The sequence below is a fragment of the Diadema antillarum genome, unplaced genomic scaffold (genome assembly GCF_040938485.1).
Source record: "Diadema antillarum isolate AM-2024a unplaced genomic scaffold, OU_Dant_1.0 scf00000204, whole genome shotgun sequence".
Lineage (NCBI taxonomy): Eukaryota > Metazoa > Echinodermata > Echinoidea > Diadematoida > Diadematidae > Diadema > Diadema antillarum.
In genome coordinates, this window is record NW_027271093.1 from 589,506 (window position 1) to 733,684 (window position 144,179).

Consider the following 144,179-nt stretch of genomic DNA (forward strand, 5'->3'; position numbering starts at 1 on the left):
AATGCGGCAACTTGTAAAATAATATATCAAAATTAATTGAAGCGAATTCCTTGGGGAAGTCCAAGAAATTACTAGTCAAATGAGAGTGATCATCATTTGCATGAACCACTCTTTCAAGAAAACTTAAAAGAGCATGAGGAATGTTATGCGTTTCTCACGAAAACCAAACTAATAATTTTGGTGTTATTAATCATTCTTTTTTTTTGGGGGGGGGGGACGTGGGACGTTTTCTATTATCTTCTTCTTTCAATTAAGGAGACCATCTTCATAAGCAGAGCTTCACTACGAAGATGGTCCAGATGAATATATGACATAAAAAGAAATTACCTTAAAATAAAAAACGTTGTGCTGTAATAATGTTTATCTGCAACAGCATATTCAGTAGGGCTTACACTACACAATAGTGTATGATATGTGACCGTGCATCACAAAACCAACAAAAAGTCGCACTTTTTTTTTTTTAACGTGAGGACTCAAAACAGGTGAAACTGGTCATCAAAGTCAATATTGGGTTTTTCATATTTTCTGAAAGAGCTACCCTTCTTCTACATTACCCTTAATTTTGGGATCGTGAAATGAATGGGAAAGTGCATTTTTAGCAGGTTTTCTACAACCTTTTTTTTTAGAGAACTGAGATCAGGTTTATGCCTTAGAGGCCACTTTTCATTTCTTGATAACCCTTTGCACACTATTCACTTTCAAGTCTAGTAACTTTTGAAAGGATAACGCTACTGCTTTGAAAGTTGGCAGTGATCATGACCAGAATGTGTGATAGATAGAGCATCTTTAATTTCAGCCTAATGTGATAATCTCTTCATTGTTGTTGCTCCGGTGTTTTGTCCCATTTATCGCACAGCTAGCACGGTTTGGTGAAGATTAAGCGCTTGAATAGACCCTGAACTTCAGAGCCTCTTTTCTCGCATTCACACTTTTCCAGAGTGTGTGCTTTCTTTCCAATATTTAGAAAAGTCAGTAGAGTCCATTTATATTGAGTTATACATCACTTTAAAGCTTAGAGTCTGCTCTTTTAGAATCTGCCCTTATCTAAAAATCTGTGTCTGGCGACTTTGTGTTGCTTTTGTGATGCATGGTCTCATTTATAGTTCACAATGGGTGGATATCACCACCCTATACTCCTTATTGAGAATGAATAAATACACAAATTATGATATGAATCTATTTGAATTTTCGGAGAATATTGCTAGGCAGGGATATCGCCTTAATGCTCTTTAAAAGAATTCAATGATAAACACTGCTTTAAATTTAGAGCCATAGAACTCTAGATATCTGGCCCATGTTATGTTGTAAAGACATTTAAGCTATGATGATTCTATGATTTTGAAGATAATACTAAAGTAATCGAATGATTGAAGCGTTGGGTAGGAATCCACTGCAGAGTTTGCAACAACAACAACAACAACAACAACAATTGAGAATTTAAGGAAGACGATTGTGTGTGTTTTTTTTTTTTTGGGGGGGGGGGAGGTTGCATAGATTGCAGTCTAAACCAATGTACCCATTATTGACTTTTATCATTTCTGATTAATAAAAATATCTATCGACTGCACATGGAGACGGACGTGTAGTTGCCACTGCTCTTTCGGCTACCACTCTTATTTCAACACGAATACCTTCATTCACGCTATTTTTTGTTTCGAAACCAGCGCTTGTCAGCATTACCTACACCCTTTCAACTTCTTCAGAGTTTTCTTCTATTCTGTAATTTGTAGAATTTTTGACGTTTCTACCACTTATCATGGCTCCCCCTGCTACTCGCTCGAATACCATAAACAACACCCAACCAAAACCACTGGCTGACGAAACAGCGGAGAGCCAGGCCACCCCTTCTCCGGTTGCCCACCAGCCCACGCTTGCCGATATTCAACGCAGCATTACAGAATCATCTGTTAATCTCAGCTCTAAGCTCGACACCCTCACCAGTGAGGTTGCCTTACTCAGAGGGAAAATGTCGGAAATAGAAGCTTCCGTGACCATGAAATCCGACAAAATTATCGAAATAGAGCGCAAACAACTGCCTGGGATAGAAAGCAAAAAGTTGCTGATCTGAAGGAAAAGCTCATGACCATGGAATTGTACAACCGGCGCTCTAACCTTTTGTTCTACGGCGTAGAGGAGAACCGGGATGAAAACATCTACTAAGTTCAATCGGACACATTCGCCTATCTCGGCCTCGAAATAGACGACGCCAGTAACATTGCCTTGGTGAACGTTCACTGATTGCCGCGCAGCCAGGTTGCCGATGGCCAGGCTGAGCAGGATCGCCCACCCCAACCCAACCCCATTGTCGCTAAGTTTGTTCACCTGCGGGAAAGAAACAGGATCCTAGCGGCTTTTGAGGATCGTCAACGCCGGCCCGACCTCGCTTCTCAAGCTTCTGACGCGACTCCATCCCCGCCTCCCCATCAACGGAAAAGAATCACGGTCCGCACTGATTTGCCACCGGCCATGAAAATCAATAGAGGAAAGCTTGCCAAAACTGCCTACATACTGAGGAAACAGAAAGGTGTGTTGACCAAGATTGATGTTCTGGGAAGGAAGGTAATTCTGAAATGCAAAGAATAAAATACGAGCAAATGGAATAACTACAGTGACTAGAATGAGTCAACTTTGTTTCATGCATTTTGGTTACTACAACGAAGCATTTTGTCATAAAATTTCGTCTTGTTATGTATGCTATAGATTTCATTTCAGTTAATTTCTTATTCATACAATCAATGTTTGTCTATGCTTAGCGGTAATACTGCTCAGCGGTGATAGTCGTTTGCATTGACCACAAAGACAGTTTTTGTTTTCTTTCATATTTAATGCTTTGTTGAGATAAACATTAGCAGTGACTAACGTTAAGTCTCTTTTTTTTTGCGTTGCTCTTGTCTGTATGCTTGCTCAGCGTGTTTATTTATACAGTTTCTCTGATATCAATACCATTAACGTAATGATGTGCTTAATTAACGTTGCTTTCCGTCAGTGTATAAGCTAAAAGATGACGTTTTAGTCATTTATTTTTTTTTAAACTTCATTGAAGTCGTTTTATGGGCATTACTAATCATAATGTTTGTTCTGTGTTATGATTACGTAGGCCCAAAGTGCTGAACTTTTCACTGTAGTACACATTTTGTTCAGTGAATTATAGTTAGCCCGAAGTGGTGGCTGCGAGCAGACAACAGTGTCTTCTCTATGACGAGATTTTTGTCTAGTTCCCTTTTCTACTTCGTTACTTGTGACCTTGATTTCGGTTCTTGTTCCGTTTCTGATATCTATGAACATTTTGTCTTTTGTATTTTTGTTTCCGGGATCTTTCCAGCCCAATTTCGTTTGTATTGTATGTCTTTCTTTGGGAAAACTCATCAGCAGTTTCCGTTCACAGTGGTTCACACAATATACTTGCTGTGTGTGTATACTCTAATAACTCACTCTTTTTAATACAGCTAATAGAATTAAGAAATCTTTTGTGTCTTACCTGGTTTACTGGAAGAACATTCTTGTGTATCACGTTTCAGAAGCATTTTTTATATTTCTTCTTGAAAAGTTTCCTCTTAAACATGCATTTGTGCGATTTAACGCATGACTCATCTGTTTTCGTAACGACAATCTACATATTTTGCGTCAGTATGTTGCTTGGCATCGAAATCTACCAACTGGTATTTCTCGCTGTTTATGTTTCATACCAGCTTGTCTTAAATGTCTCTTTCCATAATGGCAATGTTAGGTGTTTTCGTTTTCTTTTGAAATGCTTATATGCTACTTGGTAACGAAATCTCCCAATTGTTATTCACACGGTGTTTCTGTTTCTGGCAAACTATGTCAAATTGTCTCTGTGTTTAATAGTAATGTCATGCTTTTCTCGTATTTGCAGTGTCAATATGCTGCGCGATGTACATCGAAACCTCCCAACAGGTGTTATTTTCGTATGTCACACGACTGGAAACCACGTCTCGTTTGTTTCTCCGTCCCGCTAGAAAGTGGTAGTTTCTTTGCTGTCAACTTTTCCTCCCCCACTAGTTGTAACCTAATTCACAATGGCTAATGAGGTGAATATGAACTCCCTATTTGTGACTGAGACTTCAGATTGTGCTGACAACCTTGTATTTTTACTTTTTTCACTTTACACGGCCACACCTGAGCTGCGATTTGATTTTGATCCCAGTGATCGGTTAACTTACAACATCACCACTAATTATTATTCCGTGAATGAAATGATTGAACAGACGGAAAAGAGTTCTGTGAGTGACCTTCTTTTTTTGCATTATAATATCAGAAGTCTTAACAAAACGATTGATCAGCTGAAAACATTTTTAAATAAAGTGAAATATGATTGCTCAGTCATTGGTGTCTCAGAGACTTGGATAAACAACTTGCCGTCCTCATTTTTTCTATTCCAGGGTATACTTTTCATTCGAATAATAGGCTTGATGGGAGAGGGGGTGGTGTAGGTTTTTTTGCTACAAACAATTTGAAAGTTAAAATATTGAAGAATCTATATATAATGTGTGATAGTTTGGAATGTATTTTTATTGAAATTGAAATATCAAAACAAAAGAATGTTGTAGTTGGTGAAGTTTAAAAGCCACCGTCTTCCAATTTTCGGTATTTTTTAAAAATGTTTTCCGATTTGTTACTAGCGCCTTCCCTAAATCAAAAGAATATTTTTATTATGGGGGACTTTAATTTGAATTTGCTTCATTACAACGAAAATGTCCATTGCCAAGAGTTTTTAGATCTGATGTTATCCACATACCTTATACCATACTTCGTTTGTATCATCTGGTGTCATAGTATCCGATATATCTGATCATTTTCCGATATACGCCAAGGTTCCTCTAGTGCAAAGCTGTTGTCTTAAGACTCAAAGATTTACTTTTCGTGATTTTTCTGAACGCAACATCGATAGAGTCAGGGAGAGATTGTTAACTGCTAACTGGGAAGAAGTTTTTGGTATTGATAACGATGTATATATATTTTCTATGCTTTATGATGAAATTATTCCTTTACCACAATCCACCCGTTCTACGTATAAAAAAGTACCAAGGATACCTTGGATCACCAAATCCCTCCTGAAGTCTATCAACCATAAGAATATATTTTGTAAATACAAGATGAATCCGAATGAAAATACGAAAAGTAAATATGCTCATTATCAAGAGGCAGTTTGACCTTTACAAAAACGATACCAAGAGTACTTGGAAGGTGATTAATGAAGTTCTCAGAGTTAAAGATAAATCAGAACACGTCAAGGAAATATCTCAGCATGGTATTTTGATCCATTTTTGTTGATTTAGGCCCCAGTCTTGCTAGTACTATCCAAGTAACAGATAAAGAATTTAATTATTTTTTTTAACTGATCCAAATCCTCGATCTGTGTTTTTTACTTCCATCCAAGAATACGAGGTGAGAGATGTAGTTCACAAGTTAAAAGCAAAAAAAAAAAAAAAAAAAAAGAGTGCTGCACATAATGGTACTACGATTTCTTTATTGAAAAATATTATATCCGCAATATTGTCTCCTTTAACATATATATTAAATCTGTCCCTCTTACTGGTTTAGTGCCTAGTCAAATGAAAATTGCTAAAGTTGTTCCGGTTTATAAAAAAAGGTAATAATGAAGACGTAAGTAATTATCGTCTAATCTCTCTTTTGACGGCGATTTCCAAGATTCTCGAACATTTGATATATTCTCGTGTAATTAAGATCTTAAACGAATGCAATATTTTTTGTGAGTCTCAATTTGGAGTTAGAAAAAAATACTCTACTACTCACGCTGTGCTTGCTTTTATCGATTAAGTAGCCCACGCTATTAACGACTCATCTCATACAGATGGTATATTCCTGGACCTGTCCAAGACCTTTGACACTATCGATCACGGTATTTTTTTTATATAAACTCTCGCACTACGGGATACGTGGAAAGGCCTTGGACTGGTTCAGGAGCTACCCAGCTAACAGGAAATAGTTTGTCAATGTCAACGGCTTTAGTCCCAGTTTAAAAACGATATCTTGCGGGGTTCCTCAAGGATCCCTTTAGGCCCACTTTTGTTTATTCTTTATATAAATGATTTCAAAAATTAATTTCATGTTTTATCTTTTCTTCTTCTTGTCGATGATTCTAATATCTTCTTTTCACAACGAAACCCAACAACTCTTTCAGATGTAGTGAACAGAGAATAAAAGTCCGTCCATATGTGGATTCAAGCAAACAAGTTGTCTCTGAATGTAAACAAAGCCGTTCTTTTGTTATTTACTAACTCTGTATTAAACCCATTTGCCTATCGATATAAAAATGAATAATAATTGCTTGATTCAAGTTGAATCTTTTCAATTTTTAGGTCTTTATATTATGAATTAACATGGAAATATCACATTGATCATTTATCTAAGATGCTCTCAAGAAATACTGGGATTCTAGATAAGCTAAATACTTTTTTCCTAAGTATATTTTGAAAAATGCATATTCAACGCTTATTTCATCTCAGTTACGGTATACTTGCCTGGGGTAATTGTGCCAAATTACACCAAATTTGATAAAATTTTCAAACTACAAAAAAGGGCTATTCGTTCAGTTAATCTAGCCGATTTTTTATTACCACACAAATTATTTCTTCTTTGAAAACAGACTCCTTAAGTTTGCTGATTTGTTTTTATACAACTTAGGCACATTTATGTTTCAGTTATCAGCCAACGGCTTGCCTGACGTATTTACTCATATGTTTCAGAGTATATGCCGTCAATGCTTACCACACAAGACAAAGAGATTCATTTCACCTTCGACGTACTCGCACACTCCATGCTAAAATTAACAATGGTTTTTACCGGACCTAAATTCTGGAATGATATTCCCGCCGGCTTAATCAATTGTTCTGTTATGTTACATTTAAACAAAAAATTGAAATCAATGTCTCTTAATGAATATAACCAGACTGATAAGAATTTTTTGATATGTTATCTTCAGTATCCTCATTCAATGTATGGTGGATCAACCTTTTTTTTTTTGTTTCAAACAATATTTTATTTCGATTTCATCATCCATCATTGATTACAATTCAATATTATTTAGTTGTGTTGCTTGCTGCGTGACACTTCAAACGTATATCAAAATATTACAAAATAATTTTTAGGACTGTCATTGTGTCAATTTCTGATTGTTCTACTATACAATACACAGTAACTACTTCACAAATATAATCATCAGAATATACCCATTGACTGCGTCCGTATACTCGTCAGAGCAGTGATTATGAGATAATGAAATCAATATTGTTAAGGGGTTAAACAAAAAATCTGCATACCTATGTATCAGGGGTCAACAAAGAGGCTACATACCTATGCACACACATACATATACAAAAACTTTACAAATCATGATCAATGTCTGTACATATTCAACCCTATAAACATTACCCCTTCATCGCTCACCCGTATACCTCATCAACACTTCCCCCTCTAAATAGGCATACTCCAGGTATACCTCACTCCAGCACAGATACACACACATATTTGCACACACACACACACACACGCCCACAAACACCGAAACTGTTCACCAAACACTCAACAACAAAAAGCACAAAAAGGTAGCAATAGATGTGGAGTAAGTATCACCGTGTCATTAATTCATTCCATTTCCTGCTGTGCAAGGCCAGCGTACCTCGTTTCATTGCTAATTTCTTTTCTTCTTCTCGACTTTCTAACATTCTTTCTCTAATTTATCTTATCAAAGGGGGCCTGCTCTTTTCCTTCGAAAATACAAAAAATATCATCCATTTTATCAATAATATCAAATGGTTTATAAGTTGTCCTTTTCCAATATCCTGCGTTTTAATACCAACATGAACAGATTGCCAATCTAACTTTTGCATCTGGGGTAAAACGAAAACTTCACTACACAATTTCCAAATCTGATTAACTTTCCTACAATAAAAAAACAAATGTTCATAAGTCTCAACCTCAGAATAACAAAATGTACATTGGTTATCTCCTACAAAACCAAAAGAAAATAACTTAGCTTTTGTATGTATTAAACCATACAACATTTTATATTGAAATTCACGCAGCTTACAATCAAGAGTAGACTTCCGAGGTCTTAGAAAAATCGATCTAATATCTATTTCCTCAAAATTATATAAACCAACTAAATTATTATATGCTCATGATGTTTCAATTCCATCCCTCATCAATGCTTTATAAATAAGTTTTGACGTTATATCCTGTATATGATATATTTTATTCTGCAAATATAATTCAATTTTCAGTTGAGTATCCTCCATATTCATTTCTCGTTTTAATGTACCCTTCCATGATGACGGTAAAGCTAAAAATATTTCAAACATTTTCCCAATCATTTCTTCACTAAATCCTAATCTTTAAAACTCCCTTCTCCCTTTAAAGTCCCCATTTACATCTGCCAAATGATGAACTTTATATACATTCCTAAGAAATAACTCTTTATCGAATATTGTATGTCCATCATTCAAAATAAGTTTATTATTAAAAATTATCTCACTCCTTTTTGAATCCTCTTTCAGAATCAAACTTCTACTTCCCATCCAAACCTGCAACATATCATGATAAAATTCTGGTAGAATTAGCCTCAACAACCCTAAAATCGCCTTACTATAAAAAAAAATCAATATACCTCCCACCAATTTAGTGAAAAACTTAAAACATAACTTCCACTTCATGCTATGATCCCCAGAAATCAAACGCTTAATCCACATGATTCTTTGTGCTTTAACAAACACTCGAAAATTAATGAACTTTAATCCTCCCCTATCATAATCTAAATACAAAATATTCCTTTTTATTTTATCTCTACCCCTCCAAATAAAATCAAACACCACCTTATCTAACTCCGCGAATACCCAATCAGGTGTTATCATGAGTGAAGAGATATAAATCATCTTTGGTAAAACCAAAACCTTTACTAATTGAACCTGTATAGTGTATGATCGATTTACCTCTGGTTTATGCTCCCATTAATTATAATCACTGCATTTACCTCTGGTTTATGTTCCCATTAATTATAATCACTGCATCCGTACCTGTATTTACATTTGAACTCGTTATGAACTTGATGCTAGATATGTGCTCGTATACTTGTGTATCTATATGTAATTTTTTTCACTCAGTTCTTATTCTTTGGGTTCTTGTTGTTCCTTTTTGTTTTTCTGTCTTCTATTTCTTCTTCCCTTGGTACCTTGACATTTTAGCTTTATATAGTTCCGTCATTATTACTTTGTGTCCTATCTCCATTGATTGCATAGCAAATTTACATTGGTATTTTTTCCTGGAACCTGCAAGTTTTGCTTTTGCGGTTCCATCATATTTCACAAGTTATAGAGAATTGTCTTATGTACATTATGTATGCTGACACACTTTCTGTTCATGACCCGATTTACATCATAGTTTGTATGTTGCTTGGTTTGTATTCTTTTTTTTTTTTTTGGATACATCTCGATGTCAAGTGAAATATGAAAATAAACGTGCTGGGACTGTTCACTGTCTTTCGAGTGTAAGACCAGTGCAGTTTCAGTTATTCAATTCAATAAAATAAATGATCGGAAGAGGTTGAAATTTAACCCGCTCCGGTGCTTATTTAATGATAAGAATTAGTGATTAATAGCATAGTACGTTTATGAAGAAAAAACAATTATCGAATTTACTCTGGGTAATTCACATTTTCTTCGGGTAATATTACAATATGTATGCAACTTCATAACATTTTATAAGATAAAAAGTGAAAGCGATATAAAGTTTTTCATTCAGTATAAAGTTTCCACTACTGTGTGAATATTTCTTTCATTTCATTTCATGTCATTTCATTTCCGACGAAAGTTTACAGTATGACATTTGCAGATAAACAAAGTAAAGTACAATGTGACTTTTGCATGTTCAAATGAGATTTGAATGCAAGTCGTCTGTTTACAATTAGGCAAAACATTCTTTAGAAGAAGAAATGAATGGACAAACTGTAACTGAATTGTACCAAAGAAAAAAAGTCGGAAATGGAGGGACTGCCAAAAAGCTTAGCTTGCAGAATGCAGTTTCCTCACGAGCAGTGAATTACAGTAATAAGCAAAGAAAAAGATAAGACATATTGCTCGGGAAACAGAACATCAAACAAATACGCACACAAACGCACACACATAGAGAAACAAAGCAGCTCTCTTATATAAGCGTGGAAAGAATTAACAGGAGGTCAAAGGTCAGAAATGGGACAGGAAGAGGAGAAAAGGGAAAGAAACGAAAGAGGAAGAGTTCAAGGGTCGATGCCAAAGCACTTGAGTCTTTCTGCGATATGGACTATTAAAATGTGTATTACGATTATGAAATAAATGAAACAAAGTTAAAGACGTTAAAGCAAAGAAATAGACTAGAAATGTCGATTGCGATTGTATCCCCCGGCACTATCAGCAGCTTAACCCTCATGGAACAGACACAGTGTTACCACACTGTGTTCACACAGTTAACTATGTGAAAAATGTGTGAATATAGTGTGTTCACAGTGTTGAAACAGTGTGAAATTACAAACTATGTGGTTGACCACATACAACTCACATAGTCATACACAGTTACCAGAGCTTGCCACATAATGGTCACAGTGTGTCATGTGCTGCAGTTTGTGGGCATGGTGTGTTTATAGAGTTGTCATAGTATGAATTTTCAGACTATGTGGTTAACTACATAACTACATCATATGGTAACATGCAGTTACCACATAATAGCCACAGTGTGTCACATGTTGCAGTCTATGGAAATAGTGCCTCCACAAAGATGACACAGTGTGAAACGATGGGCTATGCGGTTTATCTCCCACTAGCCACATAGTATCATCTCATAGAAATCTCATAGTGTTACCACACTGTGGTCACATAGTTAACTATGTGTAAAATGTGTGAATAACAATGTTCACAGTGTTGCCACAGTGTGATATTACAACTATCTGCTTCACCACATTCAACTCAAACAGTTACCACAGCTTACCATAAAATTATAATGACCACAGTCTGTCACATACTGTAATATGTGAAATTTTTTGTGCCCACAGAGTTGCCACAGAGTGGACTACTAGTCTATGTGGTTCTTTACTGAAAGTCACATAATAATCACAGTTGCTACAGCGTTTGCCACACAAAAAGCACATTGTGTCACATATGTACGAATATTGTGTCCGCCGAATTGTAACAGTGTGAAATTCTAGATTATGTGGTTTCTCACCCATGTACCACAGCTTACCACAAAATAACAACAGAATGTGTCACATGTTGCAGCATGTTGAAATGTAATGTTGCAGATTTGTCACAGTATAGACCACCCACAAGTGAATGGCGATGGGGTATGTCATTGAAATTTTGATAACAATATTGCTAGGGAAAACATTCATTCACAATTTTGGGACATATATCACAGGACAATACCACACAGCAGTACCACACAGGAGTACCACACAGCAAAACAACATAGTATCGCACAGCAGTACCACACTGCAATAGCAAACAGAAGTACCAAACAACACAAAACCTGAGAAAATACAACAGAAAGTACCACAGGAAAACACTACAGGATATTCCTGTGATATTTTGTCACATATACCACAGGACTACTACAGGACAATACCAAACGGTAGTACCGCACTGGAGTACCACAAGCAAAACCACATAGTACAGTATATCGCACCGCAGTAGCACATAGCAATACTTAATACCACACAGCAACAACACAATAAGGCAAACCGCACAAGTGCCACTGAAAAATACCACCGGATGGGCAATTCCGTGAAAAATTTTGCTTTTCCTAAACAATCCTAAATTTGCAATAATTTGAAAAAATATATGAGCTGCAGGGAAAATTAAGTACAAGATGATAAACTTGTCAAGTTCTTTCATTTGAGTGATATTTTGATACAATTGAAGTGCATTTAGGAATTCGTTCAAAAAAAACATTTTGGGGCAAAATTTTAAATAATTTTTGTAAAAAACACAATATTCAGCTCATTATTCCATATCTAGCAACACTTGAGCATTTCAGTTCAGTTCAGTTCAGTTCAGTTCAGTTTTTATTTCTGCATTTCAAAATCAATACAAATCAACAAATCAACAAAATACTTACATAGTCATTTACACAGCTAATATTCGTAACGTTTGGATCTTACATACATTTTCTTTTTTTCAAGAACGAATATCATATATGAAAGGAAGCAATAGGAAATGATAAAAATTAAATGCAGGGGACCATCATCATAAGCTAAGCTTGACGAGGAAGATGGCCCCAGGTAAAGAGATACATAAAGAAAATCTTGCCACTCACTGAGTGGGGGGTAATTGTGCGAAGGGCACAATAAAGAGATACATAAAGAAAATCTTGCCACTCACTGAGTGGGAAGTAATTATGCGAAGGACGTGCGGTGCAGTGCGGTGTGCATTGTGTTGGGATGAATCTTGGTTTGTACGTTGAGTGTTATTTTGTGTATCAGTGTGATGAGGTGAATGTTACTTCAGTTATGGCCGTGAACTCATTGTTTAGGGTGTTTGTTGACCAGGTGGTATGAATATTTATGTGTCAGAAGTATACTGGATTATGAGGGTGTTTTTTAGTTCTCGTTTGAAAATGTTCAACGACGTACATTGTTTTAAATTAGGGGGTAAAGAATTCCAAATATCTGGTCCATTATGTTTTAATGATTTTTGAGCTAAAATGATTCTGGGGTTTTCGAGATGGTAATCGGACGACTGACGTGTTGGATATGAATGAACGGTGGAATTTGGAGTGAAGAAGCCATCAAAAATTTTTGGAAGACAATTAAATGTATATCTATACATAAAAACAGCAGTTTGAAAGGTGTGAAGATCCTCAATTTTCAATGTTTTTAGTTGACGAAATAGGGGATTGGATGGGGATAAGTAACAGGAATTGGTAATCAAACGTACAGCACGTTTGTGGAAGGTAAGAATTGGATTAATTTTAGTTGAGCCACAGTTTCCCCAAACGATATTGCAGTATGTGATATGTGGTAAGATCAATGCATTATATAGAATAGTCAGGGAATTTTGAGAAATGAAGTTTTTCAGTTGATATAAAATTCCTACAGTTCTTGAGACAGACGTGTGGATATTATGAATGTGATCGTTCCATTTGTTTGTTTGTTTGTCCATTTGTTTCAAAGTGGTTTATGGTTGAGAATGAACCAAAAGAAAAAAAAACAACAAACAAACAAACCCAACTAATATTAGCCTTATCTAAGATACGAACTGTGTTAAAATATGAAAATTGGAACTTTAAAATGTGAACAAAGTTGTAATGACCGTAACGCTACATTTGTGAACCTGTAGAGTAAATGCTGAATGTGTTGTTCTCAATCAATTAACAACTCCAACAGGACCTGAGCATTTATTTCACAAGAAAATTCTTTTTACTTGATGCTCTGATTCATAAATGTCTCAACATATCCACATGGAGGTAAATAATCATGTCCAAAAAATGTAATGTCCGTAACGGCAAGCATTTTGTGTAATATCTACCAAATGATTTATAGTAACTGATCAATCTCGGACTGTTAACATTTCAGGATGACTGGGTTAGAATAAACTATGAATGGATTGAAAATGATTATGCTGAGCTTTTGAAAGAAGCTCACAAAGTCACAAAAAATTTTCTTAATGTAATGTCCGTAATGCTGGAATTGCCAAGGTATTCTTGTATTTTGTTCTTTTTTTCTTGATATACTGTACCACAGGACTATCACAAGACAATACAATTAGTGTAACACACATCAATTCCTCACAGGAGTATCACGCAACAGTACCAACTGGAATAAAAAACAACAACAAACAAACAAACCACACACATATTTCAGAAGTGAATTGACAGATGAGTTATGATGTGAATTATAGCAATGCTCTTAGAGTATTACCTATTAAGTGGGAGTACTAAGGTACAGTATTTGATGCTTCAAGTGGTATTTCTGTGGTATTCCTGTAGTATTCCTGTGGTATTCCTGTGGTACTCCTGTGGTAACCATGTGGTAACCCTATGGAACAAATTTTTACATAGCTCATGAATATTCATAAAAAAACAATACGAATTTTAGAAAATACATAACAAACTTCTAATTTTATAAAGCATTTATTCAGGAACTTACTTTGAACTTTGGGATTGTCTAATAATATAATGATATTCCCAATGTCCTAAGGCACAACAGAAAAACTGTGTTAGGGAGATATCTTCGTCGCGACGATATGAGACAAAAGATCGTCGCCAATCGTCCCCGACGATCCAAATTTTGGGCCTCATGTGCTCATTACTGCGCTCTTTTTGGCTCATTATAAATATCAACAAAAGATGGTTCCGACGAGTCGGAACGAAGTCGTCTCTTTTCGTCGCGACTAATCAATTAAGGAGGTCTTTTGTCGATCGACGAAGCGTTTCAGTGATTGTTCAAACGTCGCACATCGTCCCCGACGACTGCGTATTCAACTTGACTAACCGTTTTGTAAAGGTTTTGGTGATGGTTTCGCGTCGCTCATATGGCAAGCCTTTTTTACATTTAAAGTTAATTTCTGATATCACAAATTCCATTTTGTGATATCATAAAATCAAATTTTTGATATCAGGAATTCAATTTATGATATCAAGAATCAAATTTGTGATATCACAAATTCCCGTAAGTGTAGCACATGAACTTAATTTGTGATATCAAGAAATCGAATTTGTGATATCACAAAATTCATTCTTGATATCACAAATTCAATTTGTGATATCAGAAATTCGAATTAGTGATATCTAAAATTCAATTTGAGATATCACTAAATGGATTTGTGATATCAGAAATTCGAATTCTTGATATCAAAAATAGGTTTCACGTGAAAAACCAATGGTGATTCGTGATATCACAAAATTATTTTTTGATATCACAAATTCGAATTTATGATATCACGAAATAAATTTGTGATATCACTAATTTGAATTTGTGATATCAACAATTCTTATTTGTGATATCACAAATGCGAATTTCTGATATCACAAATTCTATTTTGTGATATCACGAATTGAATTATTGATATCACAAAATCGAATTTGTGATATCAGTAATTCACAGGGAATTCGAGCGTTAGTTTTGCGCTGAAATTCAACTGTGAATTCGAGCGTTAATTGAGCGCAGAAATACACGGGGAATTCGAGCGTTAGTTCAGTGCAGTAAATCCCTGTGAATTCGAGCGTTAGTTGAGCGCAGAAATACAAAGTGAATTCGAGCGTTAGTTTTGCGCTGAAAATCAACTGTGAATTCGAGTGTTAGTTGAGCGCAGAAATACAAAGTGAATTCGAGCGTTAGTTTTGCGTTGAAATTCAACTGTGAATTCGAGCGTTAGTTGAGCGCAGAAATACACAGGGATTTCGAGCGTTAGTTCAGTGCAGTAAATCCCTGTGAATTCGAGCGTTAGTTGAGCGCAGAAATACAAAGTGAATTCGAGCGTTAGTTTTGCGCTGAAATTCAACTGTGAATTCGAGCGTTAGTTGAGCGCAGAAATACACAGGGATTTCGAGCGTTAGTTCAGTGCAGAAAATCGCTGTGAATTCGAGCATTAGTTTAGCGCAGAAATACAAAGTGAATTCGAGCGTTAGTTTTGCGCTGAAATTCACCTGTTAATTCGAGCGTTAGTTGAGCGCTGAAATACACAGGGAGTTCGAACGTCAGTTCAGTGCAGAAAATCGCTGTGAATTCGAGCATTCGTTTAGCGCAGAAATACAAAGGGAATTCAATAGTTAGTTTTGCCCTGGAATTCAACTGTGAATTCGAGCGTTTTTTTTTTTCTTTTTTAGCGCAGAATACACAGGGAATTGGAACATTACTTTTGAGCTGATATTCAGATGGAAGGTATATTATACTGCTATTTTTTTTTTAGAACAATGTTCAAAATACAAACTATATATGAGAGATTTACACATCCATCATTCCCTAAATGATCATCAAGGTATATTCGCTGAATTATTAATACAAATCAATTATTGTTTTACAACATGTTATCATGAATTCAAGGATACTATGTTCACTTAGGGCATACATTTAATTCATCGTTTTGGTCCTCAAATTGTCATCTATTACTACATTATTGTTAATCATTATACATCCCCCTATTTTTTATGTGGTAATCCCCTTTATATACAGTAAGACTCTTCCACCAAATCGATGATAATTATGTGTGGTTTTATGTGTATGTGTGTTATAAAAGCATACCATGTGTTTGTATTGCGGAGGACCGACCGAGTGCAATCACCCCTCTGGTCTGTGTATGTCAGCAGCGGAGAATAAGATAGAGAGACTGTGAGTCATGCAGGGTGCGAGAGGGAGTCGTAAACTTGTCAAATGTCCACCACTGGTGTCGGCTGGTGGTCACATAAAGCAACGTGTTTCTCCTAAAGACATTTTCTCACTCCTCAAAATCAGTCCTCCAGAACAAAGGGGTGTATCCCTTAAGACCAATAGTGTTGGGTGTACAGTTTGCCTGCCCCAATATGTTTATGATTTTGTAAAATAATTATTTTAAAGTGTAATTATATAGGCAAGTTTATTCAAGAACCAAAACCGGGGAGAACAAAACTGGAATGCACAAGCCCAAAAGTCTTCAGACCAGATCAAGAAGAGTGAAGATATCCAGATCTTATGAGGATTTTATGTAGCAGTATGCATGGCAAACAAACAGTTAGAATTTGTAGTAAGAAAAAAGCAGTGGTACGAAGGACTTCAATTTTGTTAATCTGCGCAATGAGAAATCTCTCTTATTAACTCGGAGGAGTAACAGGGGGAGGTCGGGAGAGAGTATCTTTCACATGACAGAGTAAAGAGAAACGCAAACAAAAGTTGTAAGTCAACCAGTCTCTGCCAAATCAGTGGCGAGAAATGGAGAAAAATAAGAATATAATAATGACTTTGAAGTAATTGACAACATATCAATAATGGCATTTTAGATATGTTGCTAAACGATTTATTTTCATCGATTCTTTTAAAATCAATTCCTAATCACTTTAAATGAAGACGAGTTGCCAAAACTCTTCATTTAGGGTTTTTTTTGTAACTATCGTTATATACTATGTAAAGATAACACCTGAAATTCCATAGGAATATCTGCGCTAAACTAATGCTTGAATTCACAGTGTATTTCTGCGCTCAACTAACGCTCGAATTCATAGTTGAATTTCAGCGCAAAACTAATGCTCGAATTCCTTGTGTATTTCTGCGCTCAACTAACGCTCGAATTCACAGTTGGATTTCAGCGCAAAACTAATGCTCGAATTCCCTGTGTATTTCTGCGCTCAACTAACGCTCGAATTCACAGTTGAATTTCAGCGCAAAACTAATGCTCGAATTCGCTGTGTGTTTCTGCGCTCAACTAACGCTCGAATTCACAGCTGAATTTCAGCGCAAAACTAATGCTCGAATTCCCTGTGTATTTCTGCGCTCAACTAACGCTCGAATTCACAGTTGAATTTCAGCGCAAAACTAATGCTCGAATTCCGTGTGTATTTCTGCGCTCAACTAACGCTCAAATTCAAGTTGGTTTTCTGCACTGAACTAAAGCTCGAATTCCCTGTGTATTTCTGCCCTCAACTAACGCTAGAATTTACGGTTGCATTTCAGCGCAAAACTAATGCTCGAAATCAGATTATTTCTTTGCGAAAGATATGTGCTGAAATTCCATGTAAATTAATGATATCACAAATTGGAATTAGTGATATCACAAAATGTATTTCTTGATATCAAGAATGTGAATTCGTGATATCTCGAATTGAATTCGTGATATCACGAATTGAATTTGTGATATCACTAATTCGATTTCGTGATATCAAAAATTGGTTTTACGTGATAAACCAATGGGTATTTGTGATATCAAAAATTGAATTTGTGATATCAGAAATTCGAATTTTTGATATCACGAAAGGGAATTCGTGATATCAGAAAATCTTTTTTAAAAGTAATATAGCTTGCCATACGCTCATCGTCCCGACGATTGACCATTGAATTTAAATCACCGTTCCGTGGCGAGTTTGTTAATCCATAATTGTTCAAACGTCGCACTTATCGTCCCGACGATTGTCCATTCAACTTGAATCACTGGTCAGAGACGCGTTTAGTAATTGTTAAAGCGTCGCGCATCGTCCCTAGGCTTGCCCATTGAACTTAAATCACCGTTTGGTATGAGTTTGAAACGTCGCACATCGTCCCGACGATTGCTCATTCAATGATAGAAATTGCTCGATGCTGAGGTGTTTATTTTTTCTAACATCGCGAGTGGTCCCGACGATTGCCCATTGAATTGAAATTGTCGTTCAATGATTGCCACCAGGGTAATTCATCTTCTCTATGAAGCCTTGCTTTCATGTTTGCCATACTTGTCTGTAAACAATACAAAAACATCGTAACGAGATCCGATGGCTGTCAGATTCCCGAAATTCTTGAATGAATCATGAAAAAAAAAGTGATGAACGTACATTATCATCTTTCCACAAGTCCAGAGCTTGAAAGAAAACATCCGGCATTCATTTTATCATCGTACGGAGTTGAATATCATTGTTATTCATATCCGAACGTCAAAGCAAATTTCCGACACTTATATTAACATCTTTCAGAGCTGAATGTTATTGCTATTTACTTTCGAACGCATAAGCAAATATCCGGCATTTATCTTATCATCGTACGGAGTTGTATATCATTAGTAGTCATTTCCGAACATCAAAGCAAACATGCGATATTTATTTAATCACCGTACGGAGTCGAATATTACTGTTATTCATTTCCGAACGCAAAATCAAATTTCTGACATTAATTTTAGCACCGTACGGAGCTGAATCTTACCGTTATTCAAATCCAAAAGTATAAGCATCCTTGGTATAAGCAAACATCCGACATTTATTTTAGTACGGTACGGAGTCGAATATTACCGTTATTCATTTCCAAAAATAACAAAAACATCTGACATTTATTTTAGCATCTTATACGGAGTCGACTGTTACCGCTGTCCATTTCCAAAAGTAAAGGCAAACATCCGACTTTTCTTGGTGGGCCGACGTGCGTTTTTGGTGGCCCCGGTCCACCGAGCCACCGTTAGTGTCGAGCCCTGGTGTATACCTCACTAACCTCAGCTTGTTGGGGAAACTTTTACTGCCATACGAGGGGAGATGCTTTCATCTCTTCTAGAGAGCTTCCCTATGAGCGAATGAAAATCTTTGTTTGGCATTTTCATTTCTATACTCCATAATCATTCGTTGTTTCCAAACATTTTCATGATGTCGGTATTTCAATATCATAATATTTTTCTTAATGTATTCCATTTTCATTCCTTGACCAAAGTCAGTAAGTCCGCCACAAGTACGGTAATCGCTACGTTTCGCGCAGTGCAATATGTGCCGAAGTGCGAAACACGTGGTTATCAAGTTCAATGAAACGCGCCGTCCATGCGTGCTTCTTGTTTGGTTTCGTAGTAGCTCCATGGTTACGGCAAAGACAATAAACGGAGGAGGCACTCCGTATAGTGTTTTTCGTTTACAGTAAACAGTTTACATTCGATACAAATAAATTAACAGTCACGTCTTTTACTGTATGATGATCGCCAAGTCGGGAAGAAGTATCTAGAGGAACTTCTCAGTTGATATGTCCGTGATGTTCATTCTAATTTTCACACGCAGTGGTACGCAGATTTTATGAGTGTGAGATCGAAAGAAGTTTCATTATGTTGCCATGATATTACGTAGGCCTACTGTTGTGTAATTGGGTGGGTATATCTCTTACACTATAAACTTCAGCTTGTTGCAGCGGCATCTAGGAAAGCGATATTTTCTTCGGCATTCGGGACCTTTTTTATATTATCATTTTTTTTTTTGACAAGTGATTCGATTGTAAGTATGAAGCGACGAATAACCCCTTTGTTTTGTTTTAGTGTTAACATTAATGTGTAATACACCAATACTGTTCAACGTGTGGTTTTTTTTTTACTGTTAAAGAATCCAAGATAAGGCGACATTTTAATATAATTATGCCGTTCGGTCGGTTTACAGACTGCTTATAACCTGAAATAGTTACAGTGCACGCATTTTTTTTTTGCCACCTGTTTTCGCAGAAATTTACACTAGAAAGGTTGTCAGTTTGTTTTTTCTTCTGCCATTATTTTCTCTGATATGATTTGTCGTGGCCATTAAATTAGTTTCAACCTAAAGATACGTGTCACGTAGGTCTATTGGTTGCCAGCACGCATTTATCTGACTTGTTGTGCGGTTAAGTCTGTTGTTGTTGTTGTTGTTTTTATCATTCATGGAAGGGGCAAACAAGAGTGAGAAATGAGGGAGAGGTGAAATCAGAACAAGGAAACATCTGTTCATTTAGCTGTCACTTATGCCAGCAGTAGTAATTGTCATCACCATTGCTATTCAGATTAGTTTTAGTCATATCCTATAACATTCAATACACGACTATCATCATCATGACATGAGAGAGAGAGAGAGAGAGAGAGAGAGAGAGAGAGTGAGAGAGAGAGAGAGAGAGAGAGAGAGAGGAAAAAACCTCCACCCGTTCAAGGGCGTATACAAAGCAAACGGATCGCAAAGTAGATCAACCAGGGGGGGGGGGGGGGGCGTTTCATCAACGAGTTCGTCGGAGGTTTTCACCGACAAATTTGCTATCAGCCAATCAGACGCAAGGATTTCAGTAGCTTTTAACAGTTGTCAGTGTAAATCACTGACAAAAAGTTTCATGAAACGGTCCCCAGGAAGGTGGATTCCTGGTACAATATTCCGTATGGCATACCAGCAATACAAACAGACACGTTACTGCAAAATAAATGATAGAACACAGCAAGCATGCAGGTTAGAATCAAACCTCCTTTTGTAGGAAAGTCCAACAAAAGTCTTACAACATACCTGTAATAGAAGGTTCACACGTACACAAATTAGCATGTTACAGAACTCAATTTTTGTTACCCTTTAGCAAACTCCAGTCTTTTGCACATGTGGACACACACACACACACACACACACACACACACACACACACACACACACAACAGAAAATTATTGCGAACCAGTAGCGCGATGCATAACCTCAGAAATCTTGCTGATATTTCTGAATGAGCGCGGTATTTGCCCCGGCAGTACTTGAACGGTCGGATTTAGAAACTTGATTGAATTCTTTTATTCCCATCATTAACAACAGCGTGCTCTCCACACCACTGTGAGGCACAAGAACAATAGTTCCATCGATTGGCAATTAGCGGGTTATTTTCTGTACGTGTGAACGGTTGCAAAAAAAAAAAAAAAAAACTCAAGTTTCCGAGGGTGGCTGGAGCGTCTGAACCAAAAAGTGTACAATCCTCGCGTGTACGCTCTTTTGTCTGAGAAGTTGGAAAAAAAACCTCGAGTATTGGAGCATGTTCAGTAACGCGCGATTTTGCACATGTGAATGCGGGTATTGATATATCAGACTCAGCATGGGGGGGGGGGGGGGGGGCTGATGAATTCTAGCATTAAAAGAATGAACTACACTGACATACTAAAAATGATAAAACTGGACATGAAGTTCATGACCTCTATCCGAGTGCCTCGGACACGGGAAGTACTATGCTTGTATCTACAAGCTACATTAAAGTAAAGCATAATAATATAATCATAAACGCTGCGATTCGAAGTGTTCTTATGTTTTGCTTTCAGCAATAACCAAAACTGCATTTTTACGCTCGATTCACAGTGGTGCACTAAATAAATCGAGCGTATAATATCAATACTAACTCTTTAAGAAGCTGGCCTGTGATTTCTCTATTTAGTCTGTTGAAGTATCTCATTGATATGATTTTTTTTTTTCAGTCAATTGTGCTTCCCTGACTAAGCTATCAAGAGTATAGCTTTTGTGTTCGGAAACTGGATTCCCGCAAAGCATACATTCACCATGTATAGCACAATGCTCCAATATTGATGAAAGCGGTTTCGTGTGTGATACGTATTCCTCTTTCGGGTGAGTGTGCTGTGAAATCCGATCATTTTGTTTTATTTTCAACTACAATCTCCTTATTTTGTAACTGTGGATGAGACTTTATTTCATTTTCTAAATCATGCAGGATGAGCCATACTTTTATTTTTCGGCATAAATAGATAATTCGCCTTTTTGAATGACGAACCTTACGTGTAATTTTTGGATAAACAGATTTGTTACAGCTGCACTGGGATGTCTTCTAAATTATATTTTGAGGCCACTGAGATCAAGATGATCATGCGTAGGCATATATAACTCTCTACACTTTAATTTACATGAAGTTGTTCAATTAAGAAAAATTAACATATTTACTTTTGCTTACAATCCAGCACATTACAACGCTTCGCACATTAACCTGCCAATGCCCAATAATCTTGGTAACAGCTCGTTATTCCGAAGGTTCGTTATTCACAAGACTCTTTAGTCCGAAGATTCGTTTTTCCGAAGCTTCGTTATTCCGAATTTCATTTTCGAATTAACGAATCTCCGGAATAACGAACCGTCGGAATAACGCCACAATGTTCCGATTAAAGAACCCTTTTTCATTTTCGGATTAACGAACCTCGGTATAGGAAATTTGTGTGTTTCAGATTAATGACCCTTCGGAATAGCGAACCTGGGAATAACGAACAGCACCAATAATCTTATAAAGAGAAAGGATGCCCGATACATTAAAAATATTGAGGTATAATTAAGATACAGCATTATGTACATAACAGCAGCAACAACAACAACAACAAAATTAGGATTGAGTAAGCATTTTTCATTCATTCATTCATTCATTCATTCATTCATTCATTTAATTTATTAAGTTTCATTTATTTCATTTATTCATTCATTTATTAAGTTTTCAACAATGATTTGAATATATCAACACTTTCAGCTATACGAATATAGAGAGGTAGTTTACTCCAAAGGGGTGGGGAAATACAGAAAAGGTCCTATATCACCATAGCGGGTATGTGCGGGACCACGTGATAATTGCAGAGAAGAGAGAGAACAGGCTGAAGTGGAGGAGCGGAAGGGAGGTAGGATTAATCCATAATATTTATCTTGTAAACAATAAGGCTGATTTTAAAGGTGATACGTTGATGTATGGGGAGCCAGTGGAGGGATTGGATAACTGGAGTAATTTGGTCAGATGTTTTTGTCAGGGTTACAAGCCTTGCAGCTGTATTTTGAATTTTGAATTTGGTGCAATACTCGCATCAGGGAGACCAACAAGAAGGGAATTGCAGTAGTCAAGATGAGAAGTAACAAATGCGTGAATTAGACGTTCGGTGGAAGACTGCTCCGATAACTTACGGATATTAATAATTTATTTTTACAAATACCCCTGAAGCAGCAGAACGACATGACTTCTTAATGTGTGTGTTATTTCATTTGTTCGTTTGTTGTTGTTTTTTTTAAGTTCAGATGCTTATCTACCATAACTCCTAGATCTCTGACGGACTTAGAGATAATTTTTTTGTGAGAAAACTAGCCCGCCTGACAATTCTGATTTAACAGAATTCAATTTCAAATGATTATCGCGAGACCATCGCTTAATATCATCAACACAACTATCAAGTTTGCAGAGCTCTTCGACGTTGGGTATTTGGTAGTATGATTATGTAAATTTGAGTATCGTGAGATATCTTCACGATCTTTCACAAATATTTCTTAAATGATCAATATTGGATGTCCGCGTTCTACAGCTGATCTAAATTACAGCGAATTATGTGTCCTGTCAATTGGAAACCTTCATAATACCGCAATTTAACCGTCAAACGCAATAGAAATGCCACAACCTAAGGATTTGAATCCTCGTTCATCATTATGGTTTCTATTAATGAAAAAGAAGGGACAGAACGAAATGAGATTGAGACTTTTATGTTAGTGAAATTGATCACTCTCAGCTGCATATATTTTGAAGGAAAATTAATGATTTCGGACATGTGTTAAAAGCATTGTCGACAGCGCGATGCTGCCCCATTTGGCATGTTTGGTAAAGCCTATTGTATCCCCTACTCCATTCCCCCTTTCTTTATGAATTTTGGGGATCACATAATAGGGTACGCGCTCTTTTGAAATGAGTCAAGTCTTAGTTAGTCATATAATCTTACCTTTACAGTGATCACACTAAAGAACCCGATTCCACATTATTCTATCTAATCAGAGAATCGAAAAAGATAGCTTTTCTAATTGATGTTTGTTGATAGACCAAATCAGTGTATCCGTCCCGTGATTGCCTATCAGTGACGTAACAGCGCGAATACTATGCCCATACAACTGCTTGTGTTATCATAGGCCTAATCAGTTACACTGAGAAGCTGTCCGTGATGTGTGGTGTTTGCACCCAAATTAGTATGTAAAATTCATACAAATTTTACATTAAATGGCTTACATGATTTCTTAGCTAGTTGGCAAGAGGGATACCCCAACTCACAAGCGAGCGCATCCTATGCGAGCTGTGTATAAAACATGTCTCGTGTGTGTTGTTGAATCGGCGTGTCTTCGATTCTTCTTGTATTGTTCCGCCAGGATGGTGTCTTTCAAGACAGCTGGACACTGCTTTCATTGTTCCTGGGAAAGGGTCATCTTTCTTTTGACGGTCAAGCCTTTCATTATTATCGTGGTGAACTTCACTAATCGTCCCCACGCTAACGTACAAAGGAAGGAAATGCTTTTATTATGTATCAATGCACGCGTAACACCATCAGTATAGGCCTATAAAACGAAAGTTTGACTGTATGTCCCGAACTGTAGGCCCTGCAACTATACATGAAGTCAAGTATGGAAACGATGGATTCCCACTGCCAATCAAATCTCTCTCGACAAGGACGCGATCGGAATCGATCTGGATGTGATCGATCTACCTTGAACGACATTGGTTTGGCTTCCTCCTATACACGATATTTTTTAACAATCTGTCGGACTATAGGTCATAACAAGCAGATTTGATCGGCAGTGGAACCCAGCCCTAAGGCGGATTCTTATTCGAAAAGTAATAGCAGAAAATATCCTACACGAAATTCAGCATTGCATATACCGAAAGACAGATAGAGAGGAAAACATGGAGAAAGTAGTTCCAATCTAGAATTGAATGGAAGGTATATATATGTAACTGAATGCCATCAAAGATAGATAAATAAATAAACAAATACAGCTCCAAAGTTATTCGCTTTGCGACGTCCGCCACGTACACAATCTGAAAGTGAAGTTGGCTGTATGATTACATATTGCGCATAATGTCCGTTGGTCTGTCGAGGCGGTTGCTCAACCAAAATACGTAGCATTACACTCTTAAAAAGAAAAGGGTAAAACAGCGTTTTAAAAGGGGCGAGGAGCGACAGCGTTTTCAAAATGTTGTATTCACCCTTTTTCTTGCTGTATCTAGCACATCTAACGTTGGATTCAGCTGGATAGATAGGATGAATGCAACATTACCTTAAAAACGCTGTCACTCCTCAGCCCTTTTAAATGTTGATTTACCCTTTTCTTTTTAAGAGTGTAGGAGGCTAATTTCAATTTCAGATCGAACACCTAGTCACGAGTTGTTTTGATCGATGCCATGCAATTTGCCGTAATTCGCGATAACGGGTTCGGTTCAAATTTACGAAGGTGATCGGAAATTCTATATTTGGCCCATTCTCAGTAAAAGCGTTCAAATACGGAATTTTGGTGTCGCCGACATTCCATGACAGTTTTCTGTTCCCTGAAACCTATTAGATACTATTTAAATGTTTATAATATATCACGAGGACTTTATTTGTTAAAAATAAACACGATCAAATGCGGTTGTCTGCCTTTTTGTATAAAATTTTGCTGTTAAACTTTGTTAAGACCCCCAAAACGCAGTGTCGCCGGCTATTTCAGAATTATGTTTTATTGCTCCTCTCCGTCCACAAACATACTTTCCAAATATCATATTCATGGACGATGAACATATCATATGTGCTAATCACAACACTCAAAAAGTTCCAAATTTTTTATTGACTTCTTTTTTTATAGCCTTTTGAAACCTGTCGCCAAATTCACCACCAGATACGTTACCAGTTTCTTTAGTGTTACAGCATTGCGAAAATAACAAGACTATGCAATGACCCTGTGTATATGAAGCCCTGAGGATATACTTCATACACTGCAAGTACTTAGATTTTTTGTGCAACCGCTCTTTATTGAGAATACGGTACAATGTTTGAAATATCGGTTTTCTACACTTTTATTTGGACAGATACGTTACATACTTTTCACTCCACCCACTGCGACAGATATTGCAATGTCAGACAAATTGTCTATTATACATTACTCCTCGGAATGACGCATCGATTCAACATTAAAGTTTAGTACAAGTGAGAAATATTTGGTAGATATCGCTCTCATAATAATATGATCGACCATATACGTTACCACAGATACGTTACCCCAGATACGTGACCGAATTTTGCTCATTGGTCTTGTGCTTTCTGGGGATCAAATCTGGTCAAAATTCATCCCTACACATTACATGCTTCGTTTTGTTGGACCTCAGGATTATATTCTTACACCAAAATGACAGAGAGGTGAAAAAGAGCAACACTTCCACGTGATTTTTCTCTGTGCGTCAGTGTCTCACAACTTAATGCCAAGTTTTCCGACAGATACGTTACCACATAATCAAAATGCTGAAAAGAAATTGTAAATGTTTTTACAAACAAATCGTTGTGTGCTCATAAACTCCAAAGTTCTATTCTATAAAACCCAGGCACTTTCATATTCTATGCAACAACTTTGAACGTTTATTTTACAAGACAAAGCTAAGATTCAGCATATCAGTTTTTTGCTTTTCAGATTTAGCAGATACGTTACGTATAATTCAGGGCACCCACCGTGACAAATAATGTTATGTAAAACAGTGTTCATAAAACAATTCTGCATAGAATGACGCTTCCATAAAAAAATAAAGTTATGTTCAAATGAAGAATATTCAGTAGAAATTGCTCTGTAACTTCACCGACAGATTCATTTACGGTACGGCAGATACGTTACCAAACTTTGAAAGAGTAAAAAGTAGTTTATGAAACGCTTCCGAGAAAAGTTTCAGTGTTCTGTTGCATATTTATTCTAGTGTTTTTCAACATATGAAGAACTACTCAAGATTCATTGATAAGTTGAACAATTATTTATTCATTTTCATTAAAAGGGATGAGCCAAATACGTTACCATAGGTCAATCAACTGTTTAGCATATCGAGTTCATAGAGACTGTACCTACTTCCTTCTAAGTGCCTGCAAAAATATATATTTTTAAACCTTGTTTGCATTATCCATCAAAACTTAATGAATATTTATAGTCAGATGGATAAATACATTCAGACGTATAAGATGAGAATATTCTGTGAATGAAGAACTGAGCTTTCAGATTTAGGGCTCTTTTCCACTACATTTCATAGTTTGAATATTACATACAATGTTTAAAATGGTTAATTTGGGCTTACATCATTCATTTTTACATCAATTCATGAGGTAAATAATTAAACAGGTGATATTTATTAATTCATACACAACTAAAATTATTACTTATATTTTACCAGATACGTTACCAAAGTGATTCAATGTTTTTCAATACTTATTTCCCCAGGAAAGCAATTCATATTTGTTTCCTGTGGAAATTCCATATCGGATCGTTCCCTTTGCATGATTTGTGGGATTCGAAACTTTATTTGTAAGCGAAATTTGCTAAAAATACAAAATGAATCTTAAGGTTACATTTCATTTCAGCAAAAAGCATATTTCAACCTACCACACAGAAATAATTTCTACCAATTAGCAAGGGATGACAACATCTTTACCTCTTGAAAAACCCCAATATCTTTAGGGGGGACAGATGTCTTTTCCTGAACGGAAATTGGATCAAAACAATAAATTTAATTCAGAGTTAGGAGTCCATTACAACATGTAAATTTGCGGTAACGTATCTGATTGGTGATCAAAAATCATATATGATGCTCTATTTCAATTCATTTTTACTCAATGAATGGCCATCATTTAGAATGTTCCACTTTTTGTTTCGTATTTGACCGGTTTTGAAGTTTCCGAAAACACATCTTGGAATGTATTACTTTGTGGTTGATTTTTCGGTTTGACTCACATGGAATTGAACACTTAATCTGAGAATGGCCCATTTAGCGTTCTCGTCATTTTGGTGCAAGTTGGTACATAGTTTAATTCGATAAGTCCCCATGGATATGAAAATAGGGCCTTACACTAGCGCCTGATTCTCTTTATTCGAGACAGTGTGTATATTGGTATTGTGCCATCATCACACTTGTGCTTCTTTTGTTCAAAACAAACTGTCTTTTTCTCCATCCTTTACAAGTTACTTTCAATACGCAGTAGTTCAAAGGATGTTTTGATATACAGGAAGGTAAACGAGTAATTGCTGTTCGATCACCGCGATCCCCCGACTTTCAGCTAGAGCCGCGTTGGCCAGCACGCAATGCTAAATCCCTCTAACCAAAGATTCTACGGAACAGTATTACCCAGTGATGAAAAAAAAAAATCCAACTAATCTTTATTTCCCGTTTTTTTGTTGTTGTTTTTTTCTGTCTCAAACACTGTCATTTCTCGTTGTAAAGTTATCTTTCGACATTATTGCAATAGTCAGGTAACGGAAAACAAAACGTAAGGATTTTGTGTTTGATTCCGCACATATTCTCTTTATTTTACATATGTAGAGAAAGAAAGAAAGAAAGAAAGAAAGAAAGAAAAAGAAAGAAAGAAAGACAGAAAGAAAGAAAGAAAGAAAGAAAGAAAGAAAATGATCCCATGCTCGTCTAAAGAAGTTTAAGCTTTTCACGATGCAACCTATTAGGTGACGTCTATTCGGTGTGGCGCTCTCTCAAAATGAGTACTATGTCGCACGTGGAGTTTTCCTGTAATGAGCCAGAGATGAAGGGGATGCACTACTCGGGTCAAATAGGGAAGTTATTTTATGACGGATAATGATTCCTTGGTGTTTTATTTATCTGTTCAGAAAATTTTAGTGTGAAAAAAATTAGTAAAAGTGTCCCAAATCACGGTTGCTTTGAGACATTTTTTTTTTTTCCGTTACATTTTTTTTTCCAACCATCGACTTTACGGTGCGCTTTGCACCTATTGTTCTTGCCCGATCGTAGCCTTTTGTCAAGGCCCTCTCGCTGTAATGGGCGAGCGAAGCGAGCCCAGCCGACCGCGCCAGCGCGCAACCCCACTCACCTGCATTTGGGCTTTCTTCACCATACAGCGAGAGGGCCTTGACAAAAGGCTGGCCTGATCGAGACTCCGCTTCCGTTGTAGAGCATAAGATGCTAATGAGCATTGCTCTTGACCCCATTGAAGACAAAAGGCATAGAGCGTGCGGCGGCGAGGGCTTTAGAATTGCGCAATACTGATGAGCTGAGCAAGACTCTGATCGGCGATATACAGGCACCACATTTCATGAAGTGGTGATTGGCATGACGCACAATGGCGTTTGAAAAGTGTAGACACAAAGTACGATATGTATATATATATATATATATATATATATATATATATATATATATATATATATATATATATATATATTATATCAGTATATATATCGTATATATATATATATATATCTCGTACTTTATATAATATATATATATATATATATATACATAATGTGAGATATCTTATAACAGCTAAAACACAAAATAGCGAACTTACGACAACTCTCCGTGTGTACATTTACAAAGGTTATTGACTTCATCAATAGATAATTCATTCAAATAATGATAATAATCAGCTATTCCCTACTATGTGACGGGTTGTTCAAAGTTTATCTTTGGAGATGGTATACAAGGTTAATTTCCTTTTCGCAAAGACAATTCGTGTAATAATTCATTCGCTGATTCGCCAAATGAATATATTGTGTACTTTTCCCAGTCCAAAGACTTATTGAATAAGTTATTGCCGGCAGGGAGAGAAAACGGAACAATAACTGATGCCCATTTTTAACTCGTGTTCTCTTTGTGAAATCTCTTCATCTGAGCACTTTTAGAAGTAGGGCCTATTTGAGAAAATGACAGAAAGCTTTGTCGCTACACAAAATGTGTTTGTTCAATAAGAATGTTTTTCGTGTAGTACGTGTACCTGACAGTTCAGAGGTCAAGTCTGCAAAGAATTTGCCTCAACAGCTTTGCGAAACTCGAATCAGTTGCCTGTATTGAAATGTGTAATCAGAATGAAAAGACTCGGACCTTCACGCCTTGTAACTGAGTACCACAGAACCACACACAACGAAACACACACACAAGAAAGGTGAGCTTCCTGCAATCTCAAGGAATGGATAATCAAGCAGCCATCATCCTTTCTTCGCCATTGATAGCAGGAAGTGACGTAATGGAGCGATGCTGTTGGAGAATCGGCATAATGTCTGCTACAAGTACTATGTACAAAAAATTCAGAACCCCTTTGTGTTCATGTTTTGCCAAAACAAAAGAACCACAGTCAGTGAGACGCTAACTTACTTTATGTCCAATAAACCAGGGCTCCACACTTTTTTATTTTTGGCGGCCCAAAGGCAAACATCCGTCCTTTTTTGGTGGCCTGATCAGGCCACCAAAGTCTTCATTTCTGAAATTTTGGTGGCCCGATGTGCGTTGTTGGTGGCCCCGGGCCACCGGGCCACCGTTGGTGTCGAGCCCTGGATAAACTATGGTTACTAAAAGTTGAACGTTGAAACTGCCTTTTGCCTCCAGGCTTTTATAATAGCATACAAAGCTTTTATTGTTTGCCTGTATAAAAAAAGGCGGGAATACATGTACACCCTTCTCGCATCATCCTGATCTGATAACAGAGTGATACATTTTTTTGTTATTTTCCCCCGACCAAGACCAATGCCATTAAAAAAAACAAAATCAATGCCATTAAAATAATGACCAAACAAACAAATAAACAGATCCATGCATATAACGAACAGAATAAGCGTGTGTTTCATGTTTGTATAGGTTATCTCTTGATGTATAGTAGACAATTGTTTTTATACCGTTTCCTAATAAGTACCTCTAGCGAAAACCCGACATTTTTTTTTCTTTTTCTCAAGGAGGGAAGTTAACTTCAACGTAAAGATAGCTTACAGCTACATGCAAATGGGGCAATCATACATTCGCATTGTAAATTGTAAATTTGTCGGATGACGCTTATAAACGTTTGATGATTTTCGTCTCCCCCTCCCCTCCCCCCCCCCCCCCCCCCCCCCCCCCCCAAAAAAAAGGCATTTTGGTTATGATTACAGACGTATCTATTTACAAGACATAAGTGATGGTTTAAAGAAGTGATCTTCAATTTAGCAAGGATTAGTCTTATAAAGTCATGAATTCCCTTTACCCATCATGGTTAATGGAACTGCGACATCGTTGAGGTAACCACACCTTTCAATTTTCATAGTAAAACATCACATTTTTTTCAATTCCATAAATGGTTACCTCAAAGCAATGACAGTTGCCATGATAACAACAATTTGTTATTGAAAATATTTTCATAAACAACATGAAAAATGACAAGATTGATTAACATATTTGTAACAAATTACTATCAGGTCTTTTTTTTTACTATATTCAACCCACATCGTCTTTGTTGCTATAGCAATAACATGAGAAAAACTACTTTTTAAAGAAAAAAATTACGTTAATCATCAGATATCATCAGGAAGAAAAGGATATACTAAACAAAAAACGAATAAGCAAAAACACAAAGTTTTAGCCAGCTTCCAGAATTTTTGATCACATTGAACCTTCAAAACCTTAAATATCTGTGATAATGGTTAATATTCAACATGGTTGCCATGGAAATGCATAATTTTTCAAAGAAAAATCTTCAAGAAAAAATGTTCAAATTAAAGCCTAAATTTTGAAGTATTACAAATGAGCAAGACTATTAGCCCTACATTATTCTGTTCATGGAACATCATTTCTGTTCCTATAGCAACAACATGTTAAGGGAAAGAGTTTTCTTTTTTTTACCGTAGAAATACCTAGGGAACATAAAATACAAATAACAAGCAATACAAATGTGTAAAAACCTCCCCAAATGTTCCAATTTTCTCGTCGTGATGTACTCTGTTTCAGCATTTATGCATCCAAGACATTTGAAAACCTTAAATGACTATGATACCTCCCCTATAGCAATTTCCAACAGATTACTATATATAGTAGAGTAGATGAGCCGAAAAACTGTGCAAATTTGACTCAAGCATGAAACTTTCACCAGTGTTAGTACATGTTATAAGATTCATTTTAAGATCGGGAGGTAAGTCTGGATTGACCTCTGATGACCTCCAAAGGTCAATGACCTCAAAATTTGGCTAAAATTGATATTTTGCGTCATTGATTAATGTTAAATATGGTAATGATGTACTAAAAACTCATTTTTGTTACGGTAGAATTGTCTTCATGTTCCATAGAACCCTGACAGGTTTCTACCTTTGACCTCTGATGACCTCCAGAGGTCAATGACCTTAAAAATTGATAAAAATTGATATTTTGCGTCATTGATTAATGTTTAATATGGTAATGATATACTAAAAACTCATTTTTGTTACAATGGAATTGTCTTCATGTTCCATAGATCCTTGACAGGTTTCTAGCTTTGACCTCTAATGACATCCTGAGGTCAATTATTGACCATAAATTATCAGAATTTTGATGTTTGGTGCAATCATTTGATGATAAACATAACGATGTCCTAAAAATTCATTTGTGTTACTACTGAATCGTTTTCCTATTCCTCAGATCAAGGGAAATTATTTACACGTCTCTGCCTTTGACCTCTGAGGACTGTGACAGATCAATGACCTCAAAATATCAAAATATTGATATTTGATGTATATTCAGTGGTTAACTGTATACCTGGTGTGCAATCATGCATTATGCTATTAGCATTTATACTACATTGTACAAGAAGTGTCTTCTCATTCCACAGAACATTGGTCATTACCCTGTGTATATCCAACTTTGACCTCTAAGGACAATGTGAGGTCAGACTTTTAGAATATCACTAAAGATTTGTGTAGGATTGCAAATATTGATGTTTGGCTTCATTGGTTTAATCCTAAATGTTTAATCATGTACAAATCACGCCTTGACGTTATAATCAAAGTATGTATGCACATTCCACAAAACATTGGTTCATAGTATAACAGGTCTCAGGAATGTGAGCGGTCAATTACTTCAGAAATGAAGCTTACGTGTCTTCAGTGATGGCAGTGACCTCAAATATAATATCTATTTTGGGGTTAGTTATGCTGACTAGCTTGCATGAAATTAGGTGCAACATTATCCAATTTGCACTGGACAAAATTTGTACGCTTAAACATGGAAGGTGGGGAGAGGAGTACCATATTTTGGGTTGATGCTTAATAGTTTGTGAACAGGCATATGGCAAAGTCCCTTGAACTGGATGAAAGGGTGACAGATGCTAACCAGAAAACAACAGGCCCACCTCATCAGATGTACGTCACGAGTCAAACAACCCGAGCCGTACAGCCCATGAGTTACGCAGCCCACGAGGCATACATCCCGTGACCTAAACACTAGATGAACAAGGTCAATGAGCTCGACATCAAATATGATAGGCCCACAAGCTGTGCGGTCCGCGAGCTCGACACTCGAGGAAAACAAGGCCCACGATATATATATATATATATATATATATATATATATATGTATATATATATATATATATATATATTACATCAGAAAGCTTAATTTAATTCAGTGTAGGTCTTGTGGACTCCCCCCCCCCCCCCCCCCCCCCATGTGTCGGACTCGGGCCTGGTTTGCCTAAGTGTCAAGCTCATGGGCAATGCTACCTAGTTTCCAGCTGGCGGGCCTGTGTTGGTCAGTGTCAAGCTCGTGGGCTGTATGGTTCCGGTGAATGACTCATGGTCCTGGAGCATACAGTGACGTCATGGACCATCTGGAAAGCGACATACTGTGAGGCATAACATGCATTCCACATGAAGCAACCCTAGCTGTGTCTTGCAACTTGCTATTGCCATCCGATTAAGTTTGGGTCATTACGTCAGGCAATTTGGGGCATTTTTTTCAATGACCTATTTAGGAACCTCAATTCCAAATAGGAGTGGAACTACTATTTACTCTAATTGTCTTATTTATGCTCGATATTTTTTAACACTTGGGCCTGGCCAAGAGTTGTGCCCCGGTGATGCCCAAATATTGGTTGTTTCCAATATGCCGCCATCCGGTTTGCATCCAATGTGTGAATCAGGGTACGCTGGCAGCGGGTAATATCACCTGCATGATCCGGTTAAGACTCTCTGCCAGCAAGTGATGATTCAGTGTAACCTCCCGCTGAAACTGGTCGAGATCTATACCCTCGATCTCTTTCAAGACAGGGCAGCATCTGCGTCTTCAGTGAAGCACGCGATCGGCACACAGATCTCCTCCACGACTAAACTGGATAGACATCCTGAGGTCAGACCAGCGTTCTTATAGGTGCACAGCCACTGTATGCGATCATCAGAGTCTTCCAATGGCAATATCTAAACAGTTTGGGTGAAGGCAAGCTTGTCTCTATGATGAGTACATTGCAGGGTGCACGAGATGATAAGAAAGCTTCTTTTTGACTCGCGGGATAGGCTACAAGCCTTTCTCAGGCAGAGGTTCTGAATTATCGGGTCGTGCTCAGTCTGCACACAGTGAGCTGAACACCATATCAAGTATACGTGTGTAATGATTGTGTGTAATGATATGGGAAAAATGCATGGAAAATCTATACATGTTTATGTATTTTACGTTGAATCAATTCCTGTCTGTTGTCTTGGAAGAAATGCATCAATCTTGCAATGTTGTTGTTTATCATTTTCCCTCTCTATCACGAGTATAACTGATGGAACGTGTTGATCAAAGTTTTTGTGATGTCGGAAAATGCGAGGCTGTATTGCAGGTGGCCTATTGAAGGTGGCCGTCAATTTGTTTTTCACAGTATATTGGCATGTTTAACAGACTGTAACTCACCAAGATGCCTCTTGAAATGTTTTGAAAAACTTCTGCTTGATTTTACATGAGCGGATGATTATCAGTTGTCTTTCTGCTTTTTCATCTTGTGTGAAACAAAGTATTGTTTCTCTTCAAAAGATAGCGTGCCAATTAATCTGAACTTACTGTTGGTGCTCTATCGGCCCTATAAGACATTCAAACCCACCTTCAGCCTAGACTTCGGTAGGCGTTGTGGTGTCGAGCGGGATCTGAACATCTCTCATGAAGCGAGACTTCTCTTTTCTTTTCTTTTCCCCACTAACAATTTGAAACAAAGATATCCGTATGCGTTGTGGTATGTAGACGTGGTAGAGCGAGACTTCTCTTCTCTTTTCTTTTCTTTTCTTTTCCCCACTAACAAACAAGATTAGCAGGAAACATCGAAGCATTCGTACATACTGTTTACATTTCCCAACACATGCTTTTAACATCGGAATTTTCATGTACACATTTTGCCTGGAAAAGAAATACCAAGAACTTTTCAACACAATACATGTTCAGAAGAAGCCATTTAGTTCAAATATAATTTACTCGACAGAGTGATTTATAGGGGCCTACTTATCACTGTCCACGTACTCGAACAGTTTTCGCTAGAGATACAAGTATGTTCACAAGACTGCAAACAGTAGAATGATTTGCCCCTTAACATCAGACTACTACATCTCTTGAAATGTCTTCAAACGTAAATTAAAGTCATTCCTCCTAAATGATTACTCTCTGTCGACGAATGAGGTCCTCGTCTGCATGTCATTGTCGATCTCGTCACTGTGACTGGGCCGCCCGTTGAGCGGTCTGCCGTCACGCTGTCAGCAGGCCTATTCTCTTCGTCACCATCACTCTCCACTTTGTATCAGTCTGACAGGAAGCTTCAACATCTCCGATGACACCAGTTGACTATTTGGAGTTTGTAATTGCACTCCTAATTGGCGTAAACCAAAGTTTTGTGTTATCGTGACTCATAATTTTTCCTGATGTCCTGCTGCTCGCCGGTTCAGTCATGACAATCAGATCCTCATCACATTCACAGCGTAGGACGATGGTGCATTCAGCGTCGATAAAGATTAGTTGGTTGACTTTGAGGGGGGGGGGGGGGGGGCATGATGTACCAAGAAAGGGGAACTCCTGACTTTATCTCTGTGGTCTCCAACTATTCCCAAAGTTTCTCAAAATTCCAAAATATTCTGCAGCTTTGCTTCACTACATAGCGTGAAGCCGCTCCCACTGTGCTTGCCACTCTAACTGATTTCTCGGCTGAGACATGTTTTTTGTATAACTAATTTACTCACAAACTTCCTTTCCCTAAAGCATTTCATTGGCTCAATATTGGAATGTGGCGTTCACTAGAAATTAATTCCTTACTGGTCAAATGTTCAATTTGCTCCTCCTATTCGTTTCTGTGAAAGCTCAATTTTCTATGATTCATCTCAATTTCTGATTAACTCGCCCACTGTCTTTTAGCTTCTTCATTCACTTGTTCTCTGTAACCACTGGTAAAGACTCAATCTATACATGTTTATGTATTTTACGTGGAATCAATTCCTGTCTGTTGTCTTGGAAGAAATGCATCAATCTTGCAATGTTGTTGTTTATCATTTTCCCTCTCTATCACGAGTAAAACTGATGGAACGTGTTGATCAAAGTTTTTGTGATGTCGGAAAATGCGAGGCTGTATTGCAGGTGGCCTATTGAAGGTGGCCGTCAATTTGTTTTTCACAGTATATTGGCATGTTTAACAGACTGTAACTCACCAAGATGCCTCTTGAAATGTTTTGAAAAACTTCTGCTTGATTTTACATGAGCGGATGATTATCAGTTGTCTTTCTGCTTTTTCATCTTGTGTGAAACAAAGTATTGTTTCTCTTCAAAAGATAGCGTGCCAATTAATCTGAACTTACTGTTGGTGCTCTATCGGCCCTATAAGACATTCAAACCCACCTTCAGCCTAGACTTCCGTAGGCGTTGTGATGTCGAGCGGGATCTGAACATCTCTCATGAAGCGAGACTTCTCTTATCTTTTCTTTTCCCCACCAACAATTTGAAACAAAGATATCCGTATGCGTTGTGGTATGTAGACGTGGTAGAGCGAGACTTCTCTTCTCTTTTCTTATCTTTTCCCCACTAACAAACAAGATTAGCAGGAAACATCGAAGCATTCGTACATACTGTTTACATTTCCCATCACATGCTTTTAACATCGGAATTTTCATGTACACATTTTGCCTGGAAAAGAAATACCGAGAACTTTTCAACACAATACATGTTCAGAAGAAGCCATTTAATTCATATATAATTTACTCGACAGAGTGATTTATAGGGGCCTACTTATCACTGTCCAAGTACTCGAACAGTTTTCGCTAGAGATACAAGTATGTTCACAAGACTGCAAACAGTAGAATGATTTGCCCCTTAACATCAGACTACTACATCTCTTGAAATGTCTTCAAACGTAAATTAAAGTCATTCCTCCTAAATGATTACTCTCTGTCGACGAATGAGGTCCTCGTCTGCATGTCATTGTCGATCTCGTCACTGTGACTGGGCCGCCCGTTGAGCGGTCTGCCGTCACGCTGTCAGCAGGCCTATTCTCTTCGTCACCATCACTCTCCACTTTGTATCAGTCTGACAGGAAGCTTCAACATCTCCGATGACACCAGTTGACTATTTGGAGTTTGTAATTGCACTCCTAATTGGCGTAAACCAAAGTTTTGTGTTATCGTGACTCATAATTTTTCCTAATGTCCTGCTGCTCGCCGGTTCAGTCATGACAATCAGATCCTCATCACATTCACAGCGTAGGTCGATGGTGCATTCAGCGTCGATAAAGATTAGTTGGTTGACTTTGAGGGGGGGGGGGCATGATGTACCAAGAAAGGGGAACTCCTGACTTTATCTCTGTGGTCTCCAACTATTCCCAAAGTTTCTCAAAATTCCAAAATATTCTGCAGCTTTGCTTCACTACATAGCGTGAAGCCGCTCCCACTGTGCTTGCCACTCTAACTGATTTCTCGGCTGAGACATGTTTTTTGTATAACTAATTTACTCACAAACTTCCTTTCCCTAAAGCATTTCATTGGCTCAATATTGGAATGTGGCGTTCACTAGAAATTAATTCCTTACTGGTCAAATGTTCAATTTGCTCCTCCTATTCGTTTCTGTGAAAGCTCAATTTTCTATGATTCATCTCAATTTCTGATTAACTCGCCCACTGTCTTTTAGCTTCTTCATTCACTTGTTCTCTGTAACCACCGGTAAAGACTTAATCTATACATGTTTATGTATTTTACGTGGAATCAATTCCTGTCTGTTGTCTTGGAAGAAATGCATCAATCTTGCAATGTTGTTGTTTATCATTTTCCCTCTCTATCACGAGTATAACTGATGGAACGTGTTGATCAAAGTTTTTGTGATGTCGGAAAATGCGAGGCTGTATTGCAGGTGGCCTATTGAAGGTGGCCGTCAATTTGTTTTTCACAGTATATTGGCATGTTTAACAGACTGTAACTCACCAAGATGCCTCTTGAAATGTTTTGAAAAACTTCTGCTTGATTTTACATGAGCGGATGATTATCAGTTGTCTTTCTGCTTTTTCATCTTGTGTGAAACAAAGTATTGTTTCTCTTCAAAAGATAGCGTGCCAATTAATCTGAACTTACTGTTGGTGCTCTATCGGCCCTATAAGACATTCAAACCCACCTTCAGCCTAGACTTCGGTAGGCGTTGTGGTGTCGAGCGGGATCTGAACATCTCTCATGAAGCGAGACTTCTCTTTTCTTTTCTTTTCCCCACTAACAATTTGAAACAAAGATATCCGTATGCGTTGTGGTATGTAGACGTGGTAGAGCGAGACTTCTCTTCTCTTTTCTTTTCTTTTCTTTTCCCCACTAACAAACAAGATTAGCAGGAAACATCGAAGCATTCGTACATACTGTTTACATTTCCCATCACATGCTTTTAACATCGGAATTTTCATGTACACATTTTGCCTGGAAAAGAAATACCAAGAACTTTTCAACACAATACATGTTCAGAAGAAGCCATTTAGTTCATATATAATTTACTCGACAGAGTGATTTATAGGGGCCTACTTATCACTGTCCAAGTACTCGAACAGTTTTCGCTAGAGATACAAGTATGTTCACAAGACTGCAAACAGTAGAATGATTTGCCCCTTAACATCAGACTACTACATCTCTTGAAATGTCTTCAAACGTAAATTAAAGTCATTCCTCCTAAATGATTACTCTCTGTCGACGAATGAGGTCCTCGTCTGCATGTCATTGTCGATCTCGTCACTGTGACTGGGCCGCCCGTTGAGCGGTCTGCCGTCACGCTGTCAGCAGGCCTATTCTATTCGTCACCATCACTCTCCACTTTGTATCAGTTTGACAGGAAGCTTCAACATCTCCGATGACACCAGTTGACTATTTGGAGTTTGTAATTGCACTCCTAATTGGCGTAAACCAAAGTTTTGTGTTATCGTGACTCATAATTTTTCCTAATGTCCTGCTGCTCGCCGGTTCAGTCATGACAATCAGATCCTCATCACATTCACAGCGTAGGTCGATGGTGCATTCAGCGTCGATAAAGATTAGTTGGTTGACTTTGAGGGGGGGGGGGGGGGCATGATGTACCAAGAAAGGGGAACTCCTGACTTTATCTCTGTGGTCTCCAACTATTCCCAAAGTTTCTCAAAATTCCAAAATATTCTGCAGCTTTGCTTCACTACATAGCGTGAAGCCGCTCCCACTGTGCTTGCCACTCTAACTGATTTCTCGGCTGAGACATGTTTTTTGTATAACTAATTTACTCACAAACTTCCTTTCCCTAAAGCATTTCATTGGCTCAATATTGGAATGTGGCGTTCACTAGAAATTAATTCCTTACTGGTCAAATGTTCAATTTGCTCCTCCTATTCGTTTCTGTGAAAGCTCAGTTTTCTATGATTCATCTCAATTTCTGATTAACTCGCCCACTGTCTTTTAGCTTCTTCATTCACTTGTTCTCTGTAACCACTGGTAAAGACTTTATTGTTTCTTGGATATCAAAATGATAAACCAAATGAATATTAGTGTCCTCATGGCAACCAACGTCATCGTTGTCCCTGAATTTGTCTTTGGAGTTCCTGTTTGACCCACTCCACTAAACAATAAATGCTAAAATAGAGGGATAAATTCTGGCAGGAGGGCCACCTTCCAGCTCAGAGGGTCATTTATGTTTGGGGATCAGAGGGCAAAAACACGTCATCACGTCATTCCCCGTAATTTGGCGCGGGGCTTTTATTCTATTCTATTCTATTTTATTCTTTATTGTAAACATGTGCTAGTAGCCATCTGGGCTACAATTGTGTTTGTTTTGTACATCCTCTAAAGATCACCAGAGGTCAGAGGTAGAGCCTTATCTGTGCTTTTTGGAATGTGAAGACAATTTCTTGTAAAACAGGTATATGCTTGTTTTGTACATCTTAACCATGTTTATCGTTAATTAATGACACTACAGATCAATATTATAATATTTTTAGGTCATTGACCACTAAAAGGTCACCAGAGGTCAGAGTTAGAAACCTGTCTTTGCTCTTTGGAATATGAAGATAGTTTCATTGCAAAACAGATATGCTTGTTTTGCACATATTAACCATGTTTATCGTTAACTAATAACATCACAGATCAATATTATGGTATTTTGAGGTTATTGACCTCTAAAGGTCATCAGAGGTCAAAGGTAGAAACCTGTCAATGCCCTGTGGAATCAGAAGAATTGTAGTACAAATGCATATTTAGTGCAGCGTAACCAAGATCTAAGCCTATCATTCACAAATGCCTCCAAACATCAATATTCTGATATTTAAAGTTCATTGACCTCTGGAGGTCATCAGAGGTCAAATCAGACTTACCTCCGATCTTAAAATGAATCTTATAGTATGTACTAACACTGGTGAAAGTTTCATACTTTAGTCAAATTTTGAACAATTCTCATGATTTTGAGGGCTTAACCGCTCTACTAATAGAACTTTTATCCTTGGAAAAAAAATCTTATGTTATTTCTATAGCAACAGAAATGGTGTGGAATGAACGTTGTGAAAACAAAAGCTGATAGAAATTTGCAATGAATATGCTACTCAATCTCATCATTAAAATAATTTTTTCATTAAGATATCGGTATTTTCTTTTAAAGAACTGTTACTATGGCAACTGTCATTGCTGTGAGGTAAAAGTGTAATTAAAAAAGGGATTGTTTTTAATTTATTAAAGAGAAATGTATATGTTGACATTTTTTGGCCTTAACAACATGTCTTTACAATGTTTAATGAAGAGCACATGTTCTCTTAAGATAATTTGTTGCCATGGCAACGGCTGAAGACATCATTTAGAAAAGTGGCCACAGGTGGATTCCTTTTCAGCATTCCCAAAATAGAAAAAAAGAGCCGATAAAATTGAACTCTACAAAAATTGATCATTTATTTATTTTTTCTTTTAATAGGATATTTCTCCCTTTTAGGGAAAGAAAATCATGTTGTTGCCATAGCAACGAAAGTAATGTGGCATGAGCATAGTGAAAAAACTGATAATTATCATAGTAATTTGTAATGAGTATGATACTCGAACTTTTCATGTTTTCACGATTTTTCATTAAAAAATCATTTTCTTTAGAAATAAATAGTTGTTACCATGGCAACCGTCATTGCTATGAGGTTGCTGTGACAGTCGGAAATTGTGATTTTTAAATTTGATTGAAGTGATATGTTTATATTGACTTATTTTTGTGTTTATAACACGTTTTTATGATGTTTAATGAAGAATACATGTTCTTTTAAGAAAATAATTTGTTGCCATTGGAACGGCTAAAGATGTCATTTAGAAATATGGCAACAGGTGGATTCGTGTTCGGCACTTCCAAACTAAAGCAAATAACACAAAAAATCTCATTATACAGAAATATATTTTCTACCAACGTATCATTTTCTTGCTTTTCTTTCAATCACAATGCTTATTCTTCTTTAAAAGGCAGCTTTTGTCATGTTGTTGCTATAGCGACGAAAATGATGTGAAATGAACATAGTGGAAAAATAATCTGAAAATTAAGATAGTAGTTTATGATAAATATTTCACTGAATCTTGTCATTTTTTGTTTTTTTATGAAAGTATGATTTTTTTCTTTATAAATAGTTGTTGCCATGGTAACCGTCATTGCTATAGGGTAACCATGACATTATAAAAATTGTATTTTTTTTTCAAATTTGATTAAAGAGGGTTTATAATGACATATGTTGGTGTTTACAACATGTTTTTATGCTGTTTAATGAAGAATACATGTTCTTTTACGGAAAATAATGCGTTGCCATGGCAACGGATGAAGACGTCAGTTAGAAAAATGGCAACAAGTGGATTCGTGTTCAGCACCCCCAAAATAGGGGAAATAGCACAAAAATTCAAAATCTACAGAAAATTTTAAGAACATTACAACTCGCCGTCGCTATACAATGGTACATGTACATGCATAAGAGTTGTGAAATAACATGATCGCTTAAATCTATTATATACATTGTATGTACATGTATTTATTTCTCAGCCCCCAACTCCCTCTGTTATATCTGTTGCTATCAAAGGCCCCTAAGTTTATCTTCAGACTGATGGTATATTTTGTTTCTCAAACCTGCCCGTCTTTTCTTCATACTGCGTTCAAAGACTCACTCTGCATATTCATTTTCCGACCTCTCTCGACTTCCTCCTTTTTCAAATGCAAGACTCGTGTATTTTTCCCTTCCTCGATCACTGCTTGAACTCTCATACAATTTATTTGTTTCTCATACTCTCTCTCTCTCCCATTCTCTCTTTCTGATTCTTAAACTTTACAATGTTTGTTTACAAGACCACTTTCTATAACTCTCTTGAGATACAGTGATCAGTTTGTCTAGAAACAGTCACGTGCAAATTATGTACGAAGGAAAATTACACCACTGTAATTGCAGGAATTCATCATGCATTTTATTCACTTCTTTATGTTCAAGCACTTTTTTTCATGAAGGTATACTGAGTATACAGATGTAATCTGATCCTCCAATATCCAAGAAGTATATTGTAATACAAACTAGAACTATCACTCAATGTTGTACTTTAACACAGTTACTGACATTTGCCACATCTCAAGTAAAGTGCTCAAAACCTGAGTAAGTAAGTAAATGAATCAACAATTTCTATGATTTTCATTAAAAATACTGTTACCATGGCAACACAATGTTTGACATTAAGAAAAAAATGAAGTTTACACAGCTCTATATCATAGCTGTCACATGTGCCAAATTTCAAGTCAAATGCTCAAAAACTAAGGGAGTTAAAGGACAAGTTCACCCTCATAGACATGTGGGTTGAGTGAACACAGCAATATTAGTAGAGCACATCATTGAGAGTTTGAGGAAAATCAGACGATCCGTTCAAAAGTTATGAATTTTTGAAGTTTCTGCTCACTGAAGGCTGGATGAGAAGATTACTATAGCTTGTGATGTCACATGAGTACAACGATATAAAGAAAGAATAAAGAAAATTTGACATATTTTCACTTTTCTCGCATAACAAAAGAACACTTGACTTCTCCCTTTCAGAAGGCAGGGGGAATAATATTACCCTTAACATATATGTCAGTAACAAGTCGAAGAAATGTGCACTTTATTCAAAAAGTAAAGTTTTGTGAAATACTCTTTTTATTTTTCTTTATATGGTTGTACGCATATGACATCATACACCGTAGTAGTCTTCTCATCCAGCAGTGACTATACGCAGATTCTTTAAAAATTCATAACTTTTGAAAAGGATTGTCAGATTTCCCCCAAACTTTCACTGTTGTGTTCTATTGATATTGCTGCATTCACTCAATCCACATGTATATGAAGGTGGACTTGTCCTTTAAGTTAATTCACAATATCATTGTATGATTTTCATTCAAAATAAAATTATGCTGTCACCATATTGTGTCGAGTCCATCAATGTCAACAATATTCGACCACTAAAGTGGCTGTCGTATCTTTAAGCTATATGCTTATTTGACAACAGTCTTCTGCATTCACACTCCCGATCTTGTGCCATAATTCAGTGAGATCATTTATTCCGAATGGTTCGTGTTCTCTTACTCTTTTCGTTAATCTGTATACACGTATCTCTCAGTTTTATATTCGAATGTACACACTGTATGTTCCATTCTCTTGTAAACAACAAGAAATGACTATTTCATTTTTTCCATAATATTTTATTGATTCCATATTCAATACAATTTCATGATAAATCAAATCGCATGTATTATAGAATCCACGATTCAACAAAACACAATTATAATGAAATCAAGCCAAGCTGTACTTTCAGCAGGAACAGTGCATTTTTGTAATATATGATCGATGCAGAAAATTCCTTATTAATTTGAATTTATATCGTGTAATGTCATAACAACCACTTATGTCATAAGACGTAGACGACAAATAATTATTTTATAACGACCGCTAATGTCATTACATGTCGACGACAAATGTCATAATGACCACTAATGTCAGAACATGTCGAAGACAAATGTCAAAAATTTCAATTTTTACTGCAAATGTCATGACACGTCGACGACAAATTTCATAGCGATCACTAATGTCATAACATGTCGACGACAATTGTCAAAATCGGATTAAACACAAATGTCATGACACATCGACGACAAATGTCAAAATATCCATTTTTTACTGCAAATGTCATAACACGTCGACGACAAATTTCATAACGACAACTAATGTCATAACACGTCGACGACTACTATCAAAATCCGATTAACCACAAATGTGATAACACGTCGACGACAAATGTCAATATTTCCGTTTTTACTGCAAACGCCATACCACGTCGACGACTAATGTTAAAATCGAATTAATCACAAATGTCATAACACATCGACTACAAAATATGTCTAAATCTCCAAATTTACTGCAAATGTCATAACGCGTCACAGGGGAGCACTGGCGTAGCCGGGGGGGGGGGGGGGGCGATGGGGGCGATCGCCCCCCCCCCCCCCCCCCCCCCCCCGCCCAAGATTTGGACCGGGGATTTGGGAGGCGGAAAAAAATGCGTGTATACTGTGTGCATGCACATGAAGCGGGTCTCCTTTTCAACCTTTCATCAAATAAGATATTTTTTTTTGAATATTTCACTCAAAGTGTGCACCAGATTGTTGAATTTCAAATCAAAATATGCAAAATCTCTCGTGCTTGGGAGGGGGTATCCCCCTCCCAAACCCTCCCCCTCTGTGCCTCTTTCCCTAGCTTAGTACACTTTTTAGATTTACAAAAAAATATGAATAATTCTGCTGAGTGCACAAGACTTATCACTTATATTCCGAAAACTAAAGGTTCCCTCATGTATAAGGGGAATTTCCCCTTTTAATCGACCCTTTCCTCCCTCAGTCCCCCCCCCCCCCCCCCCATCAGTAGTTTTTTTTTTTTTGTGATTTCCCAAATGTTGATTCCATCAAATATGCGTATACGAGATATCTCAATTTCAACCTTAAAAAGGCAAAAGCTCCATCGGAAGGGAAGGGTGGAGATAACACTCGCCCACGCCTTCTCCCTGCTCGCCGCCCGCCCATCCCCCCCCCCTTCCGCCATGCATAGAAGTAGACTGTGGCTATACCCAGATCGCTTTATTTCAATTCAAAAAACGGGGGAATCCCCCTTCCCCTATAAGCTCTACCTCACTAGACTTTATACATACACACAGGCGGTGCACATTCGGAATAAGAGCTAAATTCCGTGATTTTAACACTTCGATGAAAAAGTATTGCACCAAAAATTTGCACCAGATCGCTGAATTTCAGGTCTGAAAACGCAAAATCACCTTCGTGTGGGAGGGGATATGCCCCTATTTACACCCTCGTGTGCATGCTTTTTCTGTTTGATTGCTGAACAGACAGGGTTCATGATATTCAGTGTAAGAATGATACAAGAAGATTATTTAAATGATACCATTTTACAGGCAAATTGTTCAATAATAATCTACACTAAAATACAGCGTGTCCCAGAAAAAACGAAACCGGGTTTCCATGTATCTTTTTACTAACGAAATCATACATTTTCTCTATGAGATATACATCAATGGAAAGATAAACTCTTCTTCTTTCATTTGATGTACAACTTTATGTTCATTGTTCATGCATGACTGAGTTAGAACAATGAAAAGTGGTGCTATCAAATTTTCATTTGCACGCGCAAATGGTGACTTTAAGTGAATTTTTCAAACTTACAACCTTACGTTTTCGAAAAACAAAGTTCATAACCCAAATATTCATATTTTCTTCTTTCATATGAGACCTTACGCGTCAAATATGAATAACGCATGCTTGAAAAAAAATCTGTATGAAAGCATGCTTCATTTCTACCAATTCTACGAATAAGCGAAAAAACAAGCATTCAGCTCTCCCGTCTTAGCATTAGACAATGGGCTCATCTGCACTATTGAATTCACACAAAACAACCGCAGTGCTACAGTGAATGTTGTTCGGGGGGGGGGGGGTATTTACAGAGAAGGCTGTATGAGACGGACAGCCCTTTGTTGTCATTTATTTAGAATAAGCTATGAGACATAACTATTTATAATAATTAAAGACTAATATCGCGAGTATTCTCAGGCTGCACGCAGTCCAATGGCTACGGGAAATCAACATTACAACAATGATACACATTTTGATGATACCTCAAAGTTATTAACTTTTTCATTCCTCCCTACATTTCCCTCACGCGTGGTTAGTCCTTCATCACTGACAGGGTTTTGAAGTTTTTGAAGGGGGTGCGCTTCTAACATTTCAAAGGTGCAACTGCAGGGCAGAAAGTTGTCTTTTTTTTTTGGGGGGGGGGGGGGGGGCTCGGAAGTTTTTTTTTTCGGTCTGTTACTCCCACCCTACCTTCCCAAACATTCCGCTGATGAACACCCTTTGCTCTGTAGTTAGCTGCATGGTCAGGCAAGCTCATGATCACGTGCTAATTTAGGACCCTTTTCACAACCGAATCGTCTGTAACATTCCCTTTTACCCTCTCCCTTCATGTTTTTGTGGAAATTCATTGAAGCATGAAGGCCATTGTTATCTGCCAAGTCGGGCAGGAGTCGGGAAAGCTAACTGCTCCTTTTTACCATCTATCTATCTGGGTAAAATGTAAGGATATTTTCAAATTAAGTTTTCTCGAGCAGGCGTTGATCATTTTTTACGCATGGGATATCATATGAAAGGGAAAAAAAAATGGATAGTAAAGCTATGACCCTATCTTTTGCAAAAGATTGCTGGAAAAGTCTGAATAAGTCATTCAAAGTTGCCATTTGCTCGTGCAAATGAAATTTTAGTAGCACCACTGTCTATTGTTCTAACTCAGTCATGCATGAATTATGAACAACGTGTTGTGAATCGAATGAAAGAAGAGAAATGTATCTTTCAATCCATGTACAACTCATAAAGCAAATATGTGATTATGATCGCAAAGAATTGCAATGAAACTCGGTTTCGTTTTTTCTGGGACACGCTGTATACTGCAACCTTAAACAAGTGGGACTGTTTCAACTCGTTAAAACACGCAAAAACATGCATCAAATTGCATCATTTGCAACATCAAAATGCAAAAAGTTCTCACCGTGGGAGGGGGGACACCCCCCTCCCACACCCTCCCTCCCCCTTCGCTCGCTCCGCTCGCTCGGGTTCAGTCGCGTTCATGATATTCAGTGAAAAGAATTAATACAAGAAGATTATTTAAATGATGCCATTTTATAGGCAAATTGTTCAATGATAATCTACATCAAAATATACTGCAACCTTAAACAGGTGGGACTGTTTCAACTCGTTAAAACACGCAAAAACATGCATCAAATTGCACCATTTGCAACATCAAAATCCCCTCCCCCTTCGCTCGCTCCGCTCGCTCGGGTTCAGTCGCGTTCATGATATTCAGTGAAAAGAATTAATACAAGAAGTGTATTTACATTATACCATTTTATAGGCAGATTGTTAAATAATAATCTACACTAAAATATACTGCTACCTTAAACAAGTGGGACTGTTTCACGTCGATAAAACGCGCAAAAACATGCATCAAATTGCACCATTTGCAACATCAAAATGCAAAAAGTTCTTACCGTGGGAGGAGGGACACCCCCCCCCCCCTCCCACACCCTCCCCTCCCCCTCCGGCGCTAGCTCCGCTCGCTCGGGTTCAGTCGCGTTCATGATATTCAGTGAAAAGAATTAATACAAGAAGTGTATTTAGATTATACCATTTTATAGGCAAATTGTTCAATAATACTCTACATCAAAATAAACTGCTACCTTAAACAAGTGGGACTGTTTCACGTCGATGAAACGCGCAAAAACATGCATCAAATTGCACCATTTACAACATCAAAATGAAAAAAGTTCTCACCGTGGGAGGAGGGACACCCCCCTCCCACACCCTCCCCCATTCGCTCACTCCGCTCGCTCGGGCTCGGTCGCTTCGCTCCCTCGCAGACTAACCGCCCCCCCCCCCCCCCAAGATGAAATCCTGGCTACGCCGTTGCAGGGGAGGATCCAGGAATTCCGTAAAGGGGAGACGCCTTTATACAAAATCAAAGGCTGCCGGCGCAACTCCCTCCCCTTTTTAAATTTTATTTCTTTTGTTTTAGCAATATAGAGACGGGGAGGGGCGCCGCGCCCCCTCTAGATCCGCGACTGCGTCGTCAAAATTTCCATTTTTACTTCATCATAACACGATGTGTTACACGACCACAAAAATGTTAATGGCAAAACCAATGCTGCATTACAGGGGCGGATCACGGAATTCCGAAAAGGCGAGGCGCCTTTCCAAAAGTAAAGACTGCCGCACCCACTCCTTTCTTCTCTTTCTTTTTTCGTTTAAACAAAAGAAATAAGAGGAAAATAACAAGGGGGGGGGGGTTGCGCCAGCCTTTCATTTTGAAAAGGTGTCTCCCCTTTACGGAATTCCTGGATCCGCCCATGAAATGCAAGCAATGAGTTTTGACATTTGTGGATGACGCAATTGCGGGTTGAGAGGGGGCGCACCCCCTTTGATGACCCTTTCTGTTTTTGTTAAAACAACAGAAACAAAAAGAAAAAAATAGGGGGTTGCGCCAGCTTGTATGGTTTTGAAAAGTCGCCTCCTTGTAATGCAAGCATTTGGTTTTGCTATTAACCTGTGGCTGACGCAGTCGCTGATCTAAAGGGGGCGCGGCGCCCCTCCCCGTCTCTATTTTTGATAAAATCAAAAAAGGGAGGAGGTTGCACCAACCTTTGATTTTGTAAAGGTGCCTCCCCTTTACGGAATTCCTGGATCCTCCCCTGTGACGCAGTATGACATTTGCAGTAAATTTGGAAATTCTGACTATTTTGTGGTCGACGCGTTATGGCATTTGTGGTTAATTCGATTTTGACATTTGTCGTCGACGTGTTATGACATTTGCAGTAAAAACAGAAATTTTGACATTTGTCGTCGACGTGTTATGATATTTGTGGTTAATCCGACTTTGATATTTGTCCCATGTGATTTGTGGTCATTGTGACATTTGTCGTCGAGGTGTTAAGACATTAATGGTCGTTATGACATTTGTCGTCGACATGTTATGACATTTGCAGTAAAAATTTATATTTTGACATTTGTCGTCGACGTGTTATGACGTTTGTGGTTAATCCGATTTTGACATTTGTCGTCGACAGGTTATGACATTAGTGGTCGTTATGACATTTGTCGTCGACGTGTTATCACATTTGCAATAAAAATTGAAATTTTGACATTTTTGGTCGACGTGTTATGACATTTGTGGTTAATCCGATTTTGACATTTATCGTCGACATGTTATGACATTATAGTGGTCATTATGACATTCGTCTTCGGCGTGTCGTGACATTAGTGGTTGTTATGACTTTTGTCGTCGACGTCTTACGACATATAGTGGTGGTTATGTCATTACACGATCCAAATCTAAATTAATTCATTAGGAATTTTCTGCATCGATCATTTATTCCAAAAATGAAATACTAAGTAGTCATTTCTTGTTGTTTACAAGAGAATGGAACATACAGTGTGTACATTCCAATATAAAACTGAGAGATACGTGTACAGATTAACGAAAAGAGTAAGAGAACACGAACCATTCGAAATAAATGATCTCACTGAATTATGGCACAAGATCGGGAGTGTAAATGAAGAAGACTGTCGTCAAATAAGCATATAGCTTAAAGATACGACAGCCACATTAGTGGTCGAATATTATTGACATTAGTGGGCTCGACACAATATGGTGACAGCACAATTTTATTTTGAATAAAAATCATACAATAATATTGTGGATTAACTTAACTCCCTCAGTTTTTGAGCATTTGACTTGAAATTTGGCACATGTGACGGCTATGATAGAGCTGGGCAAACTTCATTTTTTTCTTAATGTCAAACATTGTGTTGCCATGGTAACAGTATTTTTAATGAAAATCATACAAATTGTTGATTTATTTACTTACTCACTCAGGTTTTGAGCAATTGACTTGAGATATGGCAAATGTCAGTATCTGTGTTAGTACAACATTGAGTGATAGTTCTAGTTTGTATTACAATACTTCTTGGATATTGGAGGATCAGATTACATCTGTATACTCAGTATACCTTCATGTAAAAAGTGCTTGAACATAAAGAAGTGAATAAAATGCATAATGAATTCATGCAATAGTGGTGTAATTTTCCTTCATACATATTTGCACTGACTAAACATGTTTCTAGACAAACTGATCACGGTAGAGAGTAGAAAGTGGTCTTGTAAACAAACATTGTAAAGTTTCAAAATGAGAAAGAGAGAAGGGGAGAGACAGAGAGACGGTATGAGAAACAAATAAATTGTATGAGAATTCAAGCAGTGATCGAGGAAGGGAAAAAATACAGGAGTCATTTTATTATGCATTTGAAAAAGGAGGAGGTCGAGAGAGGTCGGAAAATGAATATGCAGAGTGAGTCTTTGAAAGTAGTATGAAGAAAAGAGGGGCAGGTTTGAGAAACAAAATAATATACCATCAGTATAAACTATGAAGATAAATTTAGGGGCCTTTAATAGCAACAGATATAACAGAGGGGGTTGGAGGCTGAGAAATAAATACATGTACATAATGTATATAGATTTAAGCGATCATGTTATTTCACAACTTTCTGATACGTGTATACCATTGTATAGCCTATTCCATAACTTTCAACTACTCTCCCTTCAAGCTTTCCATCCATGCGCTTCTTCTGCATTCCTTTTCCCTTCAATCTTTCCTGTCAGTAATTATTTCAATCATCAATCAACGGAGATCGAAAAAGTGTTACATTATACATTACTCGTCATGTGTAAGCCTATAAGTCGATATGCGTTTCAATATCGGGGGGGGGGGGGGGGGTCGGGCAGGATTGGCTTCACCTTCGGTCCCCCCCCCCCCTCCCCCACATGATTATATTGTAGCCAATACGTGAATTCACAACATGTTTGGACTTATAGACTATATATATATATATATATATATATATATATATATATATATATAGGGCCTATATACTATATAAACTTTGGTCACTGTAGCCCATTAGGAGCCTACTCATCCTCATCATACACCAATAAAGTTGTGGTCTTCCATGGAACCCATTATTGATCACTGTTGTGCATGATTGATGAGATATCACAGAAAATTCATTGCTTTTTTTATCTCTTTCCTTATGATTCTCTCTCTCCCCCTCTCCTTCTGGTCAGATTTTTTTGTATTGTCTTGTTTTTCGCTCTCTCACCCGTTTTTATACGTATTTATACATTTACTACTAATTTTTTATAGTAATTGGATGCAGGTCTACCACGGCAAGCAAAACTTTCACAGCGCCTGCACACACTCACTGATGCACGTGTACGAATCGAATCGTCGCAAGCGGAGAACTCTTTGCAACACACAACCCGAGCGGAGTAAGCATACATAGAGGCATCAGGAGCGGTTTCATTGAATTTAATTGCCAAAAGCCATAGGCTTGCGTGTAAATAAAAAATACGCGACCCGCCCCTCGACGCCGGTGAAGTCTCGGCCTTTCCCGGGGGCAGGCGCCTCTAGTGTTAGCCTATAATTATGATAGGCGGGGACATCATGGAAGAGGAGGGATGATAGAAGAATAGAGGAAAGGGTGAGGACAGAACAGAGAAAACAGACACCGATGCTTTTCGTCCCGTCTCTTTGTTGGGTATGTCGGAGCACTAGACCATAAAGTCTTTGTAGATCCGAGCATGCATCGTAAGAGGGCTTGCTCCAGTCGATTTGAGCGACATTGTAAGTCGTCTTTAAGATGACAATAGCCTTTCAAACACAAAGTTCAAAATTGATGCGCCTCTCTAGCCTGAAATAACTATTCTATATAGACACTGAGGTGTCCAACAAGTTCAAGAAAAGGAAAATTTGGCTCTTGCATAGAAATGGGCACATGGTGCAATTCAAAGCATAAGATACTCATTCATAATTGTAAACTTACCCCAACGTTTGAAAGAATGCATGTAACTGAAAGAAAATATCTTTAATATGTTAAATGAAACAAACCATTGGAAATCGGAGAAATGTCTCCACCTGAAGCTTAACAATAATTGTTATATCAATAACAGTCAAGTTTCTTTACAACTCGTCGTAGCTACCATCAACCTTCTTGGCGACCATTTCTTCGCACTCAGCCGGAAAAGGAGAGCTGAAACAAGTTCTGCATTCGAATTCCCGTTTGAAAGCTGGACAGAATCTCTCCTCCAGCTCTAAAGTATTACAGGACGACATAGATTTTAGCAATTATATTACAACCATCACGAAGGCCGACGACCAGTTGAAGTAAATGCCGCAACAGAATAAAAAGGTAAACCCGGTGTTAAAATACAAAGATTTGATTCAATGGTGTGTCAAAGAACACAACTATCAATGTATTCTACAGCAACAAAAATGACAGAAGTTAACGTAGTTTTACAAAGAACGACGACCACCTAAAATAAGTATTAGAATGTTAGTCTAGTTCTCGTTTGGAAGTCGGACAAAATCTCACCACCTGATGCCAAACAATATTATATCAATAACAGTCAAGTTTCCTTACAACTCGTCGTAGCTACCATCTTTTAATATCATCACAAGCCCCTTTTTACACTTTCACGGATTGCTTCACGGATGACCACGGATCGTCATCCGTGGTGTTCCGGCATGCAAAATATCGATTTTCCTTTCAATGCCGGTGTGAATACGGTCCCAACTGGTTGTCTACACGGACAAGTACGGAAGCTACAAGGACAAGTACGGTGCCTACACGGACAGACAAGGAATGAACGCGGACCACAGCGGAAACGATACGGAGCTAACACGGATATCAAGGAAGAGCACGGATGCAACTGGGTCTCTTCGCGGTGTTTACGCGGATATCCCCAAAAAGTTGACACATTACATTTGCTTTTTCTTTTGATACTTTATCATTTTTGGGCGACATGCTTCCAGAGCTAAGTAATATGTAACAAGCACACCAGAAAATCTACAGCAGATTACATACACATCTGCTTGTCGACATCAGAAAGTTTCAAGTTTCAAGTTTCAAGTTTATTTCATATTTCCATTTCTCAGTGATGGGATTACAAAATGATTGACAATAAAACAAAAGTACAAAACATATACAACCATATCTTATGTTTGAAGAAAAAAAGACAAACAAACATTACACACAAATATAAATGGTCATTTTCATCTGAGGATATCACAAATAAATGTCAGAAATATGATGGGGCCTACATAAAAGCAATGACGCTTGTAAAAACTGTAGGTTCCCGAATTTATAGGCGTGAAATTATACGGAGAACGGACATGTTTATCTCGACCAACTTAAATTGTACCAGTGCAAAATCAGTATTAAAAACGAACTATCGAACCACATGAATACTTTAGTATCGCTTAAACGAGGCTGTACATATTTCGCCGTGTTTACACACACACACACACACACACACACACACACACACACACACACACACACACACACACAAAGTGCTATAACGGTATCGTCAAATAACTTGGAGCTGCAGACAAAGACAAAAGACTGGGGGTATTAAAAAAAAAGAATGTTGCTAAGAGCCTGGTAGTGTGTATCCACTAAGTAATAGCCGTTTTAGTTTGCGTTTGAAGGTGAATACGGATAAGGAAGAAGTAATATCTTGAGGGAGGTCATTCCAGTATCTGGGTCCAGTAAACATAATTGTTTTCTTTGCAAAAATAGTGCGAGTACGGGGAAGGTGATAAGCGTCACTCTGACGAGTGGGGTAGCAATGAATAGAGCGATTTCTTTTGAACATGTGAATAAAAACGGATGGTAATTCATTAGTTGTTAGTTTATACATGAAAATTCCAAGATTATAATAAAATAGGTCTGGAATTTTCAGAATTCTGTTTTGATGAAAAAAACAGTTGGTATGAGCAAAATATCCGGCGTGGTTCATAATTCTTATTGCATGCTTTTGAATGCGAAGAAGGGAATCTAATAGTAAATTGATTGCGTTTCCCCACGCCAAAATTCCATAATTAAAGTGTGGAGATATCAAAGAAGAATATATACTCTGCAAAATATAAACAGGGAACAAATGTTTAAGCTTGTTTAAAATTCCAATATTTCTGGACAAAATTTTACTTACAAAATTAATATGAGTTTTCCAGGATAATTCTCGGTCAATCCAAAGCCCTAAAAACTTTTCGTTATTGACCTGCGTTAAAGGCATATCTCTTTGTTGCAAAATCTCATATTGCGGGAACATAACAACTTAAACAAAGCAAAACAAACTAAGACAAATCAAAAGACCCCCCCCCCAAAAAAAAAAAAAAAAAAAAAAAACAGCAAGAAGATGTGTGTGGGTCACTGAAGATTCTCATGCGATATAAACCTACTAGAGGAGTCGATTGGCTGTACTGATGGGTGAAGATGTGAGCAAATTTCATTGACTTTCTGAGCTTGTATTGGCAAAATATACACGAATTTCTCATCCCGGATGGAGCCGATGCTAATACGGACGTTCCGATGTCTTCACGGAGGCAACACGGAGTAGCCGGTGCCTACAAGGAAGGAATACGGATGCAACACGGAGTAGACGGTGCCGACAAGGAAGAGTTTGTATTGATTTCCATCCGTGATGTCCGGGATGAAAAATTAAGCAAGCTCATTTTTTTTTTTCAGCGGACATGCCGGATGATCAAGGATAATGTCGGATGACTTCACGAAGTCAACACGGTCATGTCGGAAATAGTACGGTTGATCCCGGACCGACGATCCGTGGTCATCCGTGATGCAATCCGTGAAAGTGTAAAAGGGGCTTATAGCGACCAATTCTTCGCACTCGGCCGTGAAAAAAGAGTTCCGTGTGTGTGTGTTTGTGTGTGTGTGTGTGTGTGTGTGTGTGTGTGGTTTATTTTGTATGTGTGTGTGTGTGTGTTCCCGAAACCGAGACATCATCTCCCGAAACATAATGGCAAGTGAAAACATTTGCATAATTTTCCTTTGGTGCTAGTTTGTGGTTGCGGAAAGTGGGCGAAAAAAAAATCCGCCTTTACAGTAAAGTTAAAAGGCGAACGCAGATGACATTCTGTGGTATGTTGACAACATGAAATCAATTTTTTTCTTTGTTTTGTTTCTTTTTCTAAGAATAACAAACAATAAGAACAGTTAACAGGGATCGACAAAAGCGGGATGGACAGCTGAAACAAGTTCTTCAGTCGAATACCCGTTTGAAGGCTGGACGGAATCTCTCCTCCCGCTCTAAAAGGACGACATAAATTTTAACAATTATATTGCAACCATGACGAAGGCCGACGACCTGTTGAAGTAAATGCCGCAACAAAGTAAAAAGGTAAACCTGGTATTAAAATACACAGATTTGATTCAATGATGTGTCAAAGAACACAGAAATCAATGTATTCTATGCAGCTACAAAAATGACAGAAGTCAACGGAGTTTAACAAAGAACGATAACCAGCTGAAATAAGTATAAGAATGTTAGTCTAGTTCCCGTTTGGAAGTCGGACAAAATCTCTCCACCTGAAGCTTAACAATTAATTCGATAACAGTCAAGTTTCCTTACAAGTCGTCGTATCTACCATCAACCATCTTAGTGACCAATTCTTCGCACTCGGCCGTGAAACAGAGTTTCGTATTTTACCGAAACCAAGACATCATCTCCTGAAACATAATGGCAAGTGAAAACATTCGCATAATTTTCTTTTTGCGCTAGTTTCTGGTTGCGCAAAGTGGGTGAAAAAAAATCCGCCTTTACAGTAAGGTTAAAAGGCGAATGCAGCTGACATTTTATGGTATGTTGACAACATGAAATCAATATCCCTTTTTTAGCATAACAAACAATGAGAACAGTCAGCAGGGATTGACAGCTGAAACAAGTTCTGCAGTCGAATTCCCGTTTGAACGCTGGACAGAATCTCTCCGCCCGCTCTAAAATTTTACAAGACGACATAAATGTTAACAATGATTACAACCACGCGAAGGCCGACGACGAGTTGAAGTAAATGCCGCAACAGAATAAATAGGTAAACACGTTGTTAAAATACAAATATTTGATTCAATGTTGTGTCAAATAACCAAAAAAAAAATCAATGTATTCTACAGTAAAAGAAAATATGACAGAAGTTGTCGGAGTTTGACAACTAACGGCGACCATGAAATAAGTTTTGCAACGATGGTCAAGTTTTCGTTTGTAAACCGGACTAAATCTCTCCGCCGTGTTTCCTACGCCTAAAGACAAGATAATACAAATTCAATGTCTATCGACTGCGGTCAAGTCTCCTTTCACATCGCCGTAACTACCATTTGCACAAAAGACGGAAAGTCAGCCTGTTATTCACAATTATTTATAGCAGCGAGAATACATTTTTTTTTTCTCGTGAAAACACAAAACTTCCCATTCATTATCGTACTCGGCATTGCGAATCATATCACCCAGCGGATTAGCTGTAGCCACGCGTTTTGGACGTTGCTCGACGATGGAACAGAGACGGAATTTCGGTGGTACAGTAATGGTAATTCGTCGGGACGATATGCGACGTTTTAGATCACACGGATAACAGGCTTTATGCTGTGACAAGTAAAGCTGAACAAAACATAAACTTGAACACGAACGGCATTAAAACGAAGCCATATAGTCGGGACGTTTCCCGACGGTTGAACAATGATTCGTCGGGAACGATATGCGACGTTTTTAACAAAAGAAACGCAAGGCACAATAGAAGCCGAACTTTGAAAATAGCTAGTAAGTCGGGACGAAGAGCGACGATTAGTGAAAGGGAATCCTTTCTCTATCGTCGCTTATCGTCGGGACGAAGAAACAAGGGTATGAAAAGAAAGTACGTGTATTCATATGCATGGTTGCTTATTCATATGCACGTGACGCCTGTTCATATGCAAATCATCAAACATGCACAATGCGACATCGTCGCGACGAAGATATCTCTCAGTCAGGTTTTTCTGTGGTGCCTAAATTTTGTTATGAAAGTGTAATTTCATATCTTGATAAAAAAGTTTTTTCTAGTTAGTAACCATGCCTTAGTGCTCATATATCTGATACACTCGATGACTAAATAGGAATAGCATGACTACTATAGGTCTATTTTGGACTAGAATGGTAGTAGACCGTATGAGCTGTTTGAGGTTATATATTAGGAGAAGGACAGGTTGTATAGGTAGGGGCATATTTGTCCTGAAATTCATCACTCGCCTATTAGATAAATTTTGGTATTCATGTATATGGCTATTGAATGTCCCCCTTTTTTTGTCCGAGTAAGGTTGAAGATAACACAGAGTGAAAGAGTGTGGTAGATAACACAGTGTGAGACAGTGACAGGCTGTGGTAGATAACTCAGTGTGAGAGACTGTGGTAGATGACACAGTATGGGATGCTTCGGTTTGACATACTGTGTTACCTACCACAGCATCCACCCTGTGATTTTCCACAGTGTTATGATATAACACAGCATTACCACATGTCCCGATTTCACAGGTAGCCATAGTGTGAGATAACACACTGTGTTTCACACTGTGATTCAGAGTGTATTTTACTATGTGACAACACTATGACTGTTCCATAAGGGTTTTACTTCATCTTCACGTTTGAGCGAGGGACAAAGATCCCCTCCCCTTCTTCAAACATAAAGTTGAATATTGTGAAGTCTAGGTGCAGCTTAGATTAGCTCATATCATGGTCGACCTCTATACCAAATTTGAACAAAATCTGCTGAGAAAGGTAGCTTATAGCACGCACACAAACCATCCACAAACAAACTGAACTTTCACCCTATAAACGACGGAACACTGGGGGCGGCACATCCAAAATATTTTGACCTGTAGCTCATGTTATCACGGTACCTTTCATACCAAATTCGAACAAAATCCTAAATAACAAATGTAGCCTTTAGAGCGCACACAAACCATTCATTAATGATATGACCTTTAACCCTATAAAAGACGGAAACATGGGGGCAGCAGATCCAAAATCTATAGACCGATTCGAGCGACTTTATATCATAGTAGACCTTCATACCAAATTGAACAAAATCTGTTTAGAAATGTAGCCTATAAAGCGCACACAAACCATCCACCAACAAGACGACCTTTGACCCTATAAAAGACGGAACACTGGGGGCGGCACATCCAATTTTTTTTTTGACCTGTAGCTCTTATCGTGGTACCTTTCATACCAAATTCGAACAAAATCCTTTAACAAATGTAGCCTATAGAGCGCACACATACCATTTAACAACAATATTACATTTAACCCTATAAAAGACGGAACACTGGGGCGGCACATCCAAAATCTTTTGACTTGTAGCTCATAATATGGTGGACCTTGATACTAAATTTGAACAAAATCTGTTTATCAATGTAGCCTATAGAGCGCACACAAACCATCCACCAACAATATGACCTTTGACACTATAAACGACGGAACACTGGGGGCGGCACATCCAAAATATTTTGACCTGTACCTCATATTATCATGGTACCTTTCATACCAAATTCGAACAAAATCCTTTAACAAATGTAGCCTATAGAGCGCACACAAACCATTCATCAACGACATGACCTTTGACCCTATAAAAGACGGAAACATGGGGCAGCAGATCCAAAATCTATAGACCGATTCGAGCGACTTTATATCATAGTAGACCTTCATACCAAATTGAACAAAATCTGTTTAGAAATGTAGCCTATAAAGCGCACACAAACCATCCACCAACAACACGACCTTTGACCCTATAAAAGACGGAACACTGGAGGCGGCACATCCAAATTGTTTTGACCTGTAGCTCTTATCGTGGTACCTTTCATACCAAATTCGGACAAAATTCTTTAACAAATGTAGCCTATAGAGCGCACACACACCATTCATCATAACAACAATATTGGATTTAACCCTATAAAAGACGGAACACTGGGGCGGCACATCCAAAATCTTTTGACTTGTAGCTCATAATATGGTGGACCTTCATACTAAATTTGAACAAAATCTGTTTAAAAATGTAGCCTATAGAGCGCACACAAACCATCCACCAACAATATGACCTTTGACACTATAAACGACGGAACACTGGGGGCGGCATATCCAAAATATTTTGACCTGTACCTCATATTATCATGGTACCTTTCATACCAAATTCGAACAAAATCCTTTAACAAATGTAGCCTATAGAGCGCCCACAAACAATTCATCAACGATATGACCTTTGACCCTATAAAAGACGGAAACATGGGGGCAGCAGATCCAAAATCTATAGACCGATTCGAGCGACTTTATATCATAGTAGACCTTCATACCAAATTGAACAAAATCTGTTTAGAAATGTAGCCTATAAAGCGCACACAAACCATCCACCAACAACACGACCTTTGACCCTATAAAAGACGGAACACTGGAGGCGGCACATCCAAATTGTTTTGACCTGTAGCTCTTATCGTGGTACCTTTCATACCAAATTCGAACAAAATCCTTGAACAAATGTAGCCTATAGAGCGCACACACACCATTTAACAACAATATTAGATTTAACCCTATAGAAGACGGAACACTGGGGCGGCACATCCAAAATCTTTTGACTTGTAGCTCATAATATGGTGGACCTCCATACTAAATTTGAACAAAATCTGTTTAAAAATGTAGCCTATAGAGCGCACACAAACCATCCACCAACAATATGACCTTTGACACTATAAAACTGGAGACAGCAGATCCAAAATATATAGATTGATTCGAGCGACTGTTCATGGAAGTGCCCTCTCTACAGGCGCCGCAATTACTGGGGGAGCTTCGCGCCCGCCCGCGATCTCTGTAGGCGGTGCACCAGCCGGTGCGGCCACGCGGCCGAGCCATCGTCTCTGAAACACTGTACATTATAGTTTACATTATATGCTTGTTTTGTTTTTCTTGTTGATGCAGTAGCAAACAGTCAGATTGAAGTCATTTGTTTGCTGAAGACAATTGCCACATATAGCATATAGCACAAATAGCATGTACTCTTTGCAAATTTCGTCATAGGAGTGACGTCATTTTGCATAAAGTACTTCATGGAGCTTCAAACACGCCAACGCTCTGATATAGCTGAAGATATAAATAATCACGTGGAGCTCTTTCTTTAACAAACTGCTTTTATGAACGACGTTTTTGTAATAATGAAACTCATTGAATATGAATTGTATTGTGTCACATTGTTCCTTATTTTACTCCTAGATGTTATAAATTAGTTGATTGAGGGTGACAGATTGATGTAGTCAAGTCATGACTGGTGATAAATGATGTGTTTTATTGGCTGTGTACAGTTTTGACATGATGGTATGACAAATTGTGATGGCAGTAACAATAACAAGGGTAATGGCTAATGTTGATAGGGAAAATGGTAATATGATTGAGATGTTAATTGATCTGGTACTGTTATTCATTAAATACACATACAAAAATACAATCAATCATGCATTACTCAACATCATCAGGACTGAGAAAATTGCATTAAACACATCGAAATTTGATTTTTTTTAAGTAGGAACAACAAACATTGACAAGGAAATTGGTTTGAAAGTGTCAACTTACACTGAAAGCAAGAAGTTTTCTACTCTGTCCTTCTTTCCCCCACTCCTTACTTCTTTCAGTATTTCTTGATCAACTATTTTTTATATTTATCCTTCTCTTTTTCTTCCTACATATATTTCCATCTCTATCATCTCTTTCTCTTTGTATCTTTTCTTTCTTTCTACTCTGTCCTTTTCCCCAAATCCTCTCTTTCTGCATATTTTCTGATCAACTTTTCTTTCCTTCTTCATCCTCCTCCTCTTCTCTCTTGGTCTACCTCCTTTTTTTTCTTTTTCTGTTTTATTTCTACATGTATTTCTGTCTCCTCTTTTTCTCCTTCACAAACACCTGCAGACACAGAAACTCATACACTGACTGCACATAAACACATCTTAAGATGAACAGGGCAGAAATTGTGCAGTATCATCACAATTTATTGAATTAACTTGACAACCACCTGAAACTGATTGTATATTGGACTGTTTGCTCCATAGTTTAAAAATATGAAAATCCCAAATTTTATAATGAATATTTTCAGAAAAATTATTAAAGTAAATACATTATCAGTGAATAATTAATTCATGGCAGCTCAGTTATATTTCTATCTTAAAGTCAACCTTAAACATCAATTTGATTTGAATGACCTCATTTGCATACTGCCCATGTTACGTTTGTCACTGTTTTGTGAACTATACAAAACTTTAAAGGGAGGGTACAGTATTGGTGGAGATGAGAATTGGGCTTTTAACGTTTTGCAAGATACCAAGAAAGCACTTATGATGTAGTACAGAGCATACCATTTTAAGAGGAATTCAAAGTTTATTTGATGAAAATCGGGTTTGGAATGACTAAAACATCCAAAAACAAAGTAAAACAAAGCAATCGTAATAAAATGTGGGTCCCACACTTTTGTAGAATCGCTCTTTTTTGGATATCTCAGCCATTTCAAAACCAATTTTCATCAAATAAACATTGAATTCCTCATAGAATTACATGCTCTTTCATATTCCAGAAGAGGTTTCTCATTATCTCACCAAAAAATGTTAGAAACCTGAAATTAGGTCTCAAACAAAACTGTACGATCCCTTTAAGATGCAATAGCATTCTTATTTTACATCCGATTTTGATGCAAATTTCTACTGTTATGCTTGTTCGATTTTATTTTGTTCATTCAAATCAACTTGATGTAGAGGTGGACTTGGCCTTTAAGTGAACCTATAGATGTACACTTCAAATCTTTTTCAGACTACCACTCGAGCAACCCAAAAATTTGACAGAGTCAGAATAAGGGTTGACCTTGATATGATAGAGAACATACAGATTTAGTAGTGGAGATGTTTAAGGTACCTGTTTGTGGTTTATCCCATTATGAAAATCTGAGGTATTTGGCCACATGTGCTATCTGCAAGTCTGGTTTGGGGTACAAATGAAACCTTCATAACATTTTAGCATCCATCTTGATATTCATCATCGATTCCATGGGAATTTCTTCCTCACTTTCATCCTCACTTTGACTTTCCCTTGACAGAGTTCCCTCATTTATCAGAAGGGATTGTAGGTTGCATAACCCAGCACAAACAAATCAAATGTCATCAACGTTTTGAACCGTTCCTGGAATTATACTGCTCAAAATCTTGAAGCACTTCAGGCGTCGAATAGCCCTCTCTACATGGATTCGTACATTGGCTATTCTTCTCTTTTCCGTAACACTTTCTTCAAGTAGACGTCTGTCTTTACACCCTTTTGTAAACGCTGGAATTGATAATTTCACCCCAGGTGGCAGAATGTCTGTGATGGTAAACCCTCTGTCGGCGAGGACTTCATCTCCTGGCAATAAATGTTCACCAAATCCACTATTTTTGGCTATGAAAGTGTCACTTGCCCGTCCACCGAAGAGTTTAGAAACATAGGTTACAAAGCCATTTGCTGCTATACAATAAAGCACCTTGTAGGTATTGTGGCTTTTGTAATTTGAATAAATTGTGCCCTCTTTTTTAGATTGGATGTTCTCTGTACAAATATTTCGGTCCAGTCTATAACGGCTTTTGGATAGCAAGAAGCAAAGCTTTGGGGTCGAATTCTTGCCAAAGTGTCACATGCTGGCCAGAAGATTAAGTTGGTTTTCACATACTTGGCGATTATTGTTAACCACGTATAAAATGCTGCGCATGCTGTGGTTCTCGAGATACAGAATCTTGTGCCAAGGTCAGTAAACATGATATATGGCCCGAAGTCTCATAAGAACGAGCAATATCTGATCATGCACTGCAATTTGGAAAATGACAAAGTCATGAGGAGAGAATCGACAAAAGACCAAAACACAGCTGTACTCAGTCCTGTGTAAAACTTGACAACACCATCACTCATGTTTGTTATCGATACTTCAGGACACTGATCTGTTTGTGTTGCTTAGACTTGACATTCCACAATTGGTCTTCCATTGCATAGTTGTGATCATGTAGAGTGACATCTTTCCACTGAAAGAAAGAATTCTTCATCTGAGGTGTATCTGTCTGCACAGAGATGTGGTTTATCCCCTTGTCTCTCTCATCATCATCACGCTCTTCAATGTGTTGTTCAACATCAGCTGTCATGTCTGTCGATTTGGCTGGAGTATGTTGTATTGGTTGTGGTCTTCCAGGAGTCAGTGTTGTTTTTTTTTTTGCTGGAACAATTTTTTGAAGAATATGATATAAATCAATAAATTATTAAAATACAGGTTTTCATGTCACTTTTATTCTCTGTCAGACAATTCATTTTACATTCATTTATACTCCAATGTTGAAAAAAAAATGCAGGTCTAAGTGTATTTCAAAACGAAAGACCACCCCAGAATGTAATGATTTCACCATTTAATACTGTACAACAGTAACATTACATTTTATTTATAAAATAATAGACAGACTCTAATAAAGTGCTCTTCTACTTAAAATGACACTCATGCGGCTGCAGAACAGAATACACTGTATTACGTTACAACATATGCATACAGGTGTAAAATTACATGTAAAAATATCTATCTATTACATTTCTTGAAAAAAGATGCTATTTGTATTGAAATGAGTCAATAACATCTAGCAGTAGGTCCTACTGTGTAGACGATCAATCAACGCACATAGTTCTTGTAGCCCAGGCACTGGACTGGATACGGATGATCGGCAGTTGGTCTTCCATCTCTGAAGTGAACTGAACACACCTGAAAGGGGGGGGGGGGGAATCACAGATACAGTACCAACAGATAAGTTCTGAACATGAGTGTCAAGTTCATGACAATGGCAGGTACAGTGCATTGCAATAATCTCACACTCAATTTTCTACAGTCAATTTCTGTTCAACTCATTTTAATTTTTGGTAGAAAAATAAAAAAGAAATATAAAATTCATGTTGAACAATTTGATCTAGTAATAGTAATAGTAAGAGTAGAAGTACAACTACTTTTTCAAACAATTCTTATACCGTATGATAGAGGGTACCACCTATCTTCACCATAAGGATCTGCAGCTTATTTATATCAAAGGCATAGAACAAATTCGTCTAAGTATTGCCTCAAATGTGCCATAAGTACTGCAGTTTCGAATATCATTACCATCCTGTTGATTTTGAATCTCAGTTGTGAAATAAAACCATCAACCAACAATAATGACCTTTGACCATATAAAAGTCGGAACACTGGGGACAGCACATCCGAAATCTATAGACCTTCGTCCGACAGGGAATCGCAGATATTCGCTCCATGTTCAAGGATCTCGAAAAAGCGTTAGAGTTTCAAGCTGCTCGAACCAACGACTTGGAGAAGCGAGTTGACCCATTGGAGAAAAAAATGCGGAATTTGGAACTCAGAGTTCAAAATCATGAAGCTCTGCTGGAAAAAGCCGCCGCGGCTGAAAACAAGCTGGAAAGATTTTCCCGTAAAAACAACTTTCGCATTGTGGGACTGAAAGAACAACTCAATGAGAATCCTATGGAAGTCGCTAAACAGTTTCTGTGCAGTCATTTTCATATGGAAAATCCTAAGATTGAACGCGCACATAGAGACGGACCAAAACTCCCTGGCAAACCCCGACATTTCCTGGTCAAACTACTTTCGTATCAGGATAAGAGAAATGTCGTTTCGCAGCAACGACGACTTCTCGCCGGCAATGACATGTATGTCATCGATGATCTCACCAAAATGGATCGACTGGAAAAGAGTAAATGGAAAACAGAGGTGCAGAGCGCATTTCAGGCCGGAACCCGCTTCCACTTCGCTGGCGGAAGATGGAGAGATCAAAAAGGTAACCCCGCTCCATTTTATTCAGCCACCCGCAACGCCGAGAAAGCCACGCCCCAACCCAACGCTACCATTGCATCCAACGAAGAGTCACAACCCCCATCCCTGGCCCCCATGACGGAGGGAGCTGTCGGTGGTCAACCCGCTTCACCATAGACTGGCTCATATTCGGTATGAGTCTTGCATCTAGCCAGTTTATTACCAGTGCACCTGTATCTATTCAACTAAGCTTATTTCGGCGTTTAAAGCAATGTAAGTGAAGCAAAAAGACTTACGGATTATTATTTTTGGAAATTATGTATTTCCTAAACTCACATAATAGACTGACTATGACCATCATGTTCTGCTTCTGTCATTACCCTTTTAACACCTCACCACGCTAGGATATACCACTGGAACGCCAAAACATGAACGCAATGCCGGATTTTCCATTTGACTGTCTATTACAAACTAAAATACCAAGAATTCCAAGCCTTACTTCGTATTCAAATTTGTACTCATTATCGGCATTTTATTCAAAGCCTCGCAATCTGTTACATCCTGGTCACTGTCCTACGTGCGCAGCGGACTTGAGGAGTTGCGTAATCCTTACCTCATCCACCAGATTTCTGCCTGAAACAGCACCATCACAACGAAACGCTTTGCAACACTTCAAATCTTAGTGTGGTGATAAATTTGTGAGCTTACTAGTATACGTTTCAACGCACTCTTGTCCACGAAATACCTTACGTAATGCTCTGATGCTGAGTGTGTGAACTGTAAGAATTCACTAGAATTCTATAATTATTTGATACTTCTCTCAATACTCTCGGATCGTTACTCTCGCTACGTACAAGCTGTTCACGTTGTTCGAAAGTTTGCCTTTCTCCAGAAGCTATGCATAATGTGAGCGGCAGATCGGGCAATGAACCGCGACCTTTAACCTTATCTAATGTATCGGAGATCCTTTCAACGGGATGTTTTGACAATCGGATCGCAGCCTTTGCACATCTTCTGGATGTCACATACAACCAAGCGGTGATCATCGTGTACACGTAAGTCGTAACTCCTAGCTCCAATGCCCGGAATGCTCCACATCTATCCAGACGCCCAGACCAATGTTGCAGGCCATGTTATGTTATAAATAGCAGACGAAACGCGACCTTTTATACGTCTAATCGCTGATTTTCCTTGTCCTTTTTTTTTTCTTACGTCAATATAACCACTCCGCATAATTTTATGCAGGACCGCACGCAGTTGTTTCCCTTTACGTAACTCCGATAAATTTGTTTCCTGATCACCACAAACAACCCAATTGGAACATTTCGGATACAGTTAGCCTTTGATATAGTGCAATCGATATCAATGGTTCCGCTGCTGGCAACATCTTCCCGTTGCATCTATTGCTATAATAACCAGAAGCGTAATTAGCCGGTCACGCTGTATCAATCACGGAAGGGACTGATAGGACTGACAACCCCTCAAAGAGCTGCTTACATGTCTTTGCATCTTGACCATCGCTCATTTTGGCCTACTTCTCGTAACTATCGTAAGTGAAATGCAATAAGTGAAATCCCATCTCAAATGTTAAAGATAATTTACAATTTTATTTATACGCTGAATGTTGTGAATTGTCTGTGTGGGGTTTTTATAAGTTTAAAAAAGAATAAAGTTATTACCCTTTATTTACAAATTGAATCTTACAAAAATCCTTTAAGAGGAATCTATTCGACGTGATCATGTAATCCGGGTTTTTTTTTTAATGTCAATAATATGGTTGAATGGCGAGATGGCCCGATATTAGCACGTCTTATCTTGCTTGCTGTCTTGCTGTGTCTATTGTTATGCAATGCGCATAATGCAGATACATGCTTGCAGGTAGATGATTGGTATGATATTTCGTCTAAGACAGAAAAGTACCTATGGCTTCATTTTCATTGGCATCAACAGCATAATCATTTGGGGTAATATGCTAGATTTGTTTTTCTCCCTTTTGGCCTGGTATCAAGCAGAACCTCTTAAACAAGCAAATTCTATTATTTGAAAAAAGGAACCTCCTAAACGAGGGTATTCTTTGGTGATACAAACATAATCTACCGGTCCATTGTAATGATGAAAGGATTACTTGCAAAACTTTTTTTCCATCTCTTTGATGGGAAAATGTATTTCTCCCCGTCATTGACCCTTGTCGTTTGGGTTTTGGATATGTTTTGTAGGTATTTTGTGGTACCAGGGAGGTAGGAAGAATCCACCTCCCTGGTGGTACGGTACGCGATATATGCATATTTTCTTTTCTATGTCCTTGTTCCGACTTTAAGATCCTACCATATCCACATATCGTTTGGGTTTGTTTTAAACACAAGGTATATCCGAGATAAAGGCATTTTTTCTCAATAGTGTTTTGGATAAAAGACTGCATTATTGAATGGATAGGAGATTTTATGGTATATATGCATATTTTCTTTTCTATGTCCTTGTTCCGACTTTAAGATCATACCATATCCCCATATCATTTGGGTTTGTTTTAAAACACAAGGTAGTGTTTTATCCATTATTGAAGATAAAGGCATTTTTTCTCAATAGTAAACACAAGATTTTGGATGGATAAACGACTGCATTATTGAATGGATAGGAGATTTTATGGTAACACAGTGTGCAGATTTGTCACTGCAAAACGAGAATGGTTTGAACAATACCTGCTTATTTTTAGCCCAAATTCAGTACCAGACACGAAAGTAATTAAAGATTTTGATCGGGAGTGCCTAACTCTCTTTGTACGGCGAGTATGCAGGTTTGTTGATCAATGCATATCTGCGATCTAATTCCAATTTTAAGTTTACGTATTTTGGTATGACTCATGTAGGATAATACTGTTTATAAATATGAAATATTCATATGTATTGTATACGATGTCCAGATAAACAAACAGACGAGTAGCTAATGAATGATAGCCGTATGTTCACCTGAGAAACCAGACTTTCCTTGAGGGAGAAATTTTCTCTCCTCCTGTTGTTTTTTTTTCTTTCGCTCCCACAACTTGTTACGCTACACAATTTATATTTGCTCCATTTCATGTGTATGTGTGAATGAATATCTAATTTTGTAAAAAGCTCAGTGCTTTGGTGGTTACCCGTGCGCTGCTCTTGTCTGTTGTTTGTTTGTATCGGACTTAGTTTTCTTGTTCTTTTTTTTTTTCTTGAGCTTGTAATCCGTGATGAGTTCTATATGACATAGAGCGGCTTGCTTCCGGGGGCGCTGGGTCCGTTCTATGTATGGATTTAGTTCTCCCGGGAGTAAGCTCTTCATCTGTAGTTCGGAAGCAAACCGTTTGTCTATATACTATCAACAACACCATCTTGAGATTGGTGTTGGTATTGTAATCTGTTGTTGTTGTTTCTTTTTTTTCTTCCTTTTTTTTTCTTTTTTTTTTTTTTTTCATTTCCTATTTCTAGAACTCGGGTACATAAAATCAATTTGTGCTATTGCACGTTCGCATGCCAATGAATTCGTCTCAATTGCTTCCTACTCCACCCCCCCCCCACCCCCGTTTGATAAAGACGACCATTAAGGTCTACTCAGGTGCCATTCAGTTCCATACTCAATGTTTGACATGAATGAATGATTATTAGCTGAGCGCTTAGTTTCATCTGGGGCTAATGGTCATGCATTTACGTGTGAATCATGCATATATGAAACAATATTTCATTGGATTATACAATGTCCAGGTTTATACTTGACATCAGCTCAAGAATGATATGTGAATCTATAAGTGTATTATATCACCAGTTTTTCATCCAAGTAACCACCTCTGTCTTTAGAAGCAATCCCTATATCAATTACAGTCTCATACATCACAATATTTTGCCTCTTTAGGTGAAAATTTTGTTGTAGTCTGCTAGAAAAGCAAGTTTCGAAATATTGTTTATTGGAACTCACTGTGATCTTGCTGGGTTTTTTTTTTCTTCCTAGTAATGCTATTGTCCTCTTGTTTGATTGCATATTTTGGTTTGTTTGAATGCTAGTGATAAATAAGAGGTTAAAAAATGTAATTTGCTATTTGGAAGAACGAATACGCAACTGAGTAGTTTGCTGTTTGGAAGAACGAATACGCAACTGAGCCCTTAACACATGTATAGACAGCGCCACCATGTGGCTGGAGTATCTCCCGATGCCCGAATATGTTGGAAAAAAAAATAGTTTTTGAATGTAAATAACATTATGCACGGAATAAAAAAACAGACAAACATATATCATATTTTTTACCTCTTTATCCCTGATAAAGACGATTATCAATGTTCATCTATGTTATATTTTCCTTCTAAAGAAAATATTTGTTTTTAAAGGATAGTCCATACCTTTTAATACTCCTCTGATCTGAGTGTACGAATTCTGGGCCTTTACCCGAGTATCCGCAGTCTTCCCTTGTGAGAAATGTACTAGTGTATAGAGCATGAATTATGTAACCCTTTCGTATTTAGCATGTAGGATGTCCAGGTTTATGTATAGAAAGGGTACACAGGCAGCACATAGATACACATCCTATGGAAATATAGTAATGATAAGATTTCTGTACCACCAGTATTTCTGTCTTCTTTTTTTATTGCCTATGTGGATTTTCAAGGCGCCATTGCCCGTTTTACTCGCAGTAAATTTGCTACCGATGTGTATACCAGTCATTTGTCTGTATATAGCTATGTTTTTATTGCTTTTGTTACGTCACTATGCCATAAATCTGGCTTTTTCAGTTTTCATACACTCATTTCTCTCTCTTCTATTATGCTCAGCCGAACTTTTTGTGTACGTATATCTTTTTATTATTTATCGGAAGCCCACCGAGAAACTCGAATCTTCGCTCACCTGTTCTGTGTGTTCCTTGTTCTTCTCTCTCATTGTTACTGACCCTTCTAGCTCAACTTATCCTGCATTCTTTTATTCCCAGTTCTCTTCCTTCGCAACGATCCACTATTTATTCAGGTATTTACGCAACCCATGCACATTGCTATGTGCATCGATTATTTCCCGTGCTTTGTCACATTCCGTCTGCTGGTTATTCTCCCTTTGCATAATACATTGGCACTTCTCCATTACACCTATACTGTTAATGCAGGTTATATTTTAGGCAATCTCGTCTTTTGTTATGGCTGATCTCTCGAATGCACCCTTTCATTCCGTGCCAAATGCTGATTTTTTTGAATTGTGTAGGCTCACAACATCTGAATCCGACTCAGTTGATGAGGCACCAATTACTCAAACAACTCCTTATGACAACTTAGTTGCCGATAATCTTAATTCAGCGGTAAATGAAGTGCCTTATGATTTTACTAATGATTTAAATTTGAATATGTCATGTAATTACGTCACAGTAAATCAATGTAAAGATATGTACTTTAGTTTTTGTAAAGACACATTTTCTTTGTTGCATTTAAACATAAGAAGTTTGAATAAGCATTTCGATGAGTTAAAGTTTTTATTAGAATCCGATGCTAGCCAATCACTTTCTGTCATTGGACTTAGCGAAACCTGGTTGACTTCCACTACGGAAGATTCCTTTGCAATTGACGGATACAATATGTATGTCAGTAATAGATCGGACTTAAGTGGAGGCGGTGTGGCATTTTACGTATCAAGTATTTACAAATGTATTGTTCATAACGACATTTCTAGAATGATTAACACCGTTGAATCTCTTTTTGTAGAAATTTATATCCCAGGATGTAGGAATGTGTTATTGGGCATAATATACAGACCTCCAAATTCAAATATTTTAGATTTTGTGACTTATCTTTCAGACGTGTTAAAAAACCCAGTTTTTCGAAATAAGGATTGCTTTCTTCTTGCTGATTATAATATTGATTTGCTAAAATCTGGAAATGATCATATTCCCAACGAGTTTCTTGAAACACTTTTGTCTTCATCTTTTCTGCCACTCATTTCCAAATCGACTCGCATCACGGATCACTCTGCTACTTTAATTGACAATTTGTTTTGCAATATCCTACCCCTTCCCGAATCTTTTATAGTTCTTTCAGATGTGACCGACCATTATCCAATTATGACCCACTTTACTTTGAAAACCTTAGTCAATGACGCAAAACCTTCATCTCCTTTATTCAAACGCAAAATTTCATGTGAAAAATTAGCCAGTCTTGATGCTGCTCTTGAAAATGCTGATTGGTCACGAGTGTATGAAAGCGATGATGTTAATGAGTCTTTTGATAATTTTATGGAAATGTTTGATTTTCTTTTGGATGTTATTATTCCAAAGCAAAAAAGTAAAATGGATTATAAAAAGACACCTAGGTTACCATGGATTTCTAAATCAATTCTCCGTTCAATAAACAGAAAAAATCGATTGTATTATAAATACAAAATGGAAAAAACTGAACGAACAAAGAACAAATATACATCATATAAAAACACATTAACCAGGATTTTACGTTTGGAAAAGAAAAGGTATTATTCTCAGCAGCTGTTGAGATACAAGTCTGATATCAAGAATACCTGGAAAGTTTTAAAACAGGCTATGAATATTTCGAATAAAAAAGCAGACATTTGTGAAATAAAGTGGGATGATGAAACAATTGATGACCCTGTTGATATTGCAAATATTTTTAATTCTTATTTTTCAAAAATAGGTGAAACGCTTGCTCATGGTATTCCGGCTACAGAACAGAATTTTACTGAATTTTTAGGCCAGAATAACCCAAATTCTATTTTTTTAACTCCAACAAATAGACATGAGATTATCGACATTGTATCCTCTTTAACAAACAAACGAAGTTCCGGTTATGATGATATAGATAATTGTATCCTTAAAGGTGTTATATCCTCAGTTGCAGATCCCTTGGCCCACATTTTTAATCTGTCAATTTCTAATGGTATTTTTCCTGATAAAATGAAATTGGCTAAAGTAATTCCAATATTTAAGAAAGGTAATAATCTGGATGTCAGCAATTATCGTCCAATCTCTTTATTATCTTCATTGTCGAAAGTTTTAGAAAAAATAATATACATCAGAACTATTAATTTTTGTAATGTGCATAAAATATTCACAAATTGCCAGTTTGGTTTTCGAGAGAGACACAGTACTATCCATGCAGGTCTTCATTTTATTGATAAAGTTGTTAATGCAACCGACAACCACTCTCATTTAATTAGTATATTCTTGGACTTCTCCAAGGCCTTCGATACGATTAATCATAACATTTTGCTCCATAAGTTATCGCACTATGGAATACGTGGGAAGGCCTTGGAGTGGTTCAAGAGTTATTTAGCTAACAGAAAACAGTTTGTTTCAATTAAAGATAATCATTCAGTTATAAGAGATGTTAAGTGTGGCGTTCCACAGGGAAGTCTCTTAGGGCCGCTGTTATTCATTATTTATATCAATGATTTTTCCTCTGTTTCAGAGCTACTTTCTTTTATACACTTTGCTGATGATACCAGTGTTTTTCTTGCCCATAACGATATCGATGTTCTAGTTCAACAAGTAAATACGGAATTGAAAAAAGTGACCAACTGGGTCAGAGCTAACAAGTTATCTCTGAATGTTCAAAAAACAAAATATATGCTTTTCAGCAATACTGTGGATTCTTTGAACTCAGAAATAGTTCTGAATGATTGTAATTTAGAAAGTGTGTCATATTCTAAATTTCTTGGTATTTTTGTAGATAATACACTTTCTTGGAAAAAACATATAGATCATATCTGCAAAATTATTTCTCGCAATATAGGTGTTATGAATAGACTGAAATTTTATATTCCTGAAAAGACCCTACTGGTGTTATACTCCTCTTTGATACTCCCTTACCTTAATTATGGAATTTTAGCTTGGGGCAATACTCATCAGACACTGCTAAATAGAGTGTTATTATTGCAAAAGAAAGCCCTCCGTATCATTTCTAATTCTCCTACACGTTCACATACAAATGCATTGTTTGACTGTTATAAGCTATTGAAAATCAACGAATTATTCTTATTTAATTCTTATTCAATTTATGTATATGAATGATAACAATTTACTCCCACCTATCTTTGATTTTATGTTTCAAAAAAATCAATCCTTCCATAATTACCCCACCCGACGTTCTACGAGTTTCATTTACCACTTCTTCGAACGATTTTAGCAAAGAATACACTTATTTACACTGGACCAAATTATTGGAATTCCCTGAACCATGATTTAAAATCTGCTCCATCTATATACTCAATTAAAAGGAGATTAAAGTCTTTTCTTTTACAATCTTATAATGACGACTCGCAGAGTCAGATTAGTTTATAGGCTTACTTTGTTACTCATCCGCAATATTGGCATTGCCGTTCTCTTTATTATTGTAACTATTGCTCAAGCCTTGATTATAAGATTTTCGTTAACCTATACTTCGCAGTTGCAGGGTTTGTTCTATATTCTTTTTTCTTCTTCTCTTTCTTCCTCAAACCCCCGAGGATCGTCATCTGTGCTGCATATTCCTGTCTATTTTGTTACCTCTTTATCACGCTATAGTCTTGTTTCCTCTTGTGTCGTCATGTCAGTTTTGTTTTCTTGTTTTTCCTCCTACAAGTAGTCTTGTTGCTGTCCCAGTCCTGTTGCATGCTCATTACTCTGTTTGTAGTTGTTCTATGTATAACTGTTTGTTCGTCTGTCTCTTAGTGGGCTGCCAAACTTTTTTGTGACGAAGTTTTTGTGCGGATTTTTTGCTGTTTTCAATTCAATTTTTACATCGGACTTCTAATAACGAGGGGCCCACACTCTACAAGCTCTGTCTTTTTAGTGGGTCCCTCCGTTTTTTTCACACAGTGCATAATTATATTGAAAACTATTTCACTTTCGTTGTCTTAGCAACTATATTGCAATGTATCGATACTGTTAGTTTTTTTTTGGTGCTATTATTGTTGTTTTCTCTGTACAATTGTATGCATTGATTTTGTCACTTAAGAAAGTGAGATTTATGTTTGTGTTATATATTGTGGAAAAAACGAATAAATATGAACTTGAACTTGAACTTGAAGAATACATCATGATAAACCTCCATACCAAATTTGAACAAAATCTGTTACCAAATGTGACCTCTAGAGAGCACAAAACTATGCACAAAAATATGGCATTTTACCCCACAAAAGTCGGAATACTTGAGGCAGCATCACCCAAAGTTATAGGTTTGGAGATGTTACCAATATAAACTACCATGCAAAATTTCAAAGAAATCCGTCATAGTTTGTGGCCGTTAGAGCACACAAGAATGTGACGCGGCGGCGGCGGTGGCGTAACGCTCCTGAATCAAAAGTATCATCCGGCATACATGCCGGGTGATATATGTATGCGTATATATATATATATATATATATATAATGATGGTCCCCAGTTATTATAAGAATTATTAAAAAAAAATCTTTGATTTAAAAGTAAAAGTGTTAAAGAGGTTAAAGAGCTTCTTTTATGCTGCTATCAAGGGAATTCCAAAATGTACGTCCAGCAAAAGAGAATATATAATAATTTGTAAAAATCGTCCTATACAGTGGTAAAAGAAATTCATTAGATTGTCTAGTGGGATATGAATGTACGGTTTTATTTTGAATAAGCATGGAACACAAAAGCAAGGGAATGATTTCTTAGTTTGTACATAAACTGTCCTAACATTAAGCATTAAAAATCAATAATTTTGAAAACATTATTTTGATGAAATAAGTCATTGGTATGAAATCTCCACGATTCACTACAAAAAATATACGAAGAGCCATTTCTACAATAATAGTATTCTTTGTAAATACGAGGAATGAGATGACTATGACATTAATAAAACATTTTTGAGAAAATAGCATTGAACTTTATTGATAACGCCGATAGTTCTAGAGATTGTACGGCTAATTGAATCAATTTGCAAATTCCAGGTGAGTTTATTACCACGAAACAAACCTAATGATATAATTTAGGAAACTTCTTCTATGGCTGTAATTTATCACCCAGGGAAATGTTCTGTGATAAATTTTCGGAAGGACAACTGAAAAGCATACATCTAGTTTTCCTTTTTTAAAGACTAAATGACAATTTGTTAGCGCTTATCCAGTAAAGTATTTTATTTAACTCCATATTCACAGTATCAGTCAATAACTCAGGATCGAAACTAGGAGAAAAACACATTTGAATCATCAGCGAATAATAAAAAGGAAAAGAATACTTAATGAACTTTCTATATGATTGATGTAAAGAACAAATAAGTAAACTTTCCTTGCGGTACGCCACAAGTGATATCGTACATAACAGATGTATTGCCATTGATGTTCATCTAACAAACAAATTGGCTTCGATTATAGTAAGGTAAATTACTGAACCACTCCAAAGCCGTGCCTCGAATACCATAATGGGATAATTTGTAAAATATATTATGCACATAGTCACTATTAATTAATGCATTCATTATAATAAGCATCATTATCATTTTTTAGATTATTTGCGACCGTGCATCACAAAACGAACAAAAAGTCGCACCCCTTGATTTTACATAAGGACTCAAAGTGAAACTGGTCAACTAAGTCAATATTGAGTTTTTCATTATTTCTGGAAGAACTACCCTTCTTCTACATTATTCTGAAGTTTAGGATCACAATATGAATGGGAAAGTGCATTTTCAGCAGTTTATCTACAACTCTTTTTTGTAGAATAGTGAGATCAGGTATGTCTTAGAGGCCCCTTTTCATTTCATGATAACCCTTTTGAAGGGATATAGCTACTGCTTTGAAAGTTGGCATTAATCATGGACAGCATTTGTTTATAAAGCATGCTTAATTTCAACTTAATCTGATAATCCCTTCATTGTTGTTGCCCCAGTGGTTAACATCCTGTTTTTTGTCCCAGTCATCGCACAGCTAGCACAGTTTGGTAAAAATTAAGCGCTTGAATAGACAGATAGACACTGTACTTCAGAGCCTCTTTTCTCGGTTCACACTTTTCCAGAGTGTGTGCTTTCTTTCCAATATTCAGATAGGTTAGGAGAGTCCATTTCAATTGAGCTATACATCATTTTCAAGCTTAGAGTCCACTCTTTCAGAATCTGCCCTTAACTAAAAATCCATGTCTGTTGTTTGTTTTGTGATGCAGGGTCACATTTGGAAGGCATAAAATTTCCTTCAGAAATATTTAAGGACAATCTCTTGATTGAAACCATAGTGAAACCTCATCTATTTCTATAACTTTAAGGCAACAATTATCATTTCGAAATCCTGATGCAAGTAAAATGTTTGTATCATCGGCAAACAATATATATTTAAGAGTACTGGCTAACAGCCAATGAGTATTTCTCATTCAGCTAAGGTACTGTCATAATTATAGTAATTCAGTTGTTCCATGCTATAACAATCGATCTGCACATAAGCACGCTAAAAGTTTCCCCCTTTTCTATACCTCCTGCAGTTCCTGCTTTGTCGTTGGGTCGGAAAAAAAAAATCCTCATCTCTATAAGACCCTTAATTACTGCCAAATCTCACTGATTTGTGTGTGTGTGTGTGAGTGTGTGTGAGATGTATTCGCTGGACTTGAAAACGAAGGAATTGACTGCCATACCGATAATACCAGTAAACTTCTGTTGGAACGAAAATGGACCAAACTGGAAAAATTGCACTCGACTGGTCTAAACTGGCAGGTTTAGAAGTCTATTCTTTAATTTATGGTATAAACTGGAATAATAAAAGATGCCACTTCACCCAGGTTATACAACTGGACTAATCTTTGCCAACAAAATCAATGGTAGAAATCAATGTATGGGCATATATAACATCATTTCTATTCGTGCTTTCACGTGTGTGTGTTTGTGTGTGTGTGTGTGTGTGTGTGTGTGTGAATGAACAGTTTGTTTTTCACTAAACTCATGAATTCAACTGATTCCAGTGGGAACTTTGTTTTTCTACATCGCTCCTGAATTTTCGTAATAGAGAATCTACCATTTAAAAACTATTGAGAATAGATAAGGGAACATTGACATGTTTAAAAAAAATCAAAGATATTAAAATGTTAATTCAATTTTCATACTCTGATATGTCCGGATTTAACCAGTCTGAATTGTCGTGTTTGGTGTTACAAACGTCACGATAACATGGAAAATTACTCAAGTAAACATCAAAACACGAAATTTGTTTTTTACACCGATCATGAATAATCATAACAGACAATCTAATTCACTAGCTGAAATAAGTAAAAAATAAAATGAGACAATGCCATGAGATGAGGAAATAACTTCCCAAAAAACTCGTGGCGTACTCGTTATTTATTTTGTACGTTGTGATAATAAGAAATGACGATAAGGAAGAAAAACAGATCAAACATGTATTCTTTGAAAATTGTTTTGAACATTGCAAAGATAGCAAAATTGGTTCCAGTCCATTTGATAGTCAATGGCCGTTGAAGACTACTATGATAAGCATTGCATGGAAAGATCATAAAAATCAGCGTTGCTTGCACATAGTTTTGTTGACGCGCCGCGATCCCAGGCACTGTTCTCCGTTGTTAGTTTTCTTTTTTCTTTTGCATATATTCTCTGGTTTTCTAATGTCGTTGAAATTCATGCCACCTGACATTCTCCCTCTTTTTAACCTCTCCCTAACTTGTTGAATAGCTATTGATAGTGAATGGCAGGGTGATAGGGAACAAGTAATTTATGTTTCAATAAACATGGAGTTATTGTGTGTGTAAAGGAACTATTCAACCGGATTGTGCATGGCATGGGCCTAAAACCAGGGGGAACTCATCATAACGTTACCTTTAGGTGTCCTCAATTCTTCAATAGAGATATCAAGCTTATCTTTCATTATACACTCACGCAAACACAAATTGCTGTTATGTGCATGTGCTACAGGCCCACATGTGCTCAAGGGCCGTATTCGATTTGGTTCTCTTTTATGCCAAAAGTCAAAGTTATTTCCAATATCAATAAAAATGTCAATGTTGTTTTTTCGCTTCTCCTGATATCTCTAAAGAAAGATATCGGCAATCTTATATCATGCGCAGATTTTTTAAAATAAAAATCTGCAAGCCCTTGAGAAAGAAAACGTAACATTTCAGAAAAGGGATCAGGGAAGTGAAGATATATTAGTTTGAATGACGAAAAAGATGAGTTCCTCTGGTAACATGATATCATATATTATTTAAAGTGACAATGTCGTTTAATCTGACGCAATGGAACGGGCACAGTGTAGTTGGGTCAATGATTATTTACGTACAACGTGCTCTCTTCTGCCCGTATCAGCCGTATCAGACTGGTCACATATATCTGCTTTAGTAATGTGCTGTTGAGTGGAATCTCGAAATTCACATTCATTTCGCAGATTTGCATATGATTATCAAACGCCTTTTCTAAAGTGATAACTTATTGCTATAATTATTACCATGGGGTGTGTTGTTCCTTACACTGAGGCGCATGGGATACCACCTCCTTGTTAAATGATATGACAATCGATCCACACATCTCCTATCCTCCTGGAGTTGCTGGTTTTCGGAAACCAACATTTCCTCATCTTTATCAGGACATTCACTGTATGGCGCCTGTTATATACTGCCCATTCTCACTGATTTGTTATGTCATGATATCCAGTAATGTAATTTTTTTTTTCAGAATAATGTGTGTATGAAATGATTTTTTTTTCATTTGTTCGACAGCGTTTCAATATACTTTTTTATTTCCTCAAACAATGTTACATATGGTTGGATATTACGAATTCTACACCATCAGATATGATACTGATTGAAACAGGATTTTTTTCTCTCTCTCTCTCATATGCTATAGTATTTCAGAAATTACATATAATGAATGAAAGAAAGGTTCTGTGAGCAGGAAATGTGTGTTTATTTAGCTAGCCTGTTTTAAAGGCCCTGTTATTATATAATAATAAAAATGAATAAATTTGTGTGTTGATTGTTTCCGAAAAAGATTACAATTAGGCCTATGTAATCTGAAGTGATATGAAGAATTATGGATTATGCAATATATACATGTGCTGTAACCTAGACATTTTGATTTTTCTTAGATATGTCTTGGCATATCACTTTTCAGAGAACTGTAATGATAAAAATGATGTTATTTATTTATTTTCTACCATCCTCCGCAATGCTCAATTATTTGGCCATGTTGTAAGTGTACCGTAATTGTACATTATGTTATTTTTCTTGGTAAATGTGTCTACAATGTATTTCGTGATGTTCGTTATTATATGTGTAGGGCCTCTGAGAATAACAGTGTTTAGCCACTGACAGAGCTACCCTACTGAAACAAAACAAATAAATAAATAAATAAATAAAAAAAATTTGCACTTGAAAACAACAAAATGGACTGGCACACTGAAAAGCAAAATCCTGTTGGAAAAAAAAAATGGATTCTACATGTCAACTGTGAGATTTCCCATTTCAGCCCACTTTACATTTATGATATAGCCTGGAATACTGCGACATGCCAGTCCATTAAAGATTAAATTAACGGACTAATCTTTGCCCACGAAACCAATGAGAAAACGATATGTACATATTGATGTGCGCGGGTGTGAGTGTATGTGTGAACGAATAGTGTTTTTTTTTTGTTTTTTTTTACTTGAACCCATATCGGACTCGCAGCACAACCTACCTGAAAAAAAAAATAACTGCTACAGATTAATTACTGTAAACTATCTGTGATGCACCCTTCAGTACCCTCCCTGCGGCATGCTGTCTTCAGAGATCATAAAGAAGGGTACATTCAATGAGGTGGATACCCACGAGTCATACAACACACGATTCATTCTGCCCACGAGTCATACAGTACACGGGTTATAGTACCTGTTCACGAGTTGTACAACTCATTAGTGATACAGCCCACGAGCTAGGCATAAGTGAACACGATCCACCAACTTGACATCTGGTAAAATAAGCTCCCGAGGTAGACACTAGGTAATTACATTTTTATTTCTATCTATTTTTGTTATTATTCGTTATCTTCTGCGGAAGATGCCCTTTCTAATGATGTCAAAAACTAAAATCCTTTAGAACTCAAGGTACACTGTAAAAACATCGGTGTTAGATTTAACACCACGGGTGTTAAATCTAACACCGACCAAACTTCACTAAAGGACCACACCCACAGGTGTTAAAAATGCACTGTGATGGTGTTGAAAAGTGTTCACCTGACACTTCGTGGTGTTAATTTGACACTATACCTGGTGTTATTTTGACATTGTACTGATGTTAATTCAAAAATGACACCACATGGTGTTGATTTGATATGTGTTGGTGTTAATATCAATGGTTTAACACCCGTCCAGCTTCAATAAGAGACCACACCAGCTGGTGTTACTTTGGTGTAAATTTATTTTCACATTTTTTCAAAAATCTAGTATTTTAATGTAAAATTCTTGATCGTCTTGTTTAAATTAAAAATCAACAAGAAGTGCAGTTACTAAGAAACTCTTCAAAAAACAGTTTAAAATTTGGAAATGACACCCGGAGGTGTTAATTAAACACCATAAATGAGCACCGAAAATTTAACACCAGCTCGGTGTTCACTATTTAACACCGGACTTTTTGCAGTGTACTGAAAATCCACCGCTCCGCCCTTTTTTTCGAGGGGGGGGGGGGACACCCGGTATTTAACAATTCAGTTGTTTATAAGCAACGTACTTTGGATGATGATACAATTATCTTATATTCTGAGGATGAGTATGAATGAATTTAATAGCAATGGCCAATTTCTGCAGGAGTCATAAAACTGATGACATTTCTTTTCGTCCAAAGAATTGATTTGTACAATGCAGTAATTAATGCAATAAGCTAAAAACAGAAATATTTCAGGGACTGTTACATAAACAATCGAAACTATTGGTTACTCTTGGTCAGAGGCAAAGACAACTAACTCTTAGTCACAGTAAATTAGGGGTATCGACGTTCCATGACTGTACATCGCCTAATACTTGCGCGAGGATCCCTGCCAGGACCTCGGTAAGATCTGCAGGCCGTGTCACACCTTTCCGGGCAGGCCTTGCGTGTGGTTTGCAGGTAACAATTTTTTGCTACCCGGAAGTCCCAGCAGATAGTCTCAGCACGTATCTCGCCCATAGCTACTCGGAGTTGGGCACGCAAATCATATTTCCCGAAGCCAAGTTTAGGTCCTGTCACACTTTTCTGGGCAAGCTACTCGGATTTGATGTGTGTAGAGATTTTCCAGGATGCAGGACAATTTCTGCGGGCGGATAAAGATGTGAGCGAATTTCGCATGCGTGTTACCTTCTGAACGCATGCCACTTACACTCTACTTGGGGGCATTCCGTGTGACCTGCGTAACAGGCGCGTGAGTGACTCGTGACATCGCACAGCCAGCACGGTTTGGAAAGAATAAGCGCTTAAATAGACCCTTTACTTCAGAGCCTCTTTTCTCACTTCACACCTTTCCAGTATGTGTGCTTTCTTTCCAATATATAGATAGGTTAGGAGAGTCAATTTGAATTGAGTTGTACATCATTTAAAAGCTTAGAATTTGCTCTTTCAATATCCCTTAACTAAATATCCATGTCTGGCGACTTTTTGTTGGTTTTTTGATGCAGGGTCACAATTCAGGGCTGACAATTCAGTGAAGGAATCCCTCTGAATGACTATCTACTCAGTATTTGGCAGAGGTCCCACAAAATGTCATTATCCTGGCCGCAGTCGAATCTCAACTAATCAGCAGAAAGGTAGTAAATGACCCTCAGCATGCACGCAACTTCCTCGTATAGCTCGCTGAGTGACCGCAAAACTGACCAGCTACACGGATGTTAGCAGTGTCTACACCGTTTCTTGCCAGTAAAACACCCGTATTGTGCTCGTAGAATGACTAAACGCGTGTTCGGCTCACGGGTACAGATCCAGGGGGAAACTTCTGGCGGGTTAAGTGCCAGGGACTTGCGCCTCCTACTGTGTTCTATGTGGATCTCTACTGGCAATTCGTGCGACTTTAAAAGAACAAATTTTGAGCATGTTCAAAACTTGGCTGCGGTTTAATCAGACTTGCGTGCGCACCTCCGGGCAACTACGGGCGACTACGTACATAGGTGGTGTTAGGTGCAGGTCCGGGTACCTCCGGGTAACAAAAATTGTCCCCTGCAAGTCACAAGGAAGGCTTGTCCGGAAAAGGTGTGACAGGCCCTTGAGGATGATCAAAACCCGATCCGGGTGAGTCGCGGGCATTGCTAACAGAAGTCCACGCAGAACACTAGTATTAAATCCGTAGCAGCAGCACCTCTCAGGCAACTCTCACGCAGGTAACACGCAATTGTAACGAAGGTACTTTGCAGTGCCCATTTGTCGCCCGTTACTAGAACCTAAGTAGAACGTAAGTAGCACGCGTCATACAGGTAGGGCTATGCTCACAACTTAGAGCGGCGACCAATCGATTTGCAGCCTGCTCGGTCGACGCTGAAATGGGTATTTTGGCACCGCCCAGCAGTTTTGGATATGTCGAGCAGGTTGTAAAACACCAACGATTCCCGATCTAGCCCTGTTGATTTTCCGGTCGGTTTAAGGTATATATATAATGTATATAGTAAGCAAAATATTAGGAATTTCTCCGTGCAGAGTCCGAGCAGTCAGTGAGTGGTCGATCTCCCACCAGCCACCGGCCAATTTTTACGAAACGCTAGGCGACCGACCGGGGATCGATAGGTTAATCTGCCGGTGTCCCATAGGTGGTACGGCGGGGGCCTGCAGGTCTCTGCCGAAAATTTCTCACGAACTACCTGGGTTTATGTCACTGGGCCAGCGAGGTTCCTAAGCACAGTAATTTTGTGAAGACATGAATACAAAAATGCATGCAAATTCACAAATAACTTTCCTTCTAGATAAAGTTAAATTTGCCATAAAGATTTATTTGTAAAGTCAATATTTTCTTTTTGGTAAGTTACGTATATTAATGGGTACAGTTTACGTTGTGTGTTTTTTTTTTAGTACGCCATTTGTTATTTTTAATGTAATATGCAAAGTATGCTTTCGTGATGACATTGTAAAATGGTGAGAGCAATTGTAAAGCGTATAAAGGACAATCATACACTCTTGAGACATCCGAGTCAGAACTGACTCGGAACTAAATCCGTTAGGGTTACACACCGTTCCGGGTCAGAAATGACAAGGAATGGGGTCAGATATGGCCCGTTCAGAGTCATGAATTGGGTCAGAGTGACCCCATTCGGGGTCTTCATGACCAAATTCCAAGTCATTTTTTACCCAGATGGTGTGTGACCCCTACCGACCCAGTTCCGGGTCAGTTCTGACTCGGGTTTTTTTTTAAAAGTGTATGTTATAATATAATATGCGCTGTATAGAAGCTTAATTACTAATTGTGACCGTGCATCACAAAATGAACAAAATGTCACCTCAAAAAGGTGAAGCCTGTCAACCAAGTCAGTGACCCGGGTTGTTCATACTTTCTGAAAGAGATATTCTTCGTCTATATCATTCTTAAGTTTGGGGGTCATTAAACTAATTGAAAAGTGTGTTTTCAACAGTTTTTCTACAACCCCCCTTTTTTATAGAGTAGTGCAATTAGATAAGTCTTTAGAAGTCCCTTTTTCATTTCTTTTAATCCTTTGCACACCTTTCACTTTCAACTCTAATATCTTTTGAATAGATAGTGCTACCGCCTTGAGAGTTTGTATTTATTGTTGGCAGAATGTATTAATTGAGCATGTTTATTTTCAGCTTAAATTAACAATCCTTTCATTGATCTTGCTACGGTGATTTACGTCCTGTTTTTGTCCCATTCATCGCACAGACAGCACGGTTTGGAAAGATTAAGCGCTTAAATAGACCCTTTACTTCAGAGCCTCTTTTCTCACTTCACACCTTTCCAGTGTGTGTGCTTTCTTTCCAATATATAGATAAGTTAGGAGAGTCAATTTGAATTGAGTTGTACATCCTTTAAAAGCTTAGAATTTGCTCTTTCAATATCCCTTAACTAAATATCCATGTCTGGCGACTTTTTGTTGGTTTTTTGATGCAGGGTCACAATTGATTAAGTTCTTTTCTGTGCCACGTCGACGGCGTGCCAAGTATATTATTCCTCTCAAACAAGTCAAACCGATAGATAAATCGTCATATGCCACAGTACAATGAAAGCGTTTCTCGCGATTCCATTATTGCCACGCGCAGCTTGTATTCTATGTGGTGATCAAATTTCATGCGGTATTCCCTACTGAATTTGCAAGTAAATTCTTAGTTTCTGTCTCTGTTTTGTGTGCAAAAGTCATGCCTCCACAATAATACGACGTATAATACGTCACTTAAAAGTGACTGTTTTTTTTAAAGAAAAACAAACCTAGATTTTGCATCCAATTTGATAAAAGCAAAGCTTCAATTTTCTCTAAAGCTTTGCTCATCACATATCCAAGGTAACAACAATCTATAAAGGTCGCATATATTTGAAATATGGGCTGTTTTCGCAAAGCACGACTACGTTGCTGTTTCAGAATAATGTGGCACACAGGGGGTTCACAACATTTTACATAAAGAGTTACAAAAGATAAATCTAGAAGTGAACGACTTAAGAATAAAATTACGGACTATCAACCTCAGCTACTTGAAACCATAGAAAAATAACGATTGAAATGAAGTAATCAAATAAAACGAAAAAAAAAAACCAAAGTGAAAAAAAAATGTTTAATCACTCCTATAGATTAGAATGCTCCAAGATATTTTTGATTGTTGCTATATTCTTTTGATATATCTTCTATTCATATTGCACTTTATGATTTCATTTTTCCAATCTTTTCGTTCATTACTTTTTCATTCAATATGCCAAATAAAATAATAAGCTAACTGTTTCTTCTTTCAAGGGGAAATGAGTTGGCTCCTCTTCCCTATCTGGTCCCTAGGTTTTCTTCTGCGCTTTTTTCATTTTTATTTTTAACGTTTCTGTTCCCTTAATCGCTCGACAGCGACCGCTCTATTAGGTCGGTGCCCGGGCGGTTGCCGCTCGGACACCGAGCGTGTTTTGGGCAGCGAGTGCAAACTGGTCGGCGCCTCTGAATTTTGAATTCCCCGTTCAAACTTCAGCGGCGACCGACCAATGCCTTAAAAAGCATTGGTGCCCAGTCTGTCACTGGTAAGTCACCGGTACATGCCCCACCGAAATTGGCTAATTTTGCTGGTTGTGACCGTAGACTAAAGAAGCACGCGAAACTCCCCAACATCTCCCCGACGCATCAAAACCGCGTAGCCTGCGTGGTAAGGTGTACGATCAGAGCCCGGCCCGATTGATGTAGCAAATAATCAATTGTGGCTTTAAAGACAATTCTACATACAGCACCCACATGTCATATCACTATTAAGAATGAAATATTATGTGGTAATAAGATAAGCAGTCAATAATTTACGTCCTTGTACTGGGACAATACCAGGGAAAATACGCCGATGTGCGTTTGAACTCATCTGAGTGAGTGCTTGTTGAACATGTGACATTGACACGTAATTTCGGTTGGCATACAACAGAACAAGAACCATTTGCGTCAATGTATATCAAGATAGGTGGGGAGTTTATACGCAGAGCAATGTGTAAATAGAGGTAAAGATGTATTTGGTATCAACACTACGCCAAAGCTATTTTCCTCTCACATGACATACTGTAGTATATGTAGTACAAATTTTCCTGCCCTCCTAACACCCACACAGCATTCCACCTTTCTCGTGCCTTCCAATAGCAAACCTTGAACACATATAAAAAATGTGTGTTTATTTATGTTTTTCTCTGTGTTTAAATGTCTTTTCCTCTTTATTCACAATTTTCAATGGATTGTCCGATTTTCCTCAAACTTGTGTTGATGCCTTCTTGCAACATTGTTGCTTTAAGTCAATCCACAGTGATATTTTGGGCCTGGGCTCCTTTAAGAAAGCACTTTATCAAAGAATTCAAAGTCTACGCTTCCGTTAGAACTCGCGGACGTAAAAGATCCCACTTCATTTCATTTATCTTAAAGGGTAACGTGCTAACCCGGTGAAGGGGCCCCTATACCCAAAGCAAAAGTCAGCAAACTGTAACAACCATAATGCACAATATGCCATGCACTTGAATGAAATGAATCGGTGTCATGTAGATCAGGACAAATGTCTCATTATGTTGCAAATACATTGTAGGAACTGGGCTCTCATCAAATTCTATTCGGACACTCGAAGTCTTTTTGAATTGTGTCGAATTCTCCGAAATGAGAAGAGAGACATTCATAAGGGTGAATACAGGAAACGTGGTTCCTCTCTTATCTGAAACTTACAGTGATATTGCTTTTAGAATTTTTGTTCCCCCCCCCCCCCGTCAAGGAAATAAAAATGTTCAACCTATCGAATCTGTCAATATCAAGGGATTAGATACCGTGTCCCACAGCTTGGAAATGGCTCCTACGAGGCACTGAAAGAAGCTCTTACCATCTGATGCCTAGGGATCTTTACGTCCTATAAATATGAAAGTTGCAGCTTGATATAGAAGCTTAATTCCTTGTACATAGAACACATTTCCATAACTAATAATGAACATTATCTGACAGATAAGCCATTTTGTCTTTCTGATGTCGGCGCTCATGGAGGTTGGGTATTGCCTTTCCATCACGAATTTTATCACCAATTTAAAATAGTTTACCTGTGGGGAATCTGAAGGTAAGACTGAGGACATATTCATTGCGTTCATTTTACAGTTTTTATAGCTTTGTTATTATGTAGAGGTGTTATGTCTTTTGGTACACACAACGGTGGAAATCAAAAACGAGAAAGGATTCTACTGGTTATATCGTCATTGTACACAATGGACTTCTGGCAAAGCTTTGATATCTTTCTTTGGTCCACAAAATGCTCCAAAAAGTATAATATTATTACACTTATATACTTGGAAAGGCTCGCATTTGAACTTGTAAATCACTTTTCGGTCTTTCTTCGTTCCTCTCTTTTTTTTTTTGGGGGGGGGGGGCGAAATCTGAGCCTCACACACAATTCCATCTCTCATTCACCCAAATTTGAAGTGATAATGTCATAGATATTGCACTTACGAAAAACGCATGGTGAACCTAACAAAACACAAACTAAGGCGTTTGCCACACCTATACCGAAAGTGATCTTTTAATTTGTGACCGTGCACCTCAAAACGAACATAAAGTCGCACACACTGATTTTGCGTGAGGACTGAAAATAAGTGAAATGGGTCAACCTAGCCGAACTTCATTTTTTCATATTTTCTAAAAGAGCGGATCTTCTTTTACATTATGCTAAAATTTGGTATCATAAAACGGGCAGGAAAGTGTGTTTTTTAGTAGTTTATCTCGAACATTTTTGGTAGAATAGTGTGATTAGGTGTGTCTTTAGAATCCCTTTTTCATTTCTGAAAAACCTTGTCCACGCTCTTCACTTTCAACTCTAATAACTTTTGAAAAAATAATGCTACTGCTTTGAAAGTTAAGATTAATTATGGACTGAATGTGTTAATGAGGCATGCTTAATTTCAGTTAATCTGATAATCCCTTCATTGTTGTTACTCTGGTGGTTTACTTCCTGTTTTTTTTTTTGTCCCATTCATCGCACAGCCAGCACGGTTTGGTAAAGATTAAGCGCTTGAATAGACACTGTACTTCAGAGCCTCTTTTCTCAGTTCACACTTTTCCTGAGTTTGTGCTTTCTTTCCAATATTTAGATAGGTTAGGAGAGTCCATTTGATTTGAGTTATACATCATTTTAAAGCTTAAAGTCTGCTCTATCAGAATATGGTCTTAACTAAAAATTCTAGTCTGGCGACTTTTTGTTTGTTTTGAGGTGCAGAGTCACATTTTATCTCAATCGGAGTGTTTAATTATTGTTGTATCGTAATTATTTTGTTCATATTTCACTAATAAAGAAAGAAATGCCAAAAATATAAAAGTAAATTTTTTGGGTACACTTAAATCAGTTATACGTATAGGAGGATATTTTGCTATTTGTTACTTTATCAGTGAAATATGAACCAAATATAAAACAATAATCATACACTAGATTAAGATAAAATCAAAAGATGACATTGCTGTTCATACATTTGGAAAATAAGGAGGACTTAAAGTACAAAATTTGTCTGTGTGTTCACACCATCGATGTATCGTACAGTTCTTATTTTCTTTTTCAAACTGACCAAACAATGTAGTAGTGAAATGCGTATTTTGTATTTTGTTGTAATCTTTATTCAATGTCGGATGGGAAAAAATGAAACTGAACTGAACTGAATTAAATTGAACCAGGTACCTGTACTATAATTGTTCCATGTTACTTTTTCATACAGCTTGTATTCTATGTGGTGATCGAATTTCATGCGGTATTCCCTATTGAATTTGCAAGTAAATTCTTAGTTTCTGTCTCTGTTTTGTGTGCAAAAGTCATGCCTCCACAATAATACGACGTATATTACGTCACTTAAAAGTGACTGTTTTTTTTTAAGAAAAACAAACCTACATTTTGCATTCAATTTGATAAAAGCAAAGCTTCAATTTTCTCTAAAGCTTTGCTCATCACATATCCAAGGTAACAACAATCTATAAAGGTCGCATATATTTGAAAAATGGGCTGTTTTCGCAAAGCACGACTATGTTGCTGTTTCAGAATAATGTGGCACACAGGGGTTCACAACATTTTACATAAAGAGTTACAAAAGATAAATCTAGAAGTGAACGACTTAAGAATGAAATTACGGACTATCAACCTCAGCTACTTAAAACCGTAGAAAAATAACGATTGAAATGAAGTAATCAAATAAAACGAAAAAAAAAAACCAAAGTGAAAAAAAAAATGTTTAATCACTCCTATAGATTAGAATGTTCCAAGATATTTTTGGTTGTTGCTATATTCTTTTGATATATCTTCTTTTCATATTGCACTTTATAATTTCATTTTTCCAATCTTTTCGTTCATTACTTTTTCATTCAATAAGCCAAATAAATTAATAAGCTAACTGTTTCTTCTTTCAAGGGGAAATGAGTTGGCTCCTCTTCCCTATCTGGTCCCTAGGTTTTCTTCTGCGCTTTTTTCATTTTTATTTTTAACGTTTCTGTTCCCTTAATCGCTCGACAGCGACCGCTCTATTAGGTCGGTGCCCGGGCGGTTGCCGCTCGGACACCGAGCGTGTTTTGGGCAGCGAGTGCAAACTGGTCGGCGCCTCTGAATTTTGAATTCCCCGTTCAAACTTCAGCGGCGACTGACCAATGCCTTAAAAAAAAACATTGGTGCCCAGTCTGTCACTGGTAAGTCACCGGTACATGCCGCACCGAAATTGGCTAATTTTGCTGGTTGTGACCGTAGACTAAAGAAGCACGCGAAACTCCCCAACATCTCCCCGACGCATCAAAACCGCGTAGCCTGCGTGGTAAGGTGTACGATCAGAGCCCGGCCCGATTGATGTAGCAAATAATCAACTGTGGCTTTAAAGACAATTCTACATACAGCACCCACATGTCATATCACTATTAAGAATGAAATATTATGTGGTAATAAGATAAGCAGTCAATAATTTACGTCCTTGTACTGGGACAATACCAGGGAAAATACGCCGATGTGCGTTTGAACTCATCTGAGTGAGTGCTTGTTGAACATGTGACATTGACACGTAATTTCGGTTGGCATACAACAGAACAAGAACCATTTGCGTCAATGTATATCAAGATAGGTGGGGAGTTTATACGCAGAGCAATGTGTAAATAGAGGTAAAGATGTATTTGGTATCAACACTACCACAAAGCTATTTTCCTCTCACATAACATACTGTAGTATATGTAGTACAAATTTTCCTGCCCTCCTAACACCCACACAGCATTCCACCTTTCTCGTGCCTTCCAATAGCAAACCTTGAACACATATAGAAAATGTGTGTTTATTTATGTTTTTCTCTGTGTTTAAATGTCTTTTCCTCTTTATTCACAATTTTCAATGGATTGTCCGATTTTCCTCAAACTTGTGTTGATGCCTTCTTGCAACATTGTTGCTTTAAGTCAATCCACAGTGATATTTTGGGCCTGGGCTCCTTTAAGAAAGCACTTTATCAAAGAATTCAAAGTCTACGCTTCCGTTAGAACTCGCGGACGTAAAAGATCCCACTTCATTTCATTTATCTTAAAGGGTAACGTGCTAACCCGGTGAAGGGGCCCCTATACCCAAAGCAAAAGTCAGCAAACTGTAACAACCATAATGCACAATATGCCATGCATTTGAATGAAATGAATCGGTGTCATGTAGATCAGGACAAATGTCTCATTATGTTGCAAATACATTGTAGGAACTGGGCTCTCATCAAATTCTATTCGGACACTCGAAGTCTTTTTGAATTGCGTCGAATTCTCCGAAATGAGAAGAGAGACATTCATAAGGGTGAGTACAGGAAACGTGGTTCCTCTCTTATCTGAAACTTACAGTGATATTGCTTTTAGAATTCCCCCCCCCCCCCCCCCCCCCCCCCCGTCAAGGAAATAAAAATGTTCAACCTATCGAATCTGTCAATATCAAGGGATTAGATACCGTGTCCCACAGCTTGGAAATGGCTCCTACGAGGCACTGAAAGAAGCTCTTACCATCTGATGCCTAGGGATCTTTACGTCCTATAAATATGAAAGTTGCAGCTTGATATAGAAGCTTAATTCCTTGTACATAGAACACATTTCCATAACTAATAATGAACATTATCTGACAGATTTTCTTTCTGATATCGGCACTGATGGAGGTTGGGTATTGCCTTTCCATCACGAATTTTATCACCAATTTAAAATAGTTTACCTGTGGGGAATCTGAAGGGAAGACTGAGGACATAATCATTTTGTTAATTTTACAGTTTTTACAGCTTTGTTATTATGTAGAGGTGTTATGTCTTTTGGTACACACAACGGTGGAAATCAAAAACGAGAAAGGATTCTGCTGGTTATATCGTCATTGTACACATTGGACTTCTGGCAAAGCTTTGATATCTTTCTTTGGTCCACAAAATGCTCCAAAAAGTATAATATTATTATACTTATATACTTGGAAAGGCTCGCATTTGAACTTGTAAATCACTTTTCGGTCTTTCTTCGTTCCTCTCTTTTTTTTTTGGGGGGGGGGGGCGAAATCTGAGCCTCACACACAATTCCATCTCTCATTCACCCAAATTTGAAGTGATAATGTCATAGATATTGCACTTACGAAAAACGCATGGTGAACCTAACAAAACACAAACTAAGGCGTTTGCCACACCTATACCGAAAGTGATCTTTTATCTCAATCTGAGTGTTTAATTATTGTTGTATCGTAATTATTTTGTTCATATTTCACTAATAAAGAAAGAAATGCCAAAAATATGAAAGTAAATTTTTTGGGTACACTTAAATCAGTTATACGTATAGGAGGATATTTTGCTATTTGTTACTTTATCAGTGAAATATGAACCAAATATAAAACAATAATTATACACTAGATTAAGATAAAATCAAAAGATGACATTGCTGTTCATACATTTGGAAAATAAGGAGGACTTAAAGTACAAAATTTGTCTGTGTGTTCACACCATCGATGTATCGTACAGTTCTTATTTTCTTTTTCAAACTGACCAAACAATGTAGTAGTGAAATGCGTATTTTGTATTTTGTTGTAATCTTTATTCAATGTCGGATGGGAAAAAATGAAACTGAACTGAACTGAATTAAATTGAACCAGGTACCTGTACTATAATTGTTCCATGTTACTTTTTCATACAGCTTGTATTCTATGTGGTGATCGAATTTCATGCGGTATTCCCTATTGAATTTGCAAGTAAATTCTTAGTTTCTGTCTCTGGTTTGTGTGCAAAAGTCATGCCTCCACAATAATACGACGTATATTACGTCACTTAAAAGTGACTGTTTTTTTTAAAGAAAAACAAACCTACATTTTGCATTCACTTTGATAAAAGCAAAGCTTCAATTTTCTCTAAAGCTTTGCTCATCACATATCCAAGGTAACAACAATCTATAAAGGTCGCATATATTTGAAAAATGGGCTGTTTTCGCAAAGCACGACTACGTTGCTGTTTCAGAATAATGTGGCACACAGGGGTTCACAACATTTTACATAAAGAGTTACAAAAGATAAATCTAGAAGTGAACGACTTAAGAATGAAATTACGGACTATCAACCTCAGCTACTTAAAACCATAGAAAAATAACGATTGAAATGAAGTAATCAAATAAAACGAAAAAAAAAAACCAAAGTGAAAAAAAAAAATGTTTAATCACTCCTATAGATTAGAATGTTCCAAGATATTTTTGGTTGTTGCTATATTCTTTTGATATATCTTCTTTTCATATTGCACTTTATAATTTCATTTTTCCAATCTTTTCGTTCATTACTTTTTCATTCAATAAGCCAAATAAAATAATAAGCTAACTGTTTCTTCTTTCAAGGGGAAATGAGTTGGTCCTCTTCCCTATCTGGTCCCTAGGTTTTCTTCTGCGCTTTTTTCATTTTTATTTTTAACGTTTCTGTTCCCTTAATCGCTCGACAGCGACCGCTCTATTAGGTCGGTGCCCGGGCGGTTGCCGCTCGGACACCGAGCGTGTTTTGGGCAGCGAGTGCAAACTGGTCGGCGCCTCTGAATTTTGAATTCCCCGTTCAAACTTCAACGGCGACTGACCAATGCCTTAAAAAAAAAACATTGGTGCCCAGTCTGTCACTGGTAAGTCACCGGTACATGCCGCACCGAAATTGGCTAATTTTGCTGGTTGTGACCGTAAAGAAGCACGCGAAACTCCCCAACATCTCCCCGACGCATCAAAACCGCGTAGCCTGCGTGGTAAGGTGTACGATCAGAGCCCGGCCCGATTGATGTAGCAAATAATCAACTGTGGCTTTAAAGACAATTCTACATACAGCACCCACATGTCATATCACTATTAAGAATGAAATATTATGTGGTAATAAGATAAGCAGTCAATAATTTACGTCCTTGTACTGGGACAATACCAGGGAAAATACGCCGATGTGCGTTTGAACTCATCTGAGTGAGTGCTTGTTGAACATGTGACATTGACACGTAATTTCGGTTGGCATACAACAGAACAAGAACCATTTGCGTCAATGTATATCAAGATAGGTGGGGAGTTTATACGCAGAGCAATGTGTAAATAGAGGTAAAGATGTATTTGGTATCAACACTACCACAAAGCTATTTTCCTCTCACATAACATACTGTAGTATATGTAGTACAAATTTCCTGCCCTCCTAACACCCACACAGCATTCCACCTTTCTCGTGCCTTCCAATAGCAAACCTTGAACACATATAGAAAATGTGTGTTTATTTATGTTTTTCTCTGTGTTTAAATGTCTTTTCCTCTTTATTCACAATTTTCACTGGATTGTCCGATTTTCCTCAAACTTGTGTTGATGCCTTCTGGAAATATTGTTGCATGCAGTTTTATTGGTGATTACTGTTAGCAGGATGTTTAGCAAAGATGACTAATATGTCCAATGCAGACACTTAAAAATGATGTCATGTAGATCAGGACAAATGTCTCATTATGTTGCAAATACATTGTAGGAACTGGGCTCTCATCAAATTCTATTCGGACACTCGAAGTCTTTTTGAATTGCGTCGAATTCTCCGAAATGAGAAGAGAGACATTCATAAGGGTGAGTACAGGAAACGTGGTTCCTCTCTTATCTGAAACTTACAGTGATATTGCTTTTAGAATTTCCCCCAAAAAACGAAAACTGACATAAACCTTTAAAGAATGCTTATCATCTTCATTCGTATGGAAGCGACTATGCTATCTCAAATAAGAAGGTGACGGAAAGCATCATTCCAAATCATATAAAAAGAAAAATCGATTGATACGTCATTATAGATAAAATAAGATGTGGTGATGTCTTGACTACTAACTCTTGAGAACACGTTTTTATTCGGGCGGTGTCGAGGACTTAAAGTACAAATATTTGTCTGTGTGGTCACACCATCGATGTATCGTACAGTTCTTATATTCTTTTTCAAACTGACCAAACAATGTAGTAGTGAAATGCGTATTTTGTATTTTGGTGTAATCTTTATTCAATGTCGGATGGGAAAAAATGAAACTGAACTGAACTGAATTAAATTGAACCAGGTACCTGTACTATAATTGTTATTTGAAAGCCTCGCTATTGATGGCAATGGTACAACGTCAGAGCAACGATTATAATTTGTAAAATGGTCCTATACAGTGGTAAAAAAAAAAAAATCATTAAATTGCCCAGTGGGATATGAATGTACAGTTTTATTTTGAATAAACATGGAACACAAAAGGAAGGTAATGATGTATTAGTTTGTATATAAACTGTCCTAAATTCAAGCAACACAAAGCATTACTTTTAAAAATATTATTTGGATGAAGCAAGTCATTAGTATTAAATCTCCACGATTCTCTACAAATAATACGAGAAGAGCACTTTCTGCAAAAACAATATTCTCTCTGAAATACAAGGAACGAGATGAGCATAAGATTACCAAAACATTTTGAGGAAATAAAACATTTAACATGATTTATTAATACTCCGATTTTTCTACACTCTTAAAACATCCGAGTCAGAACTGACCCGGAACTGGGTCCGTTGGGGTTATACACCATTCCGGGTCAAAAATGCCTTGGAATTTGGTCAAGACGACCCCGAATGGGGTCACCCTGACCATATTCATGACTCTGAATGGTCATATCTGACCCCATTCCTTGTCGTTTCTGACCCGGAACGGTGTGTGACCCCAACGGACCTAGTTCCGAGTCAGTTCTGACTCGGATGTTTTAAGAGTGTAGAGATTGAACGGCAAATTGAATCAATTTACTAATTCGAGGTAAGTTTATTATCAAGAAACAAATCTAAAAAAATGTAATTTAGGAAAGTACTTCTGTGGGTATAATTCATCATCTAAGAAAATTTTCTGTTATAATTTTTTTAAAAAGAACTACTAAAAGCGTACACTTAATTTTTGTTTTTAAGACTAATTGAAAATTTTTAGTTCTTATCCAGTAACGTCATTTATTTAACTCGATATTCACAGTATCAATCAATAACTCAGGGTCAAAACTAGGAAAAAAAAAACCACTTTTGAATCATCAGCGAAGAATAAAAAAAATACTTAATGAATTGTCTATATGATTGATGCAAAGAACAAAAACGTGACCTTCCACAAGTAATATCGCAAATAACAGATGTAGGGGCATTGATATAAACAATTTGTCTTCGATTAGTAAGGCAAATTACTAAACTACTCCAAGGCCGTGCCTCGAATACCATAATGGGATAAATTTTGTAAAGAATATAATGCACATGGTGACTGTTAATTTGGAGTCTATTGTATTCCAAAAACTTCATCATCAATTCATCATTAATTGTAAGCAGCATCATTATCATTTTTAAGAACATTTGAAACGATAAAATTTCTTTCAGAAATATTTAAGGACAATCTCTTAAAGAAAACCATTGGGAAGCCTCATCTATTTCTATAACTTTAACGCATCAATCCGCATTTCAAAATCCTGATGCAAATAAAAATGTTTGTATCATCGGCAAACAATATATATTTAAGAGTACTGGATAACAGCCAATGAATATTTCTCATTCAGCTAAAGTACTATCATAATTATAGGAATTCAGTTGTTTAATGCTATAACAATCGATCTACACATAAGCACGCTAAAAGTTCCCCCTTTTCTACACCTGCAGTTCCTGCTTTGTTGTTGGGTCGGAAAATAAATTCCTCGTCTTTATCAGACCCTTAATTACTGCCATCACTTGTTATACTGCCAAATCTCACTGATTTGTGTGTGTGTGTGTGTGTGTGTGTGTGTGTGAGATTTATTCGCTGGACTTGAAAACAAAGGAATTGACTGCCATACCGATAATACCAGTAAACTTCTGTTGGAACAAAAATGGTTCGAACTGGAAAAATTGGACTCGACTGGTCTAAACTGGCAGGTTTAGCAGTTTATTCTTTAATTTATGGTATAAACTGGAATAATAAAAGATGCCACTTCACCCAGGAAAATCAATGGTATAATTCAATGTATGGGCATATATAACATCATTTCTATTCATGCTTTCATGTGTGTGTGTGTGTGTGAGTGTGTGTGTGTGTGTGTGTGTGTGAATGAACAGTTAGTTTTTCACTATTAAAACTCATGAATTCAACTGATTCCAGTGGGAACTTTGTTTTTCTACATCGCTCCTGAATTTTCATAATAGAGAATCTACAATTTAAAAACTATTGAGAATAGATAAGGGAACATTGACATATTAAAAAAACTTAAAAATATTAATTCAATTCTCATATTTTGATATGTCGTGATTTAACCAGTCTGAATTCTCGTGTTTGGTGTTAAAAACGTCACAACAACATGGTAAATTACTCAAGTAAACATCAAAACACGAAATTTGTGGGTTTTTTTTACACCGATCATGAATAATCATAACAGACAATCTAATTAACTAGCTGAAATAAGTAAAATATAAAATGAGACAATGCCATGAGATGGGGGAATTTCTTCCCCAAAAACTCATTGCGTACTCGTTATTTATTTGGTACTTTCTGATAATAAGAAATGACCATAAAGAAGAAAAACAGAACAAACGTGTATTCTTTGAAAATTGTTTTGAACATTGCAGAGATAGCAAAATTGGTTTTAGTGCATTTGATAGTCAATGGCCGTTGAAGACTACTATGATAGGCATTGCATGGAAAGATCAAACTAGCGTTGCTCGCACATAGTTTTGATGACCCGCTGCGATCCAAGGCACTGTTCTCCGTTGTTATTTTTTTTTCTTTTGCACATATTCTCTGGTTGTCTGGTGTCGTTGAAATTCATGCAACCTCACATTCCCCCTCTTTTTACCCTCACCCCCATTGTCATTGTAGTCATTGTATGTGTAAATGAACTATTGAATTGTGCATGGCATGGGTCTAAAACCAGGGGGAACTCATCATAACGTTACCTTTTGTGTCCTCAATTCTTCAATAGGGATATCAAGTTTATCTTTCGTTATACACTCACGCAAACACAAATTGCTGTTATGTGCATGCGCTACAGGCCCATAATCTGTGCTCAAGGGCCGTATTCGATTTGGTTCTCTTTTATGCCAAAAGTCAAAATTATTTCCAATATCAATAAAAATGTCAATGTTGTTTTTTTTTTCGCTTCTCCTGATATCTCTAAAGAAAGATATCGACAACCTTATACTATGCGCAGACCTTTTAAAATAAAAACCTGCAAGCCCTTGAGAAAGAAAAGGTAACATTTCAGAAACGGGATCAGGGAAGTGAAGATACTCGTTTGAATGACGAAAAAGATGAGTCTTCTGGCAACATGATATCATATATTATTTAAAGTGACAATGTCGTTTAATCTGATGCAATGGAGTGGGCACAGTTGTAGTTTGGTCAATGATTATTTACGTACAACGTGCTCTCTTCTGGCCTTATCAGCCGTATCAGAGTGGTCACATATACCTGCTTTAGTTATGTGCTGTTAAGTGGAATTTCGAAATGCACAATTATTCTGCAGATTTGCATGTAATTATGAAACGTCTTCTCTGGTGATAACTTACTGTTATATTAACATGGAGTGTGTTATTCCATATACAATAAGGCGCATGTGATACCACCTCCTTGTTCAATGATATGACAATCTATACACACATCTCCTATACCTCCTGGAGTTGCTGGTTTTCGGCGTATCCGGACAATTACCCCCAGAGGGCAGTTACCCCCCCCCCCCCCACACACACACACACACCCACCCCCGCTAAATAGTGGTTAGTGGTAAGGTTAGAGTAACGATTAGGGTTAGGGTTAGGTTTAGGGTTAGGGTTAGGTTTAGGGTTAGGAATTTATGTTAGGATTCAGATTTGGTTCAGAATTAGGATTAGGATTAGGGCCAGGGGAAGAGTCCGGGGTAATTATCCAGGGGGTAATTGCCCTAGACCCGGTTTTCGAAAACCAAAATTTCCTCATCTTTATCAGGACATTCACTATATGACACCTTTTATATACTGCCCAGACTCACTGACTTCTTTTGTGATTTTTGTACTTAAAAACAAGAAAATGGACTGGCACACTGAAAAGCAAAATCATGTTGGAAAAAAAAATGACCAAACTTGCAAAACTAATACATAGGCCTATTCGATTCTACTTGTCAACTGTCAGATTTACCATTTCATTCCACTTTATATTTATGATATAGCCTGGAATACTGCAACATGCCAGTTTATTCCAGATTAAATAACTGGACTAAACTTTGCCCACGAAACCAATGGGAGAAAACGATGTATATAATATTATTTATGTGTGCGAGTGTGAGTGTATGTGTTAACAAATAGTTGTTTTTTACTTGAACCCATATCGGACTCGCAGCACATCCCAGCTGGAAAAAAAAAAATCTGCCACAGATTCATTACGGTACACTATCTGTGATGCACCCTTGAGTATCCTCCCTGCGGCATGCTATCTTCAGAGATCATAACGAAGGGTGCATATTCCAAGAGGTGGATACCCACGAGTCATACAACACACGAGTTGCTTGCACATAGTTTTGATGAGCGTTCCCAGACACTGTCCTCTGTTGTTAGGTTTTTGCATATATTCTCTGGTTGTCCGGTGTAGTTGCACTTCATGCGACCTCACATTCTCCCTCTTTTTACCCTCACCCCCAAATTGTTGAATAGGTATTGATAGTGAATGGCATGGTGATAGGGAGAAAATAGTACTTTCTGGTTCAATAAACACGGAGTCATTGTATAAAGTGTAAAGGAACTGCATGTTATCGGATTGTGCATGATATGGGCCTAAAACCAGGTGGGGGGGGGGGGGGGAACGGGGCTCATCATAAAGTTACCTTTTGTGTCCTCAATGTTTCAATAGGGATATAAAGTTTATCTTTTATTATACGCCCATGCAAACAGAAATTGCCGTTATGTGCATGCTCTATAGGCCCACATGTGCTCAAGTGCAGTATTCGATTTGGTTCTCTTTTATGACAAAAGTCAAAGTTATTTTCAATATCAATGAAGTTAATGTTGATTTAGTTTTTTCGATTCTCCTAATATCTCTAAAGAAAGATATCGGCAACCTTATATCACGAGCAAACTTTTTAAATAAAAACCTGCAAGCACCTGAGAAAGAAAAGGTAACATTTCAGAAACGGGATCAGGGAAGTGAAGATAATATACTTGTTTGAGTGACGAAAAAGATGAATTAGTGATGATAGTAAGATAGTGCAGTAATCATAATTGAATTGTATCTTGCTTGTGTACAAAGTAATCGTTGTATTTAGGTCAATGAATGGTCGTGTGCGTCTCAACACAATAAATGTAAGCTACTAAGTGCTCTTGACTTTACACGGCTGAATTGTGGGCCCCAGGACAATAACCGTCATTCTCAGTTCTCAGAGTGACCGGAAAGGTCACCGATGCATAAAAAAGTCAATATGTATTGAACAGTAACAGTTGTCTATAAAGCAACGTACTTTAGATGATGATACAATTATCTTATATGTTGAGGATAAGTATGAATTAGTCTAGTAGGAATGACCAATTTCTGCAGGACTCATAAAACTGATGACATTTCTTTTCGTTCAAAGAAGTGATTTGTATAATGCAACAACTAATGCAGTAAGATAAAAACAAAAATCTTTTAAGGACTGTTACATAAACAATCTAAAATATTGGTTACTATTGGTAAAAAGCAAAGACAAATAACTTTTAGTCAGAGGAAATTAGGGGTATCGATGTTCGATGACAGTACATCGCCTAATACTTGCGCGAGGATCCCTGCCAGGACCTCGGTAATATCTGCAGGCCGTGTCAAACCTTTCCGGGCAGGCCTTGCGTGTGGATTGCAGGGAACAATTTTTTTTTTTTTTTTGCTACCCGGAGGTCCAAGCAGATAGCCCCAACGCGCATCTCGCCCATAGTGCTCGGAGTTGGTCACGCAAATCCTGTTTACCGGAAGCCAAGTTTAGGCCCTAGCTGTCACACCTTTCCGGGCAAGCTACTAGGACTTGTTGCGTGTAGAGATTTTCCAGGATGCAGGACAATTTCTGCGGTTGGATAAAGATGTGAGCGAGTTTCGCATGCGCGTTACCTGCGGAACGCGTGCTACTTACACTCTACTTGCGGGCATTCCGTGTGACCTGCGTAACAGGCGAGTGAGTGGCTCGTGAGGGCTGACGACTCAGTGAAGGAATCCCTCTGAATCTATTTGGCGGAGGTCCCACAAAGTGGCATTATCCTGGCCGCAGTCGACTCACAACTAACCAGCAGAGAGGTAAAGCTAATGACCCTCAGCATGCACTCAATTTGCTCTTATAGCTCGAGCGCCCGCAAAACTGACCAGCTACACGGATGTTAGCAGTGTCTACACCCTTTCTTGCCTGTAAAACGCCAGTATTGTGCTCGTAGAATGACTAAACGCGTGTTCGGCGCACGGGCACAGATCCACGGGGAAATTACGCACTTTTGGCGGGTTACCTGCCAAAGAACAAGTTGTGAGCATGTTCAAAACTTGTCTACGGGCGAATCGGATTTGCGTGCGCATCTCCGGGCAACTACGGGCAACTACGTACATACATAGGCGCCGGAAGTGTGTGTGTGTGTGTGGGGGGGGGGGGGCAAGGGGGCGGCCGCCCCCCTCCCCCCAATCCAAAAAGTGGGGAGCCAAAACGCATTTTTGCCCCCCCCCCCAAAAAAAAAGCCCCCCGAAAAAAAAGATAAATAAATAGATAAAGATAAATAAAATAAAATAGATAGATAGATAAATATATATATATATATATATATATATATATATATATATATGTATATATATGTGACCGTGCACCTCAAAACGAACATTAAGTCGCACACACTGATTTTGCGTGAGGACTGAAAATAAGTGAAATGGGTCAACCTAGCCGAACTTGACTTTTTCATATTTTCTGAAAAAGCGGGTCTTCTTTTACATTATGCTAAAATTTGGTATCATAGAACGGGCAGGAAAGTGTGTTTTTTTAGCTGTTTATCTCGAACATTTTTGGTAGAATAGTGTGATTAGGTGTGTCTTTAGAATCCCTTTTTCATTTCTGAAAAACCTTGTCCACACTCTTCATTTTCAACTCTAATAACTTTTGAAAGGATAGTGCTACTGCTTTGAAAGTTGGCATTGATTATGGACAGAATGTGTTGATGAGGCATGCCTAATTTCAGTTTAATCTGATAATCCCTTCATTGTTGTTACTCTGGTGGTTTACTTCCTGTTTTTTGTCCCATTCATCGCACAGCCAGCGCGGTTTGGTAAAGATTAAGCGCTTGAATAGACACTGTACTTCAGAGCCTCTTTTCTCAGTTCACACTTTTCCTGAGTTTGTGCTTTCTTTCCAATATTTAGGTAGGTTAGGAGAGTCCATTTGATTTGAGTTATGCATCATTTTAAAGCTTAAAGTCTGCTCTTTCAGAATATGGTCTTAACTAAAAATTCATGTCTGGCGACTTTTTGTTTGTTTTGAGGTGCAGGGTCACATATATATATACATATATATATATATATATATATAATACAAATAGGGAAATTTATTAGCTAAGACTAGTAATTCTAACTCTCATAAATGTTCAGACATTCATTTTTCGTTGCGCGTGAGCATTCAACCGCATTCATCGGTAACCGTTGCAGTTTTTAGAGGCCTTTGGCTATGGAAAATCGTGACATGTAAATATCAAAATGTTAGCTTTAAGCACTGGCGGATTTAGAGGCGGGCACATCTGGCCCATGCCAACCCTCCTTTTGAAGCAACTTTTTAAATAAATTCTTCTTTGTTTTGTAATTTTATACGTGTGCCCCTGTTAAATGTCAAAATTTTCAAGCTCGCTCGCTCCGCTCGCTTGCATTTTATTGTTATGCAATTCTCGTGATGTTGCTGACAGTGCTTGTCGTTTCACACCGTCATTCAATAATCCCTATAAGGAAAACTTACAATGTTGCTCAATGACTGCGTTGTTGAATGTATCACATTCCGTAATGTATTGTAGTCCCATTAAGTTTGCAGACTGACAGCGCACGCACACATGCACAGCATACACACCCTCAAAATTACTCTTCCACAACGTGCCCCCCCCCCCAATGTCTGGACCCACGGTACGCCATTGTACACACACACACACACACATATATATATATTTAGATATGTGTGTGTGTGTGTGTGTGTGTGTGTGTGTGTGTGTATTGTGTAACATATGTATGGTCTATCGTGAGCCCCCTCCAATATTTGCCCCCCCCCCCAATCCAAAACTGCTTCCGGCGCGCCTGCGTACATAGATGCTGTATGGTGCGAGTCCGGGGACCTCAGGGTAACAAAAGATTGTCCCCCTGCAAGTCACAAGCAAGGCTTGCACGTAAATTGCTAGGTGTGACAGGCCCTTGAGGATGATCGAAACCTGATCCGGGTGAGTCGCGGGCATTGCCCGCAGACTCGAGGTCCACCTATAAAGTAGAACGTAAGTAGCACGCGTCCAACAAGTTGGGATATGGTCACAACTTAGAGCGGTGACCGACCGATTTGCAGCCTGCTCTGTCGACGCTGAAATTTTGACACCGCCCAGCAGTTTTGGATAATGTCGAGCAGGCTGTAAAACACCAACTATGCCCGATCTAGCCCTGTCGATTTTCCGGTCGGTTTAAGGTATATACTAGGTGTTTCAAAAAACATTTCCCACTTTTGATTCTTAATAATTCATAAACTATATATCAGATAACATTGTCATTGATATGAGTAATAGCTGAATAGTGTACAATTTGGTTGGAGGTGGTTTGAATATAAAATCATCAATCGGTTTCATGAAATCCATGATTAATTTCACAGTTAGGTTCCAGATTTTGCTCTATTTTCAACCCTCTGTACAAAATTTCACTTTGCACAGGGGTCAATGGGTGTGTATGGGAGTGTGTGGTTAACACCCTGACAATGGTCCTAAACAATGGCTAGGGTTTGAATGCTTCATTATTTATTCATGAGAAATTCCACTATCACAACTAGTCTTTATTCAGCCTCTGGCACTATCTGTGTAAAGTCAAACGCCTGCCGATACTGTCGTTGGGTCTCGACAGTGCTCTCCCTACTTCTGAAAAACAAAATTACAATGAATACCTTCTGTTCTATCGTAAACATGGTGACAGAAAGCAAAGAAAATCAATTAGAGTATACACTTGTGTAAATGGAGCCTTAAATAAATCTACTGTGAAACATATCGCCCCAATGATAAATGCTGCTGAACTCTTGACCAAAAATTATTTCTTTTTATCAAAAAGCGAAAAATTTGTCAGACTATTTAATTAGTAGACAGTTGTATTAAAATGAGGAACTTTAGATCATTTATACTTATCTATATCCCAAATTTAGTGATATGTGAAGCAAAAACTGAAAATGATTGCCAGCTGGAATGGAATGTGGTGTTTGCAAGCACATGAAAACGTGTGCTTCCTTTTTCCATGTGCATGCAGTTTACCCTTTACCGTGCATGAATCCAGACTAGCACTGCCCAGGGCAATCCACATGAATTATTGGTTAAGCATTCATGTGCCTGGGAGCACGAGACTGACGCCTAGTCAACAGGTGGTTCAGGCATGTCCATTGTTAAGGGCCATTGTCAGCACACACTCACATACACATCATTGGTTCCTGTGCAAGGTTCAATTTTTGTACAGAGGGTTAAAAATTGACCAAAACCTGAAACCTTACTTAAAAATCAATCTTAGATTTAATGAAACTGATTTATGCTTTCACACTCAATTTACCCTCAACCAAATTGTACACTATTCAGCTATTGTCTATATCAATGACAGTTTTATCGGATGAATAGTTTTTGAGCTATTAATGATCAAAAGTGGGAAATGTTTTTGAAACACCTAGTACTATATAAACAAAACATTAGGAATTTCTCCGCGCAGAGTCCGAGCAGTCACCGAGTGGTCGATCTCCCACTATTCATGTCACAGGGGGGGCTCGGGGATAGGGGCGGAGAGGGTCGCCCCTTTTTTTTGTGCAATATACAAAGGATCCTCTGCTCATTATGATTTTGACAGAATCCATGTTCTTCGGCTTCTCCAGTGTCTTTCCTAACTCTGTTGGTTGCTTCTTTTCTGGCAGTATGCACTCGTTCCTGTCATTGAGGCTCGATTGGTAATACAAACTTTCATAGATAATGTTCCACATTTATAATGGCTAATTTCCCGAATGGACCGTTTTAGTTCTCTTTCAAATAATGACTTTTTTTTAGTTATTTACGCACATAAGGTTAGACTCAGATCCGGTTCATGGAGTATCTAATTCACGAACAACTTTTTATGACAATGCTGTCGCTGAAAACTTAAATTCATCTGTAAATGAATTGCCCCATGATTTTGGTGGAGAGTTAACTGAAAATATGTTGTGTAAAAAATAACTGTGAATTAATGTAAAGACATGTACGATAGTTTTTCTGAAGATACATTTTCTTTGTTGCATTTAAATATCAGGAGTTTGAATAAGCATTTTGATGAGTTAAAATTATTTTTAGAGACTGATGCAAATCAGGCATTTTCTGTTATTTGTTTAAGTGAAACCTGGTCAAATTCCAACTCTGAACATTTTTTTCACGATTGACGGTTACAATATGTTTGCTAATAACAGGCCCGACAAGAGTGGTGGAGGTGTTGCACTGTACATATCGAATGCTTTTGAATGTATTGTTCATGATGATATTTCCAGAATGGATAATATTGTTGAATCACTATTTTTGGAAATTTACATCCCAGGAATTAGCAATATTGTGGTAGCCATTATGTACAGACCTCCAAACTCCAATATCAAGGATTTTTTAACTTACCTTTCAGATTTGGTAAAATCCCCAGTTTTCAAAAATAAGGATTGTTTCTTCCTCGGTGACTTCAATATTGACTTACTTAAGTTGGAAAATGATACTGCCGCACACGAGATTCTTCAAATATTTTTGTCCTCTTCATTTCTTCCGCTTATTTCAAAATCTACGCGTGTCACTGATCACTCTGCTACTCTGATGGACAATATATTTTGTAATACCCTACCCCTTATTAATTCTTATATAATTCTTTCAGATATGACAGACCATTATCCAGTTATGACTCATTTTGCGCTTAAAACCTCAGTCAATAATGTTAATTTTTTTTCATCTCCTTTATTGAGTTGTAGAGTCTCGTCTGAAAAATTAGCTAGTCTTGATGCGGTTCTCGAAACTGCTGATTGGTCAAGAGTTCTTGAAAGTGATGATATTAATTTGTCTTTTGATTATTTCATGGAAACATTTAATTATCATTTGGATAATGTAATTCCGAAACAAAAAAAAAATAAACCAAGATTATAAAAAGACACCTAGGTTGCCGTGGATTATTAAATCAATTCTTCGGTCGATGAACAGGAAAAATTGATTGTATTATAGATACGAATTGGAAAAAAATGAGCGATCAAAACGTAAATACACTTCATATAAAAATACTTTAACTATGATTTTACGTTCTGAAAAGAAAAGATATTATTTTAAGCAATTGCAAAGATACAAGTTTGATATGAAAAATACTTGGAATGTGTTAAAGCAAGCTATGAATGTTTCGAGTAAAAAATCTGGTTTCGACAATATTAAATTGAATGATCAAATCATCAGTGACCCTGTTCACATTACAAATGCTTTCAATTCTTATTCTTCAAAGATAGGTGAAAATTACGCCCAAAATATTCCTGCTTTACTGAATATTTAGGCCAGCCCAATTCTAATTCTGTTTATTTTACTCCAACTGATAGACCTGAGATTATTGATATTGTATCTTCTTTAAAGAACAAGAGGAGTTCTGGGTATGATGACATAGATAATTTCATATTTAAAGGTGTTATATCTTCAGTTGCTGATCCACTTGTTCATATTTTCAATTTGTCAATTTCTAACGGTGTGTTTCCTGATAAAATGAAACTGGCCAAAGTAATTCCATTATTTAAGAAGGGTGATAAATCCGATGCCAGTAATTATCGTCCAATTTCATTATTATCATCATTGTCCAAAGTTTTAGAGAAACTCATTTATAAGAGAACCATTGGTTTTTTGAAGTTGCATAATATTCTTACTAATGCGCAATTCGGTTTTCGAGAGGAAGCATAGTACAACTCATGCTCTTTTATATTTCATTGATAAAGTAGGCTCACGCAATTGATAGTCATTCTCATTTAATTAGTATTTTCTTGGACTTCTCCAAGGCCTTCGACACTGTTGATCACGATATTCTACTCCACAAGTTATCACATTACGGAATGCAGTATGTCCCCCCCCCCCCAAAAAAAAAAAATACAACGGGGCCCTCCGCAATGATATCTTTAAAGATAAAGAATCAATCTAAATACAAATTCAGGGTAATGAAACTATAACTCATTGCCCACATCTTACAGAAAAATCCATTCGATTTGCGCTTGAGAGTGGTCAAAGAGAAATGAGGAATTTTGTAGAGGATGGTCGGGAATCTCTTCTGTCCAAATTCTGTCTATTATTCACACACAAGAGCATTAAATTGCTAAAATTGGAAGAATCAGACTCATAACATGCTTTACAACAATCCACATTTCTCTGTGACCGCTTAACCAAATTGAATGGGGTTTTCTACAAAATAGAGCTAAGATGGTATATTTGAAGACCCTGAAGTAGCACTACGACAGGTCGATCATATTGGGTGTTATCAATTCGAAATCTAATTGTAATTTTTGAGGCGACTTATTGCAGTATGTCCCCCAAAAAATTACAATCAGATTTTCGCATTGATAACACCCAATATGATTAATTCTTTTATATGCTACTTCAAAAGTTACTACTGACATGAATTTTTAGTTAAGACCATATTCTGAAAGAACAGACTTTAAGCTTTAAAATGATGTATGAGACTCAAATAAACGGACTCTCCTAACCTATCTAAATATTGGAAAGAAAGCACAAACTCAGGAAAAGTGTGAACTGAGAAAAGAGGCTCTGAAGTACAGTGTCTATACAAAAAACAGGAAGTAAATCACCAGAGTAACAACAATGAAGAGATTATCAGATTAAACTGAAATTAAGCATTCCTCATTGTCACATTCTGTCCAGTAATTTAATGCAAACTTTCAAAGCAGTAGCACTATCCTTTCAAAAGTTATTAGGAGTTGAAAGTGAAGAGTGTGGACAAGGTTTTTCAGAAATGAAAAAAGGGATCTAAGACACACCTAATCACACTATTCTACCAAAACAGTTCGAGATAAACTGCTAAAAAACACACTTTCCTGCCCGTTTTATGATACCAAATTTTAGCATAATGTAAAGACTTGTTCTTTCAGAAAATATGAAAAAGTCAAGTTTGGCTACGTTGACCCATTTCACTTATTTTCAGTCCTCACGCAAAATCAGTGACTTTATGTTCGTTTGTGAGGTGCCCGGTCACATATAATGTAGTGGGCAAATATCATCAAAAACACATTTATGACGTTAAAAACTCATTTAAGAAATATGACCTCTACTATAGAGTATGCATGTAATTCACAAACAAGTCAATGGCAAGTATTCATCCCATACAAGCTCTGCTGGTTTATGGTTGATCTATTCTGTCAAAACTCCACTCCCTCCTCACTCCCCCCAGCCTCCCCCAGCCCCCGCCCCCTCACCCCCCCCCCCCCCCCCGTCCTCTACAATCCCCCCCAGTAATTGTGCTTAAAGGGGAAGACTAGTAACTGATCAGTGGGAATCAGTGTGAATGCTGGGGGATAATTGTTCCAATTCTTGTGGGATTCATTTAAGAGTACATTATGTATCTATTGTGTGTGTGAAGATTATTTGCTTCTGAACGGTATTATATTCAAGTAATGTGCAGTTTAATGCCCCGTCACTGTACAGGCATTCTAACCTGGAAACATTAAACTGCACATTATTTGAATATGAGACCATTCTGAAGCAAATAATTTTCACGCAACAATAGATATATAATGTACTCTTAAACAAATCCCACTAGGGATCGGCACAATCATCCCCCAGCATTCCCACTAATTTCCACTGATCAGTTACTAGCCATCCCCTTTAACTACAATTTGTTTTCTTATCATGTTCTTGTGGTACTAGATATTAATATATACAATGTAGTAGTCATCAGTATCATATAACTTTGAATTATTGTTCTATTTTTAATGTAGGCCCATATTTCTTTGTTTTTGGCTACCACTAGAACAGCTCAAAATACATAAAGTTAATCTGTTTGACAAATGAAACTCTAATACAGTACTTTGTAGGCAATAAGGTGATGATGACACCCCCTTAATCAAGGCTAACTGCCGTGCATTTATGTATTCATGCTATGAAGAACTAATCGACACTGCAAAATTTATTTTTGAAAAAAAAAAACCAAAGGGCATTATTTTCAAAAGGGGTCCCTCTTGAGAAACTTTACAACCCTTTAGTGTGTAATTCCTCATATGAATGTAAGTGGCAAATATCATCAAAACCACATTTATGATGTTAAAAACTCAATTATGAAATATGACCTCTACTATAGGGCTCACACCTGTAAATTAAAATGGAATGTCCCCGACCCCTTCACAAAATCATACCAATAATAGCAAAATAAATGAAGAAAAAAAATAATTTAAAAACCAATAATGCAGTTTGGCAAAAAACAAAAACAAAACAAAACAAAACTGAATAGCTGCAGATATTGAGTATGAATTCCTCTACAAACTACATTCTCGTTGGAAGATTAAAGCTTATCTCATGGAATTTAAAGTAACTATATTTCATTGGGTATATGTACAGAAAATAGGTGATTTTTTTTTTGAGTGAATAAAGAACTCGTAGTCTGGCTTTCCGGACCCTTGGACAGAGTTTGAGCTGAAGAACCCGCCATGGAAATTTGATGGATGAAAGGGTTTATCTCACTTATCCTGAATTTTTGAATATTTGAATTTCAACACACGTCTCTATGGGGAATTATTAACCCGTGTGAGCCCTATAACTTTGGGTGATGCTGCCTCAAGTGTTCCATGTTTTATTGGGTAAAATACCATATTTTTGTGCATAGTTTGTGTGCGCTCTAGAGGTCACATTAGGTAACAGATTTTGTTCAAATTCGGTATGAAGGTCTACCGTGATACAATCTACAAGCCCATTGTTGTTGGATTTGTTGCCCCCAGTGTAGCGTCTTTTATAGGGTCAAAGATCATATTGTTGGTGGATGGTTTGTGTGCGCTCTATAAGCTACCTTTAACAGATTTTGTTCAGATTTGGTATTAAGGTCGACCGTGATAGGAGCTACTCTAATCTTTTAAAGCTGCGCCTAGTCCTCAAAATATTCACCTTTATATTTGAAGAAGGGTGAGGATCTATTGTCCCTCGCTCAAACGTGAAGATGAAGCAAAAGCTGTTTATAGTGTCGGGGGATACAATCGCATTGCGCGGCAATGGACATTTCTAGTTTATTTCTTTCCTTTATCGTCTTTGACTTTGTTTAATTTATTTCATAATCGTTCTACACATTATTCTAATAGTCCATATCGCGAAAAAGACTATAGTCTTAAGTGCTTTGGTATTGACCTTTGAACTCTTCCTCCTTTGTTTCTTTCCCTATTCTCCTCTTCCTGTCCCATTTCTTACCTTTGACCTCCCGTTAATTCTTTCCATGCGTATGTAAGAGAGTTGCTTTGTTTCTGTCTGGGTGTGCGTTTGTGTTCTGTTTCCCGAGCAATATGTCTTATCGTATCGTTTGGTTATTACTAAAATGTACTGCCATTGATGGGACTGCATTTTACAAGCTAAGCTTTTGGGCAGTTCCCTCCATTTTGGACTTATTTTTCTTTGTTACAATTCAGTTGCAGTTTGTCCATGTATTTCTTCATCTATAGTATGTTTTGCCTCATTGTAAACAAACGACGTGCATTCAAATCTCATTTGAACATGCGAAGTCACATTGTATTTTACTTTCTTTATCTGTAAATGTCATATTGTATACTTTCGTTGGAAGTGAAATAACATGAACTGAAATGAAATGAAATGAAATGAAATGAAATGAAAGAAATATTCAAACATGTCCAAAGCAGTGGGAACTTTGTACTGAATGAAAACTTTATATCTCTTTCTCTTGTTATCTTATATACTGCTCTGAATGTGCATACATATTGCAATATTACCCGAAGAAAATGTGCCTGAACCAGAGAAATTTCTATATTTGTTTTTTCTTCATAAACGTGTTATGCTATTAATCACTAATTTTCTTTATTAAATAAGCATCGGAGCGGATTAATTTCAACCCCCTCCGATCCTTTATTTCAACAATTAGAAATAATGAAAGTCAATGACAGGTACATCGGTTTATACTGCAATCTATGCACCCCCTACCCATAAAATCGTCTTCCTTAATTTTTTTTTTTCGAACTATGCAGTCGATTCCTACCCAATCATCAAAGCTCAAATGGTATTACAACATATCATGGGCCAGATATCTAGAGTTCTATGGCTCTTAATTTAAAGCAGTGTTCATCATTGAACATTTTTGAAAGATACTTTTAAAGTGATATCCCTGTATTTCAATATTCTCAAAAAAATGAATAGATTCATATCATATTTTGTCTTTTTATTCATTATGAAAAAGGAGTTTAGGGTGGTGATATCCACCCATTGTGAACTATATGTGACCCTGCATCACAAAACCAACAAAAAGTTGCCAGACACAGATTTTCAGTTACGGGCAGATTCTAAAAGAGCAGACTCTAAGCTTTAAAATGATGTATAGCTCAATTGAAATGGACTCCCCTAACTTATCTAAATATTGGGAAAATCACACACTCTGGAAAAGAGTGAACCGAGAAAAGAGGCTCTGAAGTACAGGGTGAGTGTATTCAAGCGCTTAATCTTCACCAAACCGTGCTAGCTGTGAGATGAATAGGACAAAAACAGGATGTAAGCCACCGGAGCAACAACAATGAAGAGTTTATCACAGTGGGCTGATATTAAACATGCTCTATCACACATTCTGGTCATGGTCACTGCCAACTTTCAAAGCAGTAGCGTTATCCATTCAAAAGTTACTAGACTTGAAAGTGAATAGTGTTGAAAGGGATATCAAGAAATAAAAAGTGGCCTCTGAGACATATACATGTACCTGATCTCACTTCTCTGCAAAAAAAGGGTGGCAGAAAACCTGCTAAAATGCACTTTCCCACGATCCCAAACACGATCCCGAATTTAAGGGTAATGTAGAAGAAGGGTAGCTCTTTCAGAAAATAAGAAAAATCCAATATTGACTTGGATGACCAGTTTCACCTGTTTTGAGTCCTCAGGTACAAAAAAAAAAAGTGCGACTTTTTGTTGGTTTTGTGACGCACGGTCACATATTATACATTATTGTGTAGTGCAAGCCCTACTGAACATGCTTTTGCAGATAAACATTATCACAGCACAACGCACATCTTACGACACTGTGCACTACTATTCACTATATCGGGAATAGCGATATAGAGGTGTATTTTAATGTAATTTCTTTTTATGCCATATATTCATCTGGGCCATTTCGTAGTCAAGCTCTGCTTATGAAGATGGTCTCCTGAACTGAAAGAAGAAGATAATAGAAAAGTCCCACTCGCCCCCCCCCCCCCCAAAAAAAAAGAAGAATGATTAATAACACCAAAATTTTGGCTTGCGTGAGAAGCATATAGCATTCCTCATGCTCTTTTAAGTTTTCTTGAGAGAGTGGTTCATGCAATTGATGATCACTCTCATTTGAATAGTAATTTCTTGGAATTCCCCAAGGCCTTCGATTCAGTTAATCATGATATATTACTTTATAAGTTGCCACATTATGGAATACATTGGAAGGCCTTGGAGTGGTTCAAGAGTTGTAATAAAAGACAGTTTATTATTCATCATTGTTATTCATCATTTATATCAATGAATTTTGTCTAGTATCTGAAGTGCTTTCATTTATAAATTTTGCCCACGATACTAACGTATATTTTGCGCATAATGATATTGATGTTCTTGTACAAAAAAAATAATAATAGTGAATTTACAAAAGTTACAAATTCGGTTAGAGCCAATAACTTATCGCTGAATGTTCAGAAAACGAAATATATGCTTTTTAGTAATAATATTCGCACTTTAAGTACAGACAAAGTTTTGGATGACTCTCACTCAGAAAAAAAGTTTCATATTCTAAATTCCTTGGCATCATTGTAGATGACAAACTTTCTCGGACATTATACATATTGATTACATTCGTCATACATTTCACGTACTACAGGCGTTATAAATGGACTAAAATTGTGTTACCTTAAAAGTCATTACTTATGTAATACTCGTCATTGATATTCCTTACCTTAACTACAGAGTCTCGTTTTGGGGCAACAAAAATCTGTTGGAAAGAGTGTCCAGTTTGCAAAAGAAAGATCACCGTTTTATTTTACTCCTATACCTTCTCATGCAGATTTTTTTTTTTTTTTTTGCTTCTAATATCCTGTTCCAGATTAGAGATTTGTTGTTATTTAATTTACAACAATTTATTCCGATGTGTAGCAATAGCTCTCTTCCTCTTGTCTTCCATTCCGTGTTTCTAAGAAATCAGTCGTATCATGAATATTCAACTCGACGTTCTAATGAATATCATTACCTCTTCTTCGAACGATTATAGCCAATAGAACACATTTGTTTAAACTGGCCAAATTATTGGAGTTCCTGGAATCCTGATATAAAAAATGCCCACTCTATATACTCATTCAAAAGAAAACTGAATCTTTTTTTTTTTTTTACAGAATTGAATTAGCCTGCTATAATAATTCCTTATCAAACAACCTTCGTTACCACCTGTAGATTAACCTAATGCTACGTGTATTTTTTACTTCTGTTGTACAAGTATACTCATACAACATACAAGGTGAGGATATTATTAAGCAATTATTTCTCGATTACTTTGTTCCTTCTCGCTTCATATTTTTCTTTTTTTCGATATACTTCTAACGACATCGCTGTCTCTGCTGAACGTCCTTGTCTGTTCTGTTTGCTTATATTTTTATGTTAGTTTCATTTCACCTTGCCTTGTCTCATAGTCAATTCTCCTTTGCAGTGTTACTCCTATTTCAGTTCCGTTTCATGTTTACTCGTGTGTAATTTTATGTCTGTTTACTGCTCTGTCTTTCTAGCGCGCTTCCACACTTTCCCTCCCCGCGCTTTCAATTAATGTTTTTCTTCTGAGGGGCCCACATCCTACAAGCTTTGTCTTTTTAGTGGGCCCCTCCATTTTTCAATTTTGAGTCTTATGACAATTCATAATTTTCGTAGGCTTATGCATTTGTTGCGACAAGGATTATCGCCCCCGGCTCGTGGCGACAATCTTTGACGGAGTTGGCGTCAAAGATTGTCGCCCTGTCAAAGATTGTCGTCTGGCGACAATCTTTGACCTCGATGGCAACAATTTATGATGGCAAAAAAAAAAAAAAAAAAAAAAAATGCGACAAAGATTGTCGCCCCGTCAAAGATTGTCACCCCCGGCTCGGGGTGGTTGCTCCGGTGTTATGCTTTAGTGGGATGGGTATGACTTGTAAGTTATGCGTATGTGTGGGTGTGTGTGTGTGTATGTTTGTGTGTGTTTTGGGGGCTGCATGGTATGTGCTGTGTATGATTTGTAGGTGCGTACAATAAGTGATTTGTGTATTCTTTTGCGTATAGCTGTGCGTGTGTGTGTGTGTGTGTGTGTGTGTGGGTGGGTGTGTGTTTGGAGTATAATAATACAATATGTAGAAAATGTGCATGTGTGGTGGTTGTATAGTGGTAGTGGTTTGTTTGTCTGTGTGTATACGTGTGCCTGTATGCGTACGTGCGTCTGTTTGTGTTTGTGTTTTGATGTTTGGGCGAACAAACTTTTTTGAGCAGCAGGCACTACTGTGGCAATGAAAATGCCTTCAACACGTGTATGAGCACGTATTTATAGCGTTCACAGCAGCGTTGTTTTCAAAATAGTATGGGTGTGTGAATTTCAGCGGTGAGGCGGGCTAGGAGAGAGAGACCGAGAGAAAAGGCATACGAGGGACGTACCCTCCCTAAATGTTATCTGTCTTTGTTTATTTTTTCACTGTAGTCATATTCTTCCATCAGTCTTAACTACAACTTCCATATTACTATTCTTTGTCATATGCACACGTATTGTAAACAAACACCAACAAACACTCAAACAAATCCTTATAATGCAAATAAACCACCTCAACACTTTTTTTCCTTGATATTAACTGATTTCATTCAAATCATTCATAAATCACCCAAAACCTAAATCATCCCACACCCACGTTCACCAACCCACATACATACACACACCCACACACATACACACACCCGGGTGCTGTTCGTTATTCCGAAGGTTCGTTGTTCCGAAGGTTCGTTTTTCCGAAGGTTCATTTATCCAAAACACACAATTCCCTATACCTAGAGGTTCGTTAATCCGAAAATGAAAAAGGGTTCGTTAATCCGTTAATCCGAACATTTGTGGCGTTATTCCGAAGGTTCGTTTATCCGAAAATGAAATTCGGAATAACGAACCTTTGGAATAAGGAACGTTCCGACTAAAGAGCCTTCAGAATAACGACCCTTCGCAATAACGAAAAGTAACCCCCCCCCCCCCACACACACACACACCCGAACCGATACCACCTTCCTTTCTGATGAAACGACTTCCCAATGTTGATACATAAGACAAAATGGACCGTATGCATAAAAGCAGCATCCGCCCGCACGCAAGCACCACTCCGAATTCATATACAAATCCGTCAAACAAACTCATCAAACTCAAAGCTGCTGATAAAATCAATATAACGTTTATGCCAGCAACAGCTTATCCCTCCCAACGCGCAGCCAAAACACATACGCTGACATAATAAACACATTCTTCCATCATATACACTAACACATACACACACACGCACATACACACACACACACACACACACACACACACACACACACACACACACGCACAAACGGACACTAAGTTAATTATCATGTGCGCGCGCACATATACACTTCCCCGAAACCTCACCATGACTTTACATGGCATGTTTGCATGGATGTAGCCATGTTAGTTGTGTGTTGGTATTTCAATGACTATGTCAAGAACGATATTACTCAGCAAAATGTGCTTCGAGGGCGGGCGACAATCTTTGCCGCCAGCCCTCATCAAAGAGTGTCGCCAGACGACAATCTTTGACGCTAGCTCCGTCAAGATTTGTCGCCCCCGAGCCGGGGGCGACAATCCGTCACGAGGCGACAATCCTTGTCGCAACATACAATTATTGTACATTCTTTTCATTTTACATAGCTTTACGGACCTTATTTTCTGTAACCACAGAGTGATGGCTTTATACATTTGTCGAAAAATGAAAATAAACTGAATTGAACTGAATTGAATTGAATTGACTCGAATTCCAGACTTATGTTGACCTCAATGTCACCTTATTCAGACGCTGTTCATGGCCGTGTGTACCCATCGTAACGTCGTGATCTCTACGCTGAATCATCACTTATTAGACAACGTAGCGATAAACCGTTTATTGTGTTTCATCTGCGTCCATGCTGTCTCCAGTGCTATATGTGTGCCTCATGTATGTGTGTGTTCATTACGCTCCCTCCCTCTCTGTACATTCCAGCTCTCTCTCTCTCTCTCTCTCTCTCTCTCTCTGTCTACTTCTACTTCTTCGTCTGTACATTACCACTATCCATCACGTGTCTTCAGGTCAACCTAGGTTACGTAGAACGCCCGACGAGTATGCGCCATTTTTTTAAACCATGGCCAATACAACATTTTCTTTAACTCTTTTAACAGTGATGAATTTTATGATGCAGTCTGATAAATCTTTTAGTCTGATCAGCTAAACCATAATTTTAGGTAATAATTATCAGGACTACAGTAGATAGCGAGCTGTCACAATATTGGGGCGTTCTAAAAATTTTTATGTAGATATTTATAAAGTGAGCCGTTTCCCCTATTTTGGGGGTTCTGAACGCGAATCTAACTGTTGCCATTTTTCTAAATGGCGTTTTCAGCCGTTGTCATCACAACAATCTTTTTTTTTCAATACAGAACATCTATTCTTCATTAATCATCATAAAAACATGTTATAAACACCAAATTAAGTCAATATTAACATAATTTTTAATCAATTCAAACTCACAATTCTTATAATGTCATTCAACGATGTGGTGCATACTTATGGTGGTATTTGGACAATTTTTCGATTAGAAAAAATCGAGATTTTCCCTTTAATATCTCGGGAATTATTGGGGGAGGACAAATGATTCGTTTGCCCCAAACATTTCCATGGAGGCGGGGCAAATGTCCCTTTGCCCCCTGCAGGAGACGCACCTGATCATCTCTGTATATGCCAGTAGATACATCCTGAATGAAACAGCATTATTTGCTCAATGAATCAGGATATGGTTGGGGCGGGGGGGGGGGGGGGGTCAATTTTGACCTCCCCCCCCCCCATCATTTTTTTTTTCGTACGTAGTATGTATATGCTCCAGAGTGGCGCGCGGGTCATAGCAGGTACACAGTCATGTAGATATGAATTATTTTACGCTTTCAACGTCTGAACCATGCTTTCAGTTGATATTACTACATGTATTTTTGCGAGCGAGCGCTCGAGATAATTATATAAACAAATCCTAAAAGAAAGAGATTCATTATACTGTTAAGCTCTGTTTGAGCGGGGGAGGGAGGGGATGGATGTAGTCATTTTGCACATAAAATAAAGACACAATCTATGATTTTTTTTTCAAGTTCAAACCAACTTCTCACATGAAGTGACTACGCGTTTATTGGAGCAGAAAGTACCTGTTTCCCTATCATTATGTTATATACTCTCAATAGCTATTCAAAACGTTGGGGGTTGAGGGTAAAAATAGGGAGAATGTGAGTTCGCATCAATGACAATGACACAATGGATGGCATTTAAAAGAAAGTTCAAACCTGCAGACGGAGAAGAGTGGCTTGCTTCGGCGCGGACAGGAAATTCCCATACGACACATATTGTATAGTCACTGCGGTCTTCAACGCCCATGCAAGCACAATTGTGCACTCCAAGATATCACTGCAATGTTAAAACTATTAACTATCAAAATACACAATCTGCAGTATATTACATTAAGTTCCTCCAGCTGCAACATGTTCATCCTCAAAGAAAGGCAGTCCAATAATATGCATTTATAGAGCTAAGTTAATACTATGAGTTAGTACATTGATGACTGTAGTTTCAAGTTTGTTCATGGCAGAATCAGGGGTGCCCCCCTTGGGACCCAGGGGAGGGGGGTGGGGAGGGGTTCTAATGGGGCCTAAATTGTACATTTTCATCTTCTTCTTGAGAACCCCATGACCCATTTTCACCAAACTTGGCAGGTAGCATCCCTAGGGGGTTAGAAACTCAATTTGTTAAGATGGGCACCGTGCCCCACCCAGGGGGCCCCTAGGGGGCCCAAACCCCCCAAAATTAAGGAATCTGTAAAAATCTTCTTCTCTAGAACCAGAAGTGATAGAGCTAAGTTAATACTATGAGTTAGTACATTGATGACTGTAGTTTCAAGTTTGTTCATGGCAGAATCAGGGGTGCCCCCCTTGTGACCCAGGGGAGGGGGGGGGGGTGAGGAGGGGTCCTAATGGGGCCTAAATTGTACATTTTTATCTTCTTCTTGAGAACCCCATTACCTATTTTCACCAAACTTGGCAGGTAGCATCCCTAAGGGATTAGGATCTCAATTTGTTAAAATGGGCACCATGCCCCACCCAGGGGGCCCCCAGGGGGCCCAAACTCCCAAAATGAAAGAATCTTTAAAAATCTTCTCTAGAATTAGAAGTTATAGAGCTAAGATGAAATACTATGGGTGAGTTCATTAATGACTGTAGTTTCAAGTTTGTTCATAGGAGATCCAGGGGTGCCCATTTGGGGGGCAGGGGTGGGTGGTTGGGAAGGTCCAAATGGGGGCCTAAATTGCACATTTTCATCTTCTTCCTGAAAACCTCATAATGGATTTTCGTCAAACTTGGCAGGTAGCATCCCTAGGGGGTCAGGATCTCAATTTATCAAAATGGGCACCATGCCCCACCCAGAGGGCCCCAGGGGACCCCAATCCCCCCAAATTAAGGAATCTTAAAAAATTTGGCCCTTATTGTACATTTTCATCTTCTACTTGAGAATGCCTGGTCAAATTTTTAGTTAACAACCCTTTAGTGAAACCCTGGAATCTGTTCCGTAAACGGTGAGCTGCTGACACAAATGCCCTATTTCCCCGTGATCTTTTAGTTTTCAGAGATGAGAAGACAAGAGGCTTTAGAGGAGCACAGTCCAGATCGAGATGGTTTATTCAAGCTGAGCAGACATGAGATATATCGTGCTGAAGAGAACTTCAAGCCTGGTATGTTATGTGGAAGACCTTGCAGGCGAGCCGTTCTTTAACAGTCCCGGTCATTTCTAACTATGACAGACTGTGTAACAAAATCAATGGATAACGAGTACGACATGAGTTTGCGTAGAAGATAATTCCCCTCATGTCATGTATAGAGAAAATTCGAACCGTCATAGCAGCATTCAATTACACTTAAAAGGCTTGAGGAAGGGACGTATAATCCTCCATTGTTTGTGTGTGTTTGTTTGTTTTTCCCCCAGCGATCATTCCCCAACCAAGTAAAAAAATGCTCCTTGACCTTTGACTTTTGAGACTAGAGTCTTACGCATCTTTTGATACTGTCTTGGTAGATAAAGGTTAGAGAATCGAAAGGCTGAATGTTTCCATGCAATCTCGCCTACATGCCAACGTTTAAGATTGTTCCGCAACTGTTTTTTTTTCTTCATTCGTTTATTTTTTTTCAGTGAATTTTTTTATTATGTTAGTGAATTGCCCTATTTTGTCTGCACTCACGATTTCTTTTTATTTTTTGATTGTTGGAAAATTGAGGAAATCATAACTTGTGTTTGTGTGACTATTAACAAGTGTTTTAATGGGTACGTAAACTCAGTGTATGGTTTCGAACGAATATCTGTATGTGAGTGTGATGTACATGTGTTTATCTTTCTATTATGTCCGTGTGCATTGATAACTGTGATATTCATTTAATATTCATTAGAGTAATTATCTTTAACATTTTTTTCTTTCGCGTTTTGTATAAGAACCTGTATTTTGATATGATTATTTCATTGTTACTTGATATCATTGAAACGTTGCATGTTAAGCGTATTCTATAATTATCATTTTACAATGTAATGCAACATGAAAATAATAGCCTTTGGGCTACTCAATTCAAATCAGTTCAATAGCTAATTTGTAAGATTTAGAGTAAAGGGTAATATCGCCCTGCGGGGCATTAGGTATACAGTCGTGTAAACGAAAATTGTATGTATGACACATGCATTAGCTTGGAATGAGAGGAATAATATACTGTTATCAGACTCTTTGTTTGTGTAAAATCACGTATGTAAATCTATAATCATGTATTCCCGTATAACCTTTTGTCAGGGCCCATTTGTTGTATGGTGATGGGCAAATGGTAGCGAACGCAGAGGGAGGAATCTCACCTCCCCTCCCCCATACATTTGTAGCATAGCCAAAAAAGCCTAAGTAGGATTAAGGCGCCGCGTTCATCAAATCGTGTGATACGAGCGCCCTTTGGTCTACGCCTTTACATTCCAACAATCGACTGTTGAGGTGCACAACGCCCAACGACATTATTATGTGCACAGTTTGATTTTCGTAAAGTTTCACAGAAACAATTATCATTTTTATCTTCTTGTTACACGGCTTACCTCTAACGCGATATCCAACAGCACGGAATTATCAACATGTCGAAGGTACCGGTGGATTTGTACTTATTATTACGTTTTTGTTTCGCACTTTGTCGAATGATATGTGTGTGATTATTATCATACATTTTGGGTTATAGTTCGACTATGACGAAAAAGAAGCCGAGTTCACTGAGATCAGTGTAAATAGAATGTTTGTGATTGCATTTTAATTCCTGGGACATATATATATATATATATATATATATATATATATATATATGGGTCAGAATTTTGAACGATGTACAATTGAGCCAAAACAAGGCAAAATTTAAAAAGTAGGAAATTCTCCAAATCATTCATCTTACCTGAAAGAGTATAACTCAAGCTTTAATATGAACCCAATTATACTAGGATTTTCCCAGAGGAACAAGTTTTTATTCACCGCTGAAGTTTACCATGTCCAGAGCAGCGAACGTCCGTGAGGAATAGTACTGCACACACACTTGAATACCATTTAACATAGTTTCCAAAGATCTGATTCAGTTCAAAATCCTAACGAAATATCTTAAGGGACATGTGTACGTACTTGCAGAATATTAAGCTTGTACTCCTAAACTGTACGTAATGGTAGACAACTGATGATTTAACTAAATTCGTCATTTCTGTGGAAATATTGCTCTTTCGCTTAACACTTTCTCCACTTTACGCGCATTTTGCAGAAACTCAATATTTTCACCTCTTATTTCACTATCCCATACTTTAATCCTCACTCCCAAATAATAACATAACTTTTTAAGATGTATCTCATCTAGGCAGTCTCTATAACCCAACAAACATAGCATAGTTTTCATCACGGAGGTTCGCATGTAGCTCACGGACGTTCGGAACAAACAGGATATTGAACAATGCAGCTCTCTTGAGTTGGAAACGCATTCTACTCACAACAAACAGCAATTTCATGTCGAGAACAAACTCCTCTGCAAAATCCTGAATAGATATTACCAATTCTCAATCATATAAGTTCGCTTATCTTCTCATACTGAGGAATCAAAGAAAACAATTTTCCGTCTCTCGTAAATGAACGTACAAACGTACGTGTAATCTCAGTGACGTAGTCCATCCTTGAGAACGAATATATTTATCAAAATTTCGTTATCATGAAGTAAAGATTCAGGTCCTAAACTTGTTATATAAAGTCTACAATGCAAAATTTGCTTATATAACGAACATGGTCACAGCTAAAATTATAACAAAGAATTAATATAGAAAAACAACAGAAATGTGCTCCGTTATAGAAATACGAAGTTTAGCTGGGGAGGACAAACGAATACATTAGGAAGAAATTCTTCTGTGTTTGCTCCTTGTGTTACACACTGTTACCGAGGAGAATTTGTGTTATTATATTAGTCAGAAATGATAATAGGCTCGATACTGCGAAATTTCGTCATAACAAGACATAATAAGTCCATATAACTTGGATGGATGTTTGTGACTTCAATATTATACAATATGGTTTGTTATAACAAACCTTTTGTAGCGCGTCATTTCGGAGGCTCGTTATTCATACAGTTTGTCAATACGAAAATTGATAGAGTTCGTATAATTATGAAGCTTTTTTATTCGGTAAATGATAGGAATCTCCGAAGGTTAACCGAAAGGTTTATTAATTGGAACATGAAAAATCATGTTCGCTTATCCAAATGTGGAGAAACAAGTTAACAACTAAAATCCTCCAATTTCAAAACCTCATAATAACCGTTTTCACCTAAACGAATATCAGGCCCATTCCACTTTTAGAAGAACGGACCTAAAAATAATGATCCTTAATAACCAATTTGCGAAGAACATTGCTAATAACAAACCTCCTGAATTAACTGCATTTTTTTTCATTGCGGAATAACAAACCTTTGGACATCTGAGTAACGAATCTTTGGAAGAGCGAACGTATCAAAGTGCAACCTTAAACCTATTCTTAATCATTACTTTTTTTAACATGTGTTTTCAAAGTAAGCACAAAAGCACAAACAAATTGACGATCTCTCTCTTAAATGTAAAATGAAAAGAACAATCTTGGAAATAATTACAAATGAATATTACTTTTCATTGATGAGTATAAAACAACACCATGTGATGATAAGCGGAGGATTTGTGTGTTTTCATCAGACAATAATTGTATACTGCATTATTTTTGTTCACTTGTGACGGATTTCGATGAATAAAAAACATAAACAAACAAACAAAAACTTCTCCAGAGGAATTTGGTATAACGGGAGTGCACTGGCAATTCTTTTCTCTGTGTGTTGGAGCTCGATCCCTTCTCTGTGTCTCAGTCATTTTCATTCAACTGCTTCCACGTCCTTTTGAAACTTTTCCGTTTCTTATTCAACACATGCCCATTACAGACTTCTTCCGTCATTATCCTGAATGTGATTGCGTAGCATTTTTCGGATTTGTTTTGGTTTGTTTTGTTTTGTTTTTGTTTTCCGTTTGGTCGCAGCATGTTCAGGCTATTGAGGGAATGAGAGAAAAATTGTCATGAAGAGAAAAATAGGAATGAATTAAGGCATTTAATATCATGACAATTACAGCGAACGTCCGTTATGGAGACCAAAACTGAATGTGTTCTGTTTGAGACGGCAGCTACCATACTAAAAAGATAAACACTTAGAGCACCTGTCACTAAAAAGTGGCACTGATCCTCTTTCTCCTACTATGTAATCCATTGACTTATTCAACCAACGAACATCCGTGAAAAAAACGTTTTCCGTTTGTTATTACAGGTAAATTGAGTGCTGAACGCTATTCACTTTCGGGTATGAGCGGCTCGGTGATTTGGTAATATTTTCAACTAACATTAATCTTATGTGCAGTGATATATTTGTAATTGTCAGAAATTTCCTTTCTCGGACAGAACGTCCGTGAGCGAAACTTTCAGAACCTGTAACAGTACAAATTGTCTCCAGAACCTCATTAGAAAGAAATTTAAATGCACAGAAATTACAGATTACGCAAAATTCCATTTTCCTATAACTTTGTTATCAGTGTTTAGCTGTTTTTGTATAACTAGAGGGAAAACAAGCGTAAAATTGTGAGTAAATTTTCAACTGTTTGTTCATCATGATCACATAACGCCTTAAAAATTCTGAAACTACTGCTCTAAACTCATTGTTTACTTTGTAAAACTTTATTTGTCGCTATTGGAGCCAAAAATTTTAAAGAATACAGGACACTTTCGGGACAAGTTATCCCTATCGGAGGGATTGCATACGTCACGGACGTTCGCTGGAATTGTCACGGACGTTCGTTCTACTACTAGGGTCATGTTCCAGGACGGATAACTAATCGACAGAGAGTGCGTAGCCTTCCTAACTCTTTCAAAAATTTGAAAAGGTATTGTCAATGCAAATTATAAGAAATTTTACATCCTTACAACATATGTATTGCTCAGAGGGGGATCAGGAGGTGAATTTTCAGAGAAAATATTAATTATTTGCTTGGTTTTTGGTAAATTGCATGGTCCAAAAACTGCGGACGAACCTCAGTCCGCTCCAAAAATGACATGCAGCTCCTCGGCTAGAGAGCCAAAGGTAAAATGCACCTTCGCCATCAAAGCAAGATGGTGTCCCACTCGAAAACGTTTTAATCATCACGGACGTTCTTTTTTTCTCGGAGGTTCGTCTAAAAATATAATTTCGGTTCCTATTTGACAAAGGATGGAGAGAAACTCAAAACAAACATATTATCGTGTTGCTAGATCTTAGTTGATTACGACTCAGAACAATATCGCCAATAACGTTTCATGGGCTACGATCTTTATTAGAAAATAACGGAAGCACGTCCGTGACGAAAACTTAGTATAATTTTGCATAAAAGAATATTACGTCCCATGTACAGCCAGCAGACGTACAATTTTTGCAGGATATGTTCATTAGGTGGAACACCAAATTTTCGTATACGTTACAGTTGGGACAACAAAGTAGAATTTGCAGCAACGATAGAAATAAAAGCATCACGGACGTTCGTCTGTTTAGGACTTTGATATTTCAATTGTTCTCTGTAATTTTATACGTGCTCATAAAGTTCTTATAATTTTGTGGTACATACCCATGATATGTTAGATCCAGAACATGGTCAGATATTAGATGCCACGTACCATTAAAAATGCTCATCATTAGTTTGAAAAACAGAAATTATTGTGAAAATAGCGTTTTTACCGTATTTTTACGCTTTAAGTCCTTGTGAAATGAAAAATATCAGGCAAAAGGAAATTTACCAATTTACCAATCTCTGAGATGACATGAAAAAATCTGGTTTCTTAGATCATCCTGGCGTGTTCTAAGGGAAAGAATGTCATAAGGTACGAAAATTGGCAATTGTACATCGTTCAAAATTCTCACCCATATATATATATATATATATATATATATATATATATATATATATATATATATTGGTAGCAAAACTTGCACAGAGACGTGGCTGACGTTGGGTAGCACCCCTTTATAATATAAGCTTTCGAGCGAATTGCCCTTCTTCAGAATTGTATTACTGCTGAGTGTGGTCGTGTGATGTTGTCTGTGTAAAGATCACAAGTTTTGCTGCCAATTATTTAACTGTCCTTGCACCGCCCCGCCATGTTCTGGATAAGTCCATTGCTGTCAATATATATATATATATATATATATATATATATATATATATAATGAAAAAGAAAATTACGTTGTTAAACTGTTCTTCCCAATTCATTTATTTAAGAAGGTATCAAACTTAGCGCATTACTCTTCAATTCTTCAGGATTTGATGATGGGGCTTTATCTGCCAATATACTGACAACCGTGTTCCTTGCAATTGTTCTGATCTGTGCAATTCAACTGGAGCATTTGCTAGGTTCTGACATTATCAACTCACCAGATTTCACATGCTGTTGCGATTTTACGGTTTCAATTGATGTCTTAGAGGTAAATCTTCGAAATTCGTAGCTTTTGACATTACTCATCTAATTCTTTTTATTTCAATCTGTTCATCAGGACTTGGATATGGCGTCTCATTTCAGTGTGTAACTTATCAATTTTGAGAATTTTCACTGATGTTACATCATAGCAGTGATATTTGTGTTATTTAAAAGTCTCTTGCTCTGCACAAATATTGCTCTTTCCTGAATTTTTGAAACAAGTTTTCCTTCAAAATTCTGGCGTGTGGCGTGTAAGAACAAGCGTCAATTCTTAAGAGACGGATAAATAGATCTACTGCATTCCTGTAAGAATATGAAGAAGTGCACTTGAACTTTCATAGGGGAAAATGAGGGTACATCCCAATGAGTGCATTCGATGTTCGTTAGAGGATATAACAATCGTGATCATACTTAAGTTGTTGCATGATTTGGTCAATAACGTCAAAAATATAATAATACGTTTATCTTATTTAATTTTTTTATATATTCTGAATGCAAAATATTAGTAGGGGCCTACCCAAGCCGATGAAAATCGGCAGGGGGTTATTTAAAAGGTTCCGTATGTTTGTTTGTTTGTTGGTTTGTGTACAAGATAGTGTACAAGAGAACGGGTGAACTGATTTGCACCAAATATTCAGTGAATGTTTGGATAGTGACAGGAAAGAAAGGAAAGGGATAAGAGATAGAGATAATCGGTTGACCCCTGCAAATTCTGTGTGACCTTGTAGTTTTGACCCCATGGGGTGACCACTCCGAACATTTCCCGTTTCTTACTTTGCGATGTTCCACTACCATACGAGAACAGAACTCCTAGACGACGGACATAGCTGCTCAAAATGTTCGTAAGAATTCCGAAATGTACGTTTATTTGAGGAACTAGTCCTGAATTTGTCACAAAATGGCCCTTATTTGGTGATCTTCATATTAATATTGATTTTTTTTTTCGTTGGAGGAACATTCCTCAATTACGGAAAAATTAATTATTTTACTCGGTCCTAGTCACACTGCAGTGCGTATGCTTCCATTTCGTAGTGCACTAACTATACACAGCCCTGTCGCTTTACACAAGTGTCGTGTTGGCGCACGGAAACGCCTTGCTTCGCACGGCGTCTGGTCGGGCTAGTAGTGCACTATCTCACTGGGCGAAATTTGAAGTCTTGGGCGAAACTTGGACACAGCACCATATGTCAGGATCACCGCTTCGCATTCTTTGTCATTGTAGAGTGTTTTGGTGGAAGTGATGCTAGTTCAAACTTCGGCAATTTTGCTGTTCTTGAACAAAAACAATTCATTTTGTTATGAGAAACTAACATAATTTTCAGAGAAAGGATAGTGACACGGAAGAATCGATTAGATTTGGGTGATGATCAATTGACCCCTGCAAATTCTCTATGACCTTGTAGTTTTGACCCCATTGTATAGTATTGCATCTACTCTGTAGCGCCGCTAAGGCGTGGGTCTGCCGCCTTTGACGGCCCCTCTAGTTGTTTATGCTAAGCTTATCTATTTGTAAAATGTTTTGCTATATTTTATTTGTTATACTTTGTGTCTTCGGAATTTGTGTTGAATTCATATTTGATTGAATGCAGAAAAAGTGAAAATCCTGAGGTTATATCAAATGCGTTTAATAATAATTTTGCAAATTTTGCAATTTCCTCAACTCCAGCAGATACAATATAGAGCCGAGAGATTAATTTCCAAAGTTAATCCTTATTCTCAGCTCAGTTCAGTTCAGCTCAATTCAATTCAGTTGATAGGCCAATTTATTTCCATTCCAATCGTTCACAAAAAAGTAAAATAAAATATGTGGTATATCTTATACAATCATTGTTTTATCATTTTCTAGAAAAAATGAACAAAATAAAATACACGAAGTATAACAAACTAAACATACTATTTCATTGAATAACCCAGATAACAAAGTACAATTGAAAGATTGACAAAAAGAGCAATAATTAGAGTAGAAAAAAATGGTCAACTGAAAAGCAGGGCTAGTATTGGACATGGGTCACTTGAGACATAGTTTGTACTAAATATCATCTGGAATTATTTCAAATATAGCCACAAAAATCATAACAAACAATACAATTGTAGTTATTTTCAAATATAACAAATTGATATAAGTATACAACAATTAATCTCGAAAACACATATTTCCTAAACATATAATTAAAGACAATAATTGTGAGAGATTCGTTTAAACTATCATTTAAATCATTCCAAAGTTTGGGGCCAGTATATAAACAAATGTATTTTGAGACTGCACCTTTCTCAAGAAAAGATGAAATACATAGATCGTCGGGTGGGGTAATAATGCACCTTGCTATTTCGGTAAATAAATCATGAAATACCTCAGGAAGTTGATGATTATCATGATGAAACAAAATTGACCAAGTTGAAATGTCCTCAAATCTTTTATTTTCAACTTTTGATTTGATTTTGATTTTGATTTTGATTTAATTTGATTTATCAATTCATGTATCATCGTTGTACATGAACATACATGCACATGTATATTATATACATACATTGTTGGAGCCATACATATAGGCCTACATAAACATCAGTGGCTAGCATTTTTTTTTTCTTCATTGCCTTTACACAATGAACAGCAGAAACGTATCAGCAATACAACTGTACAATGAATAATACAGTCGGGCTACAGCTTAAGCGTGGCTTGATATGCGTGCAGCCGTCGTACATAATACACATAGAAAAAATAGGAGAGCGAAAGATGACTTGCGTAGAGAAAGGATACTAGAAAGAAGAAAGGGGGAAGAGAGGTTTGTCTGCTTTCACTAAAGGCTTACACAAAGTACCTGGATCATTGATCAGTAAGGCATGACAAAATATTTCTCACCGAGGTATAGGTGAACAGTGACAGTTCGTGGTTGGTTACATGATTACATAATAGATTACATAATAGATGAGATGCGGCGATATTTCTACGAATGATTTCCGTGTATTATACACGAACAATGACGGGGAAATTACTGACATCGAAAGAGTAACTATAGGCATTTTCACATCGGCCCGATGTTTTGAAATAGCGCGCTATTTGATAATGTGAGTAAAAATTACAAATTAGCGCGCTAATTGATCGAGAAAAAATTCTCTATTCCAACTCGGGAAATTTCCGAAATAGCAGGATAATTAATGCGAACTAGCGCGCTATTTGACAATGTTCGGCCTGATGTGAATAGGAAATGAAATAGCGCGCCAATTTGCGATCGCGAAAAATTTCTCGAGCTTGGATTTTCATCGGGCTGATGTGAAAACGCCTATTGTTTTTACAGTTTTCCTAAAAGAATTCAGTGACTTTAAACTTCGAATTTTAGAAAGAAGAGAGTTCCAAACATCGGGTCCGGTGTGTCTGATAGCTTTCAGAGCCATCACTGTTTTAGGATTATATAAATGAAATTTATCAGATTGTCTCGTGGGATAAGAATTTATGTCCTTGTTTATTTGAAATAGTGGAAAGAAAGAAGATGGCAACTGACCTTAGTTGGTGCATATACGTATGACTTTCTTTTGTAGAAGTAATATTTTATCAATGTGACTTTTTGAAGTTGCCAACACAATGTTGCAATATCAAAATGTACGATGATATCACCAAGTTATATAACATAAATGAAATATTCTTAGGGACATAATACTTAAGGTTATGGAGTATACCAACGTTACGAGACACTTTATCAAAGATGTGTTGCACATGTGCCGTCCATTTCATATTTTCAGTTATGCAAATTCTGAGAAATTTGATACTTTCTTTTTGTACCATCCACCATAATATTCAAATGTCGCATTTCATTTTTGTGCTTCTTATTATGAAAATGAATGAAATGTGTCTTTTCTTAAATTAAGTGATAATCTATTACTCTTAACCATGTAGATAATTTCTGTAATTGAGTATTAAGAGTTCTTAGGAGGGAAGGAAAATCAGAATTGGAACAGAATACGTTGGTGTCATCGGCAAACATAATGTACTGCAGTAACATACTAGTAGATGAGTTTGAAATATCATTTATATACACTAGAAATAGTAGCGGTACCAATATAGATAATTGTGGGACGCAACATTGTATAGGTAATACTTCAGAATTGTAACAGGGGTTACAGTACAAGACTGTAAAAAAGCAAAAGTTACCCCAATACACAAAGCTGGTGACAAAGACCTCGCTAGCAATTACAGACCTATATCAGTGTTGTGTCATGTCATGAAAATATTTGAAAAGACTATACATAAACAACTTTATGAGTATTTTGTATCTAATGATATATTAAGTAATTGTCAGTCTGGTTTTCGACCATTAATGATTATCTTCATAATAATATTGATCATGGGAATGTTATTGGCACTTTGTTTCTTGATTTTAAAAGGGCATTTGACTCGGTCAAACTCAGTATTCTTGGAAAAATATGGTGTCAGTGGTTCTGAGGTAGCATGGTTTAAAAATCATTTATTGGATCGTGCACAGTGTGTATTTGTGACCCTGCACCTCAAAACAAACAAAAAGTCGCCAGACATGAATTTTTAGTTAAGACCATATTCTGAAAGAGCAGACTTTAAGCTTTAAATTGATGCATAATTCAAATCAAATGGACTCTACTAACCTATCTAAATATTGGAAAGAAAGCACAAACTCAGGAAAGGTGTTAACTGAGAAAAGAGGGTCTGAAGTACAGTGTCTATTCAAGCGCTTAATCTTTACCAAACCGTGCTGGCTGTGCGATGAATGGGACAAAAAACAGGAAGTAAACCACCAGAGTAACAACAATGAAGGGATTATTAAATTAAACTGAAATTAGGCATGCCTCATCAACACATTCTGTCCATAATCAATGCCAACTTTCAAGGCAGTAGCACTATCTTTTCAAAAGTTATTAGAGTTGAAAGTGAAGAGTGTGGACAAGGTTTTTCAGAAAAGAAAAAGGGATTCTAAAGACACACCTATTCACACAATCGTCTACCAAAAATGTTCGAGACAAACTGCTAAAAAACACACTTTCCTGTCCGTTTTATGATACCGAATTTTAGCATAATGTAAAAGAAGACCCGCTCTTTCAGAAAATATGAAAAAGTCAAGTTCGGCTAGGTTGACCCATTTCACTTATTTTCAGTCCTCATGCAAAATCAGTGACTTTATGTTCGTTTTGAGGTGCACGGTCACATTTTATAAAGGAAAGTTGTCGGTATTTCGTAAGTTAGTGGTTGGAATACCTCAGGGGTCAATACTTGGCCCGTTGCTTTTTGTCATTTTTATAAATGACATATGTGATTTCAATTATCAAGAAGATACCAAATTGTGTTTGTATGCTGATGATATGGCATTATTTTGTAACGGGAGAAATAATATATCTGTGCAGATGAGTTCACAGTATGAATTCAATCAGATAATGCACTGGGTACATAAACGGAATGAATTGCAACTGAATATGTGACCCTGCACCTGAAAACAAACAAAAAGTCGCCAGACATGAATTCTTAGTTAAGACCATATTCTGAAAGTGCAGAATTTAAGCTTTAAAATGATGTATAACTCAAATCAAATGGACTCTCCTAACCTATCTAAATATTGAAAAGAAAGCACAAACACAGGAAAAGTGTGAACTGAGAAAAGAGGCTCTGAAGTACAGTGTCTATTCAAACGCTTAATCTTTACCAAACCGTGCTGGCTGTGCGATGAATGGGACAAAAAACAGGAAGTAAACCACCAGAGTAACAACAATGAAGGGATTATTAGATAAAATTGAAATTCTAAATGCCCCATTAACACATTCTGTCTATAATTAATGCCAACTTTCAAAGCAGTAGCATTATCCTTTCAAAAGTTATTAGAGTTGAAAGTGAAGAGTGTGGACAAGGTTTTTCAGAAATAAAAAAAGGGATTCTAAAGACACACCTAATCTCACTATTCTACCAAAAATATTCGAGATAAACTGCTAAAAAAACACACGTTCCTGCCCGTTTTATGATACCAAATTTTAGCATAATGTGAAAGAAGACCCGCTCTTTCAGAAAATGTAAAAAGTCAAGTTTGGCTAGGTTGACCCATTTCACTTATTTTCAGTCCTCATGCAAAATCAGTGTGTGCGACTTTATGTTCGTTTTGAGGTGCACGGTCACATATAGACAAATGTAAAGCAATGTTGTTTGGAACTCGTAAGAGAGTTCATGCAAAATCATTATCAATACAGTATGAAGGTTATAGAATTGAACAAGTTTATCAGTTTAAAGCAATGTTTTGTGCTGGATTGGGTACGTAGTTTTTTTTTTTTTTAGCCGGGATATGGATGGGTGCTGTGCTCCACTCTCTTCCCCGAACAGTCAGAGTGGGCACGGGTGAGGGAGGGTTGATGGGCGAATGTATTAATAACAGAAAATATGTGGATGTCTGTTGGATCTCCCTGAGGGCATTTTTAGACTTATGTGTGTGTCTGTTTATTTTTTTTAATATTTCATTTCTGTATCCATGTCTATACATTGTATGTGCATGTTTTTAGGAATATTTTATTGTATATACTATATATGCTTTGTAAGAAGCGAATAAAGAATATAATTATTATTATTATTATTATAAATATCTTGGTGTTATGTTTGATAATTTCCTTAGATTTGATAAACATATTGAAAAGAGTTGTGGTAAAATTTCAAGAATTATTGGTTACATAAGGCAGTTAAAACAATACCTACCAAGAAATGTACTGATTATGTTGTATAACAGTCTCATACTCCCACACATTGACTACGGTCTGGTAATATGGGGATTATCTTCTCAGTACCTCATTGTAAAACTATACAACGTCTTCAAAATAAGTACGCGAGGCTGGTAGGGTGGTACATCCTATTACCGGACGCTTTTTTTCGTGGCTTTGAATTCTGTACTCAGAGGATGAAATTTCTGCTAAAAATAACACCACTTATTCACAGACTCCTGGGAATTACGAATTCAGCCAACTTATGTCAATTCTCCGTTCCAGTTTTTAGAAAATATGCTTCAAACGTTCCCCTCTTAAAATGGTTGTTTTTGCGCGGTGCTAAATCGCATTGTATTACCGGACGCGATTTTCGTAATCGAGTAATCGAGGTCTTTCGCACCTAGTCTTTGCACGAGAATCACAATTCATCCCAACAATCACCGTACTCATTCTCACCGAGCGGATGACAAAGAAAAAATCGGCAAGTGAGGCTCAAATTTCGTATTTCACGGTAAAATGTCTGTCTCGAACATTTCGAACAGTTCACGCAATAAAACCTTGTGAGAAAATCGACAACTGGTTATAGACTCTACTTCAGTTTACGTGCTTTGTCTATGGGAGCTGCACGCGCGGGTGATGAGTTGCGGGCCCCTTAGCGCACAAGTATTCCGCATCGTTCGCGTTTGAGGACGATAGCTACAAATTTCCGATATCGATCAGTGGAATTTTGGTTCTATTTGAATCTTCAGCATTTTTCCTGTAATGTTAGTGGGATTTCATAGAATTTCAGTCGTGAAATGTGATTCAAACATGCATGAATATTAACTATATACGAGGTGCGGGTCACTTAACTATGAATTTGAGGTAAAATGTGATTTTTTTTCATGTTTTCACATTCTTATGTGGTGTTTTTTTTTTTGCGATTTCGGTCCACACAAAGTTCTGTGAGGCTACTCTACGAAGTCTCGCGCGTACAGAATGTCATTAGTACGCAAAAATGTCCGTGTCCGGTAATACCATGCTTGCCCCTACTGGATGCGGATTTTTACACGTCCCATACACTGTTATTACGAGAATTAAATTGGCAGTCTGTGTCCCAAAGAGTAAGATATCAGTTTTCATTTTATATGTATAAAGTTTTTTAATGGCCTTACCTCATATTATTTGAAAGAATTATTTGTATTACGAACATCTGAGGTATTAACCAGATATGCTGTAACTTGTCCATTATATGTCCCTAAACCCAGAACAGAATATATAAACAAATGTTTTCAGTATTATGGTTAAACCTTATGCAATAATATCCCTCATGTTAGAAATGCAGTATCACTATCTTCGTTTAAAAAGAAATGCAAAATTCTTTCCATCATTGACCGTTTATTATGTATATATTTTTAAGAGGCAGAGATATTATTACGTTTAAATATGTTATGTGTATTTACATTTATTTTTCTTTAATAGTTTTGATATGTGGAAAGGTGTATTATATATTTTAAAGGTATAATGTGATTATTATATGTCTGCTGAAATTTTCAGTAACGTCATATAATGGACAAATGTTATATATTATTGTATTATACAATGTAGTTGGTGAAATAGTCATTTGTTATAAGTTGGTATGGTAACCGAAATATGACTTGTCAGTCAAGAGGGTGCGCCGACAGTGTAGTGATTTTGTATTGTGATTATGTATGTCCGATTATGGCTGCCATGTATCATAGTATTCTCTAATCGATTATAATGTTTTTTTTTTTTTGGTATACGGTATTTACAATGACAGTAAAGGTTGTTTAGGGCATTATTGGTTATCACGTGGGTTTTCTGCCTGCCCACTTTTGGAAATCATACCAAAACAAATTCAATTTGTTTGAATATTCTTCAAAATTATACTAAATATGTATGCAATACAATGTGAAAATCTCATAGATATTGCTCAAATAATAAGAAAGTTACAGCCATCCAAAGTTGACATTCAAGCATGTCAAGAATGTGCAAGTGGGAGTGTGATGTACGCCCTCTATTGTTGAATAATCTCATTTAAACATTTCAGTCATCATAATTTGGTTCCAAATGCATGAGAATGAAGTTGGATGTGATAAAGTGGGTCATCTAGACCAGTTTTGTGGGTAGAATAAAAAAAAAATGCATTAACAGGTCAAAGAGTGTTCCATGGTGGTAAAAAAAATCTGTTACCAAGGCAACGCATGATGGAAATGTCAGAATCTCCTTAAAATGTATGTAATATTTGATACAATTGTTCACTTATCATGATTTAAATGTCAAATTTAAATGAAGAGTATTAAATTCTCTGAATAATAATACCAATCATCACACGGAATTTATACTAATCTTCATATCAACTATGACGTCAGGGTAGTAGCTTTTGCAGCGCGCTGCTGGGGGGGGGGGGGGAGAGGGGGCGAGTAGAAAAAAAATCATTGGTTCACGTAAGAGTACAGTACAGCACTAGTATATTTTTCGGGTATACGGTGCACGTTTTCGATCGAGGGCATGCGAAAAGCTTGAATCGAACAATAGGATTTCGTAATACCGGGGCCCTGTTTAAAATTGATTATAATTGATTTCAACTGTAAGTCTATAGGCCAGGGAATTGAGGCTGAATTTGGGGGTCAACTGGCAACTATCGTATAACAAACAAATTTTGTATTTGAAAGTATATGTCTTAACAAACTTACCAGTAAAATTTACCCAGAAGTTCTGCTTCGGAACATGCTGAAATGACGTCATCAACATGGCCACCCCACAAACCAGATAAATGAATGGGAATTTTAGGATACCTCAAGTGTTTATTATACAACTGACATTAATCATGAGACAAGTTTCTAGTGTATGTATTTCTTATTTCCTGCCTTTCTTCAAACAAAATTGGGCCCATTTGTGACATCTTTTTCAAAAAAAGCTGAGCCCAAATTAGGTCATTTCTATGGAAACTTTATGCTAAAAACAATGATTTTCTCAAACAAAAAAATGCAACACCTTCTCAACGTTAAACACCATTTTAAATTTACATAAGTATGCAAATTCATAGCTATTTAATTGACTGGAGTTGAGACCTAACCTGTTAGAGACCATAGCTTCCATGGTTACACTCAAACTTGCCTGTAGCCATTATAACACAGCTATCCAGAAATCACAATTTTCATTATTAGTGGTGTATTGTATGTGACCGTGCATCACAAAACTAACAAAAAGTCGCACCCCTTGATTTTACGTGAGGACCCCAAAAGGGTGAAACGGGTCAACCAAGTCAACATTGCGTTTTTCATATTTTCTGAAAGAGCTAACTTTCTTCTTCAGTTTAGGATCATAAAATGACTGGGAAAGTGGATTTTCAGCAGCTTTTCTACAGTAGTGAGATAAGGTGTGTCTTAGAGGCCCCTTTTCATTTCTTGATACACCCTTTGCACACCTTTCACTTTCAAGTCTGATAACTATAGAAGAGATAGCGCTATATACTGCTTTGAAAAATGGCATTAATCATGGTCAGAATGTGTCAATAAAGCATGCACAATTTCATTTCAATCTGATAATCCCTTCATTGTTGTTAATCCAGTGATTTACATCCTGTTTTTCGTCCCATTCATCACACAGCAAGCATGGTTTGGTAAAGATTAAACGCTTGAATAGAAAGATAGACCCTGTATTTCAGAGCCTTTTTTCTTGGTTCACACTTTTCCAGAGTGTGTACTTTCTTTCCAATATTTAGATAGGTTAGCAGAGTCCATTTCAACTGAGCTATATAATCATCTTAAAGCTGAGAGTCTGCTCTTTCAGAATCTGCCCTTAACTAAAACTCCATGTTTGGCAGGGTCACATTATATTCCATCCCAGTAGCTGGATTTTTTGTTTGTTGTTTTGCATTTGGCACAAGCTGACATTTCGTTTAAGTCAATTAGGCACAGAACATAGATTAAGTCAATTTCTCATATAATGAGACCCTCCCCACCCCCTCCGCCCCCAATCCCAATAAAAATGGTTAGTTCATGCCGTTTCCTTTCTTGCAGTCCTGTAGGGTGTTTCAACAAACTTTTCATTGGTTTCAGTTTCACTTAACTGGTTTCAGTCTCGCTATCTCACTTTTCTGATTGGTATGTTTCAGTCACGAGGACTTGCTAAGTGAAACTGAAAACACTAAGTGGCACTAATCTCACTGAAGTCAATGTTGGTGAAACGGGTCTTGCATGAACTTCTGTACGATACCAGAGCAAGCTCATTATACTCAATGGACTACTACAACAAATACTGTACTTCTGAAAGAAATGAAGCACTGTTAACAGACACTGGATTCACATTTTGTTATAGATCACATTAGTCCAGTCAAAATAGGGTTTCACTCAACACTAATTGCAACAGTAGGAATACTGCAGTGCTATATACTTGTTATGGGCTCCTAAACACCATACTAAAAGTACCAAGAAATCCAGTGGGGCAAAGTGGCTAAATTTCCATAATATGCAAATTAGTTCCCATTATGATAATAATACAGTGTTTCCATGAAAACTAGGCTTCTAGTTTTCAGATTGGAACATCGAAAGTGTTGAAACCTATGTTTACAATGTCACTAGTGCGATGCAAACATTTCACCATGTACATAGTCTGGGCCTCATTTGCATAATATACAAAGGGTTCCGAGCCAACGGAATATTCTAATGCATCAAAGTGCCTGATATGAGCATATCAAGAGTGTTCAAATATGATATTTCAGTTTCTCTTCACCAAAAACAAACTTTACAGCATTAGTAAACTAGCATGAATTATTGTTATAAGATTAGAGTTTGTTATCAGACAGATAATGATAGCTTATCCATTAATATTACGTGGAATCAAAGTACGAAATTAAACAAGTGTCAACATCTATAATTTGTCTACGGTAATTTTGTAATGAATGAACTCTATTTGGAGGGTGGTTTGTTCGAATCTTGATGATTCAGCTCTTGCATCCTTGAGGGTTTTGAGATATTGAAGATGGCACAGTCAAACGAAACGCTGTGGGTAGTGCCCAAAGTTACCCCAGTCTATTATATTATCCCCACGACCATTAATTTACAAAACATGCATCAACCAACACGATTTCCGTTGTTCTAAGCGTACAAGATTTTATTCTAAAGTCGTTTCGCTATAGCAAAGACTTTTTTATTTCCATGAAATGTAATTGGCATTGACAGCGGAGACATTTTTCTACAATGTGTATATCTTTAAAAAGTGGTGCACAGTCAAAGCGACTCGCATGCAGGGAGGTACCCGAATTTATCCCTAAACTCTCACGGCCCGGTACACATATATATATATATATATATATATATATATATATATATATATGAAGAGTTTGTTTGCAAAAACCGATAAGTCCATTTTTGAAGATTTTGAAGTACGATCTCTGTCATAATGTACAAAATAATACCTTTTAAATGATATATTGGTCACTACATATAAAGGTATATTTTTGAAGTTATGGTCAAAAGAAGCAAAATTTTTCTTATAATTCTCTTTATTTTTCTTGACCTTTAATCGCAAATATCTCCATTTGGCAAATATGGACTTATCGGTTTTTGCAAACAAACTCTTCATATATATATATATATATATATATATATATATATATATATACACACGTGAATACAGCTGTTTGAAGCGAAAAAAAACTCTTTGCATAACGTCTTATTCATTTCATTTCCATTAAAATTCAGTGGAAGGTCTAGAAGAATTGTTGTTCTACAATATCTATAAGGTGAAAATGGTTCACATACGAAGACAACCACGTGGAGGGTGCCCAAAATTACCCCACCCAAAGACAGTCTAAGACATGCAATAATGTAACAGCGCAAATACATGAATATGTTCTATAGGTACACGCCTTTAAACAGTCCTTCTGGTCCTCTAGCAAAGAAACTTTTATTTAATGAAATTCAATGGAGTCAACAGACGATATATTGCTTTGCAATTTTTACTTACACTGACATAGTTAAAGTGGTTATCATTCGAAGGGAGCCTACTATATGGGAAGTGCACACATTAATTGCCTCTATACATGACCTTTGTAACGCAAATATCAACGCAATTATAGTATAACAGTCGTTCCAAAAGTGCATGTCTAAAAAAAAAAAAAGGTCGTTCCTTGAGTTTTAGGACTATCACTTGAGTTTTGTGATTATGTATAATTATCGTATGGTGCTATAATCATTGTACATTCTTCTCATTCGACATAATTTTACGCACCTCATTTTCTGTTACAAAGAAAGTGATGTCTATCTGTTCTTGTCGAAAAATGAAATAAAAATTGAATTGAATTCTATTGAATTGGATTCCTGCCATATCAAGACACTTTTTTTTCCTATAAAAATTGCCGGGGTAGAGATAAGATAACAACATTGATCCACAATATATATGCAGTCCAAAGGGTTCACTTGCAGAGACCACTTTGTGGGTGGTGCTCAAAGTAATCCTAAAGGCAATACCAAACATGCAGTATACAACCGCGAAAAATGTTCCGTGGTTACATGCCTCTGAAAAGCTCTTCCGCCTGTGTAGCGCATACGTTTTTATTTTCGTGAAATGCAATTAAGGTGATATAGGAGACGTTGCTTTACAATATCTATTTTGTCAAGCCCTTGGGAAGTGCCCAGATCACCCCTGCCCTGACCGTCGTGGTCCCAAAACAGACTAACAAAACATACATTATATGCCAAAGCAAACTCACTTGTACATTCATGTAAAGTCGTTTTGCCGAGTGATAAATAAAGACACTTTACTTTTCATGATTTTTAAATGGTATAGAGACACTGCTTTACAATCACCATATTATAGTCAAAGGGGTGCACATTCAAAGGCAACCGAGTGGGATTTGTTCAAAACCATCCAACCCCCAGGGCAATATAGGAAACATGCACTAGCATATAGCACAAATGTGTCGCATTTTACCATGCCTTCACATTGTCGTTACGGTTGTACAGCAATTGCCCTTTTGTTTGTAAGAAATGCAATAAAATTATAAAAAAAATGCTCTACATTAACTATATCGTCAAAAGGGTCAACATTCAAAAGCAATCCCCTGGGAAGTGTCCAAAATTACACCGCCGCTCAAGCCCCGTAATTACATCACACGGATACTATGAACGCAAATACCAACGTTCTTTCGTGCATGGTTTTAGAAGTAGTTCCAGCAATACAGCTACACAATTTTATATCGATGAATGTCGTGGAAATGATGATAGGAGAAGCATTGCTTCAAAATATCTATTCAGTGAGAGGATGTACAATAAATGCCAATCCTGTGGGATGTGCCCCCAATTCCCCCCCCCCCCCCCCCCCCCCTGGATCCGCCACCTTCAGTGCAGAGGCATAAAAATAATTATACCTCATGAAATATTGCAAATTTAGATAAAATTTGGGTGCTTCTGTTTACTTTTAGTTTTCACCATCAATATCAATTACATAGTACTAGACTCTAACATTACAGATCTATTGCAATGAATACCAAATTATGTAGAGTCTGCAGAACTAAGGTCTACACCAAAACTTTTTATATCATTTTTATATTTTGTTATCTGATTCACACAATATTTTCTCTTTTGTATGTGCAAAATTCCTATGAAAGTGATTTTTCGAAAGACACATATTTTTGCTTCGCATTTTCAGTGGGGTTACATCTTTATCTATAAAACAAATTATATTTTCCCTATGAATCGACCGTAAAAGAAATTCAATTATAGACGGAAGTTTTGAGACTCTGTTATACTTATTCTTCTTATTACACAATGGAATATGATTATCGATTTCAGAGGTTACAATAAATTTTACAAAACAATCATAACGCAAATGAACATCACCACAGTTATATTCATAAAACCAATTAGCTTCTCACGTTACTACCAGTGATGTTCATTATAGCTTGGGCTGGAATGCAGAATATAGCCAAATGACCCCCCAAAAAATCATCTGCTGCCATTCATGTAAAAGATTATGAATGACATGGCCCCCGAATATATGCAAGATCTGTTCATGACAAGTCACTGTCCTACTCTCTCGGTAATCAAAACGATCTACAGCTACCACAGTCTAAAACAAATTATTGTTAGAGATCATTCTCATACAGAACTGCAGAAGCTGATGTTAACATACCTGATCATTTACGACAACTTTCCTCTTTTCCGTATTTAAGTCCATTTTAAACAGAACCGAAATCCCTTCCACATGAATTTTAAAGTCTTGTTATGATATGCTCTAATCCTGTGAACAATTATATAAATTATGGCATATGCAGTATACCCACAATGTTGTAATACATATTGCACCGTTCTGTGCGTGATTGTGTTATATCTTTATGTTATTATCAGTCCCTGTATGTGTGAAATTCTTGTCACTAGGGCCCCATGGATGGGAAGTGGCAGTTGTTTGCACTACTGACAGTGGGCTATCCCCATTATGTTTTTTTTTTTTATGTCTTTTATATGTGAAACATTTTGCTTATGGTATGGAATACGTTAATTCATTTTTTTTTTTAATACGGAAATAAAAACAGGCAAAAAAAAACAAGAAAAAATATAAATTTCAAAAGAATTGACTTACAGTGAACATTCAAATAAAATAACCTTTCGGCACAAATATATATGTTGTGTTTATGCTTCGAAAGGAGAAAATGTAAAACTTTTGCACATGCCACAACGGGGAATGCATCAGGAACAAAAAGAAACCATACGATGTCTGCAGTAATGCAAACACTTCGGATGAATTCGGGAAAGTTTGGCGAAGGTTTTACAGAGGTCATAACAAAACCTATTTACGAGCAGCAGACGAGGTGTTACAGCTATTAAAACACAAATCATAAGTGTATTCATTGTAACTGAAGAAGAGGTTAAATTTTGATACTTCGAATTACCCTAGTTGTGATATTCTTTAAAAATGAAAGTGGCACAGAATGTTACTTTACCAGTGTTGAGCTAAGAAATAATCACTGAAAAGGCATATTTAAGATTTCAGAATGCAAGGGCCATCGCCTTTTTTAGTTTGAAAAAAACCCGTCTTAGCAATGTTGAATATACGATGCGTGTAACGAACAGCAAACAATCCGGCGCGGGAGTGCGGTTTGTATGCATAATGCATAGCACGGCCGAGTGAATGCTGACAAGGACGTTTGCCGAAGCGTCGGCGCGGGCAAGTGCATGAGAGATGGCATTTTACTTGGTGAAAGCTTGTCGTTACCGTTGATGATCACTGGATCATTCAAATAAATGGAAAAACATTAGATTCGCTTTGCATTGGTACAGCATTTATCCCGGCAAAAAATCAATAAAACGCTCACCAAGGAAAATAGTTACACTTTTGAATACGTAGTTTGCTTTTGCTTGATAATTCCATTCAATGAAGTAAAAAGTATCAGGTGTGTTCGACGATTTTCAGACAATTAATGTATTTGTTCAAAAGTTATGATTTTTGAAACTACGGAGCAGCGATCACTGAATGAAAAGACCACTACAGTTTGTGACATCACATAGAAAGATATAAGGGAAATAAGAAATGATTGAAAACAAAATAATTTTTAAATCAAAATTACACACTAATTACACTTGTTGCTGACATATTATGTTGAGGGTTATATTATTCTGACATTTCTTGTTTGACTTGACAATTTTAAGACGTGGCAACGCTGCCTCAGTGTAGCTTCTTTTTCTGTCGAACAATGCCACAATATAGAGGGGAGCACTGGTTTGGCAAGTTCTGTTAGTCCCCCACCCCCCGGAACATCCTAATGTTGCTGTCCTCCACGATGTGACGCAGAGTTTGGTCGGGATAGTATTAGGATAGATTATGCTCAGGACTCTTACATGGCCGGCTTCAGAAACGACTTCTGTGCATACATCTTTCAGCAGAATTTCTTTTAGTTAGGTGATCCGAGTATCCTTCGGATCACCTTCTGTATCTGTACGGATTCTTTCTTCTTCTTTGTTTCTTTATTTCTCCGCAAAAGTTGTGCAGAGGTTAGCTCAGAAAGTCCGCTGCCTATCAATTTCAAAATTATACCATGTATGCATCATGTCCCAAAGACGACAAATCTAATGTATCATTGTGATCAGTGGACCGTGACGTCACTATGACGTCATTATATGAAAACACATTCTCAATCATATCTCATTAATGGAATGCAATTTTTCAATGAAATTTACGTCACATATATTTCAAATTATGCGCATTCTACTCATGTTCTCAAAATTCATATATTCTCTTAAAACGTGCGCGTACGCGCGAGTTGAAATATTTGTATGCTCCAATCGAGCTCAAAATTTTTTTGCACACGTTTCAGACCATTTGGAGCATTTTTTGAAAAATTGAAAAAATCGGACGGACGCGTACGCGCGCGCGCATATACGCACGCACAGCTCATGTGCAATTGAAATTTCCAGTTTTTTCACTTTGATCGGATGTCTGAAATGTTAAGGAATATTTATACCAAGTTTCAAATCAATCCGACTCAATATGACGTCATACGGGCCCGTCAAAGTTGAAATTCCGCGCGCGCGTCAATGGCGATATACAGTGCAACTATGCCAAAAAACTGCCAATTTTAAATCCGATTTTACTCGTCAGGATGGACGGTGACCCCCCATTTTCTGTACATATTTTGAAAGCTGATGAGTTGTACATGTCATTTCATGGGGTGGCAATGCTGACAAAATGATTAAAAGATATCAAATTTCTTAATAAAGTAAAAAAAGTAAATTTTCAAAATGACGTCATCAAATTTCAAGTTCATTCGAGCATATCTCACTAGTCCTTTGTCAATTTTCACCCAGATTTCAGTATGATGTAGCTTATCTAATGTTCTTTCAAACATAAAATTACAATATTTTGATTGGATAACGGTATCACCTCGTAAAAATGGATTAAATGTAATCTTGTCAAATTTGACCAGTTTACGTGTTATCTCTATGGGAGTGCAGTTTTTCTGGAAATGAAAATTGACATGACTATCTTTATCGAGCACTAGCTCACTTAAGCTTCGGTAAATTTCTCCCAGATTTTAATATGTTGTAGCTGAGACTTTACGCTACCGTAGGTGTGCCCTTTGTTTTTTCATACGATGTCAGAATCACGTCAAAAAATTGGGTTGAAATTCAGGCTTATCTTCGATGTATTGAGATATTTCTTTCTTTCTGCAACTTTCTTTGCAATAACTCAAGAAAAACGGCCTCTATCACTTCTATATTTTGCACATGTTTAGTTCATGTCACGTGAATTATTTCATAAAACAACAACTACTTGATCGGACACCATCTTGGGTATGTAAATTAGGGTCAAAGGTCATAAGTGTTTCACCCTGTATCTTAGTGAATACATGTCCTATCTTTCCCATATTTTGCATACGCAAAGACCATGTTACAAGGATCATTTCACAAAATAACCACTTTTTACTCAGATGCCATCTTGTCTGTACAATTTGAGGTCAAAGGTCATATGTACTTCTTTTTGTATCTTCGTTATGACGTGTTATCTCTATGGGAGGGAATTTTCTTTAATGTGAAAATTGACATGATTGTCTTTATCGAGCACTAGCTCACTTACCCTTTGGTGAATTTCTCCCAGATTTTAATATGTTGTAGCTGAGACTTTGCGCTATCGTTTTATTTCCTTTGTTTTTTCATACGATGTCGGGATGACGATAAAAAATTGGTTGAAATTAAAGCTTATCTTCTATGTATTGAGATATTTCTTTCTTTCTGCAACTTTCTTTGCAATAACTCAAGAAAAACACGCCCTATCACCCCCATATTTTGCACATGTTTAGTTCATGTCTCGTACATTATTTCATAAAATAACAACTACTAGATCGGACAACATCTTGGGTATGTAAATTAGGGTCAAAGGTCATAAATGTTTCATCTTGTATCTTAGTGAATACCTGTCCTATCTTTCCCATATTTTTCACACGTATCGACGATGTCGCGAGAATCATTTCACAAAATAACCACTATTTCATCAGATGCAATCTTGGGAGTGCAAAGGTGGGTCAAAGGTCATATGTATTCATTGCTGTATCTTCGTTATTCAGTGTATACAGAATTTGGTACCAAAGATGGCAGATATGACTCCCTTTTCTAAATGAGAATGCAAACATCACACGGACAATGTCTCTAAACAGAGATGAAACTTGTATGGTCATGCCTATTGCGATCAGGACTCGAATCATTGATAAAAAAAATCGGATCACCTTAATTTGTCAGTGATGACAAATTACAATCTCTAGTTTTATTTTGGTTTCATTTCTTCATTCAAAACAGTTTAAAGAGTTGTTACGCAAGTCCGTGATGTGTCAAAAGCTTACAGAGTA